Consider the following 136,852-nt stretch of genomic DNA (forward strand, 5'->3'; position numbering starts at 1 on the left):
GTTTGTGTGTGTGTGTGTGTGTGTGTGTGTGTGTGTGTGTGTCAGTCGTGTCAGCGTTACACCACCCACACAACGTGATAATCAGACTCGTCCCTCTCGTCTCACCTGCTCTCTGAAGTTTTGGCAGGAGAGAGAAGGTGGAGGTGAGGAGGCTCAATAGCGCCATCTGTTGACCAGGAACGCGACAGCTTTCCTCGTCACCTCCTTCACACCAGACCTGAGTTTGGTTATTCTCATCAACCCTTTGAACAACAGGCTCAGTGTGATCAGGATCAGCTTTACTTTACTTCATGTGCCGGGCGCCGAATCGCACAAAATGCCAATTTCTACATAATGTTGCTTTAATTTGACAATCAACTCAGTTCACGCTGGAGTTCGGAAAAAGAAGACAGAACATTTGGCGCTATGTGAGGCTTGAAAAAACACTTCACAGCTTCATTTTAGTTTCAATGAATGAAGTGAAAATAAAAACTGAGACTTTAGTTTTAGTCAACACAAGGAGAAGGTATCAGTGCGTATCTTACAGACTAGAAGTGTGTTTGTGTTGTCATAAATATTCTGAATGTCTTAAATCTTGCCGATGACAAATACTGAAATACAACACTGAACATTTCCAACAATAATAACCAAACTTAAATGAACGAACCCATTTTAAAAACTAACTGAAGCTGAAGTGAATCCAAAAACTGAAAATGAAATGAAATAAAATAACCTTCACTGTAATTCTTTTTCAAAACGTTGTGCTCCTGCAGCGACCCGAGGAGGTCACGTGTTTCCTGTCAGAATGAAAAACATCTGAAAAATAATGATTTTTTTTCAAAATCTCATTTCAAACTTTCTCCCTATTTTTTCTTTTCTTTTTCCATTTTGCTCGCAGAAAAGTTGCAAAAAGAAAAAGTCCACCGCATTCAAAGTTGACAGCCGCGTTTGACAAATGACAAAAAAATTGAAACGCATCGTTGCAAACGTGGACGGACGGAGGGTGAGTTAACTCGAAGCTCGACATGCTGATGACATCCTCTGTTTCTCTCAGACAGAAAATGATGAACATAAAGTAGTCTCATGTCTTCCTCTCTGAAAAAAACATTCTTGGTGAGCTTCTCGAGGTTAGAAAAAAAAAACATGATTACGAAGCCCTGCACATACCTGCAGCATCCTCTCTAAACCTAATACACCGCTCCTTCCCTCCACTCTCAGAGGAAACAGAGGACTGGCTGTACCCAGCTGTGGACAAAGGAGGCTGCTTTCTAGGAATCTGCACTCAGTGTTTCCAAGAATATCTCTGGTGCATTATTAGCTTCCTTCAGTATTCACCTGACTGAAACAGGCTGCTGTCCTCTTAATTACTGACGGACGAAACCAACCCCTCAGCTCTACATTAACATCCAACACGGACTAAAATCGCTTCATTTGCTTTTCAGGTTCAACATGTTTTCCTCCAATCAGACACAAGTCTGCGTGATGTCACTCCACTGTCAACAAATCACAAAATAAACAAAAAAATCTTTGCTTAGAGATGAAATCATTTCCACGTCGATGTAACGTGTTGCTTTACCAAACAGGCCTCTGCATCATGTGACAGATGTGATTTAGTGATTTAAAGCCCAAAGATTCAGCTTCATTTCATTTTCAACCAATCGCAGCAGGACTTTAAGCAAAGCGTGACTTTTATAATTATTCCAAGCGATCAAATCAAACCAAGCAGGAATATCTTCATCGCTTCATCTCTAAACTTTTTTTTAATTATGTTGCAGGTGAATTAAAAATGTATTTAAGCTTTTAGGAGAAAAACTCTTAGGTTTTCATCGAGCTCCTGTTTCCATAACAACACGTTAATCATAGAAATAAAATTGAACCTGTGCGTGAAGTGTAAAGCAACAGATTTGATTTATGTAACACTATCAGCAGGACAGTAGTTTCTTCAGGGAGTCGGGGAGTGACTCAATGTTTGGTAACGTCTAAATCATGAGGAGGATGGAAATACTTCAACAACCATCACATCAGATTGTTGTACACAACATGCACACATGAGCTATGATGTAAAATCCTAAACGCTGGATTGGACTAAGTCTTACGGCTCAATACGGGATTCAAGGAATAACACAAAGTGTCACCCGACCAGCACAACTGCCACCACAGGATCTGAAGCTGCTTCACTCAGGTCTGATAAAACCAGACACAGAGAGAAAAACAACTCGGTTTTTGTGACCTCTAGTGGTTTAAAGTTGTACTTCCTGAAACTGTGGGGGGTTGCATTAGATTTAAAGAGAAACTGATGAAGCAGACGACTAGAAATCCTGAATTCAAGTCACTTTTATAGTTCAAGCTGCAAAAACACTGGATCCTTTATTTCCCCAGAGGTGGAAGAAGAGTTTAGATCCTTTACTGAGCGTCCTGTGAAAATCTAACCCAAGTAAAAGTACAGTACTTGAGTAAATGTACTAAATGTAAATGTACTACAGGATACAATCTGTCATCGTTCCTCCAGAAGCTACAGAAGTGTTAAGCTCAGGAGGAACGTAAAGAGGCGGATCTGTTGAGGTGACTGTACCGACCTGAACTCAACACTAGAGTGCAGTGTTGTCTCACATATGTCATCTGTCAAACGGTGAATCTCTGCAACATTTAAAAAAACCTCTGACTGCTTCTATGATCCTACAGACCTGTGACCATAAACAGACGCCTGCTGAACGTGTGATGATCTCTCTGTTAACAGGTCTCATGGTGTCAGGAGATCAGATCACATCATCATCTGTGCCGGAGCTCTGGAGCTTTCTACAATCCCTGTGTTTCATTAGGATGTTAAACAGCCCCATGAATAAAGTTGTTGAATTAGACAATAAGGGTCGTGATTTTCTCTCTGGTGCACTCAGTTAAATAAGGGGTCAGTACACTGATTCAAAGGACTTACGAGAAAATGCATTCAACACCTAGAAGATCCCGTTCTGCATAAAGTCCTGCTCCTCTGCAGTCTTTTATCTTATCTGACCACGTCCACGAGGGTGTGAAAGACGTCTACATGCACCGACGTCATGTGTGAACAGCATTCGTGTCCTTTTTGGATTATATCAAGGCCTCAGGTGACAAAGGTTGAAGCAGTGTGATGTTGATAAAGAACCACAGAAAGTATTGAAATGATTAAATACTGAAGTCAAAAACTAGAGACTGCATCCTGCGTCTCGGCCTCCTACATGAGGGATAACGTCTGACGCGCTGTCCATCATCAGTGTCTCTGCTGCTCCATGTCCCACTCACTGCAACATCACCACCGCAACTGTTAGCTAACAGCAGTCCGACGAGCAGCTGGATCCTTTAAGGAGCAACGCTTTACGCTCTGGACAAGACTTAACAAGCTCCACGAGGACTTTCACCACACGAGTTACAACATCACACTCAGCGTTTGCTCCAGAGCACCAGGGGAGCTGGAAGTGTTGTACATGTGCAAAACGCTGATGTGACACATTTACACTTTCACAATCCTGTTAATCCCTGACATCATGACATCCATCACAGCAAAGCTGAATCCTCCTCCTCCTCCTCCTCTGGCAGGAAGTGGAGGAGAGAGTGTGAGACTGGACTCTGAGGTACTTTGGATCCTTACACAAGACCTGCAGAGGGGGTCCTGTGTCAACCGGGCCTGTGTGCATGTATAAATGTTGCTCATGTGCGTTTCTTTAGGAGCAATGTTCAATTTCATGTTGGATCTGATTGGGTTTGAGCACAAAACCCACTTGGTTAGGTTCAGGAAAACATCATGTTTTGGCTTAGGACGTCTGTTTTTTTTATTTTTAATGTGAGGGACTTATTTTTAATAATCGATTTCTGTTTTTCCCCTAGTTTCTTTTTAAAGTATATGTTTATGTGTTATATGATTACTGCTGTCAGCTGTGTGTCTCTGTTTTCCCTCTGCAGATACATAAAGTTATCTCATATTCATTGTAACAGGACCATTAACTTGCAGGAGGATAAAAACAGATGAGTTGGGTCATAAAATCCAGGTAAAACTGTGCGAACCTGATCTGATATCTGAAGTGTATTTTGTTTAAAAACCGTCAGGAGGTATTAGAAAAGGAAAGAACGAGCTGAAGTTGAGTGTTTTTAATGAAAACCTCCTCTCAGAAACTAAAACTGCTTTTTGTTTTTTAGTTTCAGATGAATGGACTCAGCAGATATTTCAAAATAAAACATAATGGGAGAAGAGAGGAACAAATAAAAGCAAACAGAGTTGATTATGTGGAGAAGTGTCAGCCGCTCCTCGTCCAAACCAGCAACGTGCAGCCAGCTGAGAGCTCCATTAGGCTAATTGCCTTTGCAAACTGGGAGGCAGTGGCACTCTCCCCGCACCGAGCACCAGATCCAGGACCAGATCCTGCACCGGCGTTATAAACCAACATCCCTCGAGTGGCCCCCTCTCAAATCCAATAAGTGGCCCCTCCTCGGTCGAGGCGGCTAATTGCACGGCTCATTGTGGCGATGGGCACGGCTGAAACTGCTCACGCTCACATTGTTTTCACATTTCCATGTTTTGTTGCCATGGCAGGGGAGGCTTGGAAACGTGGGGGTGAGGCCCGGGCACATATATATTTTCAATAGGAGCTTTGGCACCAGCCGGGCTGAAATGTAACCACGCTCCTTATTCTTATTGCCCTCCCCTCCCTCCTCGCTTTTCAGCCACTTCAATTACACAGAGGGACATGCATGTGACAGTGGTAGGATTACACAACAGGGGGTGTGGGGGGGCGGCAGCGGGGGTTGGGGGTGTCCAAATGTAGCCAAAGGCAGGAAAAACAGTCCCTCTCCTCTGCTATGTTATTTGTTGGTGAAACGGGCTCCTCCAAATGCCTCCATACAGCCATAATAACACGTCCCAGAAGTACCATGCTGCGTGCCAGCGTGCACTGCTGCAGCAGACCCGAATAGAAAAAATCAACATACACATGCTGTCACAGTCACAACTGTTTGGAAAGTAGCTGGATGGTCAGGAGTTAGGAAACTACTGTGCATGGTGAAACTGTGGGCAGAATACATGGTGCACAAATACACTCGATCAAGTGGCCCAACGAAGGTTAATCAGACCAGCTGCTGCTGTGAAACTGCCTGTAGTACCAGAGTGGACACTGATCTCGGGACAGTCTCAGGTTTGGTTTCACCAGAATCACATGAATAAAACGTTTCTGCAAATGGAAGATAGGTCGAACATTTCTTTAGATGAAATCTAAAAACGTTGTCCGTAACAACACTTTGCTCAAAAACCACTCGGTCAGGGTCAGGAGAAGATCATGTTGTGGCTTAAATGAACTGGTTCTGTCGAGCTGGAGATGTCCCGAGGTCTTGTTAAAACCATCTAATGGTTTCACGCTTACAATTGTCAAAATGCCGTCGTGAGCAGTGGTTTCTCGCTTAAAAATGTTGAAATGCACTCTCGGACAGTCGCCTCTCACAAATGTGCTGTCGCTGCCGTTGGTTCGAGGTGCATGCTTCCTGCAGTTAGCTCTCAGTTTGGTTTCACTCAGCGGTGACGTCTGACTGATTTCAGGTTGTGCACTACCTGTGTCTGTCATCATTTTTTAGGTTTGCCTCTCATCCCCCCACAGATTGCATACAGACACTACAGCTACAGCAGTACACTGGCTGTCTGGGCCTGAGGAGAGACTCTCTCACCAGAAAAACAACAGCGTCGGTCATTTAGTCAAACACCTAAAATGCCCTCTGTTTATTTTCTCCTGACACACGACCTCTTGCGGTCAGAGAGACGGCTGCTGTTCGCTTCCCGTCTTCTACCAACGTTGGTTTCTTTGACCACCGTCCAGGGTCACAGTGGGCAGCCCGGTCTCATTCCCAGGGAGTCACATACCAGCGTTTTGTCACGTGTTGAACTGGGCGATAATTCAAGTCTGGAGTCTGACGTCATCCAAGGCCAAACTCCGCACATCATCGTCACAGCAGACCACGTGTACTGTTGTCGCTTTGTTGAAATATTTTTTTTTCCTGTTTACCCTTCATGCCAGTGATATTTTTTTTTGTTTTATTACCACAGAAAAAGCTGCACAAACATTCAAAACAGCCAAGTGTGCTCAAGCTTCAAGAGTTACTCAAGTGCACTTCCATAATTAAGGTTCTAGGCGTTTTTTTAAATGAAATTGTGCCAGAAATTCCTGAATGGACATTTAAAGATTCATAACATCACCTGAAATCCCTGAGGCTGTTATTAAGTGAACAGTTAGACACTTTTATTGAGTACCTCATGGTGCTGTGCTGATGCAGTCAGTAGAAGTGAAATCCTGAGTTTCTGTCTCTTTGAGCTGAACTAAAGACAGAATAATGGCAGGAAAAAGCTGTTATCCAAGCATAAATACTGTTTTCACTGCTTGGAGACCACGTATCCTCTTCAAATTTAATGCCACGCTGAAAATGAGGTCTGCAGTCGCAGTTTGCCTCCGCCGTACACCACAATCTCCTAAATCATAGCAGGGAGGAGGGTGAGGGGGGTTGTGGGTAAGTCAGCATGTTTGTTTTACAGTGATTAGCCTATTATGCGGTCCAGCGCTGCCGAGCCCCGCTGAGCGCTACACGCATGCCTGTGTGACCTCGCCGAGCTGAGTGGGTGAGTCGCAGGCGTCGTAATGGTGGCTGCACGGCTGACAGTCGGCTGGGCGGGGCTCCGCCGCTGTCGCTGTCGTGGAAACGAAGGCCAGAGAGGTCCGTGAGTTCAGCGGGTCACGGCGGGTCAAACAGGGCTCGCACTGTCAGTCTGGTGTGTTGTGTCAACGCCGTTAAACTCACACTGCACAGGGGAGCGTGTGTCTTCGTCTCTCGCACTACGACTTCCTCTGAAGCCTCGAGACAAGCAGTTGTTTATAAGCACCAATGACAGATATCTAATCTGTGGTCAATTTTGGCGCCGCCGTCCAATGGAAACACAGGATGAGGGAGGACTGGCTGGTGTGTGTGTGTGTGTGTGTGTGTGTGTGTGTGTGTGTGTGTGTGTGTGTGTGGACTGGTGGCTTCAATTGCGTGGCTGCTGGTCACATTTGGCTCGTGTCGTTCGGCTTCATGGATTTCCTTAAACAAACTGAAGCTCTGACAACACTCTGCTTTAACTGGAAGACTTCGACTGCTTCCACATGAGAATGAAAATACAACAGCAGCGATTTATAATGTCTGGAGACGCTCTGCTGAGGCTTTACGTTACAGAACGCAACATTTACTGTCCGCTTTTCAAAAGGCCTGTTGTAACATGAAGAGGAAAAAAATACAACCACCTTTTATTCTGTTCTGTCGTAATCCAAGTTAAATATATTACCAAGATATTTTTTTAAAATTGTGCAATCATCAGCTGGCAAAGATGTTGCCTTCAAGTGCCTTGAACAAATGACGCTGTTAGCTAGCTAGTTGCAGAAAAGTGCAGAGAAACGGCCGGCAAAATGTTCCCAATGCTAACATACTAGCTAGCTTGACAGTGTTGAGTACTAACAACAGCCGTGTTCGTTGTTATCATATTATAAGGTGTTCTTGGTTAGCAATGACGATGATGTGCTGCGCTCACAGTACGAAGCCATGGAGCCTGTCGCTCACCAGCTATCCCAGTTAGCACAAAGCACACCGCCCCTGCGCTTCAGAAGCAGCGACAGCCCTTCTGGACTGAGGTATGAACGTGAGGGCTGTTTTGCTTGTGTTTATATGATTGTGGCATTTACCTGAGGCTTTGTAAGACTAAGTAAGCTGAGAGAGCTCATTGAATGTAACATATTAGCTGCTAACACACCTCCTAACAGGCCAGCAGGAGCTACGTGGCGGTGTGTTTAGGAAGAGTGGTGCTGGAGGCCAGACAGGAGGAGGTGAGATTGTTTTCTACAGTTTTACCAATCCCAGCTTTCACGGGAAACCAGACTACTCAACCAGAGCCTCCAGGTCAGAGGAGCGAATAAAGAATTGAATCAAAGATGCGGTTTACGTCGTTCTTGTTCTTGTTGCCAAGGTTACAGCTCGGTGCTTTCCGGATTAAAGGGCCTCATTCCTCTGGCAGAGGGCAACAAGGAAAGATCTCCCGCCTCCACAACCTCAAGACAAAGGTGAGCTGGGACACGCCTTGAAGAGGCGGCGATGAAAAGAGATTAAGTGCAGATTGATTTCTCAGTTCTGAGCCACAGTCGCGTGTCTCTGCCGGCGAATTCACCACATCAGGTTTGATCCACAGCTGAGTCAGCACCACGCTGCCACTTATGCTCTTCATCCTGTCTTCGGCTTCACGTCCTTCATCAAGGCAGAGCTGCAGAGTCACACCTCTCTCCGTCCTCTACAGACTGCACTTTTCATTCTTCAAACTCGGTCTGCACAGTTAATCAAAATGTTATCAAGATTGTGACGTGGCCAAATAAGATGCAGTCCAAACTCTTGAGCTGGATGAGAAGTAGCCAAAATTCATGTTGACCCCAAAACCCTTGAATAATGCTCCACTCCCACCAGCCACAAAGAAGAAAATGAAAGTTTTCAGTCATGATTTCAGGGAAATGACTTTGAGGTTTGCATCTAACACGAGACGCCAAAATCTGCTTGTGCAGTAGATTAATTTAAAACAGCATTAATGTCACTAAAGCTGTTGGGATGCTGTCATCTTCACTGACTGCAGATACTTTAAACTAACTGTGAGTCAGAGCAGAAAAATGACTCTTAGTTTTTCTATTTTGAGAAACTGTATGTCAGAACATGCATGCCTGTAAAAACCCAAGTTTGTCCTTGAATTTCAAAGCATCACTCTCTTCTGGCACCGAAGCCTCGGAGCTGCCAAGCAGTGAAAGCTGACTGATGCAGTAGAAGTCTGATTAACACCAAAGTCAATAAAAAAATCCCCAACATTTGACTTTTATTAACTGTCGTGGTGGATGGAAATAGCAGATTTGACAGGCCTGGAGCCGCTCGCAGAGTGTCTCCACATTGTCTCTCGCCTGTCGTCCCTGCCCGACTCTCCCTGACTGACTACATCATGTCTTGGCACGCAGATTAAAAACCCACATGAGGGTAATTACTGGATTAGAAAAAAAATTACAGCCGTGTCTTAAAAGACTGCCTGGATCAATAAATCAAGCTGGAACGAGTGTCGGCTCTTAAAGGCTGAGATGTGGTGGAGTTATTTGTGAAAATGCATTTAAAAGGCCGTTTAACGCAGTAAAACGGAGTGTTGTGGAGTGTGCGGTCGACTGCATTTCAAACTCATTCAGTCACCCCGTCAGCGACTGTGACACCCGTCTGGTGTTAATATCAAAGCAGTGAGTTTTATCAGTGTGGACTTGAAAGGAAGGACAGAACCAGAACTTCAGTCTGTGTGACTGAATGTGCAAATGTGATGCAGAAAGTTGAGATTAATTCCTAGTTAATGTGCTTCAATATAAAACTACGTATGGAAAGAAATCTTTATTGACAGGATGGAAGTTCTTTATTAATTATGTTAATTGTCGTTAATGATGGACTCAAGAGAAGGAAATTGAAGACAAAGAGGCCAAAATATCCTGATTTTTATTCCCTATGGGCCAAACTCCAACAACACTACACTTCCCATGATGCAACTTTATGGCAAATTCTTGTCAAACCCGTCTTCCTCTGCAAATACTCATAAACTCCAACTACCATCCTGTGATGCTGGATTTTTGTTAGACATTTATAGTCTCCAAGCACAACACGATGACTCCGATGACATCGATATGACATCATCAGAGCGACTTTCTCCGACTTGACAAAACAAAGTGTCCAGAGTCCTCAGACAAGTGTTCACCGGATGTAGACTGGTGGTAAAAACCCAACAATGGGCGCCTGTTTCAAGTAAAATTCTCCATCCACTGACGGAGGAGCAGTCCAAAGACACTTGGTCTTGCAGACTGCAGGGGTCAGGAGTCGAACCACTGGATCCTCAGTCACAGTCGCCTCAGGTAACCAAACTCCAACCTGGTCGCTAATGGTACCAACCTAAGAAAAAGCTAGCAGCTGTTACCCTTTTTAGTGTGAGAATTTAGCGTTAATCATGATCATGGCTAACTTGGAAGAGGATAAAAGTGTTTAATCATGCAACTCTTCTCGACTTTTTGAAGGTTATCAACTTCTGATGGTTGTTACGCTCAAAGAAATGTGTCCACGGTTTTACAGACACTTCTTTCACACAGACACAGTTGTTTTGGGCCTCAGTGCATCGCGTGACTTTATAATTACACAGTTTGGCCTCGATGTCAGATTGGCTTTAATGCCTGCCGGTCGTCACGGGGGCCTCGGGATTGAGCCATATTAAAAAGGTCCAATTTGTAAGACAGTTGATTATTGAGTCTCATTCAAATACCGATGCTTTGGGTTGGCGGCCGTCCAGACCGACCGATCCAAAAACATCGGTATTTGACGAGTCGGGAAAGAGACTCAATAATCAGCTGTCTTACAAACTGGACCTTTAATGGCGGGGCCCACCTCCCCATGTGCAAAACAAGGCGACTGTGGTCGGTGTAAAAAATACAAACACGCCAGAGTGTTTTTATCCCGGGACCAGAAAGAGAACTGATATCTGCAAGAAATGTGCAGCGTCAACATTTATTCTGGCGGCTGGGTTGAAATAAGACTTACCACAGATGTTACGGGTTCAGATAAATCAATGACTGTGTTTTAATGTGTTTGACCTGCCTCATGTCCAAATAGAGTAAAGCTGTTGAAACAAGGGATACGTTTCCTAGAAATCAAAAAAAGTTTCATTTCTCAACCAAATCAGGATCAATTTGAACCAGAACGACCAGACGACTCCTGACCTTCTCATCACCAAATCAATGCTTATAAGGAACACGCTCGATGTCCTGCTGGGCTTCTTATTTGCTGGATGAAAGGGCAGTCTGACCTTTATCTTACTGTAGGTTTTTACTTTACTTTAGGATTACAGATGAAGAGCTGTGAACGTCTGTGATCAGGATGTCCTGACCTTCAGCCCCGGGATGACGATGAGGTCAGCGTTTGAGGAGCAACTGCGAAAACAGACGTATTCAACTGTAACACCCCCCATCTCCCGCCTCGCCCTCCCTCTCTATACAACAACTGAAAATGCAGTAAAGGAGACTGAAGATGAGACAATGAGATCGACTTTCAGAGGCATCTGCCCCCCCGCCGCCCTCCTGCACGCTCCCAGGAGTCTGTGCTGCTGTCCGTCACACGGCTGTCAAGTCATCCGTCAAACCAAACACACACACACACACACACACACACACGACACATTTTCCAGGAACATGCATGCTGACATTCAGAGAACTAACACACACACACGGACGCACTTTAACCCTCCAATCACACATGATTTATTTTCACTCCCTCGTCTTCACACATGGACACACAAACACACACACGTTGTCATCCACACCCCCCCTCTGACTTCAGTGTCACCTGTTGAACTCCCTCACACACACCTCTCAGCCTGAGCCAGACAAACACAAAGAGTGTCTGTCTGTCAGGTTGGAAATGCCACCGAGGGCCAGCCGCTGCTGCCCGAGGCAACCGGACACTCAAAAAAGTCCGACCGGCTCGTTCTGAACGCTGCTGGCACAACAAGTCGTCACAGCTACAGGACGAACGGACCAGTGACAGCCAGCAAAACACTCAAATGACTGATTGAACTGAAAAAACATCACTTCTCTGTCCATGTAAGCTGTTCAAAGCATCCTGGTTGCAATGCATTGTGTTTGGAGACACTGGGCTTCGTGTTGCCTGCTCCTCATGTGCAGCTTGCTCCAACAGAAACTCCTGAAAAACTATAAATCCTCCTTGTCAAGTTAAAATGAAAACAGTTTCGACAACTAAACTGTCTTGAACTATTTTTGTAATAATGAGAGAAATCTTTCCAGTGAGCTGCACTTTTGATCCGGTTTAAAATCCTGAAGCGGACAGTCTGCAGGTGCTGTTCGTCCAATCAGGTGCAGCCACGAGACGTGTGCACGGTTGCAAGAAGGTGGAGCCTGTGTTCAAACAGCTGCTAAACGTTGGCAGGTAAGACACACTTTAGACACAGAAGCAGACAGGCTGGCACAAACTGACACTGACACAAGGAAACAAACGACTTCATGTTGTGATTTAATGCCAAATTTACAAGAAGGCACCAATGATTCAGAATCTGTTGAAGCCATTTCACAAAATTTGCTAAATTCTTTTAATTGCATGATTTTTTCATGGAGTCTGGTGATGATGTAATAACTAGTTCAACGTTTAGATCCGTTGAAACAGACAGTGTGTTCACAAACATAATGCTAACATCATCATCATCTTCTCCTGCTTCATTTCCTTCCACAGAGGACGTCAGGTGAGCAGGCGGTCCTTCACTGGGGCCCAGACCACCTCTGAATGTGTTCTGAGTGATCGGATCTCAAAAGTGTCCTTACACCTGAACTTGGAGCTGTCCACCTGTGATTGTATCACTCAGGACGGATGTTGATAGCAGGTCTGAAGAGCCCCCGTCCCTCAGAGTCCGCCACTGCTCAGGACGAACAGGCTGTTCTGATCTAATCAGAATATAATTATTGACAGTGAAGCCTGCAGAAAGCAATCAGACGTCCACAGCCGGTGTTAATCCGAAGCTACAGAGCTGTTCCTGCCACCTAACCCTCCTCTCTACATCTATCTGAACCTTCCTTGTTGTGGCAGCAGGATATGAAGGCTGTCAGTGTGACACATCTGTTTACACACACACTAAAACATGATTACACATTATATCTGAGCCCCAACACACACACACACACACACACACACACACACACACACACACATCTTCTCCACTGTCACTTCAAACCGTGCAGCAGCACGAACCTCCTCAGTGTGAGCAGATGATTACACGTCCCGTCTGATGAAGACGGGAGACGAATCAAAACAAACACTCTCTCTTTTCTTCCCACCGTCAATCAACGGAGCCGAGTCATTGGCTGGTGACGGCAATTACACAACGAGGGGAGACGACGCCAAAACAACAGAGAGACGATGTAAGGGATAGGCAGGGAGAGGAGGAAGGAGGGATGAGACACAGATCGGAGGAGAGATAAGGAGATTAGAAATGAAGAGGTGACATGTGAGTAAGATGGAGCTGATAAAAGAGAGAGGGAGGAGAAAAATTAGGGCAGAAAGAAGAAACAGAGAGGAGCGAATGAAAAGAGAGGAGGAGGTGAGACGTGGAGAGAGAGAAAGAGAGAAGAAAGTGAGAGAAATGAAGAGAAAAACAAACAGATAAAGGAGGTGAGAGTGAGCTGGAGGAGAGATAAGGAGAAGAAGTGAGAGGCAGAAGGAAAAAAAAGTGATGGATTAGGTGGAGAAAGAGAGGGAAGAAGCGAGGGAGTGGGGAAGGAGAGCCATTGTCACCCCACCTGTCTGTGACGGCAGGATTTCCGGCGCTGGCGGTTTTTGTTTTCTCTCCTTTATGTGGTCTGCAGCCCCCAGGATACGGGGGAACGTCAGGATATCTTTACACACTTCCTGCACAGCACAAAGCCGCCCAGCGCTGCTCTGCAGATCACCAGATAATCCCAACGCTCACTGTGTGTTCAAGACGGACCCAGAAACACGAGACCCGAGCGACGCTTCGTATCACACCTTTCAGCGTGTCACACACAAAATCCCTTTAAATCTCGGCTCTTTCACGGAGCCTGGCTGTTTACTGTTACAGTGGCTCAGGGCTTTATGACCTCCGTACACAGATATCTGTTTAGAAACGCAGCATCTTCAGTCTGATGATGATTTATGTATTTATTAGTGGATCGTAATTGATGACTGACACTTGGAAGGAGAAGTCTTGGCCTGGATATCCATCATCCATTTTGTGGTTATCTGCCAAAGCTGGAGCTCTGACACGCTACAGATGCAGGAATCGAGCCACTAACCCTAGAGGTCGACTGGCTCGACCTCTTGAGCCATACAGTAGTTGCCTCATGGCCTTGTGCCGATAACGCCTGAGTGCTCGCCTCACTTTCCATCCAGTAACACAGCCAACCGTTCCTTTTTTTTTAAATTTTGGAAATCCATCACCAAGCTGGAGGTCCTGCTCCCACTGGAAGCGAGTCAAGGGGACCACCCCTCTTCTTTCATAATGAGACTTTCTCCAGAATAAAGCAAAGCTCTCGCTACTTGGAATTCCAGCATGCAGCCGGTCCCAGCCCAGTTTTCCACGAGGAACCGTACTGATGTAATGTACTTTACTGAGAAAGTTACGAGAGTTGTGGAGAAGAAATAGCTGTAACAGCGACCTTTTCTCCATTTTAACCCTCCGAGCAGCCACCGCAGAGACTTGTAATTATTACAACAGTCTAATTTGATTAAACTTCTTCGTTGCCAACAATACGTGCAACCAGCAGACAGGAATGTGAGGGTGAAAAAGCCTCAACACTCCCCATTCTTCTGATACAGACATGTACGACAACACCCACGTCTGCCTCGCGGGCCTCTTCGGCGACCACAGGAGAACTTCATTTCACTCAACCTACAGAGCTTTCTCAACCCAGCGCCGTCGGAGTTGACTGATGTGTTTGTGGGCCTGAATAACGACACTTGTTGGCCTCACAAAGGCAGCTGGTAGCTTTTGTTGCCAAAGATGACAAGCAGAATCGCCTTACTGCAGCCGGGACAATGGAGGGCTGCGTTGATACGGGATTGTGTGTCAGCATTATCCACGGCTGCTCTTTTTTTTAGGTCCCTGTGAAGAGGTGCGCCGCCATCACACAAGATTTAATTTCTCCCGAACAACAAAGAAGCTGAAAACAGCGGCTGAAACGCTTCCCTTTTTCTGCGGGAAGTCGGAGGAGGATGAGCACAAACAAAGCGCTCGGGATCATAGAGTTACAGCTGTTTCTCAAGTGCAGGCCTGAAGCGGCTTAAAGGGAAAATCCAACTTAAAACACGCGTCACCTACATCGCTCCTGTGATCTGCAGGCATAATGATGATCTTCCTGCCTGTGATCTGGGAATTCTGAAATATAAACAGCTCCTTCAAACCGTCTGCGGTGATGTCACTCCGAGACAAATCCTGCAGCTGCACCGCCGAAAACAAACAGCGACTGTACTCACAGTCATCTTACACACTCATGTACTTTATACTTTTAACTTCATGTGCAGACTGAAGGTTTAGACGCTCACTGGATATCCTGAACACTAAAGTCAACTACACAGCAGCTAGAAAGTTTGGGGTGTCTGACAATGATTTTGCAGGAAAAGAAAACCTCTAATCACATTAAAATCCCCAAAATGAAGCCTGTTCCTTCTCCCTCATTAGAAATCCTCAGATTATATGAATATGCAAATATTTTCCATTTGACTGCCGGACACAAGATGTCTCCTGCGTCACAGTAGAGTCAGTTCTCAGCGTTCGTGTGCCGGCTGAATGTTGGACCAGGATTGGCTTCCAAACTATTTGCGATGTCACAAATCATGCTCATGCAAAAATCTGATCTTCAACGAGCACAGAGAAAAATGTGAAAACGGTCTTTAACTCTGCACGTACATCATTCTACATTCAACTGAAGGACGAAGAAGAGAAACACGAACAAGAGGAGGACTTGGCTGTTGGACATGTGGATGATAATATCTGTACCTATATATCTTTTTGTTCCCTTTTTGTTTTCAGTTCATGGTGGTTGTGTTTATGTATGTAATGTTTATATTTACCTGGCTACTAATATTAATTCACGGCTAATATTATCATTATAGATCCCTAGTTGTCAATAAACTTGATTGCAAGTGAAGTGGACGTTGTGCAGGAGTCTTTTTTCCTGATTTTGTCTGCCCTTGGTCTTCTCCTACGCACCTGTCGACCTGAAGGTGTGCAGAAGCTGCATTCTGTGAATCATTATAGATCCTAAAATACATTTCATGTAGCCTGCATCAGTCACTCTGTGAACGTTCCTTGTTGCTTACAGGACACGTAGGAAACAAATAAAACAATAACAATGCATCAATTCAACACACTGTAATATCAGGAGGCACATCACAGGTTTATCAGTCAGTGATATGAGTCCAGAACAGTCCCATATTAATGTTTTACTTCTGTTCCTGTCACTTATCCTGTGAAACATTTGCTGGTAAGAAGCTGCTCTTGTCATCATGTTTGTTCATTCTTTGGGTGTTTTCCAGAGTCGAAGTATCATCATCATCGTTCCACTCGAGTTATGTCATTTTGAGGTGATAACTCACCTAATGAATAACGTTTTTTTTAATTGCTTTTAAAAAAGTATCAATAATTGCAGCTTTGAAGAACGTAATGATTTATTGTTTTTACAGTCGTTTGTTGTAACTCTGCCTCTCATCATCCACTCTAATTGATTCCACTGAACACAGCTGTCATTCCTGCAGCCAGAGAGAAATGCCTACATGCAGCAAAGTGTAGACAACAGTCCCTGTAACACACACACACACACACACACACACACACACACACACACACACACACACAGGAAAAGTTCCAAGTCCGACAGGCGGAGGCGCGGTGACTCATTGACCTCCAACGTTGGCCTGACCTGCTGTGTCACCGTCGGTCTGAACACACACACACACACTCATTTACACTCTCACACACATATTCACATCTTGATTCTTGCACTGTCACTGTCACCCTCACACACACACACACACACACACACACACACATCTGAGGTTATATATACGTATGTGGACCCTCGATGACATGATAGGTTGTTTGACCCTGAACATTAAACATCCTTCTAACCTTAACTGCAAAAAGAGAGCTGACTGCAACAAGCTACCACCAATACACCATGAACAAAATCAATAACATGTACTGTGCCCCGACACACACACACACACACACACACACACACACACACGCACACACAAACCCGCAGACCCCCCTCCCTGTGACCAAAGAACAGGTGATCAGCTGCAAATGGATGAAGTGAGCGAGGGAGGGGGGGAGGGAGACAAGCCATTCATCACTCCAGGGTCTGCCACCATCTCCCCCCTCCACACACACACACACACACACACACACACAAACACACACACACACGCTGCAGCAGACAACTCCATTTAAGAGCACTTGAACGGCAGCTAAACAAACTCGGGCCCTCAGGTCGACCACTCGGGGCCACACAACTGGGTTTGAAGCTCGGCCGACGTGCAGCCCGCTCTCCTATTAGGGCGAAGTTCAAAGGAGACACACACACACACACACACACACACACACACCTTCAATCACAGGCGACACAGCAGGGAGGGCTGAGGTGGGGTGGAGAGATCAAACAGACCCAGTGTGCTGCTGAACAGTCACCAGGTGATCAGTCAATAACACTGATACTTTGTTTGGTCTTAGTTATTTATTTATACATCACCTGCTCTGTGTCCGATTGTTGGTTGGTTTGTCGGCAGGATTACACAAAAACTACTCAATGGATTTCCGTGAAACTTGGATGGAGGATGTGTCTCGGCCCAGAATAGACCCCTTTAACACTTGTTGTGGATCCAGATAAAGGGACGGATCCAGAAACGTATTTTTACTTTTCTATATCATGCAGAATTTACAAGAAGGCCGAAATGTTTAAGAATTTGTCAGAGACAGCGTTTCACAGAGTTTATAAGGTTTCTCCAAACTCAACAACTCACAAAATGACGTGATTTTTAAAGGGAGTCTGGTGACTTTCTCCAGTGTGACAAAGCCTGTTTTACTGTATTAGTATAATTTGACATGTTTGCTGTCAATAAAATGTTGTCTTATTTCATACATTTAGTGTAAATGCTACACTTTAGACACAGAAGCAGACAGGCGGGTACTTTTTACAAGGAAAGAAACAACTTCATGTGTTGCATTTAAATGCAAATTTACAAGACGGCACCAGTGATTTCGAATTTGTCGCTGCTGTTTCTCAAAATGTGCTTTGTGTACTTGTCATCAGAGCACTTGGATGCATGTTAATACCAGGTCTGAACAGGGCCAAAACATTTTCAGTCCTAAAAACACAACTTAAAAAAATCTAAAGTGATGCAAAACATCTGCAGATGACAGGCGTTTGTTACAAAATCATCATCCATGATCCCTTTTCACAACTTACAAACCAACAGATAAATCAAATGATTCAGCAGACTTCATCCTTCCTGCATTTCATCTTCCTCAGTGCTCTGGTGTTTATCTCCAGTTCACACTTTGTAAATCAGGTGTGAGCAGCAGGAGTTGACCTGAGAGGTGAGACTGGCTGTCTGCCGCTCGACGACTCAGTCGACGACCTCCTGACCTCTGACCTCCACGTAAGACCACACTTACAGCCAAGTGCTGCTCGCTCATCCTGTGCAGCTTCCTGTGACAGAGTCACTGCAACATTCACATCAGAATAATCTAAAACACACAGCAAATAAAAGTAACAGTCACATTTTCAATCAGTGCTTCTACATGATTTGACGTATTCCCACCTGGGGGCGCTACAGACAGCAACTTTATGTAGCCGACAGCCTGGAGAAGTTCAGCAGTGGTGAGCTGATGTCTCTAATTACTGTACACCCAGGGGGAGAATCTATACGGGGGCAAATCTGCGTCCAGGCTCAATCTTTTAAGTGCAGGCTGGAGTCGCAGCAGGCTTAATGTCTGTTTATGCTCGTTCACAAGAGGTTATGATTACTGGCGACGGTGGCGTCACGCAGGGAAACACAGTCAGCAGGTGCAGACGGAGAAGAGGCTGACCAAAAACACAAGTCTGGGACGTGTAACAAACATCCAAATGTCCGGCTCTGTCAGGAGAGTTAAGCTGGCCGGCTGCTGATGACGGTGATCGCTGACGCTGATTTCACTGTCCCGTTTATACAAATTGGTCTGCAGGACGAGCTCTGTTGTCACACTCGCAGTGGAGGCAGCTTATTAAAGCGTTTAATCACAGCAGAGGAACTTTTAAATTGATGGATGCACCTTTAAATGACTGTTATTGGTATTAACACTGTTTTCCAGCCCACCTTGAAATCAACAGCAATTGCAGCGTGCAGCTTTGCTCAGTTAGCTCCCGGCTGGGGAGATTTTCTTACAGGATTATCAGAATGAAGTATTTCAGTAACCCTTACTTAATCGAGCATTTTGTTTGCAACACTTGTAACCTGAGAGAGTGAAAGCAGGAGGCTGGAGCACACTGCTGAATGCTGGCTGTGTGCAGGCAGGCACAGGCGGTGCCAGTCGGTAAACCCAAACTGCCCCGGGGGCCACTTCAGCTGTGTGACACACCTCTGCAGCCTTAAAGCCTGGATTTACCAGACATCTCAGGTGCAGCACAGGCACTATCCAGACTGGCAGCCATTTATCGGCCAGAGCGGCTCATATTTGAGTCTCCGATGCCACACGGCCATGTAGGCCAAGACTGAGCTGCAAACTAAGAAGCCTGGGGTCAGATGTTGTTCACACATCTCAATGAAAATGCTAGAATAAACGTTGGAAATGTAAACTCCTGCAAACAATGGATGTGTAGAAACTTGGATGTGTAGTTGTGACAACTCCGGTTGGGTTTAGGGCACAAAAACAACTTGGTTATGGTTATGAAAAGATGGTGTTTTGGTGTATAATGCCTGGTTCAGTCGCCGGAGACGTCCCAAAGTCTTCTTAAAAAAAAGCCGTTTTCTCCAGAGTTCAACATTTTGTTCTTGTTCTCTTCCTCCTTTCATTTATACTTATTTCCCCTTTTCTTTCCTGACCTGTCCTTCTCACTTGCTTCCTTTATTACTTCCCTATTTCCTTCCTTCTTTCTTGTGCTTTCCTTCCTTTCTCCTCCCTTTTATTTCTTATCTTTCTGCAATTTGTTTCCCTCCAAGCTTCCTTCTTTTCTTCTTTTCTTCCTTTGAATTGTCTGGAACTACATGATTATAAAGTGAACTTTTCTTCATTATTATTACTTTACTTTAGTTCTTTAGTATTTTACTGCAACTAGTTACGGACTAGTACAATTAGAAGTAACATTTTAAAAGTGTTTCTTCAGCCTCGGCTCTCAGTGATACAGATGTCACTTACTGACCTTCCTGCAGTTCAAGGCCTCGGTGTCTACAGTTACTCTGTGTGTGTGTAGGTGTGTGTTTGTGTGTGTGTGTGTGTGTGTGTGATGAAAAATGATGACTTGGTGTCATCCGTGTAAACACCGAACATGCTAACATGATTTAAGGAGGTAGAACTCAACCCCCCGCTGCCACCTCATCCCTCCGTAAACATACATGACGACCCTGTGACAGTTATAGAGTCGAACCTCTGTACAGTTGACCAGCACCTCCGCCACCGCTGCTGCCACCTCCACCTCCACCTCCACCTCCACCCTCACCCCTTAAACACATGCACACAGCTCACATTCCTCTGGATCTTCAGATCTGCAGCAGGGTCAGCTCACATGTCTGAGCTTGTCCTCTGGCTACTCCCTGTGCAGTGAACGCAGCACGGCCCACTGAGCACAGATCTGCTGTTACCATGATGCTCTTCACAGACAAACACAGAGCCGATGTTTTGTCATTTATTTTGTCATATTTTACATTTCATTGTCCTCCAGGCTCCAGGATTTCAGTTTCTCATCGGACTGAATCGGTACCACATTTTGGTTCTCATAATGTTTGGATTGATCTTAGTTTAGCGCTGCTATAAAACATGGATTGGAGCTGCTGGGTATAAAAAGTGAAGCCAATGCAGAAGGGCTTTAAATCTGCAGGGGGCAAAGAAAACAATCTGATTGTATGTAAGCTTATGAGAAAATGAGCCGACCGCTCACTCGATTTATTACCTCAGTAAAGAGTTTCCTGATGAGTTTATGGTCTCAATCTCATTTAGTAAATTATGGTCCCATTTAGAGGACAATAGACGATAAAGCAGGAGATGCTTTAGGGCGCGGCTACAGATCACAACCAGAGCGTGTCCTCAGGCCGTCAATCAGGATATCTCTGTACTGTATCGGTGAAAAGGATTTGAGTAACTTTGCTTCTCATGGATCATGAATTAGACAGAACTAGAGAGGGTAATAGGAGGAAAGTGAAATTAAGAAAAAGAGAAAAGCAGCAGTCGAGCATGAACGTTTCAAACTCACCCTCCGTAAAACAATATGAGTGATTGATTCAAACCTCTGTAATAAAAACCGGCCTGTCTCTGATGTTCACTATCTAAATGTTTCTACTTTCGTTGGACGGAGGGAATTTCTCTCCAGCAATAATAAAAACACAGAGCGCACGCCAAACCTCTGCTGTTAATCACGCCGGCTTTAACGGTGCAGCGACACAGAGAGGCCTTTATGTGGGTGGGATGGAAATAGGTTTTTCTCCTCCAATAATTAGCTTATCAGACCATTTACACGGCTAAGAATCATTAGCACCGGTTTAATGAGGTGGCTAAAAATAGAGGAAGCTCATAAAGGCTCAGAGGAACCTGCTGGAAGCAGAACTTCACACTCCGAGTGTGTGTGAGCATAAATTCACAACATCTCTGCTCGTGTGTGGCTGCGCTTTCTTACATCTGTGTATTTCTGAGTGTGTGTGTGTGTGTGTGTGTGTGTGTTGTCCCATGTGTGTCATGTTCCTGAGTGTGTATGTGCAAGTAGCATACTCACCACTTTGACATCTCGCAGCTGAAACTGCGGGGGCTATCAGACGAGACAGGACGGGTCAGGGCGAGTGGGTTTAGGTTAAGTTTTCCCAAGAAGAGACGCTCACGATCTACAGAGCACTGCGTTCAGTTACTGCAAACGCATAACAAACATTTCCTTTGGCTGCGGCTTCACATTAAAAGCATTTAATTGGTGAAACTTGAGGTGACTTTTATTTATTGCGTTGTTCAGTGAGTTTAGCACCGCTAACGTTCATCAAAAATGCGCCTACAGAGCAAAACAGCGGTCATTTTCGGCATTTGTTGCCAGCGGATCAATTTTAAATATGTCAGGGAGTGGTTATACTCAGTCTGTGAGAGTGATGAACAAGAAGGAGCTGTTACATGCAGAGGCGACAGGGTGCACACCTCCAACTTCTCAGTGAGGTAACTAACTCCTTTTCCCTGACTAACGTTGTCAGGTTCCCTGTAGTAAAACAACGCTGTGGGCGATGGGCAGGTACTGTAATCGCTGTATGCCCGCCCGCTGTGACACACCAGTGCCTAGTTAGCATGCTAACTTCAGTAGACATCTTTGCATAACACATTACATCGTCATTGTCACGTGAACATGCGTTTCTTCACACTCTATTGACACATTAGTTCATTTTTTTGAATGTTTTCAACTAAAATACAGGTAATTTCTTACAAATTGCCCCTTTAAACACTCTCGGTCTCCCTCTAAAAGTGCTGTTGTTCCTTTGTGTCCATCTTTAGACCGATGTGCTCATTGCTGTACTATTTTTGCACTGCACTTCCACACAAATGTAAACATTTATTTGCAATAAACAGGATGCATTTAAAAGCTGCGTCTCCATTGTCTTAGAAGATAGATGTCAGATAGATGTAACTAATGATGGGTTGTGTTTGTTTTGACCACCATGAGAGCGGGGTGAAGGTTAAGGAGAGTTTACCTGTTCCAAGCGGCCACACTCTTTCTGGCTGCATCACACGGCCTCTCTGATCCTTCTCCAAAGAGTTATGTATCATGTGTGTGTTTTTTGAAGTCTCATCACAATTAATCTTTCAAACAGGGATGATGGATAATCTCTCCTCGGAGGCATTTGTGACGTTGCACACGAAGAGTGACGGGAAGTAGTCGTGCCCGCCCACATTCTCACCTACACACGCCTGAACAGAGAGTAACAGAAACTATCAGTGCCCTTTTATAATTCAGACGTACTATAAACTACTGACATAACAACTCAAACCTCGAAAACACCAGTTCTACATGAACTGAAAGGACATTTTGAAAGCTGCGACCTTTAAACTCTAAATCTCCTAATGCTTTAAATCTCTCAAAAGCGCTTTGACTTTCTGCTGAGAGCTGAAAGAAAACCAGCAGCTACAGTTCAAAAATCTGCGTGATAATGTCGTGGGGGCGGTGACACGCAGGGATTCGATGTCCGTTCGACACACACACACACACACACACACACACACGGTGTTACAAGGACAGCAGGATCTCGCAAAACTATGCAAAGTGAGCCGTGGAGACACCTGAGACCAGGATTTATCTGCTGATATCATTTGATCGTGGAGCGGAGCGTTTACAGTCTGGCTGCTCTCGCCTCCGCTGAAGTGACGTGAGCAACTGTTTGGGCTGAGGGGGTCAAGTAGGGTGTGTGTCTGTGTGTGTGTGTGTGTGTGTGTGTGTGTGTGTGTGTGTGTGTGTGTGTGAGTCGGCGCAGACTGTGGGTAGAGTAAGTTACAGTCTGGGGCAGCTGGAGCAACACCCACACGAGAAAAACACCGAGCACTCACACTCATACAAACACACACAGAGCAGAAATCTATAGAGGTTTATTAACGCCACAACTACTGGATGAGGTAATGTGTCAAAGTACATTTACTCAAGTACTGTACTTAAGTACAACTTTGAAGTACTTGTACTTTACTTCAGTTTGTCCATCTTTTGCTCCTCCACTGCATTTTGGAGGCAAATATTGTACATTTTACTCTGCTTCTTAAATTCAATAACTGTATTACTTTGACTCTTCTTCTTTAAAATTATTTATTTATTTATAAAAAACTCATTCTTATCATCTGAAAAATAGCTTAATATTGGATCCATGCTGATAACTGCTCCACCCAAAGTATACAGTGTATACATAGATGTAAATGTACTTTACTTTTACATGTACTTGTGATACTTAAGTATATTTCATATCGAATATTTTAAGACTTTTACTCAAGTATGACTTGTCTGGACTTTTTACGAGACTGGCACAAAACTCAACCTGTAATCAACAAATGGTTTTGTTGTTATTGAGGTTCTGTAAACACCGGTACTGTAGACACACACACACACACACACACACACACACACACACACACACACACACACACACACTGTAAGAGGCGGTGGTTGGGGGGTGGTGGCGGTAAGATTACTCCTGCCAGCCTCTCTTGGCCTGATCCCCGTCCAGTCTGTAGCTGTTACTAAACCTCAAACTGAATGCAGCAACTGACAGACTGACAGCAGCTCCTCTGTTCCTCTGAGCAGCAGCTTCAGCTCCACTGCAGCGACCGAACTCAACCCGATCAACAGTTATAAAAAAGATCATGTAAATATTGTGACAATAGAGAAAAAGGCTACAGCGACTTCAGACTCCAGAGACTTGTACCACATGGTGAAGTGTGGAAAACCCAAACTTATGTCACCACTGAGAAAAGAAATGACTTTACGAATGTTGGCGAGATGTCTCATATTATTTCATGATTTTGTCTCATAAAGTCTTATTTTCAGCAATAAAGCTGGAAAACATGGAGCATAATTTGCCAATTCTGGATAAACGTGGCATTTTTTTTGTTATATATGAGCAGATTTATCTTGTGACCACTCTGATGTTGCATCTGACTTACCATTTTTGTTTTTTAAGATTTCTGCCAGTTTGACTCAACTGTGTGGATGTTTGGATCATTTGTCACCCTCAAAATCCTATTTTTGCACCCATAATGATGTCAGTTCCACATTTTATCTTCGAGGAATGGTGGTAATTGTAATATACAAGGAAACAAGCGTGTGTTTCCTGGTGGAAGAGAAGGTGCTGACACTGTGTGTAAAGTGGTGGTGATGATTTAACAGCGCTGAGTGCTGGTGTGGGTGAGCTGTTAGCTGGGAGAGGCCGGGATGGGAAGTCTGGGAAAGTCTTAATGACAGACTAGTGGCGAGACGAGACACAGAGCCATAACCATGAATCACATGGTAATTAATGACCAGGTTCCCATGGTCGGGGCTTGTTTGATGGTAAAACAAAAGCTATCTGGACCACGCAAACGTTATTTACACACACATTAGACAGATTAAGATTGGGGGGAGGCGGGGGAGAGACGAGGGGGCAAGGTTAAAGAGAGCCGCCTACGTGGTGTTTGCGATAAGAGGAGGGTAGTTACATGACCAGCAGGTAGAGTGCAGACGAGATGGACTGGAGCTAATGAGGGAGTGCGGGAGCAGCTGGCTGCCTGGCTGCAGAGTGAAGGGGAGGGCCAAAGGTCCTGCTAATGATAGCCCCAACCTCTCCAAACTACACCGGGGTCACACAGAGGGGCAGCGAGGCAGAGCCCGCCCGCATGAAGACGTTGTTAAACGCCACAAAATCATGAGGTCGCTGCCTCTGAACTTACTGTCGTCTCTCACTCATTTTCTCACCTTCACAACAATGAGTCATGCAGCCGGTTTCTCACAGGAAAGAAAGGAGAGAACGAGGTGAAAAGAAGGATGACAGCCGCAGCCTCGGTGCAGGATCATGGGATACGGGTGGTGTCGCAATAAAAAGAAAACCCAAAGAAACACGGTTATAAATATCTAATGACGCTTTGTACGATTAACCCTGTGGTGCCGTGAGGTTACAATACTGAAAGATCATCACTGTAATGACCTAAAGGACCATTCTGAAGATGATAATGGTGCGTTTAAGTCCCCTTACAGCTGATCTCTGGTGAACGTTGGACAACTAGATGGTACAGACTTGACCCCATCATCAGGTCAAAATGTTTATCTGTACAATATTAAAGATCGTTGCAGGCACAGCCGCTTCAAACACGCCCTGGGAAAGCATGTCGGAGTAACGCATTAATGGAAAAAGGGATGCGATTCAGCACCTTGCACTGAAAAGATGAGAATATTTAAACTAGAAGTTACTAGAAAAACACAACATGCAGGAGCAAACACCAGGCACAGCAAAGTATTAAACAAAAGACCATGAATGAGAAGATTAGCTATTTTTGTATAGTTACTGATTCTTAATGTCTGTCACCGGGTCGGCCTCCGACTATCTGGGTTGGATAAGTCATAAAATTCGAACTACTTTTTGGAGGAAAGAAGCTGCTCTGTTGGTTCGGCACTAAAACAAAGTTTACTCTGTTTCACCATCGTCATATTTTGTCCAAAGACCCACCAGAATCAACAGAAAGTGTTCCTCGCAGTAGCTTTAACTGTTGACTCTGCTCTGCTGCTGCTTTCTGTTCAGTGTTTCATGTTTGAACTTTGATGGTGAAAAAAGAGAAACATGATATTTTCATTAATCGCCAAACTCTTTCATACTGTGGTGAAATGAACACAAGGTTGGAAAAACTCATTTACAATATCAGAAGGATAACGATTTGCCAAGTATAATATGTTTCCCAAAAACAGTGTTATGGTCCTTTACAAGTTGCTATGAAGGTTTTGCAAGGTCTCAACTTGTCGTGCACGTATGCTGCTGTTAGTATTTGTACAAGATTGTACAAGAATAAATCTTAATAAATATTTTTGAAAAATGACAATTTCATGGTCTAAACCAGGTGTGTGTTATTTTCTCAGAGAGATTATGTCTGTTTTGTGATGAAATCAGAATAATTTCAGGTCTGGCTGCAGACTAATGTAGGATTAATACTCGTCAAACATCACCAGTGACTTTTATTGACTGTAAATCAGCATCTGCACTTACAGACGTGTTATTATACCTACAGTACGTCTACTTACAATACAGCGTGTTGGTTACCCACAGATGTCAAACTGTCTTTTGTTGAACTCACCACACTTCATACACACAACTCCTGTACAATGAAACACACCACACAGAGTACACGAAGACACGTCTCCGAGTGTGTGATGTAAAACAACCCTCTTAAAGGAACGAGGCTAATTAAAGGGGGGTGGCGCGATTAAAGGGAAGGATGTGCACGCTGCAGTGACAGCGAGCGGGCGGGCTGTCAGCCACGCAGAGGGCGGGGCCAGCTGGGCGTGAGCAGGAAGTCCTGACAGGCGTGAGAACAGGAAGATGAAAGGCTGACGGGGGGGGGGTTGGATCATGGAGGACAGCACACACACACACACACACACACACACACACACACACCGACGGGACGTTCTCACGCTTTAGCAACAATGCTAATCATACTGCTGCTAACTGTAGCTGTTAAACTGAGTGATGGTGACGGCGCTGCGCTGCGGTCTTCTGTTGTGTGGAGACACTTTACACCCCCGCAGGGTTTCATAATGGATGCACGCAGCGCGACTGGTGTTCTCATGCTGAAAATAAAAAACACACACTCTTCTGATCACAAGCACATACATGATCACACACACACACACACACACACCCTCACGTGCAAACATATAATTTAATGCACACGCACAAGACGAGCTAAGAGCTTAGACTTAGACTCAGGTACATAAAACGTGTGTTAATCATCTGTGCGTGTCTTCATATGTGTGTTTATGCAGGTATACACAGGTGTGTGTAGGTGTTGTCTCTTAAAGGGAAATTCCGCACAAAATCATTTTACTGGTTGGAAGTAAAATGGAGTATCAGCTTTCTTGGTTCATTATTTTTGTTTTTGGTGCATTTTCCTGCCCAGTCACATTCATCCTGTTGTCACTGTTCAGCAACTGAAGTGAAGTCTGACGGCAGAAAATGTTTAAATGAACTTAAATATCAACAGCGAACGCTTGGTTCTGGTGTCAGCTCCTTAAATCCCAAGTCCAAACTTCCTAAAGTTGCCCATTTTGCAGCATTTCCAATACATTTTCAGGCAAAAATACACCCAAGAACTGTTTTCATCGCTAAGTTGGACTAAAATGTCTCCGATGCAACACAAACTGAACTTTACCCACGTACGGCCCACAGCTGACAGCGAGCAACAAGAGAGGCGAGCTCCAACACTTGATGATATCTAAGAGGATTAGTGGGTGGAATTTTCCTTTAAGAGAAGTTTTCCACCCACGGCGGCGCTCTTGTCACATCCCACAGCCTCACGCTGTTCCTCTCCGAGGCCACACAATCAGCTGTGAGAGCCCGGACACTTCACACACCGACGACACGGAGCTATTTTCAGCCGGCGTCAGAGGGGAGCGCTCTGGAAAATGTGTAGTGCGATAGATCTGTGTGTGTCTGGAGCGAGTGTGCGTGTGTGTACAAATGTTTGCACGCATGGAGGTGTGTGTGCATGTGTGAATGCACATACGTGTGTCTTTAATGTGTGCTCCTATTGGCTAACATGGATGTGATTAGTACGTGTGTGCAGGTTAAAACATAAAAGCATTAAAGCTCACTTCAGCTGCATGTTACAAGGTTTTAATGCAGCGACTTGTTTGGATTTGTGCATTCAAACCTTTGTGTTGCTGTAAACAAAACTCCATCAGGAAAACTGTTTGTTTTATACTTAATGATAACGATCAATATTTTTACGGTATGTGACCTCATTTTGGTGCCCCGTACGAGACTCTATAACACTGTAACACGTTTTTTTTTTACATGTTTTCCAAAGCAAATCATTAATTTGAAGACTGGTGCTATTGTTCTCCGTTCACTTCACAGTTCAACTTGCAGATAAACGCAACATGTTTGGGATATATGCATTGCTTTTGGGCAGCTGACAATCAGTTCTTGGATGGCCGAGGGTCTTTGAACGCAGCGCCAAGGAGACTTCTGAAAGCAGCTCCAGCTTACAACTGCAGCGCCACATGACAATGACACAACAAGACAACATGAAGGCAACACACTTTTCACACAGTTTCAGCCAAAATGTGAAAACGTATTATTGTGTTTTAGGATCCAAGTCTGCAGTAAAACATGAATGAAATAAAAAAGAAGGAAGTCGGTGACCGTCGCTTAACGTTACGAGAATAAAACTTTAAAACGTCGCCTCATCTGTGAACATTTCTGCCTGAGTCACGTCAGATAGATTGTTGTTGTTTAACGCTGAAGACAACAACTCCCATGATCCCACACCACTTCATAACGTCACCAAACCTCGTCTTTGGTTCTTATTGTATTGATTGAGAGACCATTAGTGGCAGAAATGACATATTGTGTGTTTAAAGGAGTTAGTCAAAGAGTCACACAGCTCTTATTAGGACAACTACTCAAACCAAACCCCTCAATAAAACCTTGTTTTCTGGGCGTAAACAGGACAGAGATTTACAAATATTTATCGTCGTTAGTGTTTATGACACCACTGATTAATGCTTATTAAATTATAGATTACAATTCAGATGATGTTTTTTAAATGAAACAAAATGCTTAAAGGTAGTTGTAAGAAACCGACGGCCTGTCCGACGATCCCAAAGTGTCGGTTTTTGACGAGGTGGGAATGAGACTCAAAAATCTACTTTTCTTACAAATAGGACCTTTAAGGACCAATGACAATCTTCATGCAGAGCTTTAAAGTGTATCCTGCAATCGTATTTATGAACTTTAAACTAAATGAACTTTCACATAAAAAGACTTTGTGCTGCTGACATTTCATGGTTCCTGCTCCATTGTTGTTTCCATATCTCGGCTGTCACAAAGTAACATAGTAGCTCTGAAGAGTTGTTTGCTTATTTATATCTTTAGAGAGTATTGAGAACTTTGGGTGCTTGAAAGCTTCATGTAATAAACACACACACACACACACACACACTGAGACAAATGGGAACACTTTCTCAGGAAGGAAAGGGAACACATTTTATTTATAGCCATGTGAAGTTTGTGCTTGTGATACGGAGTAGGAACAATCAGGGCAAATAGCTGACATGTGCCGTCAGGTCAGCGAATTGCTAACCCGATCACCGTACGCTCAGCTACCCGGCGACTCAACAGGAAGGCCGGCCGAGTGATGCGTAGCCTGCCCTGCTATCATCAGCAGCAGCCTGGAGCATCACACACCAGCAGGAGGCCAATGAACCGCGGCCCGGAAGAAAACAAAGATGGTTACTATGCCGCTGTAAACCTGCTGCGACTGCGTTTACATCGTCCGCTTACGAGGTTGTTTCCACATGTGTACGTGGTTGTGTTCAGGTGCACGCATGTTTGATCGTCTCTGCACCGTCTGCAGCCAAACAAGCATCGAATGGCTCTTTCCGTGCGCTCAGTGAGGCGAAGACACAAACACACACAAGCAGCTGGTCCCACATGTCCTAATAAGAGAGTGGCTGACTGGCAGAACATCCTTTCAACCCTGCAGATTAGATCACGCTCCTTCAAGGCTCCTGACTCTGCCTGGCATGGCCTTTTCCGCTGATTAGTCCGTCTACTACAGCAGAACTGAGAATCTTTCTCTTGAGTAATAAACACTCACCACCTGTAGCCGTGACGAGGCTCTGATGGCTTGTGGCTTGCTGGTTATTGGTAGCTGTGAGCTTGATTCATAACTGCCAGTGAAACTCACCATGGACAAACGTGTAAAAACATATTAAAATTTGCATATAACATTTTAATCAACCTTCAGCCAGTTGATTCATGTGTTCAGTATGTTTAAAAAAGTGTAATTTGCTGATAAATCACCACAGACCATCTGAGTCTGGTTTGGCAGCATCATAGAAACCGTCTCTGTTTCTTCTGGCCGCGGTTCATTGCCTCCTGCTGGTTTTTGATGCTCCAGGCTGCTGCTGATGATAGCAGGGCAGGCTACGTAGCTGAAGACAAACTGTATTCAAATCAATCAATCAACAGAAGATTGTTCGCCTATTATTCTGTCATTAATCAAGCAAACATGCCAAGTATCAATTCGTTTTAGCTTCTGGCAGTTTTCCGTGATTTGATATACACTGAGAGGCCAAGAAAAAACACGAACTCTGATAACATCTGATAAGCCGGGGCATCGTTTTGATCATCTTATGCACTGCACGACATTTATTTCCATCCAGAGTTGTATTAATTTTTCACCAAGCTCTCGTATTGATGACGGGAGAGTCGGGTCGATGCGTAAAGTCTTTTCTAGCACATCCCAAATATTTCTCAATGGCGTTTAAGTCTGGACTGTGTGGTGGCCAATCCATGTTTCATGTTTCTGTCTCATTTTTTGGGCACATAACGTTGCTGAACCTACAGCTGACCAACTGAATCAACCCCAGATCAAAACATTGCCCCCACAGGCTTGTATGCTTGTATCCAATCTTTATGCTCCCCAGCAAACTGAAGCCTTTATTTCTTGCCTCACTGATAGGTGGTTTTCTTACGACTACACAGCTGTTTAGTCCCAGTTCACTATTAAACATCGTTGTGAGTTCTACCTCGAAGATGATGGATCACCACCATCCTTCCAGGTTTTACTAATGCGTTGGTCAGTTCTCAACCCAGCTTTAGTAGTTGTGGCATCTCCTTAGTTGTTTTCTTTGCTTGATGCAGGCCAATAATCTGACCCATCTGAAACCTCTTTTCCAAGACCTCAGGATATGTCTTCTGACATGGTTGTTTAACACATGAGAAGCTGCTCACTGAGTCAGTTCGGGTTCAATAACTTGTTGCCAGCTGAAACATATTAACCACTGCAGTAATTATCCAATGGAAGGCTCTTAACTATCTGCTTAGTTAAATCCAGGTGGTGACTTTTCCTTTGGCCAGGCAGTGTTGCTACGGACATTGTCGTGTTTTCTTGCTCCGACCTTCAGTTTTTAACACATTAAGGTCCAGTAATCCTTTATTCTCACTTTACCTGAAGCATTTCAAGAGAAGCACTTCCAACCAAAGACTGAGGAACCCTTGAAGGAAAGTGCTGAACAGGCAGCAGCCGTGTGTGAGTGGGAGAAATAACGTGTTTATGTCGGTTTAACTGAAATTAATCCATTAATCATTCCATTCATTCGGTTCATTAACATTAAGAACATAATCTGGATTCATCTGATGGACCAATTAGAGGAATTAACACCAAATTAAAAGGATTTATGCGTATAAAGAGATGAGTAATGACACAGGGAGATGTTCCTCTGCAAACAATCATATTCTCACGTGCTCATCGGACAAATCCGTTGTATCAGAAGTTACAAGAACCTCAGCAGAGGACGGTGGAAACCAATGAACTGGTTTCATGGTAGAGAAGTGCAGACAGAAAAGGGCCAATGGGAGGAACAGAGATCTTCTCCATAATGCCTCCAGGACAAAAGGAGTATGTAAGTATTGCTTAGTAAATGACAAACTGAACCGGCGCTGAGCACACCAGAGCTTCTCACCTGTTATGTAAACAACAAATCCATGTTGAAATCAGCAGGAGAGCTCATGAGTCACACAGGGGCAGGGCAGTGTGAGGAAACCTTTAAATCACTTGACGTTTGTCTATCTCTTTATTTGTCTCTGTTTTTTGTTTTAGTTTGTTTATTTTATTTCATTTCTTTGTTAAATATGTGAAATATGTGGATGTTGGGTTTCTTCTCCTCTAACTGTGGAAATCATGTCCATGCATAGTTTTATTGTTTAATTCAAACGTCGTTATCGTCTCATTTTGTTTATGTGAAATACATGAAAAATCAATAAAAACATTAATAAAACATTTAACTACAGTTTCATTTGACACTACATTTACAGTAAATAAAGGTAAGAAGGTTCTTCAGTTGATTATAGTTGAATTAACAATATTATATCATATAAACACAGTAAAGAAGCAACATTTTGATTTTGGGACGGTTCCTGGACGTTAGCTCTGTAGCCTCCCGTCTCTTCTCACTCCACCTCAGGTTCATGTAGTCACAACGCCGTTCCTCAAAGCTGGATTATTTTATTATATTCTTTACAAAGTTTGCCATTAAAATCTGACAAAATCACACTGATCAACAAACCCAGAAACTGGATCCAGAAGTGACTTTGTGACCTCAGAGACCTTATTTAGTAGTGTTATTCTACACTCTGTGTTTCTGACACGGTTTATTTCATCTCCACTCATAAAACCTGCATCAACGTCGTCGACGGCTTCATGCTCGGGCCCTTTCGGAGTGACGGGTACCAGGAAAGCGTGACAAGGAAAAGATGATGAATCTCCTCTGATACAACTGAATTCTGAAGAATAACAGTAACAGAGTCATTTTTATAGATCAAACAATCCTGCGTGTCATGATGTAACTTATCAAAACAGCAGAACCAACAGAGCATAAATCAATGTGAGTTATTGATGTTTAACTTCTCAATGCTGCCACGAAGAATCCGCGAGGTCAAATGTTCAACACTATCTCAGAGTTATTAGGTGAAAATAGTCTTATTCGTTACCATCTGGTCCTAAAATGATTTTAAAAGCATTAAATGAATTTGCTGAAGCCTGGATGTGCCCTCGCAGTTGTGCCCCCGAACATGTATACAAGCACAACGAACAATCAGGACAATACCGCCGTGGACACCTGTCGGTTCAGATGCTGTCTGCTGGGTTGTAAGGATCTGATGTTATTCATGTCATGTACTGTAAATCTGTCAGTCTCTGCTTTTAAATCTATTTTTAAGCCCCGCGTTGTTATGCCAGAGACAGACAGAGGGTCCATATGTTGTCCGTGTAATGGACAATAAAGTTGTCAGATTTGCAGGATGGATAAGTGAACGGTGGAGCTGATGGCTGTGTGATGGACAGGAAATGTGAGAGGTTCACTGTAAACGTGTGAGGGTTAGAAAAGAAGATCAGGCTCAGAAAGAAAAGTAAAATATATTTCTTTACTTGCTGTGAATTTCAGACTTAAATGCCGATTTGACGTAACTCATTTTTTTCATGAGATTTGATGTTAAATATCATATTTATAACATTTTTACGTAGACAAATACGAGCTGTAGAGTCAGGTTTATTAGCACTTCTGTCTTATTTGTGTTTGCATGTGTTGGTTTTCCGTCTCTCTGCAAGTAATGGACTGAGTGCAGCTCCCCAAATTTTGAACGTTTCCTTTAAAAGCACCTCAAAACAAATCCTTAATTAAAACTCAAATAAGGTTTCAGCTAATCTGCTTCTGTTCAACTTCAGATTGATGCTCTGAAATATCTGACTTCGTGTCACATTTTCCCAGAGGCCCCTTGTCCACCAAACCAGACTCAGCGAGACATAACCAGAATCATTCTTACTTTGGCAGATCTTCTAGGACCCCAGCGCTCAGGGCAACGAGCTGAAAATAAATCTAAATGCTTCAACGTGATGGTGATTTACTGTTTGGCCCGTAGCCAAACGTTGCACCATAAACCCCCTTGAAATATCCAACTATCAAACAAATGGGACTGAAAAAAATCTTTGGCACGAGTAATTAACACTCAGTCTGCGCCACATGGAGCTGAGCTGGTGAGATTCCCACTATTGTACAACTTGAAGGATTTACATCCTGATTCGGGAAAAGCAAACTACTAAGTTTGTGCCAAAAATGCATCAAACCTTCAGCCACATTTCACCACTGTCTCATTTAATCCTGAGAGACATTGTGCATTCAAGAACTGTAATTGCATGATATAAACATAATTAGCCGCCAGCTTTCAAGTGCTACGAGCTTGAATGGACTCAAATTAGTTTCATCGAGGATCCTGTTTTCTCTTGACAGACTCACAAATGATTTAAAGACAGGAAGCTTATAAACTGCTGTTAATCCCGTGTTATCGAGTGTTTTATTGATCCACGGAGCGGTAATGTCGATGGCCACTTCAGCAGCGTGAGAACAAGCTGTCCCCCGCTGCTAACGACACCAGGTCTGGAGGACAGTGGATGTGTGTCACCTCTCTGGAGGGTGATTTTGGGGCGGGTGGGGTTCGGGGGGCTTTGCTGATGTGCTGTTGACAGTGTGTTTGGGACAGAGGCAGCTGGGAATGCAGAGCCAGCGCTCCTCTGTGTCTCGCTAATCAGGCCTGTCCTGTTGTTAGCCGCTACCAGCCACGGCCACCTCTCTCCCCGCACACAGCTGTAGCATAGAGACCCATTCTCATGTTTTAACAGTGCAGCAGGTCAGAGAGCCGTCGATTTGACTTAAAACACGTACGCTGTTGATGAATCTTGTCAGTACAGCGCAGTGCAGTCCTCCAGTGGAGGTCTTTCACGGTAATTAGTTTGGCTTACAAAAGATCTAAGCTAACGTTCCAGGTAGACACTGCAGCGATTGTTGTACCAGAGAGGCACAACACAACACAGGTGAACAAACAGGGCTCAACCTCTCCAAAGCACCGTGAGCGCAGAGATATTTTTTGTTTCGTTCTAAGCCGCCGTCAAACACGAGCTCAGTGCCTGGAGACCAAACCAAACACAGAGGAGCTCACACACACACACACACACACACACACACACACACACACACACACACACAGATGTGTCTGTCTACATTAATGCATCACACAGTTTAACTTGGCAGATTGAGAAAGAAGACCTGTAGGCCTGTAGGAGTGTCTCCAGGAGGTGAAACTTCATTGGTCCCTGTGGAGAAACACAAGTCTGTTGTGTGCTCTGGACGATCGCATCACAATGCGACACAACAACTTCAAATTCAGTGATGTAAGTGCATCAGAGCGGCGGAGCAGCTTCTAAGCAATATGAAGGACAACGCAGAGAACATCGGCCCGTGGACAGTAACACTTTGACTTTGTTATCACATATCACTGCAACGAGGCATCCTGGTGTTTTCAGGGTTTGAACCACTGACCTTGTAATTACGACCCTCCTGGCCTCGTGGCCTTTGTTGCATGTCATCTTTAGTCTCTTTCGTCTTGTTTCCTGTCGCCTCTACACGGTCACGATCGAGCAAAATAATGCGAAAATATCTCGGCAAGAGATGCTGGATCAATGACAGCCCTGGTCAGGGTTTGAGTGACGGGCATGTCTGACATTCACTCTCCATTTTTACAAAGAATAACTCGGCAACTTCACTGAAAATGTCCTTTGATGATTTCTTAGTGGAAATAGTGGGACCGGTGGGAAACAATATAACATGAAACTATAAAAGATGACTTCCTTTATATTTTATCATCACACAGTGAAATACTGAGCTGAACAATAGTATATGCATCAAACCCACAACCGGAGTTAACAAGCACACACTCAAAGTTCGCCCACGTGTTGACATGGACTGCGACTGAGTAGAAAAATAGAATAAGTGGCGCAGGGAGGAACCTCCTTCTGATGTGTATTTCCTGGTTTATATAAGGGTCCTCCATGTCTCATAAATCTATTAATACCCCGCCACCAATATGAATGCAACAGGGCCTTCAAATGCAACCATTCTCCCCGCAATGCAGCACAACACAGCCCGCGGTGCACGTACACACACGGGGGCTTTGTGCGGTTGTTTGTTATCAGCAGGAACCTGGGTCTACATGAGGGAGGAAATGTTACTGGTTCCCACCATAACTCAGCACAGGCCTAATCAGTAATGGTGGCTTGATGAATGGAAGGCTATGGTGCACACAGGCCTTTTGTCGCGAGCCGTAAACAATGAGTCAGACTGGTATATCTGACAATTATAACCACCCTTCAAGGACTTCTTAACATATCCAAATGTGGTCCTGATCCCCCCACCTCCCCCTCGGCACACACGTCCCCCTCCTCCTCCTCGTTTTAGCGCCAGTCATGTGGTTTTGTGAAATGACAGCCTCCACGTTCTCACACGCAGTAAATCAGATACACTCACAGCACTATATCACTGCTGGCGTTTACACTGTTTGACCTCCACCGGGCTGTTCGCAAATGTCAGAATATAAAAGAGAACAGCGATGCAAAAAAAAACTACAAAGCAGCTGATTTGTAGATGATAACCTCCGTGTTCTCACGCTTTGTAGTCACACGCAGAACATTAAACATCTGTCAGGCTGTTTGACCAACACAGCGCTGTAAAATCTCCGAGATACAGTCTGAGACTGAGTGCAGGTCAGAGACTGTATCACTGATACACTTCTCAAAGCTGAACAAGCTCTGGCTAACAAGGGCAAACAATTGGTAAAAACAGAAGTCAAAAGAAAGAATCAGAATTTACTAGCGAATACGTTTAGCAAGCAAGAGGCTACAACTTTAATGGTGATTAAAGCTGATTGTTGAGTTCATCCCCAGGTCGTCAAATATCTCCGCTCTGGGTTAGAAGTGTCGGTATTTGACGACCTGGGGATGAACTCGATAATCAACTCTCTTGCAAGAACTACTGGCTCAGCTGCTTGGAGAAATGGTCGTAAAGCGGATGTATCCCGTTATCTTCGGTGACCCGCTGACTTTTCATCGGTCATCGTCAAATAGTCCCCTCGCTCAAGACTCAAAAGTTAAAACCAAATTTCTGCCTGTACTGTAAACTGTATGTCGGTGCGTGTTAACATGCATGTTACCAGATGGATGTTAGTACAGCGGGCACAAACATTTGGATGTTGACTGTACACAAGTGGTTAAGCTGTTGCTGAATATGTATCAATCAGGAAGAGCGCCAGGCTTCGCTACACTCAGCCAGAGTCTGCTAGAAGATGAACCCTCAGGATAAATGTTTTCACTGTGTGGTTTGGTTCTCTGCATGAAAAAATCTAATTGTTTCAGTGATGGGAATTAAAAAAATATCTCTGTAATTATTTATTAAGACACACCTGAAATCAAATTAAGTAAACAATAGCGCTTTGAGTTCAGCATGAGGGCCTGCCGTGCCACAAATCAACCTGACATTACCAGAGAATTGCTGACTCCAGTTAATTACCAGTTTGAGTCTCATGTTATTACCAGAAAATCAACCTCTTTCAGCCAATTTGTCGCACTGTAACATGCACACATTTACAAAACAGTGCAGAAAGTGTACATGTATACCTCACCCGTTAGTGTTATGATCTTTATAGCGTTTATATCCAAAAGTGCGTTGACAGATTTTAGAGGCATCAAAACCACAAAACCTGCAATTTCACATTCACTGGAAGTGACAAGCAGCAACAAGCTTCAGGATGCGTCTTTCTAGCTGGAATTTAACCGGCTACCTCTGAAGACGGACTCATTTTGATCACCTCTTCGCCTCTTACAGTTGTGGAGTGTTATGGTTTAAGTTTTTTATATATATGTACACTGTATATTTCTTCAAATGAGGACGTTGTCATGTTACAATTTGATGAATCCATCCATCCAGAGCAGATATGTGACTGCATTAGCCAAATACATGCTGTTACTAATACAAATCCTAGTCTTTTTCCAACGGTGAAACTTGATCAAATTCTGTCCTAATTCCCAATTAAACAAGATAAAATAATATTTATTTTCATCACCTTTTATAACATCACCTTTACTTGGGTTTTATTAGCGTAGGCTAGCAAAGATACACGGGAGCAGTCGAGATTTTTATCTATCTTGTGGACAAAAAACTCCAGAAACTGGGGTCAGGTGTTTCTTATAGACATCTACAGCTACATGTACAAACCCACGAAAGACAGTGTGATCCAAAGCTCCAGAACAGCTACTGAATGGACCTTGTGTTAAGACTGCCTTCTTAACAACATTCATAATGACTCAATCCATCCGGATACATTTTCTTTAACGATATTAGTTACACGTGACTCAGTGTCAATTAAAGCTCCCCCTGATGCTCCCACTGTCTTTCCCTGGACTCACATGACGAGGTGTAGCGTGTTGATGGAAAGTTACAACCAAAATACTGAATTGCAAAATATTTCTTTGGGTGCAATGTTTTACGTGTTGGGAAAGGAAATGGGAAGCTCATTCCATAAACTGAAACTCAAATACACGAGCCTTTAAGTGCAACTACTTAAGTCTGAATAATGTTCCTGGCAGGGTGGAGAAAATAATATACGGTCTGACTGTTGTGAGGATTTCTGAAACTGTACTTTTATTTTTTACTGCTTCTCATTCAAATCATTTGATTCAGATAATGTGGTGAAACAGTTCTGGTTTGTCTGAAGGTCCGGCGTATTGCATGTCCTTGTAGACATGTAAAATGTTAGTAAAAAAATAGAAATTAATACAAAAATACTGCACAAATGTAGAAATATCTGGTAATAACGTTCAGGGTGGAGTCGGGCTGTGTTTAGACTGCGCTGAGGTGGGGACAGAGACGCGTACAGACGAAGGGGACGCACGTGGTAGTTATTGTATTAGCCTCAGATAGTAATGAAGGCGCTTTGCTTTGGTCTTCTCTAACCAGGAGTTTGGTGCCAGAGAGCATTGATAATGAGAGGGACGAAAGGGTGTGTGTGAGTGTGAGTGGGCGCTCTAATGACAGTGAGGTGTGTGTGCACGTGTGTGTTTGTGTCTGCAGCCCGGTGCAGACTCGATACATGTGTTAGGGTTCATGTGTACATGCACACCTGCGTATACATGAAGTGTGAGTGTGTGATGGGGATGTCCGTGTCTAGCAGTCTTTAGTCTGATCCCACAGAGCGTCTGGAGCAGATTTTTTTTCTTGGCGGGCTGTAACAAACATCTTTTATTGAGTTCTCACTGCCCCGCAGTCTATCTGCAGGGCAGTGTGTTGATTAAACAGAAATTACTCTATAATCAATTGTATTAAATTAAAATTGAACCACTTACTGAAGTTTCATCCCCACATCAAAGCTCCAAACCGGCCAAGTTTGGTGTGGACAACAAGCTAACCCAGGTCACACATTCCTGCACCGTACCAGAACAGTAGTGTGATGATAAATTAACTCCTAGTTGTCATCAGCTCTCTAATTTGCTAAAGCTGTGCTTCACTTCACAACCACACACCTCACATCCCACATTTTATTTCCAAATATGTATCAATTAGTCAGCCAGGCCTGTGTCATTTGTAATACCCATAAAATGCTGCCCTCTTTAGTATCCATCCTTTAAGTTGTTCTTTAAGTTTATCTTTCTGGTGCTAAACTGCATTTTTCTGTCTTAACTGAGGAGGACCACTTGTTTCATCTCCGGGGTTGAACATGTTGTAATGTTGTAATGCTGTTAATCTAATGTAGACCAGAATTTGATTAGTAAGACCAGGATCAGCCTCAGGTCTTTGCAGACTTTGTTGTACAAATCTTAAATAATCTAAAATACAAATGCATGTTTTTTTAAACCATGTCCACACCAAAGAGCTCTGACCTCTTTGCAAATCGATTTCTTGTAATTTGTCCAATATCTTTTCTCTGTGTGTCCAGTAACACACATAGTATTTGACTGATCCAGGTGACTATGGTGTAAAAATAATAGTTTCTCCTCAATCAGCTTAATTTATGACCATTTCTTGTCTAAATACTGTGACATAAAAGAGGTGGCGGTGAAACAGACTTCCCCGTTTATTAAAGTTAGTATTTGTACAGGCCACTAAAACACACACAGTTATCATGGCTGTGTTTGTGTGAATATGTCCAGTTCACCTTGAGATCACTGAGTACACACAAAGTACTTACGTTCAGAAGAAGTCTAATGTGTTCTGTAGAGACCCTCGCTTTAATCTCACCTGAAACATTTTCTGACTTTAGGATTAGATTAAGGATTAGGTTTCAGTAACCCTCAAACAGTCCTTTGAAGAATATCCACATTTTCAAAAGTAAAATGAGAAGAATCTGAATAATAGACGATATTTGTGAACTTTCCAAAAAAGTGCACAATTTCCCATATTGTTGTTGTTGTTTTCCAAAATGTACTTTTTTCCCCCAAAATGTGAGCATGCACACACACACACACACACACACACACACACACACACACACACACACACACACACACACAGACGAGTCATTTAGGGTCGTTCCAAACAGAGCTACGATGACATACTGTCACACACACACTAATGTGTAATGTGCACAAACACGTTAACACACTGACTGAGAGTTGCTGAACACACTGTTCATATGGATGACAGCATGCAGGCTTTCTGACATGATATGACACACACACACACACACACACACACACACACACACACACACACACACTCCACTCCCTCTGGCCCGGCGCCCGCTCTCCATCTTTACCAGATTTAAAACTGACAGAGCGTTTGAACAAGTGATGCAGTAAGTGGTTTTCAAACATGACGCTTAGCAAATCTTCAGAAACTGAGAGGCGATGATTACCGACCAAACCACCGGAAAACTCACACACACTGCTCTCCACTCTATGTCGAAGGAAGTGCCCATTCATTTTCCGAGCCAAGCCAAAGAGAACATGTGAGAACAAGAGCGGTAGAGCCCATTACAGAGCGAGGACTGTGAATCCCGACAGCACAAAGGTGGGAACGTCTTCCTCTGAACCACACGACAGACTTGCTTTATTCTTCTAAAATATCCACTTCCTCTGGGAACTCCTGCCCCTGGACTGAATGAAAAGGAGACGGAAACAATGGTGGTGCAGAAAGTGCGATGTTTAGCTTTTCATCTGCGATGTGTCACCATCAAATTTACTGTGAAAGTGCAATTAAACTAACAAAACCCTTTCTGGCCTCTATACCACAGTTTGAACTTGGACCTTGTGGTATAGCTGCTCGATTGTTTAATGAACAAAACCTACAGAGAGAGGGCACTGTTCTGTCGCTGTGAACAGACTTACAATAAAATACTTTTTACAAAAACTCTCACTGGAGGCAGAGGTAACGGCAAATGGCTGATGGTCAAGTCAGTTGCACAATATCTCCTTCAGCGAAACCACAGAGAGAAAACAATCAACGATGGAGCGCAATCAAACAAAAGGGATTTATAAGACATGAGTTATTAATCTACCACAGGTATGGAAGATTTATCAGCCATCACAACTATGGTTTTATTTGTTTACTATAATTACACCAGGGTTGCACAATTCCTCTGTTGAATTGACATTTTATAGTCTACATGTCACGGCCATCTCAGCATGGGACAGAGTGCATGTTAGGGGAAAAGATCTGCATTAGATGGAGCCCTCAAAAGAAACCGTAAATAGAAAGATGTGCAACGCTTATTACTCATAATGTAGCAATCATAGCTAATCTCAAACCTGGACAACCCTGCTCGTCGTTCCTCTCTGATGCTTCGGCCGCTTGCAATCTACACATATTCTACGATAGACTACAAAGAAACGGTGAAGACGGTCACGAGACGTGTCTGAGGACGATGTAGGAGACCACTTGATTGATGAACCAGGTTCCTGTGTTTCCCTGGAAGTTATAGCGACGGGCAAACAAATGTAACGCATCGTTATCTTGAATAAAATTGCAGATTTGTCTGTCTGAATATTGTTGAAAAGCAATTTCAGATCATTTAAATACAGCTCAACAATGTGTCACTATAAGCTGCACAGCCTGTTAATAACAATGAACTATGTGTAGATGTTAACAAGGGAAATATCTAATTTTCTCGTTTGTGCAGATCTCAGTATGACCTTTTATCAGCTTCGCTATCAAATGATCGTGTGACTTCTCACAGATGAAAAACCATCTGAAAGAGGGGAAATGCCACTGGTTTCGCTTGACATCCTCGCATGCGGCAGACATTTATAGAGAATCCTTTGACACGTTTATAATTTGGAAAGATAACATCTTAAGTATCAATTACAGGATTAAGTGACCTTTCATATAGCCAAATCTATGTCGAGGCAAACGAAAGGTCAAAGCATTTAAAGCACGGTTCCTTTTCTTCTCTTCTGTGGCGTCTTGCAGGATCTTTACAGGAAGCTGCCAGTGAAACCTTCAGATAGGGGCGTGCCGCCAGTAGCCTCTCCTTTCCATCAAAGGCAAAGAGAAAAAGCCAAATCGCCCACTCATGCAGGTTCTCCTGTTGAGTCACACTAGCAGTGCATGGGCCCCGGAGGCTATGTGTAAAAGATGTTTATTCTGTGCCAAGGTATTTCACCCATCACTGTAACACGCTCGGTCTCAACGTGCTCGCTGCTGTCTGCCCAGACAAGCTCGGGTAGGCACAGCGAGGGCGGCGTGTTTAGGCAGGGAAGAGGGTTTAACGCGCTGACAGTCAGTTTCAAAAGAGGAACAAAGAAGCACACCTCAGAGTATTAATCACTCATATTTCTCTGTCACACTGAGTGGTCCGTCTCTTTCACAGAGGGATCAGCGACCAGGAGATAAAGTCGTTTTGATTCGTGTGGCTGCAGCGGTTTGTGCTGGCAGCTTTTTTATGAGGGTAATCACCAGATTAATACGGACGCCATAGAAATATCAAAATACGATGCATCCAACATCAATTCTTCAGTTGTTGACTTTCTGGTCTTTGGATGCCGACTTAAAATACGTGACTGGTGGATGTCCAAACTTCCAAATGGCCGACTGACATCTGTTTGTTCTCTTAAACTCTGTCTCTCTTCTTGCACAGCAAAATATACTTAAGGTATCCGAGTAAAAGTACTCATAATGCTGAAGGGTGACCACTACGAGTGTTTGACTGTATTACTGATGCATTTTCCGACTGTTGTGTGGGGAGGACCGGGAGGAGAGAGTCGGTACAGATCCAGGCCACCTGGAGGAATAAACACCTGGAGTCGCATCAGATTTTGCTCTGATCCGGAGCCGTTTACCGACGGGAGGAGAGCTCAGAGATTTTAACTTTTTGGGATTTAAAAGCGGATTTATCTTCACTCCTGTTTATCAACCTGACTGCAGCAGTGATCCGCGGGGGTGACCTACGTAATATTACAGAGAGAAGAGAGACAACCAGAGTCTCTTCTGAATTCAGTCAGAGGTAGTCCTCTCTGGGTTTAAACATTGTTGGATATATTTAGGATAATGTAAGTACACAACTCAACGAAATATATAGTACATAAATGTATAGTTTAGACATTTTAACGCAAAGTTCTTACATATAAGGTCTTCAATGGACATGACCTAAACATCAATCATGTCACTGGTTTGGAGTTCATATCCCTAATGAGCTGTGAAGCAGTTTCCTTAAAACAGCACTGAGACCAACATTGTTATTTCCCAGTATGGTGTAAAATATTGTTTTTACAGACGTTGCTCTCACGTGCTTCACTGAGGCAAAGAAACAGACAGGAAGGCCTGTCGGAGGTGTCTTGTTGGCAATCAGCATGTTTATCAGATTGACTTTCCATCAAAAATTAGTTTCATTTCATGCCTCAGCTCAGGATGCTCCAGGTCAGACTGCACCTAAAATAGTTGTAAGCATGAGTTATGAGAATTCTCAGGTTTGTGTTGGCAGTCCACCAGCCTGTGAGAGGATAATCATTAGATCAAGAAAGAAAATCCATGGTAAAATACAAAAATACGTCTCCCACGCACTGGATCATCTCGGTGTATTTGAGTTGTTGATGTTCCGGTCTGAAGCCGTTTGTGAAGAAAGAATAATTGGGAAATGCAAAGAGTCATTTTGGAGACACCAAAAACTCTTGTTCTCTTGTTGTGTAAAGATTAAAACGCGATAAGTTTTTGTTTCCTGTACAAGCAACAAAGGTATTTCTGCGGTTTTGGTGAATTCCTTGAGAAAGTTTCTCATGGTTTCACCACATTCACCACAAGCAAACATCAAATTACTGTTGTCTTACTACTGAATAAAGCAAAAAAGCTGGTTCCCATCGTCAAACTGTGCTCCTGTCACTTATGTTTGATGCGTCATGATGCAGATATGTTAAGACAAGACTAACGAGTAATTAGCAGATAGATAAAAGAGGACTTGTTCAAGCAATGTTTGGATTACAAAAGAAACACATTTCCCATGAAATATCACTTTACAATACAAATAATAATATCTTGTGTAGAAGAAAAGTGGTTCCCAAGCTTTCTGGCATGTGAACCCTTAATGTGAATAAGTGTCTACTTGCAACCCTTTGTCATGAGTTACAAGTGTCCATGAGCTGTGACGAGTTTCTCCAAAGAGTGAGCTTCTCCTCTTAGATAGCTCAATTTGAGTTAATGACACAGGTCTGAAAAGGTCAAAATATTTCTTGAGGGACATACATAAAAGTAGAATAAAGTAAAAAAAAATAAACTGAATTTTGTCAGCAATTAATCATCTTACAACACCTCATATTTTTTGTGAAAGGGCTCCGACCTTAAAATTAAACTTTAAAGCACGATACAGTTTAAAACATACATACAGAAATATAAACCTACAGTATTTGCTTCATGTAATTTGTTTTAAAGCCACTATGTGTAGAGTTTGAACATTTGAACTCTGGCACCACCTGTGGTACGTATGAAAAATGCAGGCAACTTACTTTTATATTCTACTGTTGTCAAATTGTTTTTATTAACTCTATTTTAATTTTATTTTTACAATTAATGTATATGCGTAGTTGTATTAAATATAATGACAATAAAGCTGAGTCAAAACAATGCAACAACATTTTTTTAAATATTTTTTTGGATCAGAAAAATATTTTGTTCTTTTTCCTTTTACCAACAATAACACGGTGACCCCAATAATTTATTGTGAGACTCTTTTAAGGGTTAAAGTTCAGACCTATATAAAAACTATTAATCATAATTGATAGACACATTCATAAACATAACAATATATCAAATATATATCTCATATATCGAATTTTAAAGCAACTATGTGGATTTTTTAAATGTCAACTTTGGCGCCCCCTGTGGTGGGATGAAGTAGACACTGTGACAGACCAAAACAAACACTTCCTAATAAAAAATGTGTTATTCTTTTGGTGTATAGCCTTTGTTTAAATTCAACATTTTTTATTAGATTACTGATTTAAACTACCAAATCACACCAGGACTGTTTATAAAAAATGCTGTGAAAATAAAGTTATTCAACATTACTTTTACAGCAGTGACACTGATACACTACAGTTTGGCTGCACTCGAGTTATTTGCTGACGTCTCAGTTTAACAACTTTATAAAAGATGATTGGCACATATGGAGAATCAGAGGAAATCGGCTCTGGCGTGTTTCCAGGTTACAGATCTAAACAGACCAATTAATCCGCTCCCTGTGATGTGAGATGGGATTAGTGATGCAGCGTCTTGAAAAGTAGTCTTGTTTTACTGTTTGCTGTACAAAGGTCACAACACCAAGGTAACGTCAGAAGCTACGGGAAAGCTGATTTACTGCACGTTTACTGCAGTTTGTATCCATGACGATGCAACTAGGTTACTCGACTGCAGTCTTTTAAATGCAAGAACCAACCAAATTCATAGATAATCTTTATTTTAGAATAAATAATCTCTTGATTTTGCATATAAATGGTTTTATTTTGGCAGCTGACTCTTAAAAAATCTCTGATGTCGGATCATCCTTGAATGCACCATGTGACAATAACGCTGACAACAAAATACGTAAATGTGCGTTCGCTTCACATCTCGTACATATTTTACATTTTGTGTTGCTTGTGTGTGTTGGATATAAATTCTTCACCTTTCAGAAGACGTGTGGGACGATGAGGTGAGTTGTGTCTAGTCGGAGTGTGTGAGTCAGGTCAGACGTTCAAAAGGTGAGTTTGTGGTGATCACCTCAGCCAAACTGTCATGATGACACACACACACACAGACACACAAACACAGAGGAAAAAAAGAGCAGCTGCTGCAGACCTCAAGCCAAGCCACTGTCTTGCCAGCATGAATAATCAGGTATGGTATGCCCTCAACACACACACACACACACACACACACACACACACACACACACACACTTAATGTCTCGTCTTTGAATGAGTGTTTTACTCTCAGCTTCGCATTTTTTAAATTCTCACACAAACAAATGGCCAAAAGTAGACTTTTCTCAACGTTACAGGAATGATGACAGGTTTTTTCACTGGGCAGGAAGAGTACGAAAAACTGTAGTAGTTGCATAAAAAGGGAATACTCAAGAAAAGTACCTTGAATTTGTCCTTTAGTACAGTACATGAGGGTAAATGTACTTATATCCCACCACTGCAGGGTGAGTGGAAGCAGGGCTGAATAAACCAGCTCAGAAAGCTGGTGGTCAAGGCTCAGCACATTAAATGATGTAAAAAGGAAAAGACAGATGATGACACTTGATGCTAACGTTTTTGGCCTCCAGCTGCTACGGCACTCGGCATCAGAGGAGGTATGCGGCCATCGCGGCTTGTAATGTTTTCACTCCTCACCACATGGATCTGGTAGCTATTTCCTGTTTGACGGGATTCACACATGGAGCAGAGAAAGACGATGAGTTTAAAGTCTGTGTGTCCCTGAGATCAGAGCTGTCCAGCTTGAACAGCGTGAACGCAGTTTGTGCTTAGAACCACATTCAAGACTGAAATCTGAATGTATTCAAGCTGCTGCTCATGCAGTTAAAGATAAAAGACATTTTCTGGTATCCCCGCTCACTTTATCCAATCAGGACAGAGAAAAAGAAAGGAGTCGTGCAAGTGTGGTGACACAGAGAGGAGGGAGACGGACAGGAAGTTAGCCAAAACAACGACAAGGCTTACAGCAGCTTTAAGGAACAGTCTTCCTCAAAATGGGAACCCCAGTGTTGGGTGGCGACCTCTGGTGGCTGTAGTGATTAAAAGAGGAGCAAAGGAGGAAGTCCGGTGAGGTAGGAGAGCGACAGAAGTCTGCACAAAATCGAGGATAGTGTTCGTGGCTCGGACAATCAAGTAAAGGACTTTCACTCAGGAGGCTGCTGTTTCTGCTCCGTGTGAAACCAAAAGTCAAAGGTGTGTAACTCATGCAAAGTCACGTACGTAACCTTTCATTTACATTTAATCAGTGGTGGACAGTAACGAAGTAAATTTACTTAAGTACTGTACTTAAGTACAGTTTTTGAGTATCTGTACTTTACTTGAGTATTATTTTGGGGGGATACTTTTACTTTCACTCCACTACATTTGAAGGACAAATATTGTACTTTTTACTCCACTACATTTCTATTGATGCTCTCGTTACTCGCTACTTTTGATCTTACGTCAGCTGATGATTTTTTTTTGCAAAATTCAGAGAAAATAAACTGTTTCTACTGATTCGCGTATGGTTTGTCTTAGTCGTATTGCCGTACCTGTACTACGTCATGAGCACCCGTGGCCTTATCTCAAACCCATGTTTGAGATTTTTGTCACAAAAACTGATTCGTTTCAGTTTAAATGTTGGTTGTCCAATTATATCACGGACTACAAACACTCGTCTTCCAACCGGAAAAAGCACGTCGCGGTATGTAAAGTAGCTACTAACGTTAGCTAGCTTAATGTTTGTGAAAGAGAGAGAGAGTGTGTCTGTGTGTGTGTGTGTGTGTGTGTGTGTGTGTGTGTGTGTGTGTGTGTGAGAGAGAGAGAGTGGGTGTGCACGCGTTAGTGAGGTGCGGCTGTCTTTGATGTGGGTTATCCGGCTCATTTTTGGCTATGATGTATGATATAAGTAAACTAGCCAATAAGTTGTTTATCTGTAAATGTCAATATCAGTTCTTGTAGTGCCTGCATCTACATCTTTTTTATGTAGAGAAAGCATGGATGTCAGATGCAAAAATATAGCCTACTGAACTGACCGCAGCTGTCTGCAATATATTTCATGTGTTGATGAATGCAGCTGAGTCTGTGTTCTGAGGCTTCTTGCCTTTATTTGGTTTTTTTTTTAGCTATAAACACGTCTGTAGCAGAATCGCATCAGTGTATTGTATAATGACATTAAGCTACTTTCCTTTCCTGTATTTCCTGAGATATTTTTAAAATACTTTTACTTAAGTAATTTTTTAAACAAATACTTTAGTACTTTTACTTAAGTAATATTTTGACTAAGCTACTTTTACTTGTATTGAGTAATATTTGACAAGGAGTATCTGTACTTTTACTCAAGTAGTGAAGTTGTGTACTCTGTCCACCTCTGCATTTAATTTACCCAAACCATGATGTTTTCTTTAACCTAACCAACCTGCGACCGTCTCACAGTGTTAACCATGATGACAGAGGTTCAGTCCAGCGGTCACGTCGTAGTTTTCATGTCGTTGTGGGAACTTTCATTAATTTCATTTCTGACATTGGCAATCAAACTCCTAAGTGTCTTAACAAGACAACATTGGGACAATGTTACAAGTGTTTTCATGTTTTAGTAAAAGCTGACCTTCAGTTTGCATGAAGTGAAGCTTTATTCCAAAATGTGCAGCACAACTTCCCAAACCTCCAACATGAGAATTCATTTTAAAGCATGAAAGTCATGAGGGTTGCCATTTGACAACCAAATCCAAACATATCTGGAGGATTCGGTCATCTGCATCTTTGAAGTATTGACAGATGAACTCCTGAAACTGATCAGCCTTTGAAATAAAAGCCTCCGTTTTTTCCTCATGAGTGGATCCAGCCTTTCTCCGCCGCGGACGCTTTCTCCGAGAGGATGAGCACACGGACCTGCCAGTGATCATCGCTGATACAGCATGTGTGTGTGAATCAGAAGCAGGTGTGGTTTGGCCTGGTAAAAAACACTGCAGAGCTCGTGTCCGACTGTATGTGGAAGGTGACGGCGTGGAAACCCGAGCTGCCGCTGAACAATGTGCTCATATCAGGTGGTTCTCTTGGTTGAAACTGGGGTAGGCGGCATTATTGAGGCGCTAATCACCAGAATATTGATGACAATCCTTTGGAGCACAGAATGGAGGCAGCTGGTTGTATTGGCCGTGAAACCTGAGCTGCTTTTCTTAACACAGTTAACTGTTGAGCACAATGGTTTTTCAAGCCCTGTTGCTTTCTATTATCTGCTTAGACAAATCATAAAGAAAATCCAGCACGTCAACAACGCTTCCTTTAGTCGTGAGATGAGAGGGTGTTGAAGGATTTCTGGGTCAAGGAGAGGTGTAGCTCATCTCCTAATTATTACTTCCGCAGACAGTTTTAAACAGGACTTAAAGGCATTACGATGCATCAAACCTGCATTTAAAGCACATTCAAGTTTACTCACGACGAAGCTTCCTAAACAATGTATAAAAGTGCAGGTGAATATTTTGGGGTGTAAACATTTAAAGATCTAAAGATTAGGAGTGTTATGGAAGCGGTGGGTGTTCCAGGTGTTTTTTTAAAAAATGCACCAGTGGGCGTCCAGACCACAAATATTGCCGCAGTTAAAGAAGGTATGTGGCTGCGTTGGTGGGGGCGTGCTGTATCAGGTACAGGTGAGATGATGAAATACAATTAAGGGAAGACAGTTACAGTAACAGATAAGTGAGGTTGTGGGTTTATCAGATAAACACTGTTTACGAACACTGTACAGTGGAAGGATTTTGGTGCTGTGGAGAGTGATAATGACTGCTGGCAAACATTTTATCCTCTGCCACAAAGATAAGATCATGAGGTAAACATCAGACGTACAGCAGTCTAACAGAGTAGTCTACCAGGAATATGCACTTGCTTATATACGTATACTTGAGTGGTTATCAGTGCTTCTCCCCTCCCGCTGGCCTCACCCGAGAGACTTTATAACGCCACAGACTTTACAAATCTTTTTTCTCAGCTCAAGGAAAGTTGTACAAATATAAAACCTCCAAGGATCCTGTCAACAGTTTTACAGACATCTCTGTTATAATGGTGCTCTATTGGGAAAATGCTTTTCGGGACACGGGGGTATTTTTCACAGCAATACCGCAAGTGGCCTCCTCCGTAGCTTAAAACAGAAAAACCAAACACCGGCTCTGGAGAGGGCCTTTCATGTCTCCAGTCGTCACTGTAGGGGAAGGTGAGATGAGGGGTGTTTGGCTATACGCTGCTACAGACTGGACCTTTAAACAAACGAGGGAGCTGCACATTTTCAATTTTGTGTCATTTTTGTTGCTAATTTCTGTTCAGGTGCATCAAAATCTTTAAAACAACAATATGTACAAATAAAGGTTGTTAAATGTTTGAATTGAGTTTAGCTGTCAGGGGCCCGTAAATGGAAATATATATATATATTTGGTCAGATTAAAATGCAACACATATGCTTGGTCATTCTTTTATGAATGTAATTCATTGTACAATAAACCGGTTAGTTAACTGTATTGTTACAATGGTTACCTGCAAACTGATGCAGCTTGAGCCCAGTTTTCAGAACCGTATCTTAAAAGTTGTCTGAAACATCTTCGAGATATTGATGTTAAAGGTCCCACGTTCTGCTCAATTTCATGTTAATACTCTTATTTTAGGTTTCTCAGTCTTCTCTGATTGGTCAGCTCTCACAGGCTTCAGCAGGCACCACCTACAGCGTTTACTCCTCAGCTCTGCCGGTGCTTTTAGCAACCACGGCCGTGCTGAGGGCGCGGCTGAGGGGATACAAGAATAAACCTTAAAAAATGTTCCTTTGATCCAACTAGTGCATTTGACTTGAAGTGAAATCAAATAACACATTTGGCCTTGGAAACAATCAGAAATAAAACTTTTTTTTTTAAATTGATGCTGAGGCCAAATTTCCTGTCTGCATACCACTGAGTGTTTCCTTCTTATGTTACGAGCTCTACATGTCTGTCGTGGTGCTAAAGTCAGAGTTGTGTTTCACTGAGGTGAGAAAAGTGTCTGTCTGTCTGTCTGTCTGCCCATCTATCTGTGTCTCTGTCTGTCTGTCTGCCCGTCTGTTTTCCAGCATGTCAGTTATTCAGACCCGTCTCCTGGCACCCTGCTGGACTCCCACAAGAAGCATCTGGGACTCAAGCTCTCTCTCTCTCCATCAGACTTCGGTTAAAAGCGAAGTCGGAGCTTTGAAGCGCCGGCCAACGTGCCGACCTGCCTGCACCGGCCAGGCTGAGGTGTAGGATGGCTGCAGGGGGGGGAGGATGAGGGATCACACAGGAAGTACAGAAATATGCCCTGATTTACATACACCGTCATGGTTTTCTCTCTCTTTCTGCCCATGTTCTGCAACACGGTTTGCTCTGTGAAAACTTGTTCAGGCTCCACATGTTTCCATGTTGAAGCAGTGAGGTATGATGATTTATGTCACATGGATCCATTTACAGGAGGCATTAAAATTCCAATGCAGTAAGGAGATGCATGATGGATATTTATGTGTCGAAGCAGCAGCGAAGCCTGTTGAAACATGGATGTTAATACACAGAAAGTTACCTGCTGTTCCGCCGCACAGATACTGCATGTAAAGAGTTTCCACTCTGGCGTTCAAGTGTTGGTGCATGTGAATGAAATCTGAGTCTACGTTGACTAAACATTGCAATAGTACAGAAATCAGGACATTTAAAGTACAGGACAGTAGAAATCACAGCAACCAGGCAACACCTGGACTTAACATGCAGCCTCTTTAGGTTACAGTTTGGTAACCAGACAAATCTGCAAGCTTGTGTTTCATTCGCTCAGACAGATTTCCCTGCCAGATTTGAAAAGTCACACGAGACACATTTAGCAGCTCTGATCGGCCTCAGGTCTATCCAACAGGTCCGTCCACCGAGCAGCACACCAAGAGCATGAAACTCAAACTCAAGTGTTTTCAGGAACACAGTTCAGTGAACTGTCTCGATGTAATATGAGAAAGTTTGTGTTTTTGGATTTGCTGTAAGTCTATCTAATTACATCCTGAGTCGCTTTGCTCTGCGGCTGTTGATATTGCCCTTTGAAATAAAAAATGAACTGAGAGTCTCAAACTTTGGACTGATGGAGCAGTGATAGACTCTGTGGTGAACAGTGTTATACAGTAGTTACACCAAGTTATCATAGAAATAGGAAACTATCCTTTGCTGGTAATAGGATGGTGTAATATTGGAGGGTTTTACAGAGAAATGCAGCGTCTCCCCCCTCCTCCCTGAGCCGAGCTGGTCGGGCTGGTTGCGGTTTGTCTATCCTGAGATCTGACCTGGAAACTCAGGGGTGAAGTGGCCCATTAACCCCCGTCTGGACGTCTGTAGGCCTCTTCACAGGAGCCACTTAGCATCGCTGCTGTCGTCTCAGCTCAGCTCCCTCTGAAGAGCAGTGAACCTCTCCTTTTCAAGAGAAGTCATGCATCCACCCGTCCCTCCATCCATCCAGGAGCAGCCGCGGTGCAGAGGACAAGAGGTGTCCACTTCAAAAGGCTTCTCTAAGTCGAGGTCAGCAGAAAGAGTCCTGGACCACCTCCCCAAAGTCCACTGAGCTCTTCGGTTTCACCGGCAGGTAGGAAAAACACAGGTCCGTTCTTGTTGTGGGACATCAAAGCCGCGGCCCTGAGAGGAGAAGATTTACGTGCTGGTCGTGTTCCCCTGTCAGGCTGATCCGTGTTTATACACGACTTTCTCCGTACTTTGACAGCTGCTGTGGTCAGAGTTATAGATTATACAATTGCTTGGCAACGCTACTGTAGCAGTGCGGATGCCGTGTTAGTCAGAAAACAACAAACAGTCAAAGCCCATCTTAATGCTAACCATTCAGAGCCGGTACCAAAGAATCCCATGAGTCACACATACAGACGTATAAACACCTGTTAGCTCTCCCTGCATTAGATGTCTTCAAGACCACACTTTGTCATGATGACACACACACAGACTCACTAAGTGAACACGTTAATGATCTGTAAGTATTCACTGTGCTGCACAACACAGTCTCAAAGGTTTCCCTTCACAAGCTGAATCTCTCAATTTAAGATCTTAAATGATCCCAAACCAGCTACAGAATGACTCGATGTATTAACGGTCGTATTTTCTAAACATCGACTTCTGTGATTTGGATGCAAACATTACAGGGAAATACTGTTGAAGAGTGAGAGGATTGGACCAGAACAGACATGTGAAAGCAAAGAAGTGAAGCAAACTATTGCCTACAGAGTGAACAACTTGTGAACATGTATATTCATACAAGTACAAAAGAGCAATAAAAACTTTAGCGGGAAAATACAGAATTTAGGGAATTTCTTTGTAAAATGCTCAAAAGTTTGTCAGATTAAAAGCAAAACTAACCGGTTACTTGACATATATGTCATGAGGTAAAATAGTTTAAAGGTGTTCTGTCATTAGAGAAAAGAAGCTTTTACTGATACGGCTTTAGGGTACTTCTTATCTTAAATGAACTTAAACATTGTGTTTTGATCCAGGGCCAGGTGAACCTCATGACAGCTGCTTGTTGCAGTGTGTTTTTCACTTTTGGTTTCAGGTTTACCACAGATACACATCAGGCCTGCTGGTTTGAAACTTAAACAAATGTCAGTCCTGGAACAGACCCAGAGGCTGCTGGCAGCTTTACATGTGCACGTTACTCTACTACTACTAGCAGTACTCTATACTCTACTCTACTCTACTCATACTACTACTCACACTACTCCACGTCGACTGTGTTGGAGTTGGAATTTACAATAACAAACAAATAAATATTGTTTTCGGAGTAAAAATGCTGCATTCGACTCGCCTACAGCGCAGTAACAAAAAACGTTGACCCTGGCCGCTCCCACGTCTATGGTGGCCCACATGGGACATTCAAATATGAATAAAAAAAGTTGCTCTTTGTCACTTTGTTGTATTTGTGTCTATTTGTAATCTGAGTAAAAATGCTGCATTTAACTCAAGAAATGGCGAAAATGCTTTGGTCCCTGGGCCCTCCAAAGTCTATGGTGGCCTACGAGGGACATTCACATGAAAAAACATAACACAAAAACTAAACTATGATATTCAGACGGTGGGCGTTCTCACTGTGGGCATCATTCCTGACCCCGTGCTGTACATTTTGTAGTTAAACTGCACTGCATGTACTTGTGTAGCACAGTTTGTACTTTCTCTTTGGCAGATCTGTGTTAGCAGAGTGTCACAGATGGACACCAGAGGGGTACAGATGACAGATGTTTATCATCAGAACCGTCATGTTTATCCTAAGTGTTTATGTATGTGTGTTGTACACGTGCAGAAAAGTCACGTCATGCATGAGTATGGATTTGGACTTTGTCATAACGCTTTGAAGGAGAAACCCAAACGTGCTGGAGATCAGACGAGGACTCTGACAGTAATCTGAAGATCCCCGAGTCTGTTGTGTAATGTCGTACAACGTATATCTGCAACCTCAGTATAAATTCAGGACGAGTGTCGCCTTGTTGTTGGCTGAGAGCCCACTTTATGTCACTGCAGACACCAGATATCGCAGTAACTTTGGATTAAAAGCTGTAAATCTATGAAATTTAGCACAGCAGCAACGTTCAAAGCATCAGCCCAAGGGTCCTAATGAACAATTAATCTTCAATTCAGACAGAAGCACGCAACAAAATCTTTAAATCTGCAGTTTGACAGCATCTGACAGCAGCTAAAAAGCTAACTTCAAAATGCTTTTCTCTGCACTCTGAAACAGGCAGATCTCAACATGTTTGATCTAAAAATGCCAATTCAGCTCCTTTCAAAATCCTGAGGGGACCGGAGGAGGTCTCTAATGATAAAAAAAGAGCTTGATTTATCATTCCATCAGACTTTGATCGTATCGTACAATGCCACTGCAATGAGCGCCTGAGGTGTAGCCCTGACAGACAGGTATCATAGAGTGGTATGAACAAAATGTGCCCAGGGAGCTGAGGGCAGAGACAGATAGTCCAACACAATGCTTTCCTTTCACGGAGAACTGGATCCAACAAGAGAAAGAAGGCTGCAGATTTTATGTTACAGAGGTGCAGCCTGGCACAAACCAAATCTGGCAGTTTTCGCGGAGAGAAATGGAAAAGGTTGGAGTCTGATGAAAGAGCGAGCAAGGCGAGAGCCGAGAGTGTGGAGAGGAAGCAGATGAGAAAGTGATGGACACATCCTAGAAAAACGGGTGCTGTGTGAGTAATATGTGCCCCGAAGAGGCAAATGCAGGTGTGAAGTTTGACTTCAGGGGACATTGTGATGTGATGGATGTCAGAGAATAAGAAAATCGTTTGATGGGGAGAAGATACGATGGGATAGGATGTCTTTAAAAATGTCTCATTCGAGGAAACTCATCTCAAACACGTCGGTACATCATGTTACTGGCAGATCCGATTGTACAAATTTCACAGTGGGGATTTGACTGATGATGCGTTGATTCTGATCCGTTACTGAATGTTGGATATAAGGCTGGGTACTGGTTGAAAGCATTATCAAGCTATAAATTACATGTAAAAGGCCCCAAACTCATCATCCATAGGAGCACAAGAGATCCAGGTTAAGAGATGCATTTATTTTTTATTGTTTACGTCTATTTGAGTCATTTTGGATTTTTTTTTTTTTGCCAAATTTACATGTCTTTTTAGCATTTTCTGTGTCTTTGTAGTCCATTAGCATCTCTTTGTAGCTTGTTTCACATCTTTGTGTCGTTATTTTTGTCATTTTGTAATTTTTTTGATTGATTTCTCCTTGTTGTTGTTTACTGTCTCTTTGTAGACCTTTGTAGTTGTTTCCCTTTTTAATTGTGTCTTTGTAGTCGTTTGGTGTCTCCTTGTATTTGTTTTGTGGCTCTTTGTGGTCATTTTGTGTCTCCTTGTAGTCATTTGGTATCTCTTTGTAGTCGTTTTGTGCCTCCTTGCTGTCGTTTTGTGTCACCTTGTAGTGCTTTTGTATGTCTTTGTAGTCGTGTCGTATCTCTTTGTTGTTTTGCATCTCTTCGTTGACCCTGCTGGCCACTTCGTATTTTTTCGTTGTTGTTTCTCGTTGTAATCATTTTGTGTCTATTTGTAGTTGTTTTGTGTCTCTTTATAGTCGTGTTGTGTCTCCTTGTAGTTGTTGTGCATCTCTATGTAGTAGGTTTGTGTCTCCTTATAGTCGTTTTGCATCTCTTTGTAGTCGTTTTGCATCTCTGTGTAATTGTTTTGTGCCTCCTTGCTGTCGTTTTGTGTCACCTTGTAGTGCTTTTGTATGTCTTTGTAGTCGTTTCGTATCTCTTTGTTGTTTTGCATCTCTTCGTTGACCCTGCTGGCCCTGTCCCCAGTAGGCCTGTTCAATTATCCATCCCTGATAATGTATTAAAACCAAACTCTCCACATGTCAAAAAACATCAATGATTGATTGTATAAAATATCTGTATTGGTCAGGCCTTTTGCTGTCTATTTATCTCGCTCTGTTTGTCTGGTCTCATATTTCTTCTCTACGTATGAACTGAAATAAACTGATTCTATAAGCTCAAAAAAAAAATGTATTCGTGCACATATCATGAAGATGAATTGCTGTGCATTTGGCCTTTGGCAATTAACGTGTTTCTGATCAAAGAGAGATTGAGACGGTGACATCGGAGGGAGGGGTGCAGATAGAATAAACCCCTGACTGGAACAAAATGTGCCTGCAGACCTGAACACCTTCACCTCAACACTCAAAGCTGCGTTTGCTGAGATTAATCTTAGATTATAAAGATGACAGAACATCAAGAGTTGCTCTCGTCAGGTAAGCTACACTTTGACGAACTCTACTGTTGGCACAGCTCTCCAGAGTGAGACCAATAGGTGGAGTTGGAATTGGCCAACCAAAGCTCAGGAGGGGTTAAGGGTGTGAACATCTTTCCTGATATCTAGCTAGCTACATACATAAAAACAGAAAAAAATGACCTCAAAACACTTTTCTGTAAGTCAACTTGCAGAAATGGTGACTTTCAACTTTGCCTATATTAAATTAACTGCTCAGAGGTACTGGTACCACTACCACGTCTTTCATGTCAAATAATGTCGCAAGAATGACAGGGAGAAACAGAATAAACCAGCCGACATAAAAATGATGTACGGCTGAATGAATAAAATGAAACCAAACTGCAGCTCTGTCTGGTCGTAAAAGAGAAAATGGAAAACGATCAAGCTTCTTTGCAAAAGTGGCGTCAACAGTTATAAAACCTGGAAATGCTGCAGGAGAAGCCGACTGTTTCCACTCAAACGTATTTTGTTTATTATCAACATGGAAGTGGTCAGATCTGAGGGGTTATTGCATGAGTATATACCATCTCAAGATGCTAATTCCTCCTCATTATCTTGTGTGGCCTGTCCTCTTTCACTACACCGCGGTGCAGAGGGGGGTCGTGTGACTCGGCCACCACTTTGTGATGGCTTAGCCTGCTTGATTTGTGATTTTGGACTATGTTTGACTTGAGTTGAGGCCCCACACAATTAGCTGTGTGTGTCACAGTGAAGTCAGAGGTCATCAAAGCAAAGGGAAATCGTATATTCACAAATCAAAGTGTTAAAAAAGCAGACACAAGAGCAAAACTGAACAAGCAGCAGATCCAACTCATTAAAAATCTTAACCTCAGGGTTGATTTTTTTTTAAACGTCAAACTGGCAGATTTACTGTACGCTGTATCTTCAGTATCTGTGGAGGATTGTAGGATGGAGGTCACGTCAGCCTCAGGCTACATGTTTTAGACAGCTGAGTGACAAGAGCTGGAGCGAGAACTTAAAGGCGGCACCAACAATGTGCTGACTCACGTTGAAAGGTCGCGTGTTGCGGCTTTAAATAAGGGATAATTAGACATACGCTGGCTACGACAACAGCAAAGAGTCTCAAACTCGTGGAGCCACAGTGTGAGTTCATGTGTGTGTGTGTGGGGGGGGGGGTATACGGGCCAGATTTGGACGCAGGGTTCAGTTTTCTGAAAGGGAGCCACGCTGCGCTCACGGTTGACGTGCTCACTCATAATGAGAGCTGATTTGGGACTTTATCACGCATTAAGCCTTATTGTTGCACCTCCGGCCAACTGATGACACAGTGATCCGTCCATCGCGCTGTCTCAACCCAAAGGCCCCGGGCCTCGACCTCACAGCGTGCAAATGGCATGACGTAAGGTCCGGCTGCCCCGTGTCATGTCTGTGTGTGTGTGTGTGTGTGTGTGTGTGTGTGTGTGTGTGTGTGTGTGTGTGTGTGTGTTGTACAGGCTTAAAGAGGGGAGAGAAAGGTCAGAAAGTCTGATCTGTAGATCTGCTTCACACTGCTGCAGGAAAGTTATACAGACAATATTATCAGATGTGCTGACTTGTTCTGTATCTTCTTTAAGGTATTTTACAGAGTGAACATTCATTAGATAAAATCCCAGCTGAATATTTTAAATATTCAACCAGCTATAACCGCTTATCCTTCGCAAGGTTTTGGGGGGTTGGAATGAATCCCAGCTGACATGAGGGGCGAGAGGTCACCGGTTTATCACAGTTTATTACAACAACCATTCACGCTCATATTCACACCTACAGGAAATTATGAGTCATCGCTTCACCTGCATGTCTTTGGGTTGTAGGAGGAAGCCCGGATGACACCAACATGACACCAGCATGAAAACTCCACGCAGAAGCCGGCAGGTTTGAACCCAACACGTTCGTGCTGTGAGGCGACCAATCCCGTCCGTATGTTTTCAGACAACACCTACAATTATATACGTAAACAAATGTCATCATTATAAGTTATCGTATTTATTTGAATGCGCTCATCATCTTTAATTCATACCTACGGATATTTATTGGTGTACATACATATCACTTCAATAATATTTATTTCATTTCACAAAGTAAAGCTATATTTAAAAAATAGGATTCATTCAAAATACATACTTAATGCTTGAAATAATAGTGTTTGCATGTAAATGTACATTTATGTAGTATTTTCTCACAATTCTTCATAAACTAAAAATCTGTATATATGTGCATATAATGTCTCAAATCTGAATGAGACCTCTAATAAAAATATGCTGTAAAATAGTTCAAAAAAGGTAATTTATGCCTACAACAGTAAAATTAATAAACGTTTTTAATGCTCAAAAATTACATATAAAACATATATGAAATATACTTTATAAATACAAAATAATATAATACTTTTATTATTTTGTACTTCATAGTTACTGTTTTAAGTATTTGTGTTTATTTTCTTTAATTTGTTTGGTATAATCTTATACTTCATATGGTAAATACATGGATACATCTTATGTAAGGAGTATTTTAAAACTATATTTTTATTTTAGCTAGTTTCAAATAATTCTATTTAAGTATTTAACATTTCTTTTTAAATGTAGGTTTCAAGTAGTTCTGTTTAAGTAGTATCATTTATTTAAATGCTGTGTTTACGTGCGAGTGCAGAACTTTTTATGACCGTAGCTGAACTTTTCCTTTCACCTTCAGGCTGTTTTTGTGTCTTTATGGAACTCACGTCATTTGACAAATGAATAGTGTGCAGCACGCACAACTATGTAAGCATATCAAGATAATTTGTTTTACAGTAACACAATAAGAACCACTTTCCCCTTTCTGTGAACAGTGTCTCCTTAGCTTTCATTATGTGCGAGCAGTAAAACTCAAACAGATCCAGTCCATTTGCTTTGATGAATAGGTGGATGATATTTGGAGTTACGGCGTTCCTCTCTTAGTTCAGGCTTGTCTATAAAATGTGTAGCCTTGGGTGGTGTCCATGTAATCCAGGCGTGCCGCGTCAAACTCTTCAGATTTCAAAAGGCGATGAAATCACTCAGTTAGTCTGTTCCTCTGTCTTCTGACTGAACACCTTGTATGTCTTAATTTATTACCATTTCTTATTCAGCCTCATGTGTCGATCCTACTGTTTTAATGTTTGATTAAATACAATAATCGTTCCTGTTGGACAACTTTATCAACCCTTCAATCAGGCAAAGAGGAGAGGTCCACAAAAATTAACATGATTATTCTGTTTCCTTTTGTTGGAGATTATAAAATATCATGCATTATTGTTGATTAAACAAACTTTAAACTTGGTATGAAACAGTGTTGATTTAATACTGATGCCTCTGTATGACCTTCATACACAAACAAGACCATCAGCGAGAAGATTGAATGTTTCTGTATCGTTATTAAAGTTGTTCTTCAATGCACAATATGTCATTTCAGCCGCTATTCAAGTCGACCAGCTCCGAAGAAGAGAAGGGTGCAGATCCAGACCTTCTGGAGGAATAAACACCAGGAGTCACATCAGGTTCTGCTCTGATCCGGCGGGAGGAGAGCTCAGAGATTACTTTTTAACATTTTGGGATTAAAAAGTGGATTTATCTTCACTCCTGTTTATCAACCTGACTGCAGCAGTGATCCGCGGAAATGTACTTCATTAATGTAACATTACAGAGAGGAGAGGGGAAGAAGAACTGTAGCAACATGGCTGACTTTGGTTAGCATGATACGAGATACAGATACAAAAAGGCTCATTCTCAGGTAATGAAAGCACAGATTTCAGTTTCAGGTGATCATGCGCTGCCAATAGATTTCTTTAAATCCTAAACGCTGGTCGTTTAAAGACAATCCCGAGTTACATTTTTCATGCAGGACTGGTAACTGTTTAACGATGTGGTAATGATACTTTTACTTCGAGCACCACCGTCGTACTGTGAAGCAGATGTTGGTGTGACTCCCCTCTGCATGTATATACAGTATGGATTCAGGTTTTCAGCAGAAGAATGCAGGCGTGGGCTATTCTGTGCTCTCTGAATACATACCCACAGGACATAGGCATTAACGTCAGCTATTCTGATGAAGTGCCCAACCCACTTCTTACCCTCCTAAATCATTGATTCCCTCTCTCCGCACACAGACACACACACACACACACACACACACACACACCAAACTTTCACTCCTTCTCTCTGGAAGTGCTCATTGTTTTGAGTCCTCCTCCACACTTTGATGTGAAGGGGTCAAGCGGAGGCTCCCCTCCTCGTCCCCGGGGAGAGGCGAACACCAGAATATTCAGTGTCAGGAACATCTGGGAGAACGCCGCTAAGCAGGGCTTACTTGGCAGGCGGTTGGTATTGGCACCGACAACCTTCCTACCGGGGGCCTTTCATCTCCGTTTGAACATGTGGACTCGGCCCTAACCCTGGGAGGAGTCGGAGGGCCCGCCGCCAGCTGAGAGGCTGAGGCGTGGTCGCTCAGAGGAGGAATCCGGCTCTCCTGCTGTCCTCAGGAGCTCCACCGAGCATTCCTGCTTTCCCTCCCCGTCTCCTCTATTCATGTGCAAGTCTCCCTCACCTCCTCCTTACATGCTGTCAGTCCCTCAGCCTCTATCTGCTTCCAACACATCCCATTTTTTGGTTTTAAAGAGGTTCACCAAAATGTTATTCATGTTAGGATCACAAATCATCTTCCAGTGATAGGAATCTAGAGAGATGACATCCTTTTTGGGGGTCGCAGCTCCTTAAAACGACTGTTTGACTGCAGAATTATTAAATGTGTTGAGCTATGAGGAGCAGCAGGTAATCAGGTGTAACTTGAGACATTTGTGCTCCTGAAATCTTGTATGTACATATAAAGAGAACAGACTCAGTTACTCTGTAAAATACCAAATTCTCAAGTCACGTTTCTCACACCAAACTCAGAACTGTGTTACTCTAAAGCGGCTAATCGAGGCTGCAAGCTGTTTATCTGGCACCACATTACAGACACAGAGATGTAGCTCGGAAACCAAAGCTAACAGAGTAAACAAGGAGGAGTTGAAACGTGTCAGAGCTTCTGAAACTGCCCGAGAAAGAGAGTGACGGGACGCATGGAGAAAGAATGTGATCACAATATTGATTTGAGATCAATTCAATCAGCCCCAGGTCTGATCACCCCGCTGCCGTCTGGCCAGAGATACAGAAGTATCACCACCGGTACCACTCTGTAGTCCACCGGACTTCATCAAACAGACCATGTCTCTGGCTTGTTTGGTTGACGTTAATGCAGGTGCATTATTGATGCATGTTGTGGGCTCATGTTTGCACAGCCAGAACGATGTTTGATGGATCTTGATGATAGGAATGTATTTAGTTGAGAATTAGCAGATATTTTCAGATGTTTTATGCACATTTGCATTTTTAATTGATCCACCCCACCAGAATACAAATGAACTGTTGCCCAGATTTGGGCCGGTTCTGTGGCTAGCTATGGTATAGCCTGCTTGGGGCTCATATCTGGCACCAGGAGTGGACTGTAGTGTCATCGTTCCACACGGGATGTGGACCACAACAATTTTGCTATCTGGACACTGTCCAACCTGCAGTGTTTGATGCATCGAAGTGAGAACGGGCTGCAAAGAAATCGGTGTTGCGTACAGTACCTGCTTCTGCTTCTTCTGTTGCTGAGAAAGCATTCATGTCCATCTGCCACTCGCTGTGACAGACCTCCACTGCACCTGAAAGACAAAGACAGTGAAGGTTGTTGGGAATAAATAACTGTAACATCCGAGTTGCACCTCACTCTTTGTTGCACCTCACCTTCCGCCATCACAGCTGATTAAAACTCCACAATTAATTTGAATAACGCAAAGTGCATTTTAGCCGGAAAGGAGCACTAAAATCTCATGATGTATCAGAGTTACGTCACAGCCTCTTTCACTGATTACCTAAAAGGTATTCGAAGCACAGATTCACATTTTATTTTGCCCCAAATTTTAGAAAACTACTTTAAAACTTGCACCACTGTCAGTGGATCCATAATAAGCACCAGCCTGTGTTTACATGAAGTGTTCTGAGCAGCTGCTGGACGTGAGCTGGATACTGACACTCGCAGGGACCTGGTCCAGCACCTGCGGTTGTGGCAGCATTTCATCATCACTGGAGTGTGTGAGTATAAAGCACGCTGCTGGTGATCCAGTGAAAACAGGTGTGTGTGGAGGTTTGTGCGTATGTGTGTGTGTGTGTGTGTGTGTGGAAACAGGGTGTGTGTGAGAAGCAGGAGGAGGCTGGGGAAAGTCATTGAGCCTCCCGGCTTCATTATATCTGGGTCATTGTGTTTAGAAGCTCAGTGGCGCCAGAGCAGCAGGTCGGGGAATACCTCGGATTTTACTGTGATACTGCGACGAGACCGGCACTGCTCGGATACCTCAGTCACTTCAGTCACTTCAGCCAATCCACTGTATGTTTGAGCTGTAATTCTGAACATAGCTTGGGATTTATATGTAATTTGCAGCTGACAGTAAAATTTTGGTTGGTTGGTTGGTTTGTCAGCAGGATTACACAAAAACTACTGAACAGATTTCCACTGAACTTGTCAGGATGATGGGTCTTGGTCCAGAATAGACCCCATTAACTTCTGGTGCAGATCAGGATATCAGGATTTTTTTTTCCCCCACTTTCTATAACTTTATGTAATAGGGTGTTTTTCCACATTGTTGTTAATTTCTAAGGGAGTGATGAATGGATCTTGATGAAAAAAATAAGGCGTATTTAGGTGGCTGGTGTGAAGAGTGAATACAAAAGGGAAGTGTTGGGCCTTGGAGGAGGTATACGCTCTACCATAGTGTCACAATTACTGCTGTGACAACGCCGTGCTTATGGTTTCCTGCTTACAGATGTTGAAACGTCTTGCTATAGTTTCACAAATCAATAAGACGATTAAAGCTGGACAGGCTGGTCTACTTGGACCTGTGAGAAGATGTTCCTACCGTGCTCTGCGCTATGAATATGGTTCAAGTCTTCTGTTTCTGTTGAGATTGAGAAGCTTATAAAAACATTTTCACTTTGAACTTTTATCTATGAAACACGAGATGACATTTTCAGATTTCTCACACAGCAACCACAATGTTGACCTCAAAACAAACATTTGTCTCTGGGAGTGGACCTGTTTGATCCATCCATCCATTAAAGCGTCTCTGCTCTGGTGAACCAGACAACTCACCTGAGACGAGGCGGCTCCACTGCTCCTGCACACGCCTGGTGATGGTGGTATGGCAGCCGTCCATCTCCTCAGCAGATTATCTTTCCACACTGATTGTCCGTCTGGATGCAGAAGATGAGAGACCTTCGGTTAAACATCAAACTGAGCCTTCATCACGTCACCGTGGAGACCGCTTTGTGTTGATCGTTTAAATGACCCACGAGGACGAGCGTCAAATGGAGCGTGACACCACGATGTCACGAAGCTTTACACATAAGTTAGTGGATTTAGGATTCAAACATGCCGTTGTTGCCGTCCAGGTGTATGTGGACGGATCCGAATCCTGAACATTTATCTTTCTTTCTACACTATCATGTAAACTGATCTCTGGCAGGAAACTGATAGATTTACCTCTGTAGAGCAGTTTTGCATGAGGGAAATGATCAGAAAACTTCAAGTAACATCTGATTACTTCTAATTCTGAAAACCATTGAAGACTAGAGAAAGACTACAGCAGTAAATCATCAATAAAACCAGCTGCTGTAGTTGTGGGAACTCCACTCTGTCTTTAGTTTTCTGTTTTCTGTCTTTAGATTAGTGAGTATTAAAGTAGTATTGCATGGCTGTTGTTTACTGAAACCTGATCACCAATTACTGCCTGCAGATTGATTAAACAAGAGTTGATAAGTGCATTACAGTTCTACATTCACTCTACAGCCCTTAAATTTTGACTACATCATCATCCATAGATGAAAATATCAAATGTGAATTAAATTGTTCACAGACAGAGAAGTTTCCAAATTCAGCAGCCATTAAACATCAATGATGTGATGATGAAACTACTGAAAACTCACCAGCGTTCTCATTCAGCTCCTCTTCATCTCTGATATTCACTGGGATGTTCCTCACACATCCATTTTTGCTAAAATATCACTAAACAAGCTACTTCCTGAAATCTTCTAATGCTCATCACCTGGTTGTTGAGTGCTGCTGCCCATTGGCCGACCTGATGTCATGTGGCCTGAGGTGGCCAATAAGTGACCACCCATGAGTGAGCGACATCTAAGATGGCCAATGACTGACAATAAGCAGAATTTTTTTTTTAATGCTGCCTTCAAATGTAACTGATGTGGTTGTATTTCTGACGGCTGACATTTTCTTGTGTGGCCTGTCCTCTTCCAGGTCACCTCGGTGGAGTGGAGGCCGTGTGACACTACTCGGCGATGCCTCGGCCTGCTCAGTCGTCCTCCTGGATCCACTCTCCTCACATATATTTTATATAATTCACTTGTGTCAGATATTCTGTCAATGAAATCTGTAATCTGTGGTTTTGATGCTCTGTTCTGTACATGTGATATTGCATGTCTGTCCGTCCTGGACTCTTCTTCAGGTTTCTCACATCTTTTTTTTCCTCACTCAAGATGAGGGTCTGAGGACAGAGGATGTCGTTCCCTGTGCAGATTTAAAGCCCACAGAGGCGATGTGATTGTGATTGTGGGCTGTATTAATAAAATTGATTTGATTTGTGACAACAAATGATGAAGATGTTAAACTTTCCGGACCCAATATTATGTTCCTGCAGTAGAGGAGGCTGCAGGTTCAGGACTGCACCACCTACATCATTGGATGACAAACATAGTATTTATATTGTAAACACATACACTTGTTTTGTAAGGTTAATCTTTAAAACTATAGAAGTATGCACTTGAGGCAATGAGGAAATATTTCCTCGGGTCAGATGGTGAAAGACTACGATGCTGAAACTGCAGCCTACTGCACGTTACTCCCTCCTGTGGTTTCTGTCTATGATGAGGTTTATGAAGCGCATCTCCTCTATTGGAATAACACAGTGGAAGGACGTCTCATTCATGCTGGATTAATACTTGAGTTTGAAAGTTCATTTTTGACCTCAAAAACACAAAAATCTCATCACAAAGTCCATCCAGAAGCTGCTCTGGACTTCAGTTGCATCTTATGATCAGGAAAAAAAATGTGAATGCAAACTTTGTCTGATGATGAAGATCAGCGGATATCATTGAACAGCTTCTGAATGGACCTTGGACAATGGAAAAAGTGAACCTGTGGACCCGCAGCCTTCACTATAACCAGCTCCTGTAGGAATCTGGGATCATCTTACACGCTGCATTGTACGATGACACGCGATCCTAACGCCACCACCAGCCCGTCCTCCTTCTACAACACCATCATCTCTCCTTCTCCTTCATTGTACTTCTCTCCAAGTAGGTCAGCGATCGTACGCCGAACACGCATGCGACCCGAGCCGCCGCGGCCCCGCCATCCAGGATTCCAGACACGTTTCCCATTCTTCCCAAAACAACTGCCGGGTTAATGAACACACAGCACGGCACATAACGTCCCACCAAGCATTATGGATATCCAGCACAGCTGCTGGGAAGGCTTTCATGCAGAGCCGGCTAATGTTAATCATTTCCCACAGTGTCATTAAAGGGGCAGATGGAGGCACGCGGGAGGACTCACCTCATTGGCACGGCGCTAAATGAGGCGGGAGGCAGGAAGGTGGCTGATTGGCTACCAGGAGGATTTATAGAGTATTAAGACTTAATTTCCAAATTGATGAATTTCTGTCTCTTCTTCTTTTTATAATTTTGAAAGACTAAAAGTTATAATTTTTTTTTTTATTCAAACAGCAGTTTTTTCATTGTCAAAAGGGCTCATGTGAATTCTGACCCAATCCAGAGTCTCATTAATCAAAACCCAAAAGACATACCACTGAACACTCTGGACTATTTGGGGCTGAAAGGTTAAAAAAAAATTTTCAATAGATAATATTCATGAAGTTTTAACATTAAAGATAAAATCTGAATAAACAAATTCAAGAAAAAGTATGTTCAGTGTTTGTTTTTCGGCTCTGCTGTTGGTCAAATGTTACGCTGATGACGTTCTACTTAAAGCTTGAGGCTTCATATCGTTAACAAAGGAGGGCGGAGCCATTAGCAGCAACCAATAAAAACATCCAATTTCATAAACAACACAAACATAAAAAAGACAATACAAAGAAAACTTTGGTATAAAATACTTTAATAAATAATAGGATTGTTCTAAGAACAAACAAAAAAAAAAATTCCACTAACAAACCAAGACTTTTACCAAATTTTGTACAAAATAATTACAATGTTCTGCACATTCAGCCCCTCCTGTGGGACTCACACCATGTAAAGTTTACTGACAGAGTATGAATTTGGGTTTTACATGATTTGCATCAGCATTTTTTTTAAACAATAACATAAAATATTGAAAACATAATGTTCATCCACAAATAGTGACAATATCTGACTCTTTTTTTTTTTTTATTCTTTCACTACCACTGTGGAGGTAACGCTCAATGTTTCTCTTCTCCTGTGTGTTCTTAGTGCAGAAACAGACTCTTTACAAACACTGGACGACAACCACAACAACATCAACAACATTACAACTTGTTCCCTTCATTAGACCAGAATAGACACACGAGGAGAGGCGGGGCTGAACAGGGAAAACAATTCAGGATACACACTCATCCACTGCGAGTCCGTTCCCATTCAAACACACACCTTTTGATTCGACTGTGACGGGGGGGATCAGTGTTTTGCATCACGGCACTTGAGCAGAGGTGTGTGTTGGTGTGTGTGTGTGTGTGTTAAGGGGTTCGAGTGCCGTCATGAAAGCGCCTCCCGCAGCACAAGAAGGGTTTTCATTCTGCTGCCCTGCGCGGCATCTCCACTGTCAGCAGACAGTAAAATTATAGATTTATCACCGAAGTACGAGCAGGCTAAAGAGAGGCTGGCAACAGGGCTTTTAAGTTTGGACCCCTGTGACCCAGAAGTGTGTAGTGAAAATAGAAATCAGATGAACCAGCGAGTGTTCAAGATGCAGCATGGGAGTATTTTATTTCGTGCCATTTTGGAGTCCCTAATCAAGGACACATAAGAAGGTCTGATCCAAAATGTTTCTCTTGTCCATCGAAATCAAACACAGGATTTTTTTTATCTCCACTTGTGCACAACCCTCCAAAGACACAGCTAGCTTACTGGTAGCCGGCAGCTGCACCTCCAGACACTGATCCCGGGTGCATAAAGACGATTAACTGACTGATAGCGGAGATGTTGGGTGTATTTTGTTTTTCAGAGATCCTTTATTGATTTGTTTGGGAAGAGGGTTTCCTCGGGACAGATTCGATGAACCGAATCCTGTAACAAATTTAATTTCTATCTTTTGGTGCCGGTATTTTTGGTTGAACTCTGGAAACTTTATTTTTTGTGAATACCATTTGAACTTGTCTAACACTAACCTGCAAACATCAGCCAGGATAAAGGACAATGTAACATCTGTTAGGGTATAAAACCAATGAACTGTTGATCTTTGGCATGGCCGTCGGTGCTGAAAAATAATGTTTAGATTGAAAGTCAAAAGTAAAAATGAAATGAAATTTGGAGAAAGCAGAACATTTTTCAGTGGAGTTAAATCATGGTTCAGAACCAGGCTTACTAAAAACAAACATTGAAAGCGATGACATTTCGACTGCTTTTTAAAGGCTTGTCCCACATTATTTGAATTAGTGTAGAAGAGCTCTTCAAAACATAAAGAGCACATGGGGACTGAAATGAATAAAAATGAAATGGTTGGAGAAGGGTGACTACTGCAGGACTCGTTATTAAAAAGGTGAATCTCGCAGGCGGCCCTCAGAAACAAAATGTCCCTCTTCAAGCCTCCATTGAAATGAACAGGACCGCAACACAGGAGGTTCCTGTAGTTGTAGCAGTGGTTACCGAGCCGTATGAGCTCTCAGTCGGCACCGCTCGGATCCTGACAGCCTCTCACAACGACTGACAGGCCGAAACAAACAATCAGAACACATGAAGACGAACAATCATGATCTGTTTTCTGTTTAAACCGATGCTCACGATTCAGTGGGACCCTGGACACAGTCCGAAACATCTGTATAAAACATCTGTCAGAGTGTCAACAGACACTAATAAACGGAATGACATCATTAAAAAAAAAAAAAAAAAAAAACAACAACCACAAAAACTTATTCTTTAGAATAACTATGATACAAAGCATCACTTAAGTTACTAAATTCAAATATACACAGCCATTTTTGTCATATTTACATATGTACAGCGCAAAGAAAATAACCTTTACTGTGGTATGAAGAGTTGTTATCAGGACATCTTTCCCTTTATATGTATTTTAAATTCTGCATAAACTCTATAGGAGGAGAGAAAAGGAGAAAGAATCAGGGCTGAAGGCACTTTTCTACCAAAGCAAAATACTGAAAAATCATCGTGTAGATTCGCAGGAAGCAGTGACAATTATTTTGAAAGGGATATACGTAAGAACCTTTAAGCCTCAACACAAAATGGAAAAAAAAAGATGTTTATGAATGTAAACAAAAAAACGCTCATGCCAGGTATCATACAGTGGATTCTCTGTGCCAACGTTCAACGACTTAAATGTATATAAAATCTTTTTTTTTATTTTTTTTTTATGTTTTTCTTGTTTTATAAAAAGAAACATGATATGAAGACAGTGTAGAAAAGGCCCGCGGGTTTGGGCTAAGGCAGACAGGAACCGAATGCACCAAACAGTAGAAACATTGTTAACAGCTGCCAGCCGATGACGTTCAGTTAGATCTCCGAGGTCCAAAGAAAAAAAAAAAAAAGGGAAGCGTTAGTTCTGACGTGGCGACGCGGAGAAAAGCAACAGTCTGTAAACAGAAAAAAAAAATCAGGAGAGGTGAAAAGAAAAATTCTTCTTGAAAAGTGTGACGGTAAAAGTTTAAATCCAGAAAATCCAGAAGCTGTGATGTTTTATTTTCCATTCATTTTTTTTTGTTTTGTTTTTCTGCATTTTTTTTTTTGTTGGTTTTTGGTAAAATAAGCCTCCGTGCTGCTGCAGGCGAAGAAGAAGTTAAATAAAGTGTGACAAACAAAAAAATAGAAAATTAAAGCATCTGTAATCTTCACTTTTGGTGCTTTGTAAAGTCAGTGACGTTGAAGACATCGCAGTTTGTTTCTTCCTCCTCTCGTGTTCATACATAGTGGTCTTTAACGTCCTCGCTGAGCTTGGCGGGGTTCAGGTTTTTACACCGGTTGTCTTTGGGGCTGTACGCCGTCCGGTGCGGCGCCTTGACCGGACCGCTGCGCGACGTGCTGATGACCCCTCCCTTACCCATCATCCCCCTGTCCTGCGCCCCCGCTATGGAGCACTTCTGCGGCGGACACTTCTCCCCCATGCCCATCGCCCTCTCCTCGTCGTCCTCCTGCTCCGCCTCCTGCTCCCCTTCCTCCTCGCCCTCGGCCCCGTCGCACGTCCTGTCCGAGGGGCCCATCAGTTTCTTGCATTCGTACTGAATGTCTTTGTCGCGGTTGTCCTTGAGGGCGTTGCTCCGCAGCGGCTCCAGCTGGTTGTTGACCGTCGTGTCCTCGGATCGGGTCGCTCTCTCGCGCTCTTTCTTCCTCTTGCGGGTCCACCACACGCAGACGACGATGCAGAAGATCCAGAGGACGCTGAAGACGACGCACAGCACCGGGACCAGGTAACCTGAAGGAGGAAGAGGAGGAGTTAATCATTTGCTTATTTACCAAAACTGTAGGAACATGTCACCTATCGTCTCTGACAGCTATCAAGCTAAAGTAAGTTGTCGTCTTACCAACAGGCGGCGACTCCACCTGCGTCTCCACTTTAACCTCCACCACGGCCAGCATGACGGTGCTGTTGTGGCGTTTGGACAGCGCACTGATGATGGCGCTGGCCGCCTTCTGGATCTGTCCGCGGTCGCTGTCCTTCGACCGTCCGTCCTGCTCAAAGGACTGCACACATGGAGGGAGAGAGAGAGAGAGAGAGAGAGAAAGAGAGGAATCAGTTTGATTTGTTTCATCCTCATTACTTCATGGCCTTCAAATCTTGTGTATTAAATATACATAATCATAGTTTTTAAACAAAAAATTGTAAAAATTGTTGCAGTTATTTTTCTTAATGGTGCATAAATCTCTTTTTGTAGGAACTGTTAGGTTATATTAATGTAGCTGCCATAAAGGACCATTTATCAAAAAACCCAGAAGACAAACAAAACACAGCCGCCGTGACAACAATTAGTCGATGAATCGATTAGTAGATCGGAAGAAAATTAGTTGCGAAATATTTTGACAATAGAGTCACTGTTTATTTAATTTTTTAAGAGTAAATGTCAAACATTTGCATCTTAAATGTGAGAATTCGCTGCTTGTCTTTGTCATTTATGACAGTGAATGAAGAGTTTGGGGGGTTTTTGGACAAAAGAAGCAATTTGAGGACGTCTGGGAAAGTGCATTAAAGATTTTTTTACTTAACATTTAAACAACAATTAAAACAAGATTAATTTTCATTAAAGGGAACCAGAACGCTCCCTGAAGACCTCTGCAAACAAGCTAATGTTTGAGTGAAGAAGCTGACAGCACAGATTCAGTCGGTACAGTAGAGAAAAGAAAAAAAAAAGTCCCATTTGAGTCTCGCTGGAGGCGACGCAGGACAACAAAAAGAGAGAGAGAGAGAGAAAAAACCCACATTCATCCGTCAGAATAAAAGAGATTCTCAGCCTAACATCTGGCAGGCTGCGGACCCCCCCGCTGAGACCACAGAGGGTGGAGTTAATTGCCTAATAAGGTGCTGAGGGTGAGAGCGGGGGGGACGGGGGGGGATTAGCTGTGTGCTGTGCAGTTCAATTAGGACAAACAATAGAGAACAGGCCAGCTGTGCTCCCTGCTCGGCCGGGGACAAACACTCCTCTTTTCTTCTCCTCAGGAAATCAGCAGCTCATTCACACACCTCTAACCCCGCCCCCGAGGTGATTGACAGACCACATCACAGCGACACAAGGCTCAGAAATCCACCCTCAGGACTGTGAAATAATCAGGATATCACGGACGTATCGGGACGCCTCACTCTCCGGTGAACACAAACCGACCTCAGGTCGGAGGCCTCGCAGCAGAGCGGCCTGCCGATCCCTCTCAGGGTTTCACAAACACACCCGGCGACACGGAGGACCGGCCTCGCTGACATTATAAAGATTTCACCCTCACTCAGAAACGAGCGCTGACATTTCGCTGCAACACGAGTCGTCAGCGAGTGGGAGTGAGGCTTTTTTTTTTTTTTGTAATTTTCTTTATGAAAGCCTTGTTGTGGGGTTTGGGTGGATGTCAGGTTCGCCACTCCTTTTCCTGTATCTGTCGCTCTAAACAGGCCTGAAAACATCAGAGGAGCAGAAACTAATCCCCTCCATTAAGAGCTTAGAGCCCCGAAGTGACTGATTCCCCCGAGTATGGGTGGCCGAGAGAGAAAGAAGGAGGGAAGAGAGGAGACGGAAAGTAAGAGAGAGCAGGAAGAGGGGTGGAAAAGACAGTAAGGTTAAAGAGAAAGAGACATTACAGAAAGTAGAAGAAGAAGAAGAAGAGGGAGCGCAGAGACAAAGATCAGCAAGGTGCTCCGACAGAAAAGCTAAATCTCATCCAGATGTTGTTAAAAGCTTCAAACGCCTCTCCCTCTTCCTTTCTTTTCCCTTTCTTGTTTCTTTTTTTTTTAACTCAATGGGGAGAAACGGTTCAGATTTTAAACCGGATTCCTCTGGAAACGATCTGCAGTGACAAATTAAGTGTGATTTTAAAAAGAGGGGGAGCGAGGTGAGAGGGAGAGAAGGCAGCAGCGTCTAAATCTGGAGGTGTGTGTTAGTTTGTGTTCACCTGAAACACCTGCACCTCTTCTGCTTCTGTCTGCTGCTGCTGCATGTGATAAAACCGTTAGCTGCTAGCTTCTGTTGAGTACGAGGAAACTACTTCAGTACGTTTCAGGTATCTGTACTTTACTCGAGTATTTATTTGACTTTCCCTCCCTACATCTGAACACAAATATCTGAAATGTCTCGTCCAAAACAGGCTGATTTCAACGTATCGGTGCACGTCACGCACGGCCGACGCAGCGAGACGCAACAAAGACGTAAGAAACAGACAGAAAGGGGAGAAAAGGTGTGTTAGTGTCTCGTATCTGCAGTGACCTCAGCACCATTATCTCACCAATATAATACAGAGTGTGTGTGTGGACAGGTATATGTGTGTGTTTGTGTGTAATAATCACCATGGCGACCTCCACGGCGTCACTGTTGGAGTAGGACAGGTCGCAGAGGATGAGCAGCGCTCGCTCCTCGGCCAGCGTCTGAGTCACGGGGAGGTACCTCAGCTCGGAGCAGATGTTCTCTACAGTGGTGCCCTGTGACACACACACACACACACACACACACACAGACAGGACAGATTAGTATCTGCACTGCTGGCGAGGAACAATCAGCTTCTAATTCCTCCTCAGTCGGTTGCAGATGCAGCCAATCAGAGCGGCCCGGCCCAGCGGGGGACACGGTGGCTCAGATCTCAGATCTGTATCTGTGTCAGAGGAATAGATTCACTTCCATTCACAAAAGTTCAGTCAGAGCTGCCGCAGGGGGCCAGTTAAGGTTTAATGAGACGCTAGTAAACAACTAAAATACCATCTGGACCGACGGAGAGAAGACCGGAGCTTCAGAACACGTCGGCCACTTCAGCTGGAAGTTTATAGACTGAATTAAAAACTAAGAACCACACATGTTTTACTTGAGCACTGCAAAGTTTACACAGAACATCTCAGAGGTGCCTTGCTCAAAGGCGAAGTGGCAGCAGTGGTTCAGCGTGCAAGAAAGTATAAGTGAACCTGTTTATCGTCAGTTTTTGTAGACATTTTCATATTTTTGTGTATTAAATGAATGATGAATGATGTTAAACAGAGAGAATCAGAAGGAAAACTTGGTATTTTTGCTTAATAAATTACTTTAAACTTAGTTACTGTAGACTAATTTTGAATATGTTAAAGAAACAAGAACACTATCCATAAACACTAAATAAATTAAACTGTAACTGCTGATCGTTATCCACAGTGTTGATAGATTAACGCCCCTCACCTGTGGCACTTTGTCTTTCTTGAATATGAGCGTGATGCGAGCGCAGCTGTTGTCAAGGTAACCACTGTTGGGCTCACACTGGGTGTGCAGGGGCGTCGGGGGGTCCGGCGTCGAACACACACCCCACTGGTGGCAGGGCGGCGAGAAGCAGGTGAGGAACTGATGCTCCACGCACTCGTGACCTCCGGGGCAGGGCGGAGGGTTCGCGTCCGCAGGAGGAGGCAGAGCTTTGGGGAGGCGGCAGGGCCGACGACCGCACCTCACCTGGAGGAAGACGGAGTCGGTGAGTAACTGGATTTACTTACGACGACAACATTTTGGTAAAGTCACAGTGTTTCCTGCGAGGCTGACCTTGGAGCAGCGAACGTATCCGTTGACACACTGGCAGGCGTTGCACTCCTCCTCCCACCGGCTGCCGTGAGGAAACTGTAAGCCAGCGTGACGACACGACTTCCCGAGTCCGATGACTGGAGAGAATAAGAGAGTGGAGGACAAAAAGAAGTGGGTCAGGTGTCGATCTCACCATCTACTTCCTGCAGGAAATCCACCAAAACTCAGACAATCTCACACAAGAAGAGTCATCAAGGTCCCATATGAACAGCTCTTTTTGTTGTCTTCTCATCTGAATTGCCTAAATATTGATACACAATAAATGTTTAAAGGGACAGTTGCACTCACACTCTTGGCAGCGAGGTCCAGCGTGTCCCGGAGGACAAACGCAGCGGTAGCCGTTGATTTCGTCCGTGCAGGTCGAACCTTCGGCGCAAGGAGACGACTGACACTCATCGATGTCTGGAAGAAAATTTAAACACACAGAGAATTATTAACTCCTGAGTCCTGAAGGAAACCAGCTGTGCAGGAAATTCAAGATTATAATTATGATCTCAGAAAATACTGAGCGAGAGAGATGAACAGCAACGTCAGAAAAATGTGTTTATATCCCTCGTTATAAATAAAATGCTCCGGACTACGTCTTGTGCCTCTTATCTGCAGTCTTGAGTGATAAAATAAAGAGCTGCCGCACCTTTTCAGTAGCAGAACAATCTGTTTCTTCCATCTTAATTTATACATTTCACAGTCTAAGTCGTACTTGCATTGTTTTGGTTTCTCCTTCGAGTCTTTCTGAAGCTTAACTTCAGCTGAGAGGACCCTGAGCTCTGAGAGATCTGAATGTTACATTCAAGTATCTTCAATGACTGATGGAATCCAGACAATCGTTCTATAGGAGTTTGGTTCGAAACGCTTCAATTGGATAACACTCTGCTTCTGAAAAGGCTTTTCTGAAGAGATTTCTCCCAGAAGGCCGCGGGAGAGCGCACTGACCCGTCTGACGCACCTCAGCGCTGACCTCGGCTCAGCGCAGAGGGGAGAGGTTAAGACCGTCTTCCTAAAAGGCTTCCTAATCTGTCGCCCTGAAACAATCGGCTCACGCTCCCCCGCCGCGGCCTTTCACCTCTGACCCCCCGCCCACCTGACCCCTCCACACGCCCCCTCCGGTTCCCAGGGACTCACTGATGCGGCAGTCCGGTCCGGCGAATCCAGGGGCGCACTCGCAGCGAAACCAGTTCACACCGTCGACGCAGATGCCGCCGTTGTAGCTGCAGAAAGGAAAACAAGAAGATGCATGTGAAGCTGAATTCTTGGGAAACGCCCGCACGCCGAGTCCTTTCATCGGAAATCTGTCTCTGCTGATATATTTGATTCTGGCAGCAGATTATGGTTTCAGTTCATGTCAGTGCAAACCATCACACTGGCTTCTCCCGATAAAAAGTTAAAGTCAGTCACTCATTTACTGGATTCCTTAAAGGATCAGTTCACCCTGAAATGAAAATCCAGTCATTATCTACTGACCACGCCGGTGAAGTTTCATAGTTGTTACTGTGAGCAGATAACGACTGACTTTTCTTTTTTGAGTGAACTGTTCCTTTAAGCCAAAGTCCTGCAGAATTTCAGTAGAAATTAAAACCTTTAACCGCACGATGAAGAAATACAGTCGACTGTAGTAACTCCTTAAAAGGAGGATGTGCAATCGGTAATTTCCCCAAAGTTTCACGTGAAGATCAAACATCGCAAATGAATCAACAGAACTTCCTTTTTCTCAATGACTGCGATCTCATTTCACAATATGAGGAGATAAAAAAAGGAAGGTATTAAACATTCATGCCAGCTGCGTTTCTTCATCTCACTGGTACCATGACCACAGCAGGTCCTGACCAAGTCCATCTATCACCATGAAACTTCAAAGGTTTATTACTCACATTAAGACAATTATGTTTTGTATCACAAGTGTCTGAACTTGTATGTTTAAATATGAAATGAGGCATTAAATAGATTAAATGCGTACATTAACATACATTTCTAGAACAAAAGGTTTTTTACAGAGCGATATCTCTTTTTAACAATATACAAATTAGAAGAAAACAGTCAATTTTCACCATGTTTTTGGAAAACAAATGTTCGATATTTTAAATCAGGCTGTGAATGAGATATGAACAAACTCCTCTGTAAAACCCTTCAGAATATAGACAGGGATAAAGTGAGGTGTACGCTGCTGAAGTACAGATTTACGGCTCAGACTATGAAGAAAAAATTGAGAAAACATCCTTTAAAAAACTGTCTGATCTGAAGTAAAACACCTAAATGTGTATTTCTAACATTTCCTTTCCACTAGTCTGACAGAAAACACGTCATGGAGGCAAAATAACTACAAATCTCAATTAAACCAGTGCATTAAAAATGTGTTTTCAAGCCTTTAAGTGTTCTTCACTAATCACCAGCAAACCAAAACTTTGTCTCATTTTCTGCAGAGCTTCAGACAAACTCTCAGACTTTTTCCCCCCACAGAGTTTCCAGAGACTCTGAGTGTCAGCAGGCTGAAGCTGATCCCTGATCAATGTCCAGACTTCATATGTAAATCCCTGCTGACCACATACTGAGCCCCCCGACCCCCCTAACACCTCCACTTCTCACAGCTACCCCCAGGTCGAGGCCAGTGAATGGTGAGAGGGGGCGTCTCTTCACACACTCCTGCCCCCCTCTCCCTTCCAAGACCAAAACCACCACTAATCCACCTGTCAGTCATTGTAGGGGAAGGTGAGGAGGAGAGAATGGGGGAGGAAGAGGGAGGCTTTTGTCCGCGGTGGCGTCTCTGATCCAGAGAAGCTGTCAGGAGTCTGTGATTTCTCTTTACTTGTGTGTTTTTCTGCTAATTTTGTCGATAAAATGCCAAAAAAAGGCATCACAACTTCCTAAAACTTAAGTTTATGTCTTGTGTTGTCTGATGAACAGTCCAAAACCCAGACAAAAAATAAAAAAACACATGGAAAAGAGGTATGCACACAAGAAAACAGTGATTCAGACACTCAAACACACACAGTATAGTCAGAATTTCAGACTACCCCACTCACGCCTCAGCTTCCACTGATTTAATCAGAAAATCCGGAGCATAAAATTAGATTTGCGTGATCAGAGAAAGGTGAGAGCCGTTGTGAAACCCTGTAGCTGCTCCAACTCTCCGTTTCATTTTCTCAAACAGAAACAAAGCACCTGAGGTGGTTGGAGTTTCTCCAGTGAAGGTGAGGATCAAAGTTGCCGCGCTTGGCGCTGAAAAAGAGTCGCTAGAATTTAGGGCTGCAGTCCAGACCACCTAAGTCGGATTAATTTCCAAGATCAAGTGAAGTCAAGTTTAACTAAGAATTGGATGTCAGAGAAAATTAAGTCATCTTCAACAGCAGAACAGCCAATAAAAACAGCTGTGTGTGCAAGTGCAGAGAGAAGCAGTAGAAGAGGTGAAGATCCGTGTGCAGCACCAACAGGGCAATAAGAGGTTTGACACCAGAAACATGTGAAATCCCAAAAACAGTTCAAATGATCCAATCACAGGCAAACAATCAAAAAAATAAAACTTTTTTTAAAAACCTTTCTCCACAGCCATGAGAACAATCAACCAGTCGCAGCAACAAAGGAGAAAAACTTGCATTTATGCTGAAAATGTTCAGCATGATAATGAAAAGAAGTCTTACCAGGGATGTGGATTGCAGTCATCGACATCTGCAAGAGAGAAACGAAGGACAGAATCAGTAACTTTCACATTTCAATCCCGCTGTGTCGGATCAAAGTCCTTCATTCAAACCCAACTTTAATGGAAACTGTGCCAAATTCTCAACGCTCACACGACTCTTTCCCATCTATCATCCATCCTTCATAACATAACATGACATGTGCTAACAGTGACGTACTCTGTGCACAGGTGGGTCCCTCCCAGCCGTCCTTGCAGATGCAGGTGAAGGCGTCTCCTCCTCCGACACACGTCCCTCCATTCTCACACGGACCCGAGTCACATGTGCTGTTCTTGGCTATAAAACAAAAAAATCCTTTAAATGTGAGAGCTGCTCCTCAGCCTGCGATCACAGCCGCAACGACTTAACATCAAATTGTATCGTTACACAATCGATCCAGGGCCATAACAGCTTAATTAGAGTGCGGCGAGTGCCTGACCTGTGTTGCAGGTGCTGCCACCCCAGCCCGAGGGGCAGCTACACAGGAAGGAGTCTCCGTGGTCGTAACACGTCCCTCCATTACTGCAGGTAGAGGAGTCGCACTGGCTCTCACCTGAACAGAAAAAAAAAACAGATTTTTTTCAAGCATTTGACTCCATGCCAGGGTTCAGAAGCGATTAATTCAGCTCCAAAGCTCAGTTCAGAGACGCCGTCAGAGGGTGAAACAAGCCTGCACAGCAGCCAGTGAAGGCATCGTGCCTCAGAAGGAAGATTAAGAGGCTGAGGTAGTTACAGAATATAAGACCTGACATGTAGGAGAACATGGAAACTGAAGACAATGGTGCCATTCATAACAGCTGCATGAGCTCCACTTGAATTTTCACTCTAACTAACCTAACTCAAAATAATCCCTTCGTTTCTATTAACATTAAATTGAATAATGCATTTTCAATTGCAATTCATCTTATGACCAGTCATGGGGCTGGAACACACGGATATTTCCTGATTTTCTCGTTACAATCTCTGACACAGATGCATGTTATCTTACGTGAGTGGCAGGTCTTTCCCTTCCAGTTGTCGACACAGTTGCAATAGAAGTCGTTAAGCAGGTCGACACATTGGCCTCCGTTCTGACAGGGGTTTCTGTTGCACTCATTCACATCTGGAACAAAATCAAACAATAAGTCCGTGCAGTTATTTGAGTTATTGAAAAGTTTTCTTGACCTCAGCTACAGTGGTTAAATTTCAACTTGTTATTAGGATGTCGTTAAATGTTATGAGGACAGTTTGACGACAGGGGATAAGTACTGAGGTGGTTTAGGGAGTTTAACTCGTTTATAAAGTGAGCTAACGGCTAACTACAGCTAGCTGGCGTAAGTTAATTTAGCGATGCCAAACCAAGCAAGAAAAAATGTGTTATTTCCTGTCTTCAAACTGTTCTCCATTGGTCAGAGTGCTCTTATCAAATGTTTCATATAGATCACAAGTGTATAGACATATTTGGAGTTTGAGTGGTTGATGTTTATTCAACCATTCAACCAATTTGTTCTGCTTTTGCATGACTTTTAGTAATTATGCAATATAACTAATCGTGTCATCTGCAAATGTGCACACAGACAACGCAAATTGTATTGATTTGCTGGCATATGCTGCTCACAAAACATATCTAGAGTCAGTCAGCTGGCTAAGTTGCCACATTTTTCTGATTGCTTTGATCACCAAAAGAAATCCTCCATTGTTTTGTCTTCTAGAGATTCTCAGACCACTCATCATTCCTTTGTTACTGTAAGATATGTGACTCACAGGCAGCATGACTTATTAAGGCTCTTCCCTAAACTTGTAACTTGTGCTGTTGCTCACATCGATCCCGAAAACCCAGTTGTTTCAGACACTCACACCCACACAATTACACACTCATACTTACCAACATCGCACAGACTGCCCTCCCAGCCGTTTGGGCAGAAACACTGGAAGGAGTTGATGCCGTCAATGCAAGTGCCTCCGTTCTTACAGGGCGATGACGCGCAGTCATTAATGTCTGCAGGAAGAGGGAGGAGACATTTTTACACATGTTTAGCTATTTACTACATTTTATTGTTAGTCATTCACTTCTCAAAAAGCATAAAATGCAAAAAATGTCAAATAATTTCAAATGTTTGCCAAGTTTTGATTGATATGTTGTGGCTCAGTTTGATAAGCTGGTGCCCATAAAAACCATATTTCAGAGGAAATCAGACAACTTTGCTCCCTGCTCCTATCAAATTTTGAGAATGAAAGAAAATCAGTGAACTTGTTTGATTTTTAGAAACATCCTGTGAGAGCACAAAACCAAAAAACCACAAACTAATCGGATGTGAAGGAAGACCTTTCACTGCGGATGTTTCCCTCCGGATTTCCTTTTTGTCCTGTTTTTTCCCTCCACTGTAATCCAAACTAAGGTTGACGATTAGTGAAACTGGAGTCTGAATTACCGTAAGAATCATGTGGTTCCCCGTGAGGGTAAGTGATGATAAATATAGTCTGTGTGTTGTGTGTCTAATAATGACTCACTCTCGTGGCAGTAGGTGCCAGTGAATCCCGGCTCGCAGGAGCAGCTGAAGTTCCCGGCAGGCAGGCTGATGCAGCGTCCGTGGGGGCCGCACACATTGGACGAGATGTGCCACACCCGCTTTTGGGTGTCATTGGTTGCCACGGCAACGGTGCAGCTGTCAATCACTTGGGGTGACAGAAGTGAGAGAGGGGAGATGATGCAATGCAATGCAGAAAGTTGGGATGGAAAATACAAGGAGCTTTTAACTGGTTATGAAACAGTCTGGATTTGATACTGATGCCTCTATATGACTATAAAGAAGCTGATGTTTTGTCTGGTGATACAGCACTAAAACAAAGTTTACCAGAATTAGTTCAAATGTCTTGAAATCAGAGTTTCAAGGATTCTCCAGGTGCTGTGTTACCTTGACACTGGTTGGTCTTGCAGTGGTCCTTGAGCTCTGAACAGGTCTTTCCTTCATAATCGTCTGGGCAGCTGCAGTAAAAATCTCCCATCCGGCTGTGGCACTGGGCCTTATTATGACATGGATTCGGGCTACACGGGTCATTCTGCACCTAAGGATGGAAAACAGGGAGGTGGAGGTGTGTTCTCACCAACAAGTGTTCACACAGTTTTTACAGTTTATTTTACCAGCTGGATCCAGTCCTCACCTCACAGGTTGTACCAGCGAAGCCGTGCGGGCATTCGCACATGAAGCCGTCCAGCAGGGCGTGGCAGCGGCCACCGTTCCGACATGGACTGCTGGCACAGCGGTTCCTCTGAACCTCACAGTGCCGACCCACGAATCCTGCCTGGCAAACACACTGGTAGCCTCTGGCCACCTCCTGGAACAAAACCCAGAAGTTATCAAAAACTCTGCTCTCGTATTTCATGATGATCAAAGTGGCAGAGCTTCCTGTTTATTTTTCAGAGAAAATAAGATAAAACTTCCTGGTTTTGTTCGAGCACTCAGCAGCACACGCAAATCCCCAAACATGCTCCCAGTTCAAAGGCCCTTTATCGACTATGTTGAGTTTCAGAACATCAACACTGAGCTGGGCAGATATTCAGAGATGTCGGGAGCCACAGCAACATCATGTAGACGTAACTGGAGTTCAACCAACAGGCCGAGAAGGTTCACGCTCATACAACAATTACAACTGTTTTAATGTTTTTGTAACGCTTTCTTAAAATCTTACTGACAGTACTTTTATTTTGTAATCGCTCACTCAAATTGAGGATGGGAAGGGTTTTCCCAGCATTACAAGTTGGTAACCAATGTTTCAAAACCATATTACCCTTGAGCAAATCCTTTTATGTTCTGACAGGTACTTTGATCACCAATAAAACTGTTCCAACTCCATCACTACGTCATAGCGTATTAAAAATAAATCCAACAAAGACTTCTGTGTTTCTCAAAGCTATAATTATGTCACATTTACCTTGCAGGTGCCTCCGTTCTGACACTGACCATGGCAACTGTTCACATCTGAGAAGCAAACAAACAGAAAACATCAGCTCTGAGCCTGACAAATCAGGAAGTGGAACATGCAGCTGCTACAGAGAAGTGGAAGATACAACCGAAGGGAAGTGACTCATGCCTAGATGAAATGTTAGGTGCAGATTCGGACGTGCAGTAAGAGGATGCAATGAAACCACTACTACTACTTAAGACAAGCCGGGGAAAGTCAGTTTTAGTGTTATAGTTTAGGAGAATTAGGCCAAGGTGTGGCAGGTACAAACAACCATGAGAGTCAAGAGAAAGTAGAGTGAATAGAGAGCCGAAGTCCAGACCCCTCAGCGAGCCAGCCTCCGAACCACGAGCATCTTCATCTGTCATCGTTCTTTTTGTAAAGCCAAAACATGTTGCTGCTGTTTTCTGCTTATATTGTCGATAAACGAGAATTTACGACTGTGTTTCATAGTAAAACTGTCGTAACAATTGTAGTATTCGAATATAACTTTCCCCAGGAACATGTTTTAACCTTTCAGAACGACTGATAAACAGGCCAGTGGAACAGAAGCTGGCTGGCAAAGAGGACCTGAGGGTCTGACAGTGCTACAGGTAGGTGGAAAGAGGCTAAAGGCTAATGATTAGCTGGATTGATACTAACTGATGTCACAGTTCTGGCCCACCCATCCACGAAAGCAGGCACAGTGATATCCACCAATCAAGTTTTTGCAAGAATAAGCATTGTTGCAAGGCTTCTCCGCACACTCATTAACGTCTGCAAAAATGGAGACGAGAGACACAGAGAGGATGAATGAGAGAGTCGAGAAGCTGCTCCGAAGCCCCATCACCAAGCGTAGCTTCATGACGCACAACACAATAAGATAACGTCAAGGACTGGAGGTCCTCCAGCTGTTTCCTGACTGAATCTCCTTTCAGACGTCTGTAATGTTGCTGTGTTTATCCACATGTTTATGTCCACAGGTAGCCGGTTTCACTTTGTCAGATTTTACAGTGTAATGGAGACATGACAGCAGAAAGTGAAGGCATCAGGGTGCCAGCTGAATGGATTCATTGATTCATTGTCCTGGGAGATTTCGAGCCCAGTGGCCGACAGACAAAAATCGATGAAACCGACTTCCTCAAAATTCCCAAGTAAAGTGGACTGATAACTTAAAGTCGACTAAATCTAAATAATCGACTCAATAACATTGTGCAATCGATATTTACTTCATAATCATCAAGTCAAAACAAAAAACGTGTTCATTGCGAGTTTGACTGCAGCGTGCGGCGCAGCGTTTTCTGGTAATGTGATTCAGTTTGGTTACTCGGTACCACGTAGTAAAAAACTTTAATGGCTTTTATGTGTAAACGACTCGGGTCTTTTTCAAACACGTTAAATTGCCAGAACATTTACAGGCTGAAGTTTATGTCTGACAGGGTTTTATTTCTTCCACAGCTTTCCATCGCCGCTCTGCTTGATCCTCGCCCCCCCACCTCCCCGCAGGGTTAATGTCTCTCTATTGCATTCCCCGAAGGCCAACCTGCGGCATTCCAAGTGGTCAGTTTCAGAGGCAGCTAACGCCGCCCCTGTCGCGCCGCCTCGCTCACTATAAACCGACACAGTGCATTAATACTACTCCCAGGAGGTAAGCGGCACCTGTTGGCCTGCTGAAACCAAACACTGCCAACCCCTTCCCAAAAACCCAACCTCCCTGACTGCCCCTCCCTCTTCATCTCGCTCCCTCCAGGTACCACCCCGCTCCCAGAAAGGGGAAGCGATCTGAGAATAACAGAATCCATAACCCTCCCCGGGCATGTTTACAGGTTATAAAGTGTTTCCTGGCTGAAGGCGAAGGTGGTGAGGGCTCTGCTATGCCGGGGCGCCGCCTCACCGTAGCGTACATACTCGCCTGTTACGCCCAGTCTGGAGCCAAAGATAACCCCCCGGCAGAGTATATGTGGTCCCAAGGCTGGCAGTTGCCAGGCGGGAGGTTATTTTTAGCTTTACTCAAGTCACCTGGCTCGAGTTGCAGATGATACACAGCGAGTGTTCTCCGTTATACACAAACACACACACTCAGTAGAAATTAGCGGCCCTCCCGCAGTAACACTACGAGCTGTAACTCTGCAGAATCCTGAATTCGTACGCCGGGCGACACACACAGAAACACACCGGCTTCATCACAGCAAAATATCATCCAACATGCACCGAGGGTTTAAAACATACAGACATTTAAAACACATTTTCCCTCCAAAAATCAGTTATATTGAACATCAGATACATGACTGAGCCTATTCAAAGTGTGATGGCATCATTCAGTGAGACGTACCTATCTGGCAGGTCTTGCCCGTCCACTGTGGAGGACAGAGGCATTCGAAGCCGTTCTCCATGTCGATGCAGGTTCCCCCCTGAGCACACGGGCTGGACGCACATTCATCTGTGTCTGAAATGAAAACGAGAGAAAACTCTTGACATTAGCTTCGACTGGTGACATCGAGTTCGGTGTCCATTCAGCTACTTCTGAAGGTAACCAGCTGGTCCTCCTTAAGCCCGATTGTTCAGCTGTGAATGCTGCTACATTAGCCTGTAGGGTATGAACATATAAAGTGAACTGTCACCTTTAGCACAGGTCGGCCCGGACCAGCCCGCCGGACAGTGACACTCGAAGCCTGATGGGACTTCGTGGCACGTCCCTCCGTTGGCACAGGGGTTGGACACACAGGCGTGTTCAGCTAGAGAGAAAAACGAGGCAAAAAGTCGGATTAAAGATAAATGTTCCTTCAGTTTTATCTAAATCCTTTGAGCAGTTGCTCCGGACTCTCGTCTGTGGCGCATTCAGAGACTCACCGATCTCACAGTTCTTGCCGGAGTAGCCGTCTGGACAGGCGCAGTTGTACTCGTCCGGCTCCGTGTTCATGCACGTCCCTCCGTTCTTGCAGGGCTTGTTGGTGCCACAGTAGTTCAGATCTGCACAGCAAAATACACTGATGTGACCTACAGTACTCTGAGTGGGTCCATGTGAAACACAGTTAACAAATGTTGTCTAAAATACAACAGACAAACACAATAACTAGTTGTTAGGCTTTATTTTTGATTGTGGGTTAGCAGGAGCACAATGTAAGAACAAATTTACGGAAAATGTAATTCCTACTTCAGTTTCCTGCATCTTGAACAATCATACTGTGTCCTCATGGGACTTGTGTGGTGCAAGACGGTCAAGCTTTAAAGGACTATACCGTGTGATTTCAGCCCAGAGAGTGGGAATCAAAAATACTTCACAATAACTGTTGAATGTTTTGCAGCAGAGACTTTAGGAATCCTGGAAAATAAACTGAAGACATCACTTTCTAATCTGGCTCTTAATGACACTTTAGAGTCCGGTAGCCTTTGACTTTCCATTTCTAGACGTCCAAAAGTCCAGTTTTTGAAAACATAATAAGACATGAAAACATGATTTAGTTCCTCTGACCTTTGTCACACAGCAGACCTCCCCAGTTCTTCTCACAGGTGCACTGCCAGGGCTCGCTGCAGGTACCGTGAACACAGCCGGGGTACGGCAGGCACTCGTCACAGAGCGGACCCTGCCAGCCGTAGTTACACCTGCAACACACAGCGCAGAGGAGTGTGAGTTTTTATACTGACTTCCTTATTCCTTCCCACTCTTTGTCTTTTTTTCCCCCACATTTCTTTGAAACTTTCCTCGACTTTCCTATCTTCACCCTCTTATCTTTTGCCCTTCTCCACTTCCTTCCTTTCTTCTCTTCCTTCTTGATGTGATCTGAAATCCCCGACTAAAGATAGAAACAAGTATTTTCCCCCCGAAGGCAAAACTAGACTATAATCTTCTTCATTGTTTGCTGCTTTAAGTCTTTTTTTTTTTTTTTTTTACCAAAACATGGTCTGTCACTTGTAATGGAGTCATTACAAGTAATTAAACATGAATGCTTGTGGCACCGCTGATAATGAAACACACACACTGAACAGAGGGTTCATCGGGTTTAACGGTGGCTGAGCAGATTTTTCGGTGAAATAAGTGCCTCTTATTTCACAAGCACACTCGCGAGCGTGTTCTTATTTACAGCTCCGGCCTGAGGGAATATCAGGCGCACAGATGCACTTATTAAAGCTGAGGGAGTCGGCCATGAAACACAGCGATAGTTACGTAGTGATAACAAACAAGAAATTTAATACTTTTACAATGTGTGAAAACACAGAGGAGCACTTGACGTCGGGCAGCGTGCCAGCTTAACGTCCCCTGGTAAACATGAAGAACGCTGGAGGAGCCAAGAAAAAGGGAAGAGGCTTTTTAACCGTTTCAGCTCGTGCAAAGAGACGACGGTGAGTAGAAGTGATCAGCAGAGCTGCAGCTGAACGTCTTCGTCAGGGCGAATGACTCCTAATCTGAGGACACACGGCGGCGGAGGACACTCCTCAGCGATGAATGTGTGCATGTGTGTGCATGTTTCCTATCATGCTGCATACGACATGTGCAAACATTCATGTTGATTTATCTTTTATTACTGCAAACACTGTTTCAAAAGGTTGTTTTCTTAAATCAAATCTACCAATCCAGTGAGAGCATATCAACATGTTCGTGATAGAAACATTTAGATAGGACATTTTTTCCCTTTTTACTTTAAATACAGCTGCAGCTAACGACTATTTTCCTTAACGACCAACCAAAAGACATAAAGCAGCAAATCCTCACACTGGAGAAGATGTATTTTAATCTCCTAATGTTCCCAGCATGATTAGTAGGGTGAAGGGATGTTTAGCACTCAGTCACAGAGGAAAATGACTTTTTGCAGTTGCATGTGTTGCGTGTCTCCTCTCAGCCTCTTCCCGTGTCGTGAGCTTGGTCGAGGTCAAACTTGGAATGAGCGGCGGGTTTGTGGAACGAGGGTTAGTCGTCTCGAAGGGGAGGCCGGCGGAGGGTTAGCTAATCTGTTGGTTTATGGCAGCACTCTGTTATTCCAAGGCCAGTGGTAACCTTGCCCCACCTGTCCTGTCACTTCTCCCCGCCTGTGCTATTTTTAGGGAGCAAACCCACCAGCACCACCTCCACCCTCCCTCCACTCCGGCTCACAAACACTTCAAAATGGATGCCGACCATACGCTTCTCCTACCAGCAGTGATATACTGCTGTGTGGTCAGCTGTAACGTGCTGTAGTAACTGGGTAGCTGAGGACAGTGACAGACTGGAGGCTCCATGCTGGTGGGGCTGAGTCCTTTTTTAGGAATCAGCCTGTGTCAGTCTGTGGCACTGAAAGCTGTCAGATACCAAAGGTTGGCATGAAGTGTCTGATACGATTTGTCGTCTTGTTAAATTAATCTTTGATCAGTTCCTGGTTTAATTCAAGATTTTACCAGTTTTAGACGAGAAAGAAGTTTTAAAAGTTTTGTAACCTGTGCAGAAAGCCAGGTGTTGAGCTGTGCATTGAGCTAAATGCTAACATGCTCACAGTGAAGGTGCTCCTCATATTTAGCATTATATACTTAACATGTTCACCATCTTAGCCTGCATGCTAACATTTGCTAATTTGCTAACCTCTTGAGGAGCTGCCATTTTTTGTTTCCAGACGAACAGTCTGATCTCTGCCAGTAGTTCCTCAAAGGGTGCCGACTGGTTCAACGCCTGCATGTTTAGCCACAAGTGCATAACTTGAAGCCAGGCACGATGGATTTCCCCCACGAGGTACGAGGGAAATATCCTTAGTTGTACAGCCAAAGCACAGATTGATAGATCGGTTTTAGCGATCTAAGTTTTTACATATCTTTCACCAAGCTTTCTGCATGGATCACAGTTTTGATATCCTCAGGACACTCTGTCAACAGCTTTAATCATGTGGGCAAATGTGAGGAATGAGTTTGTGGTCAGATTTATATGATTGGGAACCTTTTGAACGCCTTGAATCATGATTGATCATCAAAGATACCAGGACCAGATTCTGGTTGTGTTAAAACATGCACAAGTCGCGATTCATGCACAATTTGGGAGCTAAAATGCCTTCAACTGCAGGCACCGCCGTAACTTTAATCTGATCCTGCCCTGTGACTGCAGCTCAGTTATGTGCATGTGTGTGTGTGACAGTGCTGCGTATTGTTTACTACAGTGTGTGGTGCTGTCCGGCACTGCGGTCAGGCAGCGGTGCCCTGCACACTGTCAGCCGTGCAGCAGCGGTGGCAGCGTGGACAGTCTGTCTGGCTGCAGTGTGGGAGAGCGGGGAAATGGTTTTGGGCAGCCACAGGCCAAGGGTGGCATTACCCACAAGCCCCGTCGCCGAGCTGCTGCCGTCCCATCAATGGAAGGGGCCGCAGGGGCCAGCCGGAGCCGAAAATATCCAGCCTGCCCACAACCCCCGCCTGCTCCCGCTGCTGCTGCTGCTGCCCCCTCAGACAAACCACACCCAGAGGACGGGACGGTGGGCAGGGGTAGAGGTAGAGGGGGCTGTGTGTGTGTGTGTGTGTGTGTGTGTGTGTGTGTGTGTGTGTGTGTGTGTGTGTGTGTGTGTGTGTGTGTGTGGGACAGCTGAATTATTTACAGGCAAGCCTCGCGCCCAAATCCAGTGGACGGACTTAGCCCGCTGTTGCCTAGCTACATGTTTAGTAGTGTCACATGAGGGAGCGTAGGTTGTGAATGCGCTGTGTGTAAGAAACAAGATACCAAACACACATTTTTAGTTTTCCTCTGCCAGCCTTTTCCTGTTTCTCTCTTTCTTCTTCTCGCTGCTTCTCTCTGTGGTTAACCCTTCGCTCGCCCATTGTTTCCTCCAGTTTATTCAGATTCACCCTGATTTGTTTATTAACTGTTTGGCTGTATTGCTCATGACTTATGTTTAAAGTTTTGTCCATCATTTCTTTGAGCTCGGGCGCTTTTTATAAACCACTTTCTCGCCTTTTCACAGCAACATCACAGACGAGGCCAAGGTGGCCTCATTTTTGACAACCTCAATCAATCAATCAATCAATCAATCAAACATCGGGATTAAGAAGACGGAAATGGATCAGAGACTGATGCAAACCAGTTGCAACAGTTATAATAAGAGTTATATCCATTTGCCGTCCTTAAAAGAAAATTCAGCCAAATAGTTGGAGATAAAAAACAAAAAATAAGTGAGCACCTGAAATATAATAATCCCACACTGAACATGAACACAGTAGGAGCTGGGAGCTGCTGGTGGCTCGCTAGTTAGCGTGCTAACTTCATTAGATGTCTTTGACATAACTTCAAAACTCATTTCTTCACGTTCTGCTGATCATTTCAGCTGATTTTTGAACGTTTTAAGCTAAAACTGTTACTTGTTGCACCTTTTAGTCAAGATTTTACCAGTTTTAGAGTTTAAAAGTTCAACATTTGAGAACTTTGGCTTCTTCAGTTGATTAAAAAACATGAAGTAAAAGTAGGTTTCATGTCACGTGGTGAAATGCACAGTCTCTGTGAGGGCTGTGCTTTGAGCTAAATGCTACTGATTCCATGCTAAAATGCTCAGTGTGAAAGGCTGAGGCTGATGGGAAACACATCCATCCACCCATCGATTATCCAGAACTATTTATCCTGTGCAGCGCCATGGGGGGGCCGTCCACCCTGGCCTCAGCATCGGGATAAACTTGCCCTCTTGTGCGATATGTTGTTATTATGTGGTCGTCATATATCTTGGTGCTAACTGGCCTCTGATGTAGCGTTTTTTAATGTGTTCGTGTTGATTCATGTCCCTTTAAATCAACAACAAAAACGCTTTTATTCTCCGTGTAACCATGTTTGTGTTGGATGAATGTTATCCAGCATCTTTCTCTTTTCACAGCAGTGTGTGTGTGTGTGTGTGTGTGTGTGTGTGTGTGCCCTGATTGTGATGAAGCTCCAGATCACATGTTGAGGCACATTCCAGGGTGTTCCTCTCTCTTCCAATCCTGCGGCCATTTCCAATGAGAAATATCAGCTCGGATTTCTTTTTCTTTTTTTTTTTACGAGATCTTTACTAAATCAAACCTGCGTCAGTATCAAACCCTCATCTCCCCCCGTCCTCCTCCACCTCTCCTCCCGTTTCCAAATACTTGCCACTGCATGTGTGTGTGTGTGTGTGTGTGTGTGTGTTTGGCTTTTTAAAGCTCTCGTGCTCCGCTGTGTCTAAATGTACAGTTCAGCTTCACATGTAATCAAATCTAAATGTCTCTCCGCTGTTACAACAAACGTCTGCTCAGCCTTTTTCTACAACGCTCACAGCCGGCTGTGCAGACACACGGTACGTGTTCATGGCGTCAGGAAATAACATCAATTAACGATTATAAACTACAGACTTCAAACCCTTCGTGACGATCGCTTAAGTTCACTCCACGAGCTCGGAAATGTTTATTAGAGGCTGATAATTAAGCTCCACCAAAACTGTCCAGCGTGGGAGCTACCTGTCAGTGCTTCAGACCTACAGGTGTAAAATTATGATTCAGTTTTTAATGCACGAGTTTTCCTTTTCTTGAGTATTTACAGGTCTACGTTTAACTTGATCCCCCCCCCCCCTCCCTCTCTGCCTGTTGTCTGCAGCTCGCTGGGTGGATCCCTCACTTCCCAACAGGGCGAGCGGCAGCCATAACAAGGCCCGGGATCGGAAGAGGTGATGTGGGCTGCAGACATTAGAGAGAGCGACGAGGGCACGGTGCCTCTCTGCTGCTGCTGGAGGAGGACGAGGGAGGAAACATATAGCAACAAAAAAAACATGCCTCTGTATCAGTGTGTGTGTGTGTGTGTGTGTGTGTGTGTGTGTGTGTGTGTGTGTGTGTGTGCAGGCCAGCTTTAGAACAGGAAGCAGAACAATGGCTTCTGGATCAGAGCTGGAGCTGAGGGATGGAGGTGGAGGGCTGGGGTGGGGGGCACTTCACAGAAGGGCGATGGGGGGGAGGCTGCTTGGTATGTTATCAACAACCCTCCCTCCCTCACCCTCCCTCACCCTGCCTCACCCTCCCTCACCCTGCCTCACCCTGCCTCACCCTGCCTCCCCCCTCTCCGCCTCATCACTGTGTTGTCTGTGTGTCACCTCTGTTTTCCTCATTAAACTCTTACGGGGGGGGTTTCCATCCAAACAGGAGCATATTTTACGTCCGCTGACAGCCGAGCTGAGCGGTAAACAAAGTGGAACGAGCAAATAAAACAAAACGAGAGACACTCACTTGCACTCCCCCGGCACGCTGCAGGTCCCGTGCTCCACGCTGCATCCCTGCTTGCAGATCGCTTTTTGGAAAAAAAAACACACACAAGTTTTTTGTTAGTTCTTGTTCATTTCATCAGAACCGTCACGCTGTTTTCTCAGTTCTCGTCTGGCATCTTGTTTTTCAGGTGATAAAACCATTAAAGTCTCATTTCCTGTGTTTGTGAGAGGAATCTGGCGCGTGCTAACAATGGAGGGCAAAGTGATTGTCGGACAAATTGAAGGTGAAGTTTCCAAACATTCTTGCAATTCTTGCGAAGCGACACTTGACATGAACTTCAATGAACCTGCACACTTTTTCCGAAAAAAGGGCAGTAAAGAGGAAAAACCTGAGAGCTGCATCCATGTGAGCACTGATAGAGGTGTGTGTTTTCATTTTTCACTTCACTTTATGTTTCAGAAGCAAAAGAAAGGTAAATTCAAAGCTGTACAAGAGTAAAATATATATAAATATAGAAATAAAAAGTGTCCTGATGTTATTTCTTGTCAGTTTCTGTGAATACGTGTAAAGAGAGTCGTGTCTGTCCCGTACCTGACTTGCAGCTCAGCGACAGGTTCGTCCAGCCCTCCATACACTCTCTGTTCCCGAGCTGGTCGCACACGTAGTGGCCGAAGTAGTCGTCGCGGGGGCGGCACACTTTGTTGCACTTGCTGCCGTAGTAGTGCTCGTCGCAGCGCACCCGGATGGTGTACTCGAGGCTGGCGACGGAGCTTTTGTACTCCTCCGTCTGCTTCTCCTCTCCGGGGTTGATCATCCCTTTGAGGATGCTGCGCTCGATCAGCAGCTGGTCGTCTGGACAGAAGACATGAATCATATTTAGTTCTTTACCTGGAAAAAGCTGCAGGTGGTATTTTCATTTTCTCTCTTCCAGTGTGAGCGTCAACGATCTATTTCAATTATCAGTGGAAGCAGATTTAAAGTACGAATGTTTGCAGCTCACGTAAGGGCAGAAAAGCTCAGTGTGCAATCAGTTCCTTGGATTTTTGCTGTCGTCTTTTTGGTTTTGGAAAGTTGAACTTAACTTAAAATATCAAGCATCATTCTTACTACAAGCCCAGGCTCACCATCGCCTCATGTGCAGGAGCTACGTGCTACGATAGCTAAGCTGTGAAGGTACAGTAGCTTTTCAGGAGAAGGGTCTGGCTGCTTCTCTGGCAAGAAGAAAATATAACACTGAACAGTCGACAGGTTAAGTATTTGGGTCACTTAGATAGGAAAGCCTAAACTAAAAAAAATTGTGAATGACATTCCAAGCAGAAGGGGCAACTTCCAGTTATGGGATTTGACCCGACAACCCGGTGTTCAGCGAGATAAGACGGTGCATGAGGGTTTCGAAGAATGCCTGTTGTGAACACACATCAGAGGGAAGGTGTGACCTCGGCTCAGACTTCACTCAGCTCCACCAAGAATGTAGACGGAGAAAAAAAAAGAAAAAGGCGAAGAGGAAAACGGGGGAAAGAATAGGAAAATTAAGCGAGCACAAACAGAGCGTGGAGGAGCGAGGTCTGCGAGGGCTTGATAACTGAGAGGCTTTTTCAGTTTTCCTGCTCGGTGAAATGCTTTTCTGCCCCCCCCCCCACCCTCCACTCCTCCTCGTCCTCCTACCAGCTACCCCCCTCTCAGGATATCCAGCCCCAACTCCATCGGAGCCAGGCCGGAAATAATAAGAGACGGGGAACAGACGAGGAAGGGCGACATAGGAAAGGCCCTTTAGCTTGTTCTCAAGGAACTTGAAGAACCGTGACCCAGCAGGCTTTGCTGCTGCAGAGCCACTTATAACCCCACCAAGACGGAGCTGGCGGGAAGAACTCATCCTCGCTGAGTTGATGGCTTCAATCCACCCAAAAATAACACAAAGACCACTGCAGAGCCCAGAGAGCTGATAACCAGATCTGACTGTGAACGCATCTTCATGACTGAGATGATCTTTACGTCACATATCATTCATCTCCTGTAAAACCACGTCAGCTTGTCATGAACACAGTTAATTGTTATTTTTCATAAACAAATTGGAGGAACACAGTTTACACTTGTCAGACGGGTTTTAATGACCGTAATGGCGACACGGTATCAAGTCATGGTCCTGTCTTCTGGAGCCGCTGCGTCACAGCTTCATCTCTTTTGCTTTCGCTTTACACATTAAAGTGTCAGTGACCTCATCTCTTTACCATCAGTCCTGTGCCCAAAATGACAAAAACTGCAAAAAAATAAACAGGAGTTGTGTCGGACCGTCGGCCTGCACACAGCTGCCTGTGAGCTCTACAGTACACGATGCATTCAGTGGCTGCTCGTACGTTGCGTCGCTTTCCATCCACATCCAACTTTTAGTTAATATGTTGACAGGTCTTAATCCATCTATCACATTCATCTAACATTAGCTCACATTAAGCTAGTGACCACAGCAAAACCAAGTTGGGCTGAAGCAGCAGAACCCCTGAGGAGCAGATTAATTCACGTGTGAAGGGCGAGGGTTGATTTTAAAGCCATTTATAGTTTAATAATAAATGCACACACCCCTTTGTGTATTTTGATATCATCACCATAACTCCTGAAGTTTGAGACTGCAGAAAAAAAGAGCAGAAAGCTCAGTAAGAATCCATTTTCACACTGTCCTGATTTACTGAGTCTCTCTGCGAGCTAACACACTGCCACAGATTCCAGTCCCACACCCACCACCTGAAACACCCCGGCACTCACTCACTGCTGTTCATCTCCAGCAATTAGATATAAAAATATAGACCAATCATGAGCTTCTCTCTGTGCTGGAGGAGACTCGCTAAGAGAGGCCGTTGTTACCAGGGAGAGCAGCAGAGAGTGGGCCATATAAAAACCAGCTTATATAAACAACGAGGGGCTTCAGATCTGAGCAGCTGATCGAGGACTGTCCGTGTGAACATTCATTTTATGCACGAAGCGTGACTGCTTTCTAGTTTTTAGTTACACGCAACAAGCTGCAATAAACCGGAGTGTTTTTTTTAAAGGAGCTGAGGCACTTTTGCTTTGACCTTTGACCTCCTTACAGCTTGTCGCTTGTAACAGCGGTGATCTTTGAACTGAAGTCAGAGCCGTGTTCACGCAGCCAGTCAAAATGTGTCGGTTCATTTTGTTTCCCTTCAGCTGACGTCTGACGGTTCTCAGAAAGATGTCACATCAAGGTCTTCACTTAAACGCCCGAAAACTTTGAAGTACACGTGCCTCACTGAAGGAAGACTCACATCTACTTACAAAATTAAAGTTCTTAAAAGTTGCGAGTGTCTGCACACAAGTAGCCAAACAAAATTATATAAATCTGGCATCATTTTGGTTTAAATCAGCAACAATCTGATCACAAAATAAGTAACCAAGAGTCCAAATCCAGTAAAACATTCAAAGGCAGCGTTTGGTTCGCCTGTTGCCAAATTTTAGCCGGCACCAAAAAAAAAATATTGAGCTGCAAGTCCCAGCTCTCGCTGCATGAAGAAACTTTCTTCAGTCCATCTGTTTTCAGTAAATGAAATAATCTGCTGATCTATTAAAAGTGAGGCTAAACTCTCCTCAAACATGAAGCAAGAACCTGAAAGTCCTGGACAGAAAACTGGAGCCAGGTCAACGGTACCTCATGTCTTTCTTTTGGAGGGCAAAAAGTGAATCTGTTACCAGAATCCTCCATCCATATCCATATAAAGAGCATTTTTTCTTCTATTTTTGCCTAAAAGTACTGATATAAATACAAATGTGTGTCAATCCTTATAATCTTTTTGCTAACGACCCCTTGAAATCAAGTAATAGTTAATGACCCTTCATTTGGGCTCATGGCCTCAGTGGTGTTGACAATAACCGTGATATTAAAACAATCTTGTTATTAATAGACACATGACAATATCATGTAAATAATCCAGTTCTCGCCTGTTATAAACCGCCACACAAGAGAAGAAGAAGCAGAAAAAGTTGCACAATAATCGTCTGGTAAAAATCTGATCTCATGACAGCCCCGGTGTGAACGTGAGCTAATGTGTCGCTGATAATCTTGTCCAAAATGTCTTGTTTTGTCCACAACCCAGTCCACTGTCATCGAGGAGGAAAGAAGCAGAGCTGGAATGAGAAGCAGCAGCAGACCATCAGTCTCACACTAACAGTGATTTAGTGACGATAACCGGGTTGTCAGGGAGGATTTTTTTGTTTTGGGACGCGTTCAGGCCTCCAGGTCGAAGGTTCGTCATGCTCCCTTTCTTCTGAAGCCAACTGTGAGTAATTGATCATTTTCTAAATAAATCATGCTTTGGATAAAAAAAAAGGCTGGAAATGACCAGCGGGCGCTGCGCCCTTGTTTTAACCTGCTTGACGCTCCAGCCGGGTGGAGTTAAACGCAATCAAGACACTTGTGACAGCGTAATGGAAATTATATGAGAGCAGAAATTGCCCTTCATCAACTTTCAACTGCTGTCCTGTGATTGCCAGAACTGTATCGTGAACTGTCTCACTGCTGTATTGAGCTTGGCACACACTCAGTGAAGATGCAAATTACCTCATTTTCATAGCTCACATCAATCTTCATCATTATACGGGCAGACTGCCACTTTACTTTTGCAATACTGCACAGATTTAAGTTGTTAGTTTGTGGCGACGAGACATAAATCAGAGTCTGAGGCAATCCGCAGGTTTCTTTCCAACACCTTTGCCTGATAACAGCAGCAAACTGTCAGCTTATCAGTGTTTCATGATAAGAGCGACAATATTTCATGTTTTTCTTCCACAGAACAGCAAAAAATCTGTGTTAGTTTGTGTCTCAGTATGTTCTGACTTCTCCTCCCTGTCTGTGGCGCTCATCCACGAGCCCACAGGAGAGCCAACGCTCTAAAAATAGCTCACAAAATATATTTAAAGGTGCATTACGTAAGAAATGGCCTTTCAGTTCACACTCCAAACAAACAGGGGGCAGCGTATTACCAACCTAAACGTTTACTAGCTGCCGTTTGCTAGTTGGCGCTGTAAGCATTGGAGCTAGCAGCCTGGACGCAAAGCTGGAACCAACCTTTGGACCGTGACGGGCCGTGGCTAGCCGGTTAGCATGCTAACTTCAGTAGATATCTCTGCAACATCAGAAATGTTATTTCTTCACATTCTGTTGATACGTTGAATGTTTTCGAGTTGCAGCTTTGATTCCAGTTTGATCTGAGGCTGAACAACAGCTGCAGGAAATGGTGCTTTTATTAGGGACTATTTTAAGCGGTGGATTAATCCACATTTCTACTGAGCATTTGGGGCAGCAGGTCACCCTTTAACCCCTGATGTCTGATGTGGGGCTCCTCCTTGATGTTCCCCTGCTGTCTGACACACACCCTGTATCAGTTTATATCTCTGCCCTCCACAGCAGCCGACAATCCACCAGCCCACAGAGTCAACAACAGCTCCGGCCTCTTCTCTGCTGCCATTTGTGTTTTGTTTTGGAGCAGGCGGGGGCTTCCTGAAGCATAAACAGTCTTCACAAAGCCTTTCTTTTTCCTGGGGCCTCTCCAACCTGCCGCACGGACCTGTTCGCACACGGCTCCAGCAGCACCGACGCTAACTCGGGGCAGGAAACTCTCTTCATGTCCGCACCTTCTGCCACCTTTTCTGTGATCCCACGATCATAATTATAATCATTAACGTGACGCCATAATGTTGTTGTTGTTGTTGGCAGAATACATTCCTTATTAGGACATCCTGAGATGATCGAGGCAACTAGAGCTGCGATAATTATTGGGTTCATCGAGTATCATTTCTGAATGAGAAAAGGTGAGTTAACCAACATCAACAAGTAAACAGAAGCAGCATCGCAGACCATCAATCAATTTGCAATTAATTTATACATAGTTACAGACACAATTAATCAAGAAAATCGAGGAAATTAATCAGAATAACCAAAAAATAGGACCCGAGAAAAGCAGTAAACCTTCACATCTGAGAAGGTGAAACCAGATAATTATCATTAACAGACAGCAGATACTCAGAAACAATCTTCTCCCTGTGGGCACAGTACTGAGAACTATATGAACCAACTCAACATTTTGTTGGAAACCATCTCAGGAATGTGTGATAGTGGCCGTGTTTCCACAATCAGGAGCCAGCGAGCTGTCAAACTCAATAATTTACTGTAAGTCAACTTTAGATTAAATGTGCAACCGTACTTCAATCAGAGGAGTCACGATGAGCTACGGGGCAAAACAAGATCTGATGGGGACATCCCTGTTCCCACCGGGGCCTGTAGCACATGACAAGTCTCTCTCTCTAATCAGCATCACTAATGCTCGCTCCACCTGTGTGAAACACCCACAGCTGGATGCAACAGGTACGTGCCCGCTCGCTGGCGTCTGTCAAACTGTATCCAGGACATGTAGGAAACCCCAAACCGAGGCGAGCGAAAGTAAACAGACGCAGGTAAAAACAAAGAAACATACTGATGAACGTTCACGGGGGAATTCTGCTCGTATTTTTAGCCGATCCTAAAAGACTTTCAAGGAAGCAAGCAGCTCAGATTTCACCGCTGTCAGACTCGCTGACAGATCCCAGGATCAAACTTGTGATCACGCAATGAGAAGACACTCAGTCCAAGTCTACAAGACGGGACACGAGATGCCTGATAACGAAATCTTCCAGCAAGCATCCCTAAAGGTGGTCGAGCACGACTCGTCCCACCACCAGGCCGAGGCACTGTGGCGGCGTGGCGGCGTGGATGTGTGGATGTGTGGATGCCAGCCTGTCACAGCGCTGCAGGATAATGAAGTGGCGTGCGGTAGCCGGACAGCTGTCGGGATGCTAATTAGGAGACAGACATCAGAGGAACGAGAGCCGCGGCCCGTAATTAATGGCTTAACGATGCAATGCACTCGCAGGCTTAATATAGAGGAGAGCCCAAAACAGCCAGAGTGACCCTGATGAGGGTGAGAAAAGGGGAGATGGAGGAGGAGGAGGACAAATAAGCTACCTGTCAATCAAAAGTCAGATCTTAGCACGGGAAAGTCTGATCTCAGAGCTGATGTCATTTCAGATGAACGTGCTCACACAGAGAAACAAACACTAAACATGTAACACACCTTTTTTCCTCTGAAACACAAACCTGCCAACAAATAACAGGCTTCCAAATACTGAACCTTTATCAACAGGGTGTGGCTGATAATTTGATATTTTAGGACCACAAACTGTCCAACTTTTAAGATATTTAAACCCTGGATTAAGGATATCATGTAAATAACCCATTCTGAAGGATCTCGTATCCAAAAACAGGCCTAAACAAGGATATCAGACAGACCAAACACACATAAACATCAGAAACAACACTAAAGTCTCACAAACACACGCCTCTGCTATAACCACAAACATCAGGTTAAATGTATTTGCACGTCATGAATGTCTGATCCAAATAAAAGCAGCAGCAGACGAACGTATTAAGTCCTGAAAACAAACCCGGGTGAAGTGGGAGTGTTTGCAGGTCTGCGACTCTTCCTGTCAGCTTTTTGTTTAATGAAATGTTAGCTGGAGCTCATTACTGCGTTAAAGAGACACTGTGCAGTTTTTGGAGAAGAGATTCAAACTCAGAATTTTAATATTTACAATATTAATGAGACTCAGACATGTTTATTTCTTTCCATAACTGGATAAACAAGCTGTTCAGAAGGAAAATAAGGTCCCCAGAGCACCGTTTGAAGCTAGAAAAGGTGGCAGGGTCCGCCACATGTAAACAAAGCACAGCCGTGTGAAGCTGCGTCGTCCTTTAAGCTCAGTGTGTTTATTCGGTTTAGTTGTTTGGGCATAAAAAAAAATCAGTCAGTGAAGATTTTTGTCTTCTGATTAAAGTTTCTTCCCCAAAACTACGTAATGCACCTTTAAGATAAATTGCAGCAGTGTGTGTGTGTGTGTGTGTGTGTAAAACAGTGCACAGGTTGATCCTCACCATTGCTGTGTGTGCCGTTGTCTCTGTCCCACGCCTCCACTATCACAGTGTACGCTCGCTGAAACACACAGAGAGAAAAGAGAGAGAGGGCAGAGGTTATCACAGTGCACGCTAATACACAAACACACACACACACACACACACACACACACACACACACTGAAACTCAGATATGCCCACTTGAAGACGTGGACGTGCACATGATGTGGCGTTTACACAGAAACTCAGATATGAGCTGCCGTCACTCATAAACAGACACACATGACTGAGTTCAAACACGCACACATTTTTGCACAAAAGGTGAGTAACGATGGGAAAATCAGTCCCGTTCCCACACTGCTGTCACTGATTAGCCTCCATGTGCCCCGGGCTGGTTAACGAGTGCAGCCACTGTTCTGTCACACAACAGAAAAAACATTCACCTGGGAACCAACAGAACCCATTTTTCATATTTCACCGGACCGGTTTGCTGGTTCATCTGTTCTCAGAGCCAAAAAAAACTAGAAAAAAAAACTAAATCCAGTCCGTTTCTGGATCAGGCGTCAGGAATTCACTCTCTCCATCGCCTTTTTTTTTTCTGCGGCACGGTGTTATTGATCCCAGAGGGCTCTCGTCTGTTCCCCGGCTCCACGGGGAGGTCAGCACCCCTGGAACTAGCTGGGATTTGATGACTTGCTCAAGGGCACTTTGTGGGGGTAATGTATTGATTTCCAATAGGGAAATTCATTTTTTTCCTGCCTTTTCCACAGGGACCTGCTGAAGACTCTCTGTGCACTTTAACCGAGGAGTCAGGGGGAGAGCCAGCTGCCGGGCCTGAGACCCCGTTAGAGACGGCATTTGCGAGCATTAATCTGCTGGATGTGTTTAACAAGATGTCTGGAAATTATCCAGTTGTGTTAGTCGGGTATTTTTGAAGCAACGTCGGGACTTTTCCAGCTGTTGGTGGCAACAGAACCAGGTGTTCTGAGCCAAAACACGATCTTTTCCAAAACCAAACCGAGTGTTTTTTTGTGCCTGAACCTAACCACCGTTGTCACAACACGAAATTAAAAACAGAAACATACAGGACACGGGTTTGATCGATCAGTGCGGCAGCGTCTGGACACGAGATAAGAATCTTTGGAGTTTTTACATGTTTGGAAAAGCAAATTGCCAAATCAGTCACTGTCTGGTGGAGGTGTGTGAACACGGGCGGCGCTGAGTCACGTTTGAAACGATATCGCTCCCAATACGATGAACAACTTCCTGTATTGATGCCACAGCAGTGCTTTTCCTCTAAACCTTGATACTTATCAGCTTTAACGGGCTGTCCTTGTTGTATCGTTTAATAATAAACTAAATTTGAGTTTGCATTACTTTGAGGAATAATAGCACACTTTTTTGCACATAAATGGCTTCGACTGAATGAATTACAGTCTAACTTTTGCACTTCTTTCCAACATTTTTCACCATTTTCTGATTAATCACCAACATAGACGATGAAAGTATGAGTTAGCTGCAGCCGTGACATAAAGCACTGTTAGTTTACAGTTGAACATGGAGTATTGCCTTAAAAAACACCGACATTATATCAAAACGATCCACTGCTTGGTGCTGTGATGCAGCACTCTGTGGATATTGTGTGTAAAAGCCCAGCACGCCTGCACACTATGCCCTACTTTCCCAGAGGAGACCGACTCGTCTCTTCCCACAGCAACAAACTCAAACTCTGGATTGTTTCAGGTGCAGGGCTAATTTTTTTTCCTTTTTTTTTTTCACGGGCATCAGCAAACAAACCGAAATGGAGCTCGCTGTCTGTCAACTGCATGGGGCCGGACGAGCAGCTGTGAGTTCCCATGACCCAAGTCTGACTCAGAGCGACTGAGGGCTGCAGGGAAGATTACAGGGGAGGTTACAAAGTGGTGCTGGGGAGAGATTAGAGACAGAGAGAAGACAGAAACAAGAAGGCAGAGAGAGCTCAAGTGCTTTATGGCACTTTTAAAGGTCATTTTATGGCGCTCAGATTTTTTTTTGGGGGGGGGGGGTTCACAGAAAACGATGGAGGAGAGGCGAAATCGTGAGTCAGATATGAGGCCGTGTTGTTACAAGCATTTGGTCGTTGCTGTAGGCTGAGTTCACAACGAGCAGGTTGGAAGCTGTTTCTGCTGAGGCGACATTTACTTCTTTAATCTGGAAACAGACACGTGAAAAGTATTTGATCTGCAGGAAAAGCGAGAAACAACCACACGATGGGTCCTGAGGGCAGCTAATGATTATTTTCACTGTTAATTACTGATCTATAAAATATCACTTCCCAGTCCAAAATACAAAGATACACAAGTAACAATTATATCAACGGAGAGAAGTTTCTGTCGATCACTTCATTAATCAATCAGTTCATTTGTATTCGAAGCTGCTCATATTCAGTCGCTGTGCCGTGAGAATCTAATAACATTTTTATTAAAAGCGGGACAATGAGTTGCATTGTAATCCTGTTGTGTAATCACATTACAAAAGTCTGTGTCCAAATTCATTATTCCAGGAAATTGTATCTGAAAATGACGTAAAAGTGAGTGAAAGAGCTGAAACAAAGCTAGTAAGTGGATCTTGAGTCAACAACAGACGGCGTACCCATTTTATTCTTTACTGACGTTGATGGTCCTCAGTGAGCGGCAGACAAACACGCTCTTAAACGCTCCATTTAAAGTGATAAAAGAGCTGCTGACAGTTGACTGAATGTTTGGCTACAAGAAACGAAAGAGAAGACGAGAGAAGCAATAAACCGCTGAATAAAAAAATGATGAATTATATTTATGCAACCGTTATAAAAGCAGAACTGAGGAACTAAAGGAGATAAAGCTGCAGATCATTTACAGAGGAGAGGCAGGCTGAGGACACGACAAAGACCCGGACATGGAGCCAATCAGGACCCCCGGCCTCCGAAACCACGTGGATCTGAAGTATACGGACATTTGCAAACGTGAAAGTCTTCCTGTCGTTCCTCGTCAACCCGACGAATGCGAGAGGTTGAAACGATATCTCAGGCACACATGGAGAATTAACGATGAAATAAAATGTGAAATATGTCAAAGTTTTGTGAGTCTGGAGGTGTTTTTGTCAGGAAACTTCCAGAATAACTCACAGCAGCATTTTCACAATCTTGGTTTTTACCATCCACAACCGGACATGTGACTCCAGTCATCTGGTCCGAGGCTCAAGAAAGTCCCAAGTCTTGACACGCTGAAAATCACCATTGTTTCGCTCTGTAGGTGCATAAACCCACTGAACACATTGCATTTCCTGTGACTACTTCAAAATAAAACTCAGCTCACACTTCACCAGTTAACGATTTTAATGTGAAGCTGCAGCAGCAGGAAATGAACGCAGCACTCTGCAAAAGCTTCTGAGTCCATGTCGAGTCCACATCTCTGGTCGGCAGCATCATGAAGTACGAGCCAGACTTAGATCATCAGTGATGTCAGTGTCCATTGATCTGTCTCCATTAATCAATTAATGTCACAGAATTTTGAAAAAGTTCATCACAATTTCCCAAAGTGACGTTGTCGTTCAACCAACAGTCCCAAAAAACCCAAAGTCTCGTCATTCGCTGTCAGAAATGCAGCAAATGTTTGAAATATTTGCTTGAAAAATGAGACCGTTACATGAGAACTGGATCAGACTCAGCTGAGGAGGTTAGAGGTGATGTTACATGTGCGTATCCTCCTGACAACCGCTCACATCGCTAATAACCCCAACATCCTGAGCTGAGCCTGCAGGTCGACACCAGCAGCCTCCTGATCACACCGAGACTCGTCTCCATCAGTCGGAGACGACACGGCGGTGATTTATGAGCCCGGCGAGCCGCCGTAACTCTGTAATGAGTGAAAATAAGTGGACATTATCATAATTAATCTTTCCCTTTGTAATCAATTTTAAATGTCACAGCCACCGGCTCCAGACAGATGGGGCTGTCCCACGGCCTCAGTGGAGCCTGGCATGAGTGTGTGTGTTCATATCATGAGTGTGTGTGTGTGTATACATATCTAAGTGTGTGTGTGACTGAGCTGATGTGTGTGTTTGTGTCCTTGAAGGACAGGAGCTGGAGGATCAAAGTGTCACGTCTCTGCAGTCTGCAGCAAGACGACCTTATGAGTCGACTCTGAGTGTGTGTGTGTGTGTGTGTGTGTGTGTGCGTGTGTGTGTGTGTGTGTGTGTGTGTGTGTGTGTGTGTGTGAGGGTATGGTGTGAGGGAGGGGTCTGTGGGGGCGTGTTGGGAGACACTTGACACCTCCTAACCAATTTACAGGAGTCAGAGGGATTTGAGTTTTCATTAGGCGAGGAGAAAGCAGCCCACTCCTCGCCGCCTTCACCTGTTCAATGAATAAATTACTGCCTCAGCACGGCAGGAAACAGCCGCCAGCCACACACACAACCCTACTGAGAATACACTGTACAGTCTGGAGCTGCTGCACACACACACACACACACACACACACACACACGCAGCATTATGTCTTTTATACATGCTAATAAGATTTATTTATAATGAAGATGATTCATTCTTCAGCTCAGCTCCAGACTTCATGTTTGACTTTGGAGACGAGTTTCTCCTCAACAACGTGCTGCAGACTGTAATATCACCACCGGGTGTGTGTGGGTGTGTGTGTGTTATTAATATTCTCAGAATCTTGAATAAAATCTGTTTCCCACAATTTGGAGAAGTGCTGAGACTGATGTGGCAGATCAGACCACAATAACAGTCGGGAGGAAGTGATCCTACACGTGTCAAACCGTCACCGTGACATAAAATCACACGCCGAGCGAGAACAACAGCACACACGTCCTGCGAACGAGAGGCTGACGGTAACGCCGCGATCTCCGAGGAACGAGCCGGTCGTTCACGTTAGCGGACTCATTTCTTTAAACAACGAACTTCAACAAATCGTCCTCAGGCTCGTGTAGGCAACCGACTCGCACACCGAGGGTAATATCTGTCCCTTTAGCTGCTAAATTCTCCATTATGTCACCAGCTAGCGTCTTAACTGTGTCTGTCTGATGTTTGGTGGAGTAAAGCTGCTTTTCGCTCCCAGCTCGTCGAATACGACAGCCTGGTCCGAGGCCTCTCTACCTGAGGGGCGCTGTGGTCGAGTTAGCAACAATATGTAACATGCAAAGTCTGGTTAGTCTCTCAGAATCAATCTTTATAAAGGATAATGACTTTTGGACTTTCTGTTATTAAAGTTGCCAAACTTGCCTTTGGGTAAAATAATTGCTAAGTTCATCGCTCACAGCAAGTAAGCGATGTGAGCACGACGTGATTTGAAAATATCAAGATATATATCGTGTATCGCCATATTGCCTCAAAAAATCGGCCACTGAATCTCACTTTAAAGCTCCATGAAGCCGAGGAGAGCTGATGTTTCAGCTGAGTCGTTGTCACGCTGTCTTCACTCTGTCATTTGATACGTTACTTACAGTAAAAACACTGGTTACAGCTGCAAAGCACTGAGAATGTAGCAATCTGATAAATAAAAACACAATTAAACTTTCTAAGATAATCCTGCTTTCAAAGTCTCAGCTTGGAGGCGCTTTAGAGAGATCGGATCATTTATTTTATCAGTTCAATGTTAGTATTATTTACCCGTGATGGGAATCTAATTATCACTGATAAATCAAACACAGCGGTCCTGCCAACATTAAGATCTTAAAGCTTTCAGTCACAAGAGTTTTGGAGGCTCGTTCATGGGAAAATATAGTTTTGGTTTGCTTGTGATAAACAGAGGAAGAATTTGGCCGCTAACACGAGCAACAAGAGAACAAAAAGAAACGAGCAACTCAAACTTCAACTGTGAGAAGACGCTCCAGCGTTCAGACACAGGACGAAGCGTGTTGCACTTTAAAGGTTTACATTTTCAGGTGGACTCAAATCACGAGGAATGTTCCTTTAATTGAAAATTCACCGAGAAAGAAAAAGCCTGAGACCCAATTAACAACTTTTCTCGAGTTGTGATCAGAGGAAGAAATGAAAAAAAAAAAAGAAAAGCAGCGGCAACACCTGTCACGTCACACCTGTTAGTCTATTGACATGAATAAAACATGTCGCTCCCGGCAGAGACGAGCCGGGATGGTTAATTTAGCACATTATTAACAGAACAAGCCCACCGCCCCTCCGCCCCTCCACCTCGCCACCACCGCCACCTCGTCTCTCTAAGGAGGGCCTCGCCGCACCAACCCTCCCCCACGAGGCCTCGTTCAGACGGCAAATCTAATCAAAGCTAATCTAATCAGGTCTTTATACCGAGCGGCAGAATGGGAAAAATGACCCAATTCACTTTTCCCACACCAAACGCGTGAAAAGCTATTTCTGTCGCTGCAGGTTACGGCGACTGTGGCGAACCGATGTAGCAGGAGCGGATCCGTTACACGCACATGAAAAGAAATCTGACTTTTCTTGTCCCGAACATGATGTTTCTGGGGTTTTTTTATCTCATGAAGGGAGGATTTACACAGCACACCGGACTTGTTCTAACAAATCTGTATCTGTTCTTTATCAAACGAAGGTGCCAAAGACATCAAAAACCAAATGATCTCAGTAAGTCGCAGCACGTACGCAGATAAAAATCAGAGTAAAACACTCTGCCGGGCTCTTTATTACCCCCTCGTCAAATCGTCTGTAATCAGATGCTGCCGCCGGGAATCTGGCTGCTCCGACTCACCCTGCACTCCCACTGTTACACCCGTCCAACCGCAGTGTACGACAAGTTTACCGCAATCTGCAACACGAGGCAGGAGCAGAGGGACTGTGTCATCTTTACTGCTACGACAACCACAATCGCTTATCGCTCGTCTGCCGTGAACGAGGCGTTGTCATTGCAAGAGGGGACGAGCCTTCATCGGCTGCGAGGTTTTCAGAGAGGGAAAAACACAAACAGAAAATGGAGTCCGAGCAAAATCTGAGCCATCAAAATCATTAAAAAGGGAAAATCTAACAAAAACATCATCTTATTAGGGCGCTAATTCATGTCAACATCGCCGAGATCCACGTAATCCCCCGTGAAAAATGTCTGCAGGCTTTTATACAGCAGTTGTCAAAGTATGTGTGTGTGTGTGTGTGTGTGTGTGTGTGTGCGTCTGACAGATTTCTGCTCGTGTAGCTCTGGAGATGTGTCTGTGACCCGTTCAGATGTTTGGCTGGAGACGCTCATTCGATAACAGGCTGTAAACAGAGTGAAGTGGAAGAAAAGAGCAGAGAGCGACTCGGACCGACCATGACCGTAAAAGTCCACAGAAACTCCACAGAGGAGGTTTTTCACAACCTGGTTAAAGACGGATTTCGAAACTTAACAACTCTGACTTTTTTCACGATCCAAGTGATTTGGGCGTGTCGGCAGGGTTTCACTCGGGCCGTGTTCAGACACGAAGCAACCGATAGACACAAAGAGACACAAAGCAGCAGCAGGACGTCAGGTCCTCTGAACAGAGAGCATCGCGTCCTCACCAGAAAACAACAGCTGCCTCCTGAATATTCATCAGAGGTGTCACCTTTTATTTAACATCTGAAATACGTGATTAGCTCGCAGCTGACACGAAGCAAAGTTTAGGTCGAGTGTTTCTGGCTCCAGCTTCTTAAATACGACAGTAAACTGAATATCTTTGGTTGTGGACAAAACGAGACATCAGAGGACGTCGTCTTTCGGCTTTTCTGACATTTCTTATCAAGGAAATGATCGTTAGTGGGACTCAAACTCAACTAAGCTCCATTCATAAACAGCAGAAATCTCCGCAAAGCTCTCAGCTGAGTCGTTCCTTCTGGCCTCGGCTGATAAAAAGGACTGCATGTGTTGTTCAGCTCTGAGGATCAGTCAGTCGGTCTCTGTTCAGATGTCCTACAGACTGAGGAAGTATCAGCTTAGAGGAAAAAAAGCCTCTCCAGTGTGACGACGCGGAGCTTTTTTCTTCATTTAATAAAATATCAAATTAACTTAAATCCCTTCAGGATTTTTAACTGAAGGTCACAAAATGATTGGAAGATGACATATTGGGTTCAGGGAAGAGGAAGTGAAATGTCACATTCGATCCCTGATGCTCAAAGTTTGATTCACTCACACTGCTCTGAAAACGTATGAAAGATGAAGACAGAGGACGCGAGCTGATCCTGAATCTGATCGTTCACCCTCGTCTACGAGCTGACGAGCGTCTGCGGCTCTAAATTCAGAGCTCAGCGTGAAGCGAGCGGCCGACACCTGAAGCAGGCGCGAATACCAGATTCAGCATGTTGCACTCCGGAGAGCAGCACAAGAGAGGCCTTATGTAAACGCTCTCAAATCCACCGCTGACACTCTGCCCGGCGCAGCTGCCCTCCTCTATCTCCGTTTCTCTCTGTTTCCATCTCCCTCTCCTGCCTCTCGGCTCTCCCCCCCTCCTCCTCCCCTCCGCTCGTCTCGATAACTCAATATCTGGTCACAAAGGCCGAGGTATAAACTCATTGTTCCCGCTGAAAGCTGCGGTGACAAAGAGGTTAAGGCAGGCCCTCGTTTTCCAGCAGCGCCGGCGGGAAGGTGATATTCACGCCGTGGGAAAACCCCGAGCGGCGCCTTCGTCGTCGAACGTCAAACTGTTTTTACCTGAAACTCTTCAGCAGGAGGAGAAACCTCAAGTGTTGTGTGAGAGAGAGAGAGAGGACGGTCGTCACGTAGTCGAGCTTCATGTGAGTGTAAACACACAGATACACACTCACCAGGTCAACGGCTGCAGGACACTACAGCTGTGTGTTTAATGAGACGGGCAGGAGGAGAGTCAGGAAAAGTTTATACAGTGTTGTGTAGTGTTTTCTGTTGATTCCAGCGTCTTAAGTGTGAATATTTTCTGGTTTCTTCCCCTCGATGACAGTAAACTGAATATCTTTGGGTTGCGGACAAAAACAAGACATTTGAGGACGTCGTCCGACGTCCTCAAATGTCTTGTTTTTGTCCGCAACCCAAAGATATTCAGAAAGTCGACGCTTTCATGGTTATGGTAACTTTGAACGCTCGTGTCAGACTTTCCTGGACCGGTGTTGTCCTAAGATCTCTGCAATTAACCTGGTGAGTACAGTGTCCTCACAACTGACCCAAATGAGACCCAAATTATAATAAACCTGAATCTAATCTTCCACGCATCGACCCAGAAACCTCTCTCCAGTGCATGTAGACACACTGCAGATGTAGAAGTGTGTGAGAGTGCCACAGGGGTTTCTCCATGTCGTGGGGCGTTGGGTAACTGAGGTTACCGACGGAGATTTTGGCCCCAGATGTGTTGAGAAACCCTGCTGAACCTTCACACCGTCCATCTGGAGGGGACGCTTACAACAGGCTGCACCACGTCCACGTTACAGCAGAAGAGGAAACACCACAGTCCATCAGGTCTGTTCAGCTCCGTGTCTGCAGCATTCTTGTGGAAAGTCGAACGAGGAGTCAGGGCGTGTTCATACCGAGCGTGTTTGCAGCAGCGGTTTGCTTGAACTCTGGAGCTCCTTTAACTCGGTTTATTAGTCCAATAAAAGAATGGAGGTCATGTCAGGAAGTCGTTCATTTCCAGCTACTACTTCATGTGCTCTCTGCTGGGATAAACACCAGAGAAGAAGAATTACCAGGAAATCTGCCACGCTTAGCTGCAAAAAATCCCCCTCAAAGACGAAGATTGAGGATTTACAAATCCTTTAAACTGGAGCGTGATCTGACTTCATGTTCCCCTCTGGTTCACGATGCGAGCGCCCAACGAGCCAAACACAAAAAAGTACAGCACCGTGATCTTTTCCCACTCTGCCTCGGACCAAAGAAAGCAAACTGTAGGTGTGATCACACCCTCAAAGCTAGCAAAAACAAGCTAACAAAAATGGAGCACGGGAGCCAAAATGATTTCTAACACATGAAGTATGTGGTTTTCTCCTGGTGGATCCTCTGAGAGACGGACGAGATCAACACGGGATTCAGGAGATAAACAAACAGCAACAATGGAGGGTTCGGTCATCAGAACCTCCAGCTCCCTCTTTTATTTCCCATCCTGCCTTTCTTCTTCTTCTTCTCCTTCTCCTTCTCTCTCTCTGTCCAGCTGAGCTCTATTAGCTCTGAGAACGACTTCTGTGAGTCAAGTGGGAAATTAAGCTCTATGTGTGTGTTTGTGTGTGTGTGTGACGCTTTAATCACCTCAGTGCTCACAACGCATGTATTTCATTACCGCTGGCACACACACAATAGCTCCATGACTATACAGACACGTGCACCCAGTGAGCACGTCATCTGTGAGAGGGTATCTTATCTAGATGAGGACAAGAGTGCGTCAATACGAGGTGTGAAGCTGCTACGATTAATTGATAAATTGACTTGTTGTTACGGGGAAAAAAAATCAGCTACTTAAACGTTTCTGTCGTCCTCTGTGACAGTAAACTGAATCTAACGAGACATTTGAAGACGTCATCCTGGGCTTTGATCGACGGCCCTGATAGGAAAGCTATCGGACAAAGAAAAAAGACGTATCTGGAGCCGGATCCGTCTCACACTTTGATCAGATCTCTGTCACATGACTCCACCGCTTCCTGTCTTCAAGTTGCTTCTTCCATCCAGCAAAACAGTCCAAAACCCAAAGACTCGTCATTTACTGTCAGAAATGACCAAGAAAAGCAGCAAATCCTCACATTTAAGACGATAATTGACGATTCTGCTTGAAAAATGACTGAAACGATTCATCAATTATAAAAAAAAGAGTTGGTAATTAATTCACTTTCCATCGGCTGATACCTGCAGCTCCAACTAAACTCATTTATATTATTCTCTGTTCTGTTTTCTTCTGTTTGTGTTGCTTTGTTTTGTGTTTTGACTCGTGTCACCGTCTGTTCGATTGATTTGCATCGTCCCGCACACACACACACTTGTGCGTCACACACTTTCACGTGCAAACAAACAGGTGTGGATGGAACTGTACTGTACATACTGTACACACACACACACACACACACACACACAGACATTTAACTTGGCGATCGTTCAACACTATACCATCCTTGTTTCCGATTGGCTGGCGCGGGTCCACTGAAACTGTATATGAGGACATCTTCACACGGTGCGGCAGGTTTAACCGCAGATCTAAATCAGTGCACAGTATAGAATAAACTACAGGTAACCATAGCAACAACAGTGACGGCACATTACGGGCGAGGAGGTCGTCGAGTCCGTGGTGTCCTGACGGAAACTCGCATCACACTGTGTCCATCTTTGCATCTTTTCGCGAGTCTAACCTCGCTGTCACCTCCAGTTTCTCACTTCAGTTTCAAACTAAGCCTGAAAGTTTTCACTCGACAGTTTGAGCTACGTCACAATGCAACTGTGAGAACAGATTTATGATGATACAAGTACACAAAGCCGCCCCTGTACACACACATCCGTCACACATAGCACCACATCCAGCAGCAGCATCGACAATCGATCAGCCGGACACACTGAGCAGCTAATCACACATTTATACGCCTCCTCCTCCTCCTCCTCCTCCTCCTCCTCCGCAGGTCAGCTGACATGGAAGCAGCGGCAGCGTGGGAAAGATGAGCAGGTCCGTCCTGACCGCAGTTAACCGAGCGGAGAGCTTTCAACCAGCCGCGCCGAGGCCAGAACACACCACGTAACAGAGCCCTGCTGAGGCCGTCCTGCAGGCTTTTAGACTTATTAAAGACACGCAGAGCAGAGAGGAGCTGAGAGGGAGCAGGAGGACGCTCTGTGGTCCAAATGTGTTATTTTACAAAGAGAAACTTGTTTCAGGTTAACCACCAGACATGACCTGAGGAGAAGGAAACGGCACAACGATACTAATCACCTCAGAGCACGTCTTCTGTACAATCAAGGACTGAAGAGCTTCTATAAAACTCAGTTCTGAGTCACGCTAACTGTCCTCCGTGTTTGTTTGTGTTGTCTTCATGTGCATGTCGTGCTCTGTGGAAGAATGCAAAGCAAAACACAGCCATGACATAACAACACGACAACCATTCAGTGCCAATAAGGCTTGTTCAAACTAGAGACGCTGCACACGAAGTGACGTGAACATGATGCTGCCGAGGCAAAAAAACATATCGGTTGTTCCATAACTGACAGCCTAACATGCACTGCAAACATATATGTATAAATATATATATATATTTCTTCCAGTACAGTAACTAGTAGCTTGTGAAGCTTCCACCGACACTGATCATCTCTGTCACTCAGCTTCCTGAACACACCTCCGACCACACCAACCCTACGCTGCCTTCAGCGTCACACCATCTCCTCTTTTCCCAAAACTAATCAACCATGAAAGCATCACCAAACTGAGAAGGAGCTCCTGATGGAAGAGCGGGCGAGCGTGCCAGAGACGCACTCGGCAAATGAGCCAACCGAGCCAGCCGCCGGCAGTGACGGCAGCGAGGAAACGAGCGAAGGAGACGACTCGCCGTCATCCAACATTGCACTTTGTGATTGCTCACTGATACTCCTCCGAGTGAGGTGATCTTACGCTTGGCGCGCTGTAATCATAGCCTGTTTTCCTAATGCTATTTCACTAAAACATTCATTCCAGGACGAGGCCGAGGAGGAGGAGGACGAAGAGGAGGAGGAGGAGGAGGAGGAGGTCTCTCCACAACAGCTGTTCCACCTCTGTCCTCTCAGATCTGCCAGGCTGAGGGGGGAAATCTGGCAGGAGTCAGGGGCAGAGGGGAAAAGAAAACGGGCTATGAAACTGAAGGAGTACGCACCCTTGATCCTTGATTTACTCCAAGAGGGGTGAGGGGAGGACAGCGGCTCTAAAAATACCCCATAAGGAGAGAGGGAGAGGAGATGGAGAGACGGGGGGGCGGTCGAGGAGGAAGATGAGAAGAAGTAAATGCTTGTTTTTGCTCCTCTCACGACTGTAATCTTAAGTTTCTGCATCCTAAAAATACACCTCCCTCGTGACAGAAACCTCACAAGGAAGCTGTGGAGGGATTTTTATTCTGAAGGGGGGGCCTGCTTCCTCTCTCCCCCATCATCCCTCCTTCCCTCGCTCCATCGGTCAATCCCTCCCCCCTCCTCCCCCCCGTCCCTTTCACTAAAGATGTCACTAAAGACCCAAACAGCCGGAGGGGGTGAACATGAAGGGGGAACGATCGGCAGAGGAGCGAGCAGAACAATGTCCCTCTTTTTTTTATTTCTGTCAGCGGCTCATTCATGTCGGGACCAGTGGCCCAGATATCAGGGCCGACCGAAGGAGTCCACTATAGCAGCACCAGAGGCTACAGGCCACGGCCTCGCACAAACACACTCAGTGAGCGAGCGCCGGCGCTGTCTGTCGGCCCGGCAGCACGCCACGCTGCAAACTGCAGTCTGTCAGCGCGAGCAGAGCGAGACGTCTGAAGCTGATCGTCTCGAAGATGATTCATTATGAATTATAACAAAAATAACCGAAGGACGATTCAATGTTGAGATTGTTTCAGTTTTATTTCCCCACAAAGTATCTTTACTGTCTGCATGAACGTAGAGAAGCAGCTGGAGGAGGAAAGAAACCAGAAAATATTCACATTTAAGAAGCTGGAATTAGAGAATTTTGACTTTTTTTTCTTAAAATATGAGTCGTGGTTAAAAAGCTCTCAAGCTGAGATGATTTTCTCAAACTATTCAGGATGTTTTCATATCATAGCAGCTAATTTACATTTATAACTGACAGCACCAGGTGATCATAGCAAAGATCTGTGGATAGATGAGTGAACAGAGAAAAATCTTTGTGCCAAAACTTGCAAAATATCCCAAAATTCAAGTTAAAGATTCCTATTTTTAATCGATATACGCAGAAATGTGGAGGAGGAGTCTGTCGTGTTCATGTGGTGCCACATCGCTGCACTGAGGTAAAGGTGCAGTTTGCACATCATCCTTTGATTTATGGAGAGAAAACCTCATGAATTAGACGTCATATTTACACAGAAGACACAACAAGAGTGTAACTGCAATATGATGAGATGATTAATTGAGCAGAAATGCCAAATCTTCTCTGATTCCAGCTTCTCAAATGAGGGAATTTGCATCTTCTCTCTGTTTTATTTGATCATAAACTGATCATCTTGTAATCTGAAGATGTTGGTCGAGCAAAACAAGACAAACAATTCCCATAACAGAAAAACAATCAGTGGATCTACAGTTACAGCAGGTGTGGTTGTGTTGGGCTCACATCGCAGATATTAAACAACCAGTGAGACTTCCTGAGACGTCTGCAGAGCTGATTACAAAACCTGAAGTGTGAGGACATTTTTAAAACGCCTTTAACTGCTCCGACCTTGACAGCCTCGTCAGAAGAAGCTGCTGAACACTGATACCCTCCTTCCTTTGTGCCCTCACACACACACACACACACACACACATACACACACACACACTCCACCCCCTCCCGGGCGGATAGTGGAAAATACTGACCCCACACACGCCGAGTGAGACAATGACCCAATAACGGATAGAGCGTGAACCTGAGAGGCGGCGAGGTAAAGGCATCCCCCGGCCCAGATTGACCGGGGATCTTCACTTGTTTGAGTAGTTGGTGACACTGATATCCAGCCGCCTGTGTCACACACAACTTAGTGGTAACCGAATCCGCCCGCAGGGCCCCAACTTACTACTTCCATCTTCCCCTCTGCTGACAGCTGACCATGGGGAGTGATGAATGGAGAGGTCACGTAGCCACAAAGCACCCGATCTGTACGAGATGTATGTATGTGACATGAACACACACACACACACACACACACACACACACACACACACACACACACACACACAGGGTTCTGCCTTTGTCACAGTAAGAATGTCTGGAATGAGTCGAAGGATCGAAGGATTTTCAATTATTTCAGAAAGCATCTCGTGTCCTGATGTTCACTGATTTCAAACGCCGGCTTTTCTAAAGTGAGTAAATGTTTTGCTGCTGTAAACATGCAAAAAAGAAGGGTCGAAAAGACCGATTGTTTTATTAATCAATTATATTTTTAGTCTGTAAAATGTCAAAACTTGAAGACGAATGTTCAGCACACGTTCCCAAATCGAGCCTTAAAACTGCTGATTTGATCGAGCAAAACAACACAGAGCCCTGAATATTCAGTTTGTAATAATATGAAGCAAAGAAAAAGAAGAAATCCTCAAACTGGAGAAGCTGCAACCAAGATGTTTTTTGTATTTTTCAAAGGTTCATGTCTCAAAGTCGCTTTTGTCCGTCTGATAATGTTCAAATCTCAATAAAAATGACTTTAAAAGCTAAAAATGACTTGTTAAGATTGAAATTCTTGTATACTCGATTCTATCAAGAGTAATAAACTACTTTTCTCTTGACTGATTAGTCGATTAGCCACTTACGATGTTTTTTATGTGCACATGATCAACTTTAACCTCCTGAGGCCTCACAGTGGCTGAGTGCTCTTATTTTGACAGCTCATCAGCTGTTGTGGGAATCAAGCATGTGACGTTTCCTGCACAGGACGTCACTCTCACCATCAAACCTCCCTGATACACATCTGAGTGCAACAGCAGCTCCTGAAGCCAAACAGAAGCTTTCATAATTGCCAACACTGTTCCTGTTTCCCACGCTGCCTCTCCAAATAAGGAGCGGCGGCGGGTTTTGATTGGCTCAGCCGCTCTGTTTAGATTAGATAATAAGTTACCTGCCACTTCTTAATCATCACTGGCTTGGAAATCCTTATTTTCCTACCCTTCAAACACTGGCACCACATCCCCTCCACACACACACACACACACACACACACACACTGTAACTGAAGCCCCACAAACAGCAGCCTGTTTGGTAACTCATCAAACCGAGACACAACTGCACCGCCGCTGTGCGTAAAAGTCATGCGTCATGCGCGCACGGGGCTTGCGCTCGATCAGAAACACACAGACATTCACTCAGAAGCTCTGAGAGAGGAATGTGAGGTCCCTCGAGAGATGTTTGATGATGTAGGGACGCCAAAAGTTGCCAAATGGACACGCGGAGGGAAGAATGAGACAGCAGAGAGACTTTAAACAGAAAACTGCGCCAACATGTGCCAAAATTCACTTTGTACGAACTGAACAGTCCATTTTGTAATTCTACATTTTTGGACACAACGTCAGAGATTATCAACACGGAATCATGTTTATTATGTGATGAAACGCTGAGCTTTGGCCACAGCTTGAGTTCTAATGAACATTTTTGAAACTTTTACGCAAACTCTCCTCTGTAATCCACCTTCTTACACCAGTCAACCATCAAATCTGGACGATTTTTCAGATAAACCTGCAGAATTTCCACCCCCACCAAAGTGGCCCCAGGTTTCCACTCACCGGCCACGCGAACTGGAAGGGAATGATGATCTTCCCGGCGTCGTTGTTCCGGTTCTGTCCGCTCTTCTGGCCGCCCTTGAACTGAAAAGTATTCCCACCGATAACCTTAGTAGTTTCCCAGCCGTACGTGCACGGTCCATTGGTCGTGACCTCCGTTTGGTATTCCTTTAAACACACTCTGAAGTAGGTGTCGCACTCGTCCGCGCCGCAGTGGCCCTCCGCCGCGCTCTTCTCCGCGTCGCAGCAGTCGCCGTTCAGGAGCTGACCTTTGGGGTTTTCCACCGAAATCAACTGCAGCTCGAAGTAACCCGTGGACTGAGACACCTGAGGGGGACATGAGAGGGTGAAAAGGTCTGCAGGCGAATAAAGTCAAGTTTTCTATCTTTAAAATCAATTCAGATCTAATTTTAAGCCAAATACAGGTTATTTATTTCTACCAGAAGTGTTTTAAGGGGTTAGGTGTCAGATGGCAATATCAGCCTGCTCCAGAAAAGCAACTTCATTATTCAAAAGTCTCTCATCTCTGTACATTTCTGCTGGGAAGAAGTGAAATTATCTCAGAATGTGAGCAGATTCCAGGAAAAAGCAGCACTTGAACGTGTTTTTTGCAGCGTGCAGTCGCTCTGCAGCCCACACTACTGTACATTTTGGCACATAACGCGACCTAGTACTCCAATTCAGCTCACTCTGCAGATCAGGCTGCAGCCGAGTACCCCAACAAGACCTGAGCTCGAGTCACAGTCAGATTTTTCTCTCCAAAGCCTGAAAATACGAAACAAATCGACCAAAGAGCTGAGATATTGAGGGTATGTTAGCGATCTGACCTCTGTGACTTCTCCCAGGACATGAATGCTCCACGCAGGTGAAGCTGCGCTGCAAACATGCGAAGCTATTTTGCGTAAAAGACCAATTACGCACTCAATTTTAGCACCGCAGCTCTGGCGAGGAAACTTTATGGATAAATACAAAACTTGAGCCACGCTCTGTCATAACTTTGAGGGTTTTATCTCTGGGAAGCAGCTCATTAATGTTTTATCTCACCAGCACACAGCTCATGACAGCAGATGTTTGGGGAAATGACAGTAAACTTCATTAATCTCCCTGAAGGGAAGCGCAAATTTAGAAATTCCGACATCACATGATTCAACAGTCGAGCAGGCAATTCAATTAAGGCTGGAATTTAACCCCCTCTAAAGAACAAACTTCCAGTCCATTGATGAGAGAAACCATCAGTAAAAATCTCACTTTCCGTTGAGATCAGTAGAATAAAGTTCTCACCTCAGCCCGCAGCGTCAGGAGAAGACACACTAGAGAGAAGCGGCGCAGTTTCCCCGGATTATTCCACATGTCTCCGGCTGCTCAGTGTTGGTTACCATGAGGGAAATGAAATATATGGATGTCTCAATCAGTCAAAATAATTATGAAGAAGAAGAAAGCGGTATCCTCCTCCTCCTGGTGTCCGAGGCGTGCACGGCGTGGCTGCTCGCTCCCTGGGATGCCCGCGGCTCTGGAGGAGGAAAAAGCGCTCCGCTGCTGCTGCTGCTGCTGCTGCTGCTGCTGCTGCTCTTTGGTCCACGGACGCACAACAAGACGCGCGAACTCCACTTCCCTCCGCCGCTCGACGCACTAAACAGCAGAGAAGGGGAGCAGCGGTGCGTCTCTGCTGCCCAAAGCTGGAGCCGGGCGCTCCCCCGATGATGGGCAGCTGCCTGGACCAACCACAGCTCGCCTGGGTGGAACATTTGTCAGCTGGGAGCCAATCAGGGAGAGGGGCGGGAGAAGGAGTAAGAGGAGGACGGCTGATGGATTTATTACTGAAGTTTTCTCACACGGGAGCTTGTATTTGTGTTTTTACTTTACAAACACAGTAAAATGACATTATAATGAAAATATCTGTCTCCCTCTACATTAAAATAAAAGTCTTCCAGAAGTCAGAATGTTTCTACCTGAAGCTTCGTGCACAACTGTGATTCAGGAGATTCATTTTAACGCAATAAAACAAAAGCAAACAGTTGATGCTGTAAATCTGAGCCATAAATAATGACTCGAAGCACGCAGCGTGGAGGACATGATGTGTCTGGTGAAGGACACCTGAGCTGCTCCTCACTGACCTGCAGGCAGAGGAAACATGGCCGTCAGCGCCCTCTACTGACCGCTGCATGCACTGAGGATGCAGGCAGGATGTGATCAGAGCTGGAGACACTACATCCAATCAGAAACTAGTTTTAAAGGTAAACTTTTATGTTTTTACTCAGCTGCATTTCACAGAGGACATTTTGTGTTTTCTGTATTTTTTATCCAAAATACATCTGTAGTGTTTCTTTCTTTCTCACTCATCTCAAAGCATCGATCCAGATCGATAAATGAAATTTATTAAATTAAAATTCCCACGGCACGTCTGTGTCACGGTGTCTGTCCAACTCCTTTCCTAACAGTGCTTTGTTTTTATTAAAAAGAACAGATTGTTGTTTTAAATATCTGATTAAATAATATTTCCACTGAAGAGTTCAGTAATAAAATGGTCAAATCATATTTTAGTTGCGTCTCCTATCGATCGCAGGTTCCTGTATCAGATCAAATCAAAATCGTGTCGCGGCAGACTTTGTGATATCGGCAAATATCGTATCGTTGTCCAAAGAATCTCTCTATCTCTCGCTGTTTGACTGACTTTGATACTTGAGTACATTTTAATTCATTTAATTGTGACGATGGTGTTATTTGGTGGTCTTTTCAAACCAGTTTGGGATCTCAGGGCTTCAGCAGACTTGGATTAGGCTGGACGGAGATATATGCTGTTTTTTAGGAGAATGCTGCAACGCTGTTTTGCTGTGAAGCTCCAGAAATGTTTTGTAGACTATAACAGGATGAAGTGTTCCTTTAACACTATTATCACACGTGTGTTTAATCTCAAAGCTTCTGCCATATGAGAGGTTCATAAGGAGTACGAGCAGCTAACGATGCAGCAGCGACAGTTAATCATCTTTGTGTTTACATCCCAGCATAACTTATTACAACACAAGTGTTTTACACAATAATCACTTTCTGTGATGTAAAATCAACGATCTGAGCGGATAAACGAGGAACGTGCTTGCTTTAATGCCTCTGCAGCTGCTCGTGCACATAATGAAAAGTAAAGGTCATGAAACCGTGGAGGAGGATCCCTGCAGGTGTCTCTGATTCAAACTGATGAGATACACTCAAATCAATCTTTTTAATTAAAGTTATTAGAAACTGAACGTGTCTGTTAAAGACTGCAGAGGCCGGAGGTTTGACAGGTGAGCTGAAGTTTTTAATATCCTTCTCCAAAATTTTAAATCACTGTTTACACAAGGATAACCGCCTCAGCCCTTTGTCTTTTATATAAAAGCGATATTGTTGGAGTTGGCTCCACAGTGGGAAATATGAATTATTGCAGCGTCTCTGGAAAAACTGACATTTGGAAATTGATTTGAGAAGACGCCTGCGAGCTGCTCAGCACAATGGTGCTCTATCCACCCACGGCCTGGAGCTCCTCATTTATTTACACTGTTTGGGGGTGATGTGGTAAGAAACGGCTACATCTGAGAAACAATGTCACAATCCCCAAACAATGTTTATCTAACACGTATCTGCAGAACGTTTATGTATGGAGCCAAAAAAACATGTTCTCCCTCCCAAGTCGTCATGTACGACAGCTCCATCGGCGGCCTTCAGCTCCGAGTATGAGGCTCTACCGACGCCTCTGGCGTCAGTTTTGCATGTGAAGGTCTCGATGGTCAAGTTAGAAATAATATCTAATATACAACGTCTGGTGAGACCTTCAAAAGAAAGATTTATTGTGATTTTTGGACTGTTATTAACATTAAATGGTCAGTTTGACAACTCCCAACTGCGAAGCGTTCCAGGCACAAAGCCACAAGAGAACAAACATCTTGGCTAAACACAACAAAATGATATGCCGATGACGACGTACTATACATTTCATTTTTACGGCACTTTAATATTTAGAAACATGGGTATACATTTCATTCACTGGCCTTTCACAACCCCACCTCCCTCCCATGGGCGATGCCACAGTTGTGTGACATCACAACTGCTGGTTAGATAAATGTGCCTTGGGTTTGCAAGTTGTAATTCCAACTTCGACTGGCACCACATGCCAAGTATAACCTGCTTTATTGTCTGTTTTATTCTGAACAGGACCATCATTTACAAATGAACCTCATGCTGCATTGAAGAAGACTTGAAACAAGTGATTGAGACCATATTTCTGTCAGTTTCAGACCGTTTCAGTGTCAATTTCAAGCCTCCATCACGCATGAAAACGCTGTCAATGTGTTACTTCCAGCGTGCAGGGAAGATTTCCTGTTGCCTCCATATTCGACACACCAGGCTTTCATCCACACTGTCTCAGATGGCGGGCCATGGGACGGTCTAATAAGACAGCTGTTTCTCCCCACACTGATCTTCCTGCTGCTGCTCGAGCAGACAGTGGATCAGTTCTGCGGGCCGGCCGGTCGGTCAGCGGCTGCAGGACGGAGTCAGACAGGTGGCCTCTGACACCCTGCAGCAGATGTTTCCTCCCAGGGAAGCAGGTGCTGACACACACACACACACACATTTTGTCATTGCACATACTTGTGTGCACATGACTCATTCACATGCCTGCACACAGACACAAACGTCTTGTGTTCATCTCTTTATGACGGCTCTTATCAGCGGCGATAAGGAAGTATGGGAAACACCTTTCAGACAGATAAACTGAGGGAAGTAATGAGGTTAATTAGCTGCATAAAACTTACTGGACCGCTCGTAGCAGATGATCAACGGTCCCCGTACAATTTAAAAAGTCCAGTTAGACTTAATGCAGACTTAATGTTTTACATTCAACATAAGATGAGCTCATAAAACGATACCGCCACTCTTTCTTTCTTTCTTTCCTTTCTCTTCGTTTGTTTGTTCCTTTCTTATTTCTTACGTGATTCGATGCGTCTCTGACAGCACCTGTATTGTGTAATCAGTTTGGGGAGCTGTCGTCCATCTTCATGTATAGCGGATGGTGTATCCTTTACTATGTCAGTGTAACTAAGTAGATAAATGGTAATGTTAGTATTACATCGTACAGCTGAGGCTAACAGCGATTCTGACAATACTTTCTGAGGTATCCTGTCATTACACTGTTTTATAACTGGTAATTTTGCATTGGTGGGATTCGATGGAAAGTCATTAGGATTTATTGTCTGTGTAGCATGAATGCTAATGAAAAAAACATATATTGTGGGAATCTATTACATCTTTGTCGACTAATTGTTGCAGCTCAACTTGACTAACTAGGATTCATCTCAATGTTTGTTCAGAATAACGAAAGTAAAAGAGCTGTTGAGACGCCCGGATCAAGGTGGTAGACCAACTGTCTGACAGACTGACGGACATCACTATCCTCTGATCCCTGCAGTGTGGCTTTACTTTAAAGTACCTGTTTAATCATAAGAGGACACAATGTCAGTCTCACACAACATCAGGACAAACTCTCAGTGAGGTAGATGAAGTGGAAAAAGTTGTGTACTGTGTAAAGTACAGTGTGTGTGTAGACCTCCTGTACATGAGTTGGACATGCAAGAGTACCACCTAAAAAAAACAAAAAACAACCTGTTTTCATATTCTGCAGCTGAATGTTTGAAGGATTAAGAACATGCAGCAGGAGATAAAGTCCCATCTCACATCGCCGGGGCCTCTAATGCAGAACAAAGACTAAACAAGAGGCGTGCTGAGGTCTACACACTGATCTGATACGTCCTGCAGAGCAGATACGATGCTGCCGTTTACTCCAGCTGACGTCCACAAGACTTCTGTCCAAGGATGTGAAATGCAAAATACTACAGGTATGTCCATGATTTAAAAATGTGCGTCCATACAGAGCTCCCACAGGGTCAGTTTTTAAATCATTAACCTGTAGTACGCGGTCTATATATAGCTGTGTACTATATATTTACCGCCTATTGATTTATACTGCATGTCTTCCTGCTCTGCTTTACAAGCTCAGCTCTGTCTGCACCGATCCCACCGATACAAATTCCTGCACATTAATCACACCTGGTGATTAAAGTAATTGTGCCTCTGATGACTGTATTTTGCGATCTGAGTGGACATGAAATATTCAGACTTATCCCTCTGTCATTGTGAGAAGTCCTGAGTCAGCCCTGCAGGTGAAGCACAGCGTGTGCCTGCCTGCACAGGACGACTCAGTCGCTCTCACTTTTTTTATTGCACCTCTGCGTCGATCTGGTGGCTTCGCTCACATAAAGACACAATTCATTTGCCTCAAACTCCAAAAGCTTTGTTTTTACAAATTCACACCATGCAAATGTGTTTTAATGTGTTGTGTTCTTCTCTCAGCACGGTGTGTTAAACTACAAAGATTGTTATATTCTGAGATTCTGATCCATTTGATCTGATAACGTCTGCAAAGAGCCGCACGATCACATCATTTTATTCACATTCAAGTGAGCAGAGGGCTAAATCTGTAGAAGATCTGGGTAATTTCTTACCCAGGAAGTCAAGGTGTCACCATAATCATGATATCAAAACAATAGTCATCATGTTAATAACACATATATGATAATATCGTGCCATAATTCAGTGCAGTTGTTCAGCCTTGTGCGTCTCTTTGTATTTGGTGGTTACAGACTCTCTTCACCTCCTTACACTCACATTTTGAGGGTGATTTAACAGCACAAAGAGAGAAAACACACAGCAAACACATGTTTTTATTATTTTATTATTATTTCTCTGGATATAGCGATAATCCCGTTAATGGGAATTTGTTTGGCCACAATAATCTTGTAGTAAAAATCTGATATTTTGAGAGTCGACCAGGAAGTCGATCGTTTTTTGGCATCACGTGCAACTGAGCAACTTTCACAGGAATGAAGCGGTCCGTAATGTCCGACACTGTATCCTCATCTCCCATATATTATCCACAGGTCCAACACATGAGCAGAGAGGCTGCAGCACTAATAATATATATTACCAGTTCATTTGGTCACACACAAAACGTAAAGAGCGTCTTTGACTCCCCCTTGTTCTGCTCTCTTTCCTCACATGTATCTGCTGATATCACAGAAGCTCGTCCAGACAGAGTCAAACACACTGAAGCTCTGATGGTGACTCACTCGCACCAGTAACATTATACAACTCTGTCAGACCGGGTTTCACTTTTCTTCTCTGATCTGACGTTAAACTCTTTACATGGTCTGTTGTACCCAACAAGCGTTAGTTAACAGGTAACGAGGCCGTTATCAGATGCTTATTAACATTAATAAGACTGTATGAGTGTTAATAATAGCGTCAGACATTTAAAAGGCACTTATAGGGAAACTTCTTAACAGTTAATACACTATAAAATGTTAATAAAAGTCTTTTTTGGCTTATTATGATGATAAACACATTTATTGAGTTTAATTAACTGATTATTTTGTCATTGTCCAACGTTTACTTAGTTTAATACCTAATTATGTATTTATTGGCAGTTAACTGCGCTCTGTTTTACATTTACGCGATCTAAAGCGAGAACAAAGCTTCGCTGAGGTTAATAAATTCTTTATTAGGCACCTAATGAGGCATCAAAGGCAGGTTTCTCTTCTCTGTGACTCACGAGCTACTGTTTTCCAGAGTCTTGTTGAAAACCAAACACTAATGTGTGTTTTCAGGAATCGACGTGGCCAAAAAAACACATTCGCTTTCACCTTCGCCCGCAGCTCCTGCACACAATGTTGAGTGCAACGGCACACAAACAGGCCGAGGGCCGCGAGGGCTGCCATAGAAACGTTTACAAGTCCCGTCCTGAAGAATGCAAACAGACCTGAGTGCAGCTCTTATCTGACAAAAGAGTAAACTTTAGACAGTCTTGTTGCGGCTTGCCTGTGTGGTCCTTCAACTACAATACGGCACATTGGAGGATCGTTTTCTCTCCGAGTGGATGATTGTCTCGGTTTTTTCACTCCGCCTATAACCCAGCAACTCAAATAAAGATGCTTTCTTGTTTACAGGGAGAGTCCGGAGGGGGTAGTTACAGGAGAGAAAAGACAGGATTACTCAGGGCATGTGAAGCTGCTGCTGATGATGTAGTTCAGGGAGTGGAGAGAGCCACTGATTCACTCTCAGTTTCCCAGCAGCGATTTAAACGTGTGACGTTCGGCTCCCCGACGGTTCGCAGTTGCTCATCACAGGGCGGGGTGTGGGCCGGGTCAGGTGGTGCTGTAGCTGTGAGCTGTTTGGAGAAGCAGCCAGGATTCACACAGCAGGAGTCTTCAGGTTGCATCAGGTGAGTTATCGGGCAGTCTGAGACGAGTGTGTCACGGTCAGATGTGGATCAGCGTCTGGAGGCAAAGCTCCAGGAAGCGTGAATGTTGTCAGACTTGGAGGAAAATGTTTAAAAAAGGAATGCAGCTCTGTGCCTGTGGTGCATTCAGGTGCTGCTGCAAAAATAAAGAAAAGCATAACACTCACAAGCTAAAACCAAACTAGGGAAACAAAATCTGAGCAAACATGAGCTGCAGTTTGTGAGAAATGACCAGGATTTACTTTAAAACTTTCAAGACATTAACTAACCAGAACAGGAAGAGGCATCGTTTCCCCAGGTCACGGTCCCACACCTGGAACAACTCTGGTGTTGTGTCAAAGTCTGTGCCCCTGTTTATATGTGTTTCCTCTCAGCACCGGGACTTGGACGGTTCAAAACCAGCATCCTTTCTACCAGATCAAACCTGCCTACTTATTAATACAGCCAGCGCTGAGATCAGGGTTTTCTACATCAAACTGGGATTTTTACAGAGTTTTGTTTTTTTTGCTTTGGACAGCCGGGCTGTCATCGGTGGCATCGTCAGTAATACCACAGAAAAACAGTGGGGAGGAGGGAAATTTGGAAAGTTGTGTGTTTCCACTTCGATTTGTGCATAAAGTGGTTCAGTGTCATCACCTTCTTAATAACTGCTGAGTCAATCAGGCTGTGATCTCTGTATATTCTGGAGTCATGGCCTGGAGGTTTTATTCTCTGCCAGCTGCAGTGTTATAAGGTGGTGATAAGGAGCCCGTCAGAACATCCTGAGAGGACAGAGTTCAAGCTTCCAGGTCAGCGCCGAGCGTTGTGACCTCCTGCAGGCAGACGCGGTCAAGAAAGCAGAAAAACCCTGTTTGACCTCCGTCTGCACCTCCACTCAGCTCCTGCTCTAAAGGCTCACACCTTCAGAGGAAACGCTGTTTGATCACCTGACAGCTCGCTGACAGGCTGGAGATCCATCAACACGCACACACACACGCACACACACACACACACCTTCTGATTGTTGGAACAGGCATCCAGATGAAGCGTTATTCACCACTTTCTAAGTAACCGTCCGTTACCTTGTGTTTGAATCACGCACACCCCACACACACATATTTCTGCAGCTTGTAGCAACAGTTCTCACGATGCATGGGAAAACTGCAGTGGGAAGCAGTTCTGTGGAAACTGGCCTCAGTCTGAACGACTTTATCCGTTTTTGCTGGTGCATGTACCTACTAGTTATCGGAGAGGAGAGCGAAAAACGCAGCTAGCCCTGAAGTATCTGTACTGCAGAAAATGAGTACTGAAACCATTTCAAACACTCAGTATTGATAGTTTCGATACGCTCGACAACACTAGCTCACAGCGGGATACGAAGCCGCGAGGAGGACGGAAGAAAACAGCGTTGCACTGACGCTTAAACTGGTGTTGTGTCTAAATCTATCAAGATCTTCACCACAGCAGTTTCAACCTGTTGAAAACCTGATTGGCTTTTTAAATTATTGCCCTTTTAGTGACCGAGCTGCTACAATAAAGGCTTTTTTAGTTTTTCCCCTCCTCGTCTCCTGATATTTTCTTTTTTCAGAGCGCCTGGATTGCTTTTGAAAAATCACCATTTTCTCCCGTTTGAGAGCAGCGACGCCACGTTTTGCCACCGTTGTGTTGAACAGAGCAACCAGTCATCTTCTCTCCACCACATTTTAAAACACGATCAGTTTGTACAACGTGCACAATAAGAAGAGCAGCGCCTCCATTTGTCTTTGTGTAAATGTAAATATAATTCATGTCTCTCTGGGGAGCGTCAGTGTGCAACAATTCTCACACATCTGCGGAAAACAACACACTTGAACAACATACCTTCACACAAAGACAAAAAGACTAAAATCCGACGCCCACGCCTACACACACACACACACACACACACACTTGACACAGACGCCCACACAGGGCAGGTGGCAGGTGAGCAGGTGTTTGTTGGCGGGCGGATGAGGTCAGTTTGTGAGCAGCAGCAGCAGGTGCAGTCGCTCTAATCCAAAGGTGTGTGTGTCTGTGTGTGTGTGTGTGTGTGTGTGTGTGTGTGTGTGTGTGTCTGATAACACTGGAGACAGGATGGTTTATTGCCTTTATCACCTGCAGGACTGAAACCTTTGGGAAACCCCTCCTTTAGTACCTTTCCAAAGTTGTTGACCACCAATTTCTGTAACTTTACTCTTTTCTTGATTAATCTGGGGAACATCTTGGGACGAGCAGGAGGAAGGATGGGCCACTAAAAAATGGATGGATGTGTGGACTGGTGCCTACGAAGTGTTTGGGGCTTTATACAAAAAAAACACGCAAAGGTGTGAGAAAGAAAAAGACGACTGAAGGCTGTTGAGCTTCTCAGGACTGTTTCAGGACGCATGGCTCCGTTTTTTTAAATCCTTGCTTTTGTTTACTGTGATCAAACTTTTCCAAATCAGAAGTTTAATAAATACATTTTCTTTATTGCAGCAAAGTTCCTATTGGACTGCTCGTGTTGATGTTTGACTCATTTTTCAGGAGGAACCTTATATTCCTCATTTTTTATTGAGTACTGGCACTAAAATCTAAAAGTGATGATGCCCAGCCTCACTGCACAATCACAGGCTGCAGCTGTAAAACAAAATGAAGAGAGGTTTTATCTGTTAAACTGAGGAGACTACATGCTCACAGCCGGACACATAATCGCTTTCTGACTGGCTTCAACTGGATTTTCATGAGGAGAGGCCTTTTTTCTTCCATCGTGCTTCAACACCTCGTCTGATAGCAGATGTTATGCCGAGTGTCTGTCACCTTGCTGCAGGTCGGTGGAGGCTGCAGGCTCTGATTTCAGCACTAAAACCTCTTAACAAGGCCGAAAACACAAAGCAGGTCCCTGTCATCTTACACGGCAGCATATGGGCCCCGGTTCCCACACCCAGCTCCATGTAAACATCTCATTAAGCTGTGCAGGGTGGAGGGAGGGGAGGGGGGGGCTCGGCTCTAAAGAGGAAGGAACAAAACGACAGTAACCCCCCTCCTCTTCCTCCTCCTCCTCCTCCTCCTCCTCCTCCTCCTCCCCACAGACAGTGTCAATTAGGTCCCTGTCTCAGACTGCTGGCTGGAGGTGCTGCAGGTCCTGTGAAGCTGCAGGTAATCACTGCAAATTAATACCTGCGTAAGCTCGAGGGGCTTTCTGTGAACTCTGCGAGAGCTTTTAAAAAAAGGGATGGATGAAGCTCGCTGCATCCTGCACACCTGAGGAGACACATCAGTGAGCCTGTGGATCAAATGTTCATGTGCAGACAAAAAGTGTTTTTATAATGAGGACATACTGAAGACAAGGACAAGTACAAACAACAACTGGGGGGGATAAATGTCTCGTGTCCACTTTAAAAGGCAGGTGGAGGTGTCCTGACGTGTCAAAGGGTCAACAGATCAGGACTTTGGTGTTTGTGACCCGTCGAGTGTCTCTCTGCTGGGATCTTAGAGGAGACGCAACACTGAACACAAACCTGGAGGACTGACAGAGTCTGGAGGCAAAGCTCCACCTTTACCACCTGAATGCCTCCAACAAAAACAGTTTTGCTCTACTCCCTTTTGTCATCGTTTTAAAAATACAGTCGATCGACCCAATCGAAGTGTCCTCAACATGGACGGCACGTATCATCGATATCTCGCTCAGATCTGAGCGTGTTATCTCCTCGTGGGGCTTTTTGTTGTGGCAGCAGATGGCGGTGGAGGAATCATCACTTTCTCAGAATCTTATCCGCTCGCCGCCACGCAGAGTGACTGTGAAAGAGCATTCTTTGATGGAAAGATGAAGAATTCAGCGCGGCTGTGGGCAACCTCACAGGTGAGTAAGACTTTGCTTTGTGCATTGTATTTTGCAGACTTCGAATCTTCACCCGACTTTCTATCAGCATGAGGGCGAGGAGATAACGACTGGGTTTTTATTTTTAGGTCCTCGGTCAGTCGGAGCATTTTTCTTTATTTTAACACTCAAGTCTCTAAAGGTAAAATACCGATGGTGTTATTAGAAACAGTGATCGGTACCTTGCTCCTAAAGGAAGTGAGAAAAATAAAACAACAAAAGCAATATTTTATGAGCTTGTCTCGTGCTGCGCTCCAGTCAAAGCGTTCCAGGAGCACGGCACAAAAGTTAGCAACAAACTTAAGTAACCATAACAAAACAATGTCTCTGGCAAGTGTGCACAGGACTGAACCCTACGAATAAAAAACCTTTTTACGACCCTTTTACCTGGAAACATTTCTTAATATTCCACTCACTCGCCTCAAGCAAATACTGTCAACAGATACATCGTACGCCCTCGCTTGGCGCGCTGTCACCAGCCTTGAGACCTCAAAAACAGACAAACATTTTGAAACCAAAGCGGGTTTTGAGTTTCAAACACTTTGTTTCTTGCATTCTGGTGACTTTTACAGAATGACAATAACAAATAAGTACACTGTAGTTCACCCTCTGGCATGAACTCGAAGTAAAATTCCTCTCTTTTTATTCATTCATTCAGAAAATGTTTGACCTTTCCCCTTCGAGAGTCTGTGCACGCCACTGCCCTACAGCCTCTCTGCGAGCCCTGTGATTAACTGAAATATCCGAGCTGCAGATGACACAAAACGCACGCCACTTCCCTTTAAAACTTTCCATCGGAAATGGGAATTCTCTTCAGGACATCTGAAATTTGCTTGAGTGCTGTCTGTCTCTGACTCAATGAGGAGGACGAGCCGCGTAGACTGCACTCTGAACGGTACCGGAAACAGGTCGTGATGACTAAAAGGGGGAAATTCTGATTAATACAGGAGGATTGTGACGCCGGGAGGAAACTGGGAATGGGAAATGAAATGGAAATTCAAGTTCCAAGTTGTCCTCAAGGCTGCAACAGCGTACACGTAAAACTCTGAATGTGTAAAGTCACTATTTCATCAACTCAACTCATGCACTGATACTTCGATGCTGCACTTTGCCAAAGCACTTGAGAAAAAATGTGCCGAATTTCTTCACTTTCCGTCTCTGAGCTGATTCCTGTCACGCAACAGCAGAAGAAGCAACATGTCGGAGCCTAATTAAACACAACTTCCTGACCTGAAGAATGCCATTCGGTCTAAACATGTTAGTTTTTTCCTGACAAAGTCTTGCATCGGCCTACATTTTGCTTTGATTTCCTTTCTTTTTTTTCTCTCTCTCTCTCTCTCTCTCTTTTGCATAACATCCTCGGTGGGAGGTGAGCCGGGATGCGGGAGAGGCTTCAGTACCATCACCACAACCACAACCAGGAGCAACAAGTGTGTGCTTGACTGCATATTTGTGGAGGTGGGCATGTTTGCTTTGGCTCACACGAATATTTCTGGTTAGGAACAGTAGGTGATACCCCACACCGGCCGATTCCACAGAAAATACGCCTCTTTTATAGACGGGCTGTTTTGTAACACCAGAAAGTGACATAAATCCTCTCTTTTTACTGGAAAAATACATTGTTGCACGCACTATCTTGACAAGATCTGTCTTTTTTTGGCCTTTTTTCTTTTTTTTATCGACACAAATAGGAGGGGTTTAGAAAGTTGGCGCCTCGTTGCTTAATGGGAAAACACTGTGAATGCCAGTTGCAGTTCATTGTGTTGCATTCAGATGCTGCAAAAAATCAGCTCATATCTAAATTATGATTCATTACGTGGACTCTGGGCTCAGGCTGCATTCAAGTGACAGCACGGGGGGGGGAGGAAAAATACATATTGTCTCAAAGCAACAGCGCTGTATACGTCTGCATTTACAGCCTAGTGCTAAATGATTGAGGTGTCCTTTCAAGGCGAAACACACCATTGTTTCGCTAACAATCCACAATCTGACGCAGGAAGTGACACACAGGACACAAATACAATGACCAGCGCGGCTGCGGCTTCGCGACAACAGAACGGCGGCTCCACGGAGCAGTGGGAAAATGTTCCTGTGTGCTCTCTGGAGCGGCCCAACGCACACAAATACACAAACACATTCAATACAGATGTGGAGGCGAGCGCACAGATACTGTACAATAAGAAGTCACATATCAAGCTTGCAGCAGCAGCTGAGATTAAGACTCATGCATGCACAATATCGTCATGAGTCATGACTTTTGGAGCTCCCGAGTGCTCTAATGAGTCGCCAACGCCATGATGACTTAAGTCTGCAGGGATAAAAATCTAAGGCGCTGTATGAAAACTAAAGACCGGAGGCTTTGGAGCCGGTCCAAACACAGGCCGTCTCCTTAAACCACTTGACATTTCTCTCTGTCCAACCTTCCTCCTGAACTCGGACCTGATCCGGCTCCCGTCTTAAAAAAAGAGAAACCCTTTTCCTTCCAGCTTTTTATTTCTTTATTTAGCTTCTCTTCATCATTCATAAAGGACACGGGAACAATCAGGTGGTAGACTAGAGGTAACGTTGCTTCCTAGAAGTTTGTGTGGATGCTTCAATAATATTCTTTAAAAAAAAATAAAGATTCCAGAGTTCAACAAACAATACCAGCCTTTCAGATCAAAACTGTTTCGAGTGAACCCTCTTCCCAGATGAATCCATAAAGGATCTCTGAAAAAGAAAAGTAAACCCAGCATCACCAACGCTGTAGGTGCACCTGCAGGTAACGGTAAGATATCTGTGTCGTCTTTAAAGTGTTACTTTTCTTCTGCAGCGTGCGAGTACAGGATGGAGAATCATTCATCCTGCTGGTGTTTTGTAGCGTGGTATCGCAATTTTCTTTTTTAAAGTTATTATATTGAATATTGGAATATTTTGTTTATTTGCTGCATTTCTTCTCTGTACCATGTTTGTGTTGTCTTCATGTTTCTTCGGCTGCAGTGCATCAAACCCATCATCCACCAGCGCTTCTTCATAATACAACTTAGACTTTTCACAAGTTTTTCTTTTAAGTAAGAGGTCAGAGCACTTCGTCCACCTCTCGCTCTGTGACTGATGAGCTGGTAAATGGGCGGCTGGATGATCAGAGAGCAGTGACAGACAGGTGAATTTGGCTTTGAGGCTTTTCGCGTCAAACCAAGCAGCACCGGGTCAAACAGACCGACCCACTCAGAGCTGCTCCATCATCACACCAGCGAGCCCTCGGACTGACCCTCCAGCACCGCTCCGCTCTTACCGCACTCTCTCTGTTCTTCTGTTTGCTGTCAACACAGAGAGGAAGCCTTTTCCAAACTCTGATTGTGTTTGTTTTTCTCTCTTTCTTCTTTGGAAAATAAGATCTCGAGCGGAGAAGCGCCGTGGGCACTTTGTCGGAGGATTCTTGGTCTAATCGCTGTGAAACTCGATGCAGCAGGTGCTCTCATAGCTGCACGATTCTCTTAAAACACCTCGGGTGGGAAAGTGTTTGTTTGTTGTTTGCACTTTAACGGTGTTTTGGATGGGAAAACCCCAACTACAGCTCCCATACCTGGAGTAATTTAATTTGAAATCAATGAAATAAAATGTTCAACCAGGACAGGATCATTTCTCTGTTTGTTAAAGGAATAAAACTTCATCTATTTTATGACGGTGCTCATCAGGCTGCATGTTCCTAATATTAAGTGTCAAGCACAAAGCTGTGACACGGCCTTGACACCACAGAGCTGCACTGATTATTCAGACAGAAAAAAAGAAAAGAGCGGGACGGCAATCTGATAGGAATGCTGCTGGAATTCCCCGGGATCTCCCCCATTCCCTCCCTCCACTTTACCCCCATCACTGTTCACGAATCCATAAGGAGTTTTAACGTCCAGCACAATGGACAAGGGGAGCTATTCTGCGACCATAATGCAAGGAAACGTTACCTCAGTGCAAAAAATGTCAGGACTACGGAGGCCCCCGGTCCTGGAAACAATCAGTGAGGAAGCTGAAGCAGGTGCCCACCTCCTGTGAAAATATCCTAGCGCGACATGCAGAGGGAAGGGCTGGGCGTGTCGCTGTCCACAGCAGCAGCGGCAGCAGCAGCAGGAGAGCAATTAAACCATAAAAGTCATAACTGCTCAACATCACTGTTCGCTGTACCCGACACCAGGCTGTGGATCCTGAAGCACAGGCAGTCGCATGCAAGAGGAATGTTAGAGCAGGAGTTCATCACTATGTGCAAATAATTATACCATCATACTAACATGTATAAGCAGGAGGGTGTATGGTATGCAAAATGTTCATTGCAGGGTACTCCAGGTGTAGCCTTGAAACATCTTTACAGAGTCCCGTCTCCACCACGACATCCAGGAACATCTTCACAGAGTCCTGTCTCCACCACGACATCCAGGAACATCTTCACAGAGTCCTGTCTCCACCACGACATCCAGGATGAGGCTATTTTAGTTTAGTGTTTACCTGATGTTGAACTTTTAATATGAAGATGCCGACCACATTATTATCACACACATTCACAAGTAGTCAGTGCAAAGAGCTGTGTTACGTAATTAAGAAAAAGAAAGAAAGAAAACAGAGTGAACAGTAAATATTTTTGATCAACCAACACTGCAGCAACAGAACAATGATGAATGTATTTCTAACAAGGCAAATTTAATCATGTTATCTTACAAATTATTAAGTCTGTCTGTATAAAACAGAATTGAACCTTGTTTTTCAAATAACTTTAAATATTCCCCCTCGAGCAGGTTTTGTGTAATATTACTGCTGGAAGTCTTCACTGCTTTTACGTCCAACATGTCAAGAAATATTCTGCCACTCCAACAGATTATTTAAATGCCAGGATGAAGCAAAGACCTGTCATGAACATGAGTTGCATGGCAAAGTTGGATTTTTAGTTGTGGGATGCTGTCTGGGACAGATCCAGGACAGTTCCTGGTCCCTGGGCTGAATATTTCCAAGGTGTAGTCAGCAGCATGTGGAGGCCTGTAGTCCTCCCTGATTTACAGTCCTTTCAAATCAGCCGAAAGCAGGTGTTTGAAATTATGACACGATACTGTTACTCAACCGGAAATACACATTTTCCCTCATTATTTGCGTCATCCTAACTTAGGGAGGCCAATTCTTCAGTTAGGAATGCAATAGCTATATTCTTATCCTCAGATAAGATAGGATCGTCTTTTGCTCTACTCATAATCTACCCAACCACACATCACACAGACACACACCCACTACGATACTTGATGATGAGCTGGACTTCAAACATTGTGTATCGCTCGATAAATTACAGGGGCATTAAAAGCACAGCGTACTGTATTTTCTTCTTTATTGTCCCGGTTTTATCCGACATAATGAGCGGCTCGGCGTCCCACGGGGGGCGGCAGGGATCAAAACTGCGCGGCCTCCCGGAGGACTTCCTTTAATGTCTTTGTGCACGCGTGGATTCGATACCCTCCCTCCTTTAAATTAGATCCCACTACATCCATTAGTCACAGAAGCCTGTTAATATGTCTCTCCAGAGGGAGGGGACGCCCACATAAAGGTCTATACCACCCTATTGTATAGACTCTGAATCCCCATTAGGTTGAGATGTAGACAGTGGACAGGCCCAGAAAGGAGCTTGAATTTGATTGAGCGTGACTGCAGCCTTAAATTTAAAAAAAAAAAATTTAAATCTCTCCTCTCGTGTGTTTTAGTGGGTCTAGATTTAAAAATAATATTTACTTTTAAAGTATAAGTCGTGTGTGTTGAGTGGTGGGATCACAGCATCAGTCCGGTCAGGAACCGGGCAACAAATCCACTGCCATCTATGATATATGACGGTCCTGGATCAGGCCTACAAAAGGTAAAAAAAAGAAGACTTTAGTTTCATTGTTGGGTGAAAATACTGTGTTTCTTTCTCTTCAGCAAAAGAAATAATGAAAACAGCCAGTGCACAAAGATGGAGGGAAGAAGAAATCTAGTCAAAATAACAAACAAGAAGAAAGAAGAAGAAATCGTGAAAACTTGCACACTTCAAATGGCAGTGGACATTATGAATTAAATGCTGATTGATAACGTTTATGTAAGTGTTTAAATGTACAAACAGAGGTACAATTCAAAAAAGAAACGTGAGGAATGACACATCAAACCCACCTGATTCAACCTGCACTATTCAAAAAGTAAATACAGTATGTAATGTACTGAAAGCTGTACAGCTAAAACTTGTAGTGTCTGCAAATGTCGGAGCAGCCCATGGGCTTTTTGACACATGTCAAAGTAGCTGAGTTTTACAAGCTGCATGTGAAGCTGCAAAGGTCAAAGATAATGTGAAGTTTTACAACAACGTTAAAAAAGACGTTACTGTGGGGGAATTTTTGGTGCTGCAGCAGAATAAACCCTGCACAAGTATCCAGACAAAAGATAAAGGACATCAGTCGTCAAGTGCGCTGGTTGAATTCCGGTCACCGACACCGGCCCGAAGCTCGCCTGAGTGCTGCTAACTTTAGCTGAGAATGAACCCAAACTCAAGTCCACACCCTCCAAACCTCAATACATCCAGGAGCCATATACGAGCTTAAGACGGCTCACAGTGGGTCCACGTTTGTCCAGAACAAAACCAAGTGTGCCGACACGCAGCCGCAATCAGCCTGAGCTACGCTGTCCGTGTACACTTTTCATTTTCATGTTGTCACCTCAGACTCAGCATCTGAGAAGCTTGTGTGGGAGCTGAAGGTCAAAAAGCCAAAGCTGTGTGACTACATGTGTTCATGGGTGTGTGCATGTGTGTTTATCGCCGGCCACAATCTCAAGAGGGTGCAGCAGCATTGTTAATACTCACTCATTTTGTGTTGCACTGAGTGACAGACGGGCTGGAAATGTACGTCCCCTGCTTTCTTAGGAAGGTTGCAGCGGGCCGCACTCGGGTGGGTTTAGCTTTAAGGAAATGACACTTTCTCCCGCAAGATCTCAATCTGGCGCAGCGCGCTGCCAGGCACAACAATGCAGTGTTGAAAATGGGAGTATGCCACGTTACCCTCCCCCGGGTGGCTCGGTTCCGATCCAAAGGCGTGGTCCGGCTGGCGGTCCCCGATAAGCACCTGCCACGAGGCTGTGGCTGCGCCGCGGTACGAATTGTTCTGATTATTGTTGCTGACCCTGTATGAAGTCACCCACCGCCAAATCCTCCAGGGATGCAATGACCTACAGAAGAAGAAAAGAGGAAGATGTTTCGAGAAAAAGCGTGACTCGGTTCAGGTGTGGCGCGTGAGCGGTCACCACCTGAGGATTAGTAACGCATCCTGTTAGATAACAGGGAGATAAAACAATGAGGAGGAGACGAGCTATCACGCCAATGGCATCCTTTTAATTCTTGAACGCCCGCTGGTGTGATCTAACAACGCTCAGTGATGTCGTGTGTTAAGTTATTGGATTTACCATTTTCTGTGAAGATCTAATGAGAAGATCACACAAACAAACAAGGAGATAAACATGTTATTGACGATGCTGGCAGCAGACTCGATGTCGGTCCGACTGAAATACCTCATGAACTATTGGATGGATTGTCGTTAAACTCTGTGCAGACATCCACCGTCCCCAGAGGATGAATCCTGCTGACTTCGGTGATCTCCTGACTTTTCCTCTCGCACTACCTCACCGTCACTTCGTGTGCAACTGGACTCCAGCTGCATCTGGAGGCAACTTTATCCCCCCTCATGTCACAGTGGTGCTGGGAGTGTAGTATGGTCGAGTACAGGGCCATTACCCTCTCAGATCCTAATTACAGAGGCCGACTGTGAGACGCAGGGAGCGGGAGACATGCCTGGACATGTAGACCTAGTACAATATTGGACACCCTGACACACACACACACTCACACACACACACACACACACACACACACACTCACTCACCTGTAACTGGGCCTCAGCCACTACAGTTAGTGAACCAGTCTGTCAGTCACTCCGTCTTTGAGAAGGAAAACACTTTACGGTTTATTTAAGCCTTTCAGATTGCTACCTGGGTGTGGTTCGCCACATTAGAGAATACAATGAGCAGTGACGTGTTCAATCACAGGAAAATATTGTTTCATTTTGTTCAGCTCACCTTCCTGTGACTGACAAGTCGCTTTTAAACACTTTGTATTCCCACCCATCTGAGAGCCGGGTCACATGTAGCTCCTTTAGCCTGACTGAACTCTTAATGGAGCACGAGGAGGGTTTAAGTTCTTGTGTCAAACTCCTCAGAACCTGGAAGGTGAAGCAAAAATGCTATTTGACATTTAATGGGAAATATTCTCCTGTTATTTGGAGAGCGCCGGTTAAAACAGGAGAAAAAACCTTTCAGTTTTTCAAGGCAGTGCTCTTTTTTACCGCTTGGCCTTTATAATAGTATGAGCCGGTGTAGGTACCAGAACAGGTGGATCCGGCTCTCTGCATGTTCGCGGAGCAGACAGGACCGCCTCTTTATGGACTTCTCTGTCCTGATTGGATAAAGTGTGCAGGGATCCCAGAAACTGTCATTGTTTTTTCTTTTAATGCAGCAGGAGGAGGAGAGACTCAGGTCTGAAGGTCAATCACGATCTGGTCGGATCGTTCACCCCTCATGTACCAAATTATTGCAATCCATCCAATAGTTCAGTCCAGTCATCTCAGTTTAAACCATAAACAGAGGAAAAGTCAGTAGGTTTCATCCTCTGGGGATCATGAATATCTGTTTTTAAGGCAATCCATTAGGGCTGCAACTAACGCTGATAAATGCTCACCACAGTTTCCCAGAGCTCAAAGTTGCATCTTTAGATCTGTTCAACAAACAGTCCAAAACCCAAAGACTCTTTATTGTTGAGTGTGTGTGTTGTGTGTGTTGAGTGTGTGTTGTGTGTGTGTGTGCCGTCCCGCTGCCTGCGTGCCTCACATGAGCCGTGGAGGCCGGACACAGCCGAGCGGCTTCTGACAGGCATTTCAAACCCGCCCTGCCCTCTCCACCGTGTGGCCTCGCCGATAATGGGAACCTGATCGGAGGGAGAGCAGAGCGGGCGGCGGAGGTGGGTGGGGCTGTGGGTGGGTTCGGGGGGGGAGTGTGTGGTCCGTCTTTTGTGAGAAACTCTTCAAAGCGCTGGCCCTCCTATTTGTCCACTGGAGCTCTTTGTAACGGTATCCTCCACTGTCATTTTGCCCCTTTTATTTTTAGGCAGGGCTATTATTGCTCCCATACCCCTCACATACCCCGAGGCTTTGTGTGCAGGGACAGGGTCAGGTTTTAACTTTTTTTTTTTCTTCACCCTGT

The 136,852-nt window shown here is 44.1% G+C and overlaps 1 protein-coding gene across 2 annotated transcripts; it reads right to left on the minus strand.

Moving 5' to 3' along the window:
* Positions 1-67,071: 67,071 nt before the first annotated feature.
* On the minus strand, positions 67,072-117,018 carry LOC311273540 (protein jagged-2-like). 2 transcript variants are annotated; one of them, XM_084380640.1, is made up of 26 exons: positions 116,679-117,018; positions 115,401-115,724; positions 99,091-99,148; positions 91,713-91,973; positions 91,143-91,203; positions 85,453-85,583; positions 84,831-84,950; positions 84,602-84,715; positions 84,313-84,426; positions 82,644-82,757; positions 81,972-82,018; positions 81,201-81,374; positions 80,954-81,104; positions 80,550-80,714; positions 79,924-80,037; positions 79,048-79,161; positions 78,499-78,612; positions 78,240-78,356; positions 78,024-78,051; positions 75,514-75,599; positions 74,680-74,793; positions 74,353-74,468; positions 74,002-74,265; positions 73,149-73,280; positions 70,693-70,852; positions 67,072-70,583 (listed from the first exon to the last, which is right to left on the minus strand). In XM_084380640.1, the coding sequence occupies exons 1-26, from the start codon at positions 116,745-116,747 to the stop codon at positions 70,072-70,074; spliced, it is 3,774 nt and encodes a 1,257-aa protein (XP_084236766.1). In that variant the 5' UTR covers positions 116,748-117,018; the 3' UTR covers positions 67,072-70,071. The 2 variants fall into 2 exon arrangements, with proteins under 2 accessions (XP_084236766.1, XP_084236767.1); XM_084380641.1 differs by lacking the exon at positions 82,644-82,757.
* Positions 117,019-136,852: the final 19,834 nt, after the last annotated feature.

Source organism: Pagrus pagrus (assembly GCF_965226575.1).
Source record: "Pagrus pagrus genome assembly, chromosome: 18".
NCBI classification, from domain to species: Eukaryota; Metazoa; Chordata; class Actinopteri; order Spariformes; family Sparidae; genus Pagrus; species Pagrus pagrus.

Coding starts and splice junctions, on each gene's coding strand:
- LOC311273540 (XM_084380640.1), bottom strand. CDS start 116,747: ATGTGGAATAATCCGGGGAAACTGCGCCGCTTCTCTCTAGTGTGTCTT. Junction 85,584..91,142: donor AGCGTGCCGGGGGAGTGCAA/GTGAGTGTCTCT, acceptor TGTGTGTTGCAG/GTGTAACTACGGCTGGCAGG. Junction 81,105..81,200: donor TCGCTGGTACAACCTGTGAG/GTGAGGACTGGA, acceptor TTCCATCCTTAG/GTGCAGAATGACCCGTGTAG.